Source organism: Ruditapes philippinarum, unplaced genomic scaffold (assembly GCF_026571515.1).
Source record: "Ruditapes philippinarum isolate M1 unplaced genomic scaffold, ASM2657151v2 ctg35_1_1_1_1, whole genome shotgun sequence".
NCBI classification, from domain to species: domain Eukaryota; kingdom Metazoa; phylum Mollusca; class Bivalvia; order Venerida; family Veneridae; genus Ruditapes; species Ruditapes philippinarum.
Genome location: NW_026861019.1, coordinates 18035 through 162213, shown reverse-complemented (window position 1 = coordinate 162213; position 144179 = coordinate 18035). Strand labels below are relative to the sequence as shown.

At 32.4% G+C, this 144179-nt stretch overlaps 8 protein-coding genes across 13 annotated transcripts in view; 3 read left to right on the top strand and 5 right to left on the bottom strand.

Moving 5' to 3' along the window:
• Positions 1–6568, bottom strand: part of LOC132714241 (endoplasmic reticulum membrane-associated RNA degradation protein-like) — a 29368-nt gene extending 22800 nt beyond the window's left edge. Inside the window, exons 1-5 of one of the 3 annotated variants that reach the window (XM_060697049.1) lie at positions 6472–6568; positions 6274–6368; positions 3479–3668; positions 2538–2692; positions 1742–1843 (exon numbers count right to left, since the gene is read on the bottom strand). In XM_060697049.1, coding sequence (XP_060553032.1) covers positions 1742–1843; positions 2538–2692; positions 3479–3632 — 411 coding nt within the window. In that variant the 5' untranslated portion in view covers positions 3633–3668; positions 6274–6368; positions 6472–6568. Of the gene's footprint in view, positions 1–1741; positions 1844–2537; positions 2693–3478; positions 3669–6273; positions 6369–6471 lie in introns of those variants that run through there. The other 2 variants (XM_060697048.1, XM_060697050.1) reach the window with 2 other exon arrangements.
• A 921-nt stretch (positions 6569–7489) lies between these two features.
• Positions 7490–49184, bottom strand: LOC132714240 (anaphase-promoting complex subunit 1-like). Its single transcript, XM_060697047.1, has 43 exons — positions 49039–49184; positions 43550–43693; positions 41558–41638; positions 41103–41267; positions 40551–40623; positions 39728–39822; positions 39385–39464; positions 38745–38821; positions 38090–38235; positions 37358–37593; positions 35997–36816; positions 35611–35781; positions 35256–35327; positions 34574–34762; positions 34291–34370; positions 32152–32341; positions 31527–31633; positions 29441–29518; positions 28053–28142; positions 27404–27653; positions 27015–27064; positions 26635–26819; positions 25851–25942; positions 25380–25466; positions 25090–25137; positions 24850–24932; positions 24160–24238; positions 23837–23911; positions 20285–20358; positions 19652–19742; positions 19122–19235; positions 18741–18889; positions 16713–16799; positions 15927–16044; positions 15433–15510; positions 14753–14820; positions 14314–14389; positions 13638–13700; positions 13133–13213; positions 12722–12817; positions 10222–10444; positions 9220–9351; positions 7490–8430 (listed from the first exon to the last, which is right to left on the bottom strand). Exons 2-43 carry the CDS (start codon positions 43631–43633, stop codon positions 8336–8338), a joined length of 5328 nt encoding a protein of 1775 aa, XP_060553030.1. The 5' UTR covers positions 43634–43693; positions 49039–49184; the 3' UTR covers positions 7490–8335.
• Positions 49185–53697: 4513 nt separating this feature from the next.
• LOC132714239 (ADP-dependent glucokinase-like) lies at positions 53698–59033 on the top strand. 2 transcript variants are annotated; one of them, XR_009623536.1, is made up of 6 exons: positions 53698–54130; positions 54395–54585; positions 54809–54905; positions 55567–55703; positions 56165–57957; positions 58191–59033. XR_009623536.1 is itself a non-coding variant. In XM_060697046.1 (5 exons), exons 1-5 carry the CDS (start codon positions 53793–53795, stop codon positions 56833–56835), a joined length of 1434 nt encoding a protein of 477 aa, XP_060553029.1. In that variant the 5' UTR covers positions 53698–53792; the 3' UTR covers positions 56836–59033. The 2 variants fall into 2 exon arrangements, 1 of the variants encoding a protein (XP_060553029.1); XM_060697046.1 differs by having other exon boundaries at positions 56165–59033.
• A 10519-nt stretch (positions 59034–69552) lies between these two features.
• On the bottom strand, positions 69553–96885 carry LOC132714238 (calcineurin subunit B type 1). Of its 2 annotated transcripts, none has more exons than XM_060697044.1 (6): positions 96758–96885; positions 90943–90982; positions 90199–90375; positions 83419–83478; positions 74135–74319; positions 69553–73323 (listed from the first exon to the last, which is right to left on the bottom strand). In XM_060697044.1, the coding sequence occupies exons 1-6, from the start codon at positions 96758–96760 to the stop codon at positions 73276–73278; spliced, it is 513 nt and encodes a 170-aa protein (XP_060553027.1). In that variant the 5' UTR covers positions 96761–96885; the 3' UTR covers positions 69553–73275. The 2 variants fall into 2 exon arrangements, with proteins under 2 accessions (XP_060553027.1, XP_060553028.1); XM_060697045.1 differs by lacking the exon at positions 83419–83478 and adding an exon at positions 83278–83337.
• LOC132714237 (elongation factor 1-gamma-like) lies at positions 96783–106256 on the top strand. The gene is made up of 11 exons (XM_060697042.1): positions 96783–96905; positions 97042–97191; positions 98422–98485; positions 99235–99377; positions 100333–100476; positions 100767–100896; positions 101322–101428; positions 101858–101931; positions 102312–102484; positions 103260–103384; positions 105991–106256. Exons 1-11 carry the CDS (start codon positions 96894–96896, stop codon positions 106150–106152), a joined length of 1284 nt encoding a protein of 427 aa, XP_060553025.1. The 5' UTR covers positions 96783–96893; the 3' UTR covers positions 106153–106256.
• A 3891-nt stretch (positions 106257–110147) lies between these two features.
• On the bottom strand, positions 110148–133281 carry LOC132714236 (bromodomain adjacent to zinc finger domain protein 1A-like). The gene is made up of 26 exons (XM_060697041.1): positions 133127–133281; positions 132643–132755; positions 130996–131271; positions 129361–129468; positions 127692–127796; positions 127333–127420; positions 126664–126832; positions 125933–126117; positions 125582–125677; positions 125040–125178; positions 124514–124657; positions 123961–124056; positions 122544–122768; positions 121856–122021; positions 120562–120672; positions 119059–119110; positions 117597–118676; positions 116805–116917; positions 116306–116436; positions 115183–115272; positions 114552–114811; positions 113980–114125; positions 113061–113290; positions 112597–112797; positions 111886–112022; positions 110148–111527 (listed from the first exon to the last, which is right to left on the bottom strand). The coding sequence occupies exons 2-26, from the start codon at positions 132753–132755 to the stop codon at positions 111261–111263; spliced, it is 4728 nt and encodes a 1575-aa protein (XP_060553024.1). The 5' UTR covers positions 133127–133281; the 3' UTR covers positions 110148–111260.
• Positions 133282–135363: 2082 nt separating this feature from the next.
• Positions 135364–137187, top strand: LOC132714260 (uncharacterized). Its single transcript, XM_060697088.1, has one exon. The coding sequence runs from the start codon at positions 136162–136164 to the stop codon at positions 136867–136869; it is 708 nt and encodes a 235-aa protein (XP_060553071.1). The 5' UTR covers positions 135364–136161; the 3' UTR covers positions 136870–137187.
• Positions 137188–142363: 5176 nt separating this feature from the next.
• LOC132714235 (uncharacterized) overlaps positions 142364–144179 on the bottom strand; it is an 11194-nt gene continuing 9378 nt past the window's right edge. For both annotated transcript variants that reach the window (XM_060697040.1, XM_060697039.1), the window contains exon 4: positions 142364–144179. This exon is cut by the window's right edge and continues 3916 nt beyond it. The gene's annotated coding sequence lies outside the window, so the exon portion shown is untranslated.

The window sequence follows — 144179 nt, the reverse complement described above, 5'->3', positions numbered from 1 at the left end:
TCACCTATATAAATATAGCTTCTAGTGTTGGCAATAATTATTTATTAAAAGTCTTGTTATATGTATATACATATAGTCTTGTTCTTATTTAATATATGTGCCTTGTATATATAGTTTTGTCCTTTATTAAATTTACCCTGTATAATATAGTCTTGTTTTCATTAAATATAATGTACCCTGTATAATTACATGACCCTGTTTAATGCAGTCAGCATTGTCTCGGGTCAATAAGAATAATGTTAAAGTCAACTGCAGAATGTACAAAACAAGAGGGCCATGATGGCCCTGAAGTCGCTCACCTGTATATAGGCCCCCGGAGAGGGGCCAGTTTAAACCCCAGGGCTTTTATTTGAACAAACTTGGTAGACACCCATTAGAAGATGCTTCATGCTTAACATCTAAGGTCTAGCTTGTCAAGTTTTTTCTTTAAACATATAGTTAAAAACAATGACACACCTGGGGCAGGGCCAGTTTTGACCCAAGGGCTTTTATTTGAACAAACTTTGTAGACACTTACTAGAAAATGTTTCATACTTAATATCTAAACTCTAGCTATTCGGGTTTTTTCAAAGAAGATTTTTAAGTTTTTGCTATACACATATAAGGAAAATCAATGTCCCCCGGGGCGGGGCCAATTTTGACCCTAGGGCTTTCATTTGAACAGACTTTGTAGACACTCACTAGAAGATGCTCTGTGCTTAATATCTAAACTCTAGCTATTTGAGTTTTTTCAAAAAAGATTTTTTAAGTTTTTGTTATACACATATAAGGAAAATGAATGACCCCGGGGCGGGGACAATTTTGACCCCAGGGCTTTTATTTGAACAAACTTGGTAGACACTCACTAGAAGATGTTTCATGCTTAGTATCTAAACTCTAGCTATTTGGTTTTTTTCAAAGAAGATTTTAAGTTTTTGCTATACACATATAAGGAAAATCAATGACCCCCGGGGCGGGGCCAATTTTGACCCCAGGGCTCTTATCTGAACAAACTTGGTAGACATCCATTAGAATATGTTTCATGCTAAATATCTTAGCTCTAGCTCTTTGGGTTCTTTAAAAGAAGATTTTTAAGTTTTTACTATATGCATATAGGGAAAATCAATGACCCCCTGGGGCGGGGCCAATTTTGACCCCAGGGCTTTTATTTGAACAAACTTGGTAGACACTCACTAGAAGATGTTTCATGCCAAATATCTAAGCTCTAGCTCTTTGGGTTTTATAGAAGAAGATATTTAAAGTTTTTTCTTTTGGTTGCCATGGCAACCAGAGTTCTGCATGGAATTAATTTCTTTGAACAATTTTCAAAGGTGACCACCAAAGGAACATTCCTGTGAAGTTTGGATGAAATTGGCTTAGTGGTTAATGAGGAGATGTCATTTAAAGTAAAAGTTTACGGACGACGGACGGACGACGGACGAAAAGCGATCACAAAAGCTCACCCTGTCACTTTGTGACAGTCACCCTGTCACTTTGTGACAGGTGAGCTAAAAACAGGTTCCATCAGGTGTATAGAATAAAAACGTCCTTTCTTATCTGTCCAAATAATATTTGATGACAGCGTCAATGATTTGCATGTAAAAGCTTGCACAAAAAAATAAATAAATATTCTAAATGAAGCACAGTTGAACAATTAAAAGGGTATATTCAAGATATTACTATGGCATGATCTATTCTAACTAACAATCAGTATAGTAAGGTTATTAAAGTAAAGCATGATAAATCTGTGATATGTACATACATTACCCAGGGATCTCTCTAGAAAGGTTGTTGTCACCATTAACACTGTAAGATCCTCTATACTGTCCTCATTCCTCATCATATCCCATACCTCTAACAATTGCTGTCAATACAAAGTTACTGTTCTTACTAATGATAATCAAAGCTGAGAATATTTCAAAGTAGCAAATGTTATATACATGTAATTGTTTAATTCACTGTTGTTTTCTATAAATGAAATATTAGAACACATTCTTCTAATATTAAGTTGGCATATCAATTGAAACTGATATAAACATATTATTTGTGTTTTAAAAACCATATATTACTATCATTTAGACATCATGAATTTGTTTGTTGGTTTGTTTGGGTTTTACGTCACACCTACACGCCACACCTACACAGTATAGGTTATTTGGCGATGTTCCAGCTTTACTGGTGGAGGAAGACCTCAGGTGCCCTTCTGTGCATTATTTCAGGCACGAACGACACCTGAGTAGAACCACCGACATTCTGTAAGCTAGCTGGATAGCTTTCTCACATGAAAGAATTCAAAGTCCCTGTCAGGATTCGAACCCACAGCGGTGAGGGGCAAGTGGTTTGAAGTCGGCCACGAACGCCCCTAGATATCATGAATATCTACAGACATATTTTAATACAATAAACTATACTCTATCAAGCATTTGGTTATATATTGAATATGACATTTCCAAAGATATAATTGTATTTGTTATTAAATATGCATATTAACAAACAGAACATTTCAATCTATTTGACAGAAAACAAGTTCTTGGTAAATTTCTATATTAGCTACTCACATCAGCTTGGCCAGTCCACTCAAGTAGATGGCAATATTTTTCTTTCAAAGATAATTTGTCATCTGTCATAAAATCTTCAACACTGTGTAACATAGGAGCCAGTTTTACAACACAGGTCTGAAAATAGCTGGCAAGGTCATCTTGTGATCCTTCAGCTAGATATAGTAAAATATACAAGTTGTCATCTAATTCTAATGTTTTAATACAGATATATTATTTTATTTTTTTCTACAATTTTCTTTATTTTTTCCAGTTATAAATCATAATTCTTAGAAATGGTCTGTCTTAAACCCATTGTATATGATTTTATTATTTATAATTGATTATGAAGCAAGTTCTTATTCATTACGTACTGAGTCAGTTTCCAGGACTTATCAGTACCGGTGACATACTAAGAAACTTGATTGTCACCAGAGTAAGGCTCTATTCTACAATTCCCCAGACTAAAAGGCAAACACCTGTATCATACCTCCCAATTGATGATTATAGTAACACATGTACATACTACAGTTGTCACAGGAGTGACAAATATTTCGGCCATCTCTATGACAAATGATCTAATGTAGATCCAATCATTATTTTTGACAGAAAACATTTTAGTTAAGTTTGAATAATGTCCTTAAAGGTGTAAAGTATTTATAGAGTGGATATGATATTGACTGACATTTGACCTTGAAGTGTGACTTTCACCTTGACCTGGCACAATGGTGGCATGGGTTTTGAGGTGGAAATTTTAGCCAAGTTTGAAGATTATTCATTAAGGGACGTAAGATTTATAGATGAGAAATAATGTCTAACATTGACATTCAAGGACGACCTAGAGCATGGCTTTGTCAAGGTGAACATTAAATTTTGAGACAAGCTTAAAGAAAGTCCTTCAAGGGGTGAAGGATTTATAAAGCATTATCCCATACACAAAATTGTGAGACATCAAAATTTACCTGGTAATTTGCTGCAGATGTATTCAAAATCCAGCAATCCATTCTGATCAAAGACACATGCATCTCTCCCTTCACTGAATGTATCTTCAATTATCAATTTATGTACATAAGGTGATAAGCATGTTTGTTGCTTGGGAAGTTTAATTGAATCCATTGAAAAGTACTAAAGTACTGAGTCAAAACAACTCTCCTGGAAAACAATCATAAATCTCAATCTTAAAACATTGCTCATCATTATGGACACTGTTCACATCTCATATAATATTGTTATTTCATAATTATATGCCTGAATAGGCCCATGATTGGAAATAAAATCTACACTATTCTATACTAAAGAATATTATCTTCTATGATTCTATTTGATATTTTGACAGAAATTTTGTTTGTGTCTTGATCTTTAAACAAAGCAAGTTGATTCCTAAGATTTATCCAGAGAAATATCAGAACCCAAAACACGTAAGTCATAACATCAGCCTATATAACTTACACGTAAGTCATAACATCAGCCTATATAACTTACACGTAAGTCATAACATCAGCCTATATAACTTACACGTAAGTCATAACACATCAGCCTATATAACTTACACGTAAGTCATAACATCAGCCTATATAACTTACACATAAGTCATAACATCAGCCTATATAACTTACACATAAGTCATAACATCAGCCTATATAACTTACACATAAGTCATAAAATCAGCCTATATAACTTACACATAAGTCATAACATCAGCCTATATAACTTACACGTAAGTCATAAAATCAGCCTATATAACTTACACGTAAGTCATAAAATCAGCCTATATAACTTACACGTAAGTCACAACATCAGCCTATATAACTTACACGTAAGTCATAACATCAGCCTATATAACTTACACGTAAGTCATAACATCAGCCTATATAACTTACACGTAAGTCATAACATCAGCCTATATAACTTACACGTAAGTCATAACATCAGCCTATATAACTTACACGTAAGTCATAACATCAGCCTATATAACTTACACGTAAGTCATAACATCAGCCTATATAACTTACACGTAAGTCATAACATCAGCCTATATAACTTACACGTAAGTTATAACATCAGCCTATATAACTTACACGTAAGTCATAACATCAGCCTATATAACTTACACGTAAGTCATAACATCAGCCTATATAACTTACACGTAAGTCATAACATCAGCCTATATAACTTATGTTCTTATTATTTTTTCTTCTGGTTTAACATTGCACAAACATTAATGTCATATGGTGACTTTTCAGCTTTATTGGTGGAGGAAGACCTAGGTGCCCCTATTCACATTATTTCAGGGCAAGAATATGCCCCTGAGTAGAACCACTGACGTTGTGTATGCTAGCTGGATAGCTTCCTCAAATGAAAGAATTCAAAGTCCTTGGCGATATTCGAACCTACAGCGATGAGGGGCAAATGGTTTGAAGTCAACAACCTTAACCACTTGGCCATGGATGCCCCATAAAACTTATGTACGGCTTCAGAATATAACTCAGTAATATGGCACACACGGTAGAAATATATTAAGTGGAACATACTGAAAGGGCTTATACTATATGCAGAGATGTTTTAAACTTTTCCTTGTATCAGGTGATGAGGCTAACATGTCTTAATTTACAATTACTTAATTAAGTTAGATTTGTATTTCTAAAAGAAAGGTTACCCTAATTAATTAGGCATGATCAGTTTGACACATTTAATAGAGATGGTTTTTTTTACAACTGTTGGAAAAAGAAATTGTTGCCTAAACATAAGCTTAATATGTCTCTGACAAGTATAATTAGTTGGACTTATAAAGGATATTTATTTAGTTCAGTGTAAGATCGGAATTTATTTCACCGAGTGAGCACCAAAAGGTATATTTCACGAGTGGCGCAGCCACGAGTGAAATATGAACTTTTGGTCTTCACAAGGTGAAATATATTTCGATCTTACACTAAACTTAACAAATTTTCTTTTTATTATATGCAAAGAAACGTTTTAAAAAGACATTAAACCTAATACTGAATGAAAAGCGCGCCAAATAATAAAACAACGTGACGTCATTTACGACGTCACGTCATTAAGTTGGTACCCAGTACTGTCCACGCTGGTATTTCACTGAAACAACGTAAAGGGGCTTAAATTCAAAACAGTGAAATTATCAAAGTGGTAATTTCACTGATTCAAACAGTGAAATTACCAGTTTTATATCACTGATATATTTCTATAAACCACCGAAAAGCATGTAATAAATAGGTATATATAGGCATCGAGTACAGTGGAACCTGTCAATCCATACTTGTCCGGACCAGAACAAAAATTCGGAATTGAAAGGTTTCCGGATTAGAAGGGATGAGACATGACTTTTTGTAACACTAAAAGAGACAAAGTGATTTCCAAACATCAACCGGTATTGGTCAATGATTGTTGTTTTCTCACCCAACTTGGTGATTATTAGAATTCATTGACAGTTTTCCTTAATCAGTGTTAATTGCCGTTATTTTATCCCATGTAATTAAATTCATTACAAAAGAAAAATAGTTATGTGTCTGCAAATAAAGAATAACAAACCTTTAATTTGGAATGTGCCGATTTTCAATCAATTAAGCCATTACAAAAGTTTTCAATAGAACAAATAAAATTGGGACACTGAGGCCACTTTGTTTAGATAAAGAAGGATTCAGATAAGATGGGTTCGAGTTAGCTGGGCCTGTTTAAAACCCTTAATCAAAACTATGAAATAGTTTGCCTAACAAACGAATTCATAACATTTTCTCCTTACCTGTACTATATCCTGTCAAAACTGATGAAATCTATCATAGGTATCCGACTATTGGAACTATCCGACAATCGTTCACTTTTTGCAACACTTCAATTCTATTACATAGGAAATAATGACAGCTATTAAATTTGTAACCATTCATTTATACATTGCACATTATTTAAAAATTGAGAGGACGTTTCCATGATAATGACTTACATTAGTAGACATTAGAGTATCAATGTTTCGTGCTGTTTACATCATAACGGTGTCGAAGTAAATTTTCACCATTAGCAATTAACAGTAAGAATAGATAACTTGTGACAATAACTTTTGTGCAAGCCAACTAAATTATTAAGAACAAGTATGTTCAAATGATCATAAAGCCATCAATGAATATTCACAGTTGAAAATTATCTATGGCCAGAGTCTATTAAATTTAAATTCAAGTATCAGAACTATACATATCACAGAATATTAGATTGTATATGTTCAAGATCTTCTCTTCTCTGAAACTGTTTTTTTTTTCCTGATCTATAAGATATTGATATACATTTAGCAAAATCTCTTCATTGTACTATTTGATTCTAATGTGGCAGTACTAAAAATTTATTACTATGATCCCGGGAAGTCCCAGTATGATCATATCTTTAATTTTTATAGAAGAATTAAGGAAAATGCATACAATATGTGAACTTTTTTCAATGTTCAAGAGGGAGAACTTACTTCAAATTGAGGGAGATTTTTTTAATTGACGATAGACACAGATGGAAATTTTTAAATGAAAAAGAGGGAGATTTTTTTTTGTTTAAACACCCCTCATTCTAAGAAAAATATCTAAAAATTTGACGAGAGAAAGGGCGAGTCTCCCGCTTAAATAGGGAGAGTTCACATGTATGAAATTGTTTGTAGGTACTACAGTTTTCTAGATTATTTTAAAAAAAAATTTGCATGATTTTATTTAACACAAAATTAGATGCAACAAGCATAAATGAATATAATTTTATAAACTAGCAATAATCAAAGTTTCAATATAAGTAAGCCATTAGACAACTTGTTGCACCAAAACAACATTATATTTAACTTTCAATAATACTCATTTGTTGTTGCTTTTTGTCAATCCATATAAGTGCTCTTTTTATTTGTTGTTATTTTTCATTAATACAAATGTATATCATCAACAAAGGTATTGCTCTTATGTACATATCCTCACAAAGGAAAGATATAAAAGCACAAATTAAATATTTTTACTTGTTTATTAATGTATATATAAGTATGAATCATTGAATGAGTCAACATTTTAACATGATCTATACAAGATATATGCAACAGGATATAAATATACAAAAAACAATTCACAAATTTCATTGTTTCAAATACATTTTCAACGTTGTCATAGAAACAATATCACTAGATAGATAAATTTAACTTTTGAGAAAAAATAATAAACCATGCTGCCTGAAACAAAGTAAGTTTTCAAACACTCACAACAGGACCATACTATAAGTATGAAAATATTTATTTTCATTGTTTGGAAACCTGTGCTAAAACCAATACATAAATCATTCTATAAGAATGACTGAATGAATTTCTTCTTAGTTTATACATATGCTATACTTTATTTAGATAATTATGCCTTCTTCAAATTGTTTATTTGTTCTTTTTTGTAAGCATGAAGCCACATTTTCAAGTTAATGTTTTGCTAAATTGTACATGATTCTGTGTCAGGAAAGGTGAGACTGGAAAAGTTCTCCACTCTATGACAGATCCATTTCAAATATTGTCCATGTGTTTCCTACAGCTAGTTATGACAGAACTCTTGTCTATATATTTGCATGACACGTCATCTGTTCCAGTTATTTTATCAACACTGAGTGTAATAATAAGTCTATATCCAAAGAATGTAAATGATTAACCTTTAAGGTAATATGCTAGCAGAGTACAATTTAAATCTCCATGGTAACATGCTATAAGTTTATGATGTATTTAAGTTTCTATGGTAACATGCTAAATGATGTATTTAAATCTCTATGGTAACATGCTAGCAGTAAGTGATGTATATATAGTTCTATGGTAATGTGGGTCATCTGTCAGTTCTCCAGGCCTTCAGTAACATCATCAATGTGCTCACATGTAACTGTGGTAGGGCTGCATACAACGCTGGTAAACTAGGTACACCTACAAACATAATAAATACATGTACAATCATATACACAATATAAACTTGGAACACATATGAACATTATCTAAACTTGGTACACCTATAATTATTTCAATAGTATATAAATAAGGTTCACCTATAACCATTTAAACATCATATAAACTATGTGCACATTCAAAGCATTGTTAACAAAGTACACAAATATAAACTTAGTACACTTATATAATTTAAGTACACTAAATCATTTAAACCAGCAGTAAAATATCATGTAAATAAGCCTTCTAAATAACAAACTTTTAGCTAAATTTTATAATCTAAAGGAATGATTATAGACCTCCTTTAAAGAAATTATTTAGCTTTTCTTGTAATTAGGCCAAAAGAAAAGTTATGTTTCTGGTCACCTGAACTACCCACTTTTTCAACTGCTGACTTTTAAACTTTTTACTCTCCTTTCTGCTTTTTTCAAAAACTTTTCTTTAAAATATTGACAAAAATTTATGGAAAAAAAATACATTCCAACCTACCTACCCCTTTTTTCAGGTAGGACACCATGCCCAAGTGATTAACACAGCCCTGTGGGTTAAAACCCAGTCAAGGGCTAGCCATTGTTTCCTTGAGCAAGAAACCTGCACAATTGCTTTGTACTGATTGGTTCCAGGAACAGACTCAAGAGTGTGCCTACAATCTTATAGCTTCTTACACAATTGAACTAAAATAAATTCTGTATAAACCAAAAAAAACCAGAACATTTTTGGGGGGCTTTACTATCTTTAGACTTAAAGAATAACAATAGCAATATAATATACCATCAATGGAGATATGTGCAATATCAGCAGGACTTGGTATATCGTACCACACTAACACAGCAGACAAATTCTTTACTGCTGATCCTTTCACTGTCTCACCCTTCATGTACTTCACTAGTACAGACAAGTTCTCTGAAATATACAACTCCAGTTACAGTACATACAATTTCATTTGTAATAATTCCAGAGAAAAGATTTTTTTAAAAGTACATACAATGTATCATGTTAAGGTATTGATGCATTTTTCTTGAAATTATGAACCAACATTGTAAAAAACTAGAACTGTGTCCAAAGGACACGGATGCCCCCACTGACAACATATATATGGTATATAGTGAAAAAATCAACAAAGGGCCATAATTATGTTAAATTTGGTCGCAGCAAAAATTCCTTCCTTTACTTCCATCTACACATTAAGGTTGTTCATCCTTTGAAGTTTAAGCAAAATCTGCCATCCGGTTTAAGAGGAGTTGCGTTCACAAAATTTCTACATAGTATATAGTGAAAAAATCAACAAAGGGCCATAACTCTGTTAAATTTGGTCGCAGCAAAAATTCCTTCCTTTACTACCATCTACACATTTAGGTTGTTCATCCCTGGAAGTTTAAGCAAAATCTGCCATCCGGTTTAAGAGGAGTTGCGTTCACAAGATATCAGGACGTACGGATGGACGGGGGGCATAAAAAAACAAGATTGTTCACAAAATTTCACCAATGAAGGTATTCTATCGCACTTGTAAAGATTAGTTATGCTCTAACTGAAATACACTTTTTCATAATCACATTAAATTTCATATCAGAGTTAACCAATAGATAAGAGCGATATATAGAAAGAAATTGTTATCCTTCTAACATGTTTAATTCATGGAAAAAGCAGACACTATTACATATATAGTTCAATGAATTACTGTTGCCTTAGACAATACATTATTGCTAACAAACTATTATCAACAACCTGTTTTATATTTGCATATAAAGATATAAATTCAATTAATAGTTATACCTTGTAACCATTTATCCAGCACATCTTTTAGTCTGTTTTTAGTAGAGAGTATAAACTCAGGTTTGAGGAGTTGCTGCCCCTGGAATTCTTCATGGACACCAGAGTGGTCTAACATTTCATTACCAGTGGGGACAGATGAATGTTCCAGGTTATAGTAGGCAAATATCAACTTAAGCTGACTTATACCTAGAGATGTACACTGAAACTCTGAACGTCTAGTTACCTGTTAATATAATACAGAAGTCTATAACATCTTGGGTTTATTTCATTTGGAAAATTTTCCCCATTAGAGTAAATGGGCAGATTTATATTTCCTTTCTATTTAGCAAACTTTTACTATAACATGGTAGTTGTTCAATTTTGTTATGAGTGGTATTCAGACTGATTTACAGTAAGGATATAACTGCTGAAACACTACAGAAAATAATCCTCTACTCTGCTTATAGCTAGTGTTTACATATGAAAAAACTCCACTGAGGTCCATATTACATGAAATTTGAATGACTTACATAGATCAGCTGGGTTAAGCAGAAAGATATACACAATATAAATAAATTATAAGTATATGTTACCTGGTAAAGAGTTATATTTATAGCTATGTTATGTTACCTTGTCTAGAGTTATATGTGTAGATATGTAATGTTTCCTAGTCTAGAGTTATATATGTGCATATGTAATGTTACCTTGTCTAGAGTTATATGTGTACAAATATAATGTTACCTGGTCTAGAGTTATATGTGTAGATATGTAATGTTACCTGGTCTAGAGTTATATGTGTACAAATATAATGTTACCTTGTCTAGAGTTATATGTGTAGATATGTAATGTTACCTGGTCTAGAGTTATATGTGTAGATATGTAATGTTACCTTGTCTAGAGTTTTATGTGTAGATATGTAATGTTACCTGGTCTAGAGTTATATGTGTAGATATGTAATGTTACCAGGTCTAGAGTTATATGTGTAGATATGTAATGTGACCTTGTCTAGAGTTTTATGTGTAGATATGTAATGTTTCCTAGTCTAGAGTTATATGTGTAGATATGTAATGTTTACTAGTCTAGAGTTATATATGTGCATATGTAATGTTACCTGGTCTAGAGTTATATGTGTAGATATGTAATGTTACCTGGTCTAGAGTTATATGTGTAGATATGTAATGTTACCTTGTCTAGAGTTTTATGTGTAGATATGTAATGTTTCCTAGTCTAGAGTTATATATGTAGATATGTAATGTTACCTGGTCTAGAGTTATATGTGTAGATATGTAATGTTACCTTGTCTAGAGTTATATGTGTAGATATGTAATGTTACCAGGTCTAGAGTTATATGTGTAGATATGTAATGTTACCTGGTCTAGAGTTATATGTGTAGATATGTAATGTGACCTTGTCTAGAGTTTTTATGTGTAGATATGTAATGTTTCCTAGTCTAGAGTTATATATGTGCATATGTAATGTTACCTGGTCTAGAGTTATATGTGTAGATATGTAATGTTACCTTGTCTAGAGTTTTATGTGTAGATATGTAAATGTTTCCTAGTCTAGAGTTATATGTGTAGATATGTAATGTTTACTAGTCTAGAGTTATATATATGTGCATATGTAATGTTACCTGGTCTAGAGTTATATGTGTAGATATGTAATGTTACCAGGTCTAGAGTTATATGTGTAGATATGTAATGTTACCTGGTCTAGAGTTATATGTGTAGATATGTAATGTTACCTTGTCTAGAGTTTTATGTGTAGATATGTAATGTTTCCTAGTCTAGAGTTATATATGTGCATATGTAATGTTACCTGGTCTAGAGTTATATGTGTAGATATGTAATGTTACCTTGTCTAGAGTTTTATGTGTAGATATGTAATGTTTCCTAGTCTAGAGTTATATGTGTAGATATGTAATGTTTACTAGTCTAGAGTTATATATGTGCATATGTAATGTTACCTGGTCTAGAGTTATATGTGTAGATATGTAATGTTACCAGGTCTAGAGTTATATGTGTAGATATGTAATGTTACCTGGTCTAGAGTTATATGTGTAGATATGTAATGTTACCTTGTCTAGAGTTTTATGTGTAGATATGTAATGATTCCTAGTCTAGAGTTATATATGTGCATATGTAATGTTACCTGGTCTAGAGTTATATGTGTAGAAATATAATGTTACCTTGTCTAGAGTTATATGTGTAGATATGTAATGTTTCCTAGTCTAGAGTTATATATGTGCATATGTAATGTTACCTGGTCTAGAGTTATATGTGTAGATATGTAATGTTACCTGGTCTAGAGTTATATGTGTACATATGTAATGTTACCTAATCTAGAGTTATATGTGTACATATGTAATGTTACCTGGTCTAGAGTTATATGTGTACATATGTAATGTTACCTGGTCTAGAGTTATATGTGTACATATGTAATGTTACCTGGTCTAGAGTTATATGTGTACATATGTAATGTTACATGGTCTATAATCATATGTGTAGATATGTAATGTTACCTGGTCTAGAGTTATATGTGTAGATATGGCCTCTGGTTTCTCATGGGTTACACATTCATATAAGATATCTGATAGCACTTGTAGTAGATCTTCATGCTGAAAGAAAAAAAAATATATGAAATGATAATAGCATTTTCCAAAACTTAGAAATCACTTCATTATATATGGTTTTATAATCAAGTAATGAAACACTTTTATTCTACGACATTTGAGAAACTAAAATAAATTTGAACAAGCCACAGTAAACTTTAAAAACTTCAAATGGAAAAATCTGTTCTACAAACTAATGAATGTATAGAACATCATGAAAAGAAACAAAATATTAAGTTAAAAATTTACTTTAATATTGTATAATTATAAATGTCAACCAATAAGAAAGGTTCAGTCAGGAAATATATAACAATTACTTACAGTATCGCCATGTTTACTAAAGAAGTACTCAGTCAGTGCTATAACCTTACTATCTGATGTAAATGCTTTAATGATGTCAGGCTGAAAATATAAAATAAACATACTGTCAGACATGTCCTTCAAATGTCATTTTTACATCATAAAAACATAACATGGAAACAAGGAACAAATGTGTGTGCACAATAGAGGTTATATGGCATCTTTCCAGCTTTACTGGTGGAGGAAGACCTCAGGAACCCCTTAGTGCATTACTTCAGACAAGTACGGGCACCTGGATATAACCATCAGCGTTCTGTAAGCTAGCTGGATAACAACAACTGTGTTTATTTAGTTTCTCCTAATACAAAGCTAATTTCTACCAAACTGTAAATAACGAAATATCTTAAAGCTTATCCTACAGCATACTCATTACTAAAATGTTTTATCTCAGATAAATATATAAATATAAAGTGCTAGAAATAAGATGAAGGTTTACAAACTGAAAGAATAAAAACATTGGTATTACCTTAACACAAGTTTGTGATGACTGGTCCACTGTCAGAGATTTGGCAAGCATACTTCTATAACCCTGTTGATATATATAAAATAATTTTGTTTGTTGGTTTGTTTTGGGTTTTAGGTCACACCGACACAGTATAGGTCATTTGGCGACGTTCCAGCTTAACTGGTGGAAGAAAACCTCAGGTGCCCTTCCGTGCATTATTTCAGGCATAAACGGGCACCTGAGTAGAACCACCGACGTTCTGTAAGCTAGCTGGATAGCTTCCTCACATGAAAGAATCCAAGTCCCTGTCGGGATTTGAACCCACAGTGGTGAGGGGCAAGTGGTTTGAAGTCAGTGATTTAACCACTCGGCCACGGACGCCCCAATAAAATAATTTTGTTTGGGTTATCATGTATTCAGAAGAACACGAGTTACAGATTTCATTACAAATATTCATTTGTATGACGAAAATTTAATAATACTGATATAACTTATTTTGTTCATGAAATTTTATTGCCATAAATAAACCCTACATTTTGTCTTATAATCCCATATACTTTTTGATGTAGGAAATAAAACTTATTTTTTAAAATCATCTTAAATGCTGTATTATAACCAAATCATATATGCTGTGTTGTAATCAACATCAAAGAATTAAAATAACATTTTTTCTCACTAAAGTCATGCAATGAATCACCTTAGGATCTTCTACATATGAAAGATGACCAGCTCTCTGTTTCACATACAATGTTCCATTATGTTTTAATAGTAACCTGCAACATAAATACAGATAACACATTAATAATATCACATTTATACTGTCACCACTTTCTATGTTAAACTTGATATCTGCATTTAAAATACTGAAACATAAGCTAACAGCTGTTGCCATCAAGACAGGACAAACCATTCTGCATGTTCATGCAATCTGACCAGGCTTCATACTGTTGGCTGACTAATGTCAAATGTTCAGCTTGACCCAATCAAAATTGACAATGATCAGTACCAAAAATTACAGGTGACATTGTTATAATAACATAAAATTATATCTAGTTAACATTGTCTAAATACTTTGAGCAGACTGATGACTCTTGCAGTGTCATGCTTCAAGAAAAAACTCAATATGAGATACTTACTTTAAGCTCTTCCAGTTTTTATCTTTGTGAAATACAATCGGCCAATATCTCGGTCCAAGTATTTTGATCTGAAATATATACCGGTATTATCTTTAAAGAGAAACTTCAATACAAAAAGTGAGGAAGTCGTAATTTAATATCACTCTGTTTTCTGATATCAAAATTTTAACTGTTCACAATTTCTTGTCATTCTTTCTTAAACATTTACAAAAAGAAATACTTTACTTCCACAACAATCTTATATGATTCAACTAATCTTAGCTAATTTAGTTTAAAATATAAATTATAAAGCTCTGTAATATTTCAACATTTATGATTACCCAGTATATTGTTGAATTAAGTGTTCCATACTAACTCTTACCTCGTTAAATATTTTAAATAGATTTGTGCATCTTTCAATATAATCAAAAGTAATCATTAATTTTTGAAAAAAATCAAAATATATACTGACTGACTAGGAAGCAGTGCAGACCATGATCAGACTGATGTGCTGTCTGTGTCATCTGATCATGGTTTGAACTTGTGACATGGGTAGATTCAGTCACTGACAATAGGCTTAAGGTTAACTTGAAAATAGACTAAGGGTTAACTAAGACAGAATCTAAAAAGCCTAGTATATGCTGTAAATAAATGTAATAGAAAATGGGGATATGCAATATGAAATGATAGAATAAACTCACCTCTTGTAGAAGATCAAGTTCTGGTAATGTACATGGTGCTGATGTTCTATATGACTCATTACAATAATGCTCTGTATCCTGGCAACACAAATATTAATATAATACTTATGTCATATCAAAATATTCTTACAAATACATATAACATTTCTATTCTACTGATAACTAGAAATACTCATGATTTGTTTAAAACAAAGAAAATCTGATCAAACATAAATGGAGAAGAATAAATAAATGGAACAGCACTTCAACACCATGATAAGTTTCACTAATTTTATTATCAACCAGATATTTATTATAAACACCTTCATCAGGAATCTTATCTAAATTTTATCAAATATTACAGTCTTAACCAAATGTCTAAAAAGCTAATCACCTTAAAATTTTATTTCTTCTAATACATACATGCACTAAATACCTGATTTCTGAAATATGCAAAACTTTTGACAAACACATTTTACACAAAATCAACGTTGATTTAGCTATAATTTGCTTACTTTAAACCTGATTTCTATAGGAACATAGCAGGGAAATCCTGTATCAACATCTCGTGGTAACATTGTTCTTAACTCTGATGCTAGGACATACAGGTGACGGAATGCTTGTAAATGATACCTGTAATTATAATGCTGATCATAAAATTCATGTCCATACTCAAGGAAGTAAAATTCTGATAGATTTTCAGTAGTAAAATAAGTCTTGCAAACAAGTTTGTTTCCTTACATCTATATGTAAAGTGATCAAAAGTAAAAACAACACAATTGAATATACTCAGTAGCTTCACTTTCATTTCAACATAAGTGCCAAGGGCAAGAAACTGAAGAGAATAGGGTATTATCATAATACAATCTGACAAATCAATTCAATGCTGGGATATCACATATTGACTTACTAGTACTTACTTTAAACATGTTTATTTACACTTGACTGTATAAAATTTCTTGTCATCTATATTAATATTTATTTATAATTTTCAAGTTTCATATTGATGAATCTTACATAACTTACTGGTACTTACTTTAAACATGTTTATTTACATTTGATTGTATAAAATTTCTTGTCACCTTTATTAATAATTATAAATCATTTTCAAGTTTGATTCCTGAGACTAACATGTACAAGTGTAATTTGAGGAAACATGATTGCCACCAAAGTAGGGCTCAAATCCTACAGTACCTGGGTTGAGAGGCAGGCACCTAAACCAATACACCATCACTCCCCATTAATGTACACAAGTTTAAAGTGATACTTCAATAAATAAACATTTAAATACTCAAACATACCTATTGTCATTACTATGAGTAGGGAACTTGGGGAAGAAAGCACACAACATTACAGCTATAGCTTCATCTTTGGTGCTCAATGTGTACCTAAAATAAATAAAATCTCATGTTACCATAAACTATGTTCTAATCATCTGTATCACACATAGAACAACAGATTACAAACAATTTAACTTATTTCAATATATTTGTAACAGAAAATTTTGTTCAAATACAAAAACAGTTCCCATGAAATGAAGATCAAAACAGAGCAAAATAACATAAAATATGTTCACAAGGATATTACTAGCTCTTTGGCCAGTGCACTGTGTTTACCTCATCAAAAATGGTTTCTTAAAATCATATGCTGTTTAGCAGATATTTCTGTGAATCCAGTCCATTGCCATTTTAACTAAGAAAAGGACCTCGACTGATATTATATAAACAAGATATGTTTGTAAAACATGTATGCCCCCTATCGGTAGCCAATTAGTCATGTGATCAGGTTATTATGCATGACTTCTGACCCAGTGAACAAAAAATTAATAAGGGTTATCTACTGGTCATGACTAGTCACAAGGTAATAATTATTGTGACCCCATAGGTTGTGTGCAGCAATTTAAGTTATTACAAATCTTACCAAATAATATATGCATAAATTTTATAAATCATGTAGGCCTCATTAATGACAGCCAAGTTGTTATATTACATAAGACCTTCAAATGTGTATACCAAAAGGATTTTTAGTTTAATATAAAAATATCAACCATGGCAACTTGAGTTGTTGAGTTATTGGTCAGAAACCATCTTTAAGTACAAGGTCAATATGTCACTGACCCCTTGACCCCAAAATCAATAGGGGTCATCTGCTGGTCATGAACAAGCATCATACCAAGTTTGAAGTTTCTAGGCCTAAGCATTCTTTAGTTTTTGATTGGAAAGCGTTTTTACCTACAAGGTCAATGTGACCTTGACCTTTGACCTCTTGACCCCAAAATCAATAGGGGTCATCTGCTGGTCATGACCAATCATCACACCAAGTTTCCTACAAGGTCACTGTAAACTTGACCTTTGACTCCTTGACCCCAAAATCAATAGGGGTCATCTGCTGGTCATGACCAATCACCACACCAAGTTTGAAGTACCTTGGCCTAAGCGTTCTTTAGTTATTAATCGGAAACCCTTTTTACCTACAAGGTCAATGTGACCTTGACCTTTGACCCATTGATCAAAAATTCAATAGGGGTCATCTGCTGGTCATGACAAATCATCACAGCAAGTTTGAAGTTCCTAGGCCTAAGCATTCTTTAGATATTGATCGGAAACCGTTTTTACCTACAAGGTCAATGTGACCTTGACCTTTGACCCCTTAACCCCAAAATCGATAGGGGTCATCTGCTGGTCATGACCAATCATCACATGAAGTTTGAAGTTTCTAGGCCTAAGTGTTTTTTAGTTATTGATCGGAAACCATTTTTACCTACACGGTCAATGTGACCTTGACCTTTGACCCCTTGACCCTTAAATCAATAGAGGTCATCTGCTGGTCATGACCAATCATCACACCAAGTTTGAAGTTCCTAGGCCTAAGTGTTCTTTAGTTATTGATCGGAAACCGTATTTACTTACAAGGTCAATGTGACCTTGACCTTTGACCCCTTTACCCCAAAATCAATAGGGGTCATCTACTGGTCATGACCAATCATCATACCAAGTTTGAAGTTCCTAGGCCTAAACATTCTTTAGTTATTGATCGGAAACAGTTTTTACTTACAAGGTCAATTTGGCCTTGACCTTAGACCCCTTGACCCCAAAATCAATAGGGGTCATCTAATGGTCATGACCAATCACCATACCAAGTTTGAAGTCCCTAGGCCTAAGGGTTCTTTAGTTATCACTCAGAAACCATTTGGTCTACGGGCCGACGGACCGACAGACAGACAAATGCAAAGCAATATACCCCCTCTTCTTTGAAGTGGGGGCATAAAAAAGATTTTTGATAAAAAAAAAAAAACAACAGCTTGAAACACTAAAGTAAGAAGCACGTACTTGCCACCACCTAGGAAGAGTAATCCTATTGCCATACTGATAGCAATATGAGATCCATACATCACATACAGGTTATATGGTGGTCCGACCCGCGACCGGAACATTCTACACATACGTAACACTTCAAGATTACCTGTTCCTGCCATTACCTGTAATCAACATTGATACAAAATGAAGTAATGTATTTATATAGGAGCTTTTTAAGTCCTTCAAAATGGTAAGTTTAATTAACATTCTAAAGAATGAGGGAGAAAAATATTTGTTACACATACACCTTAATTTTAAGTAAATGCTTCACTGCTAGGCAAAATTATTTAAGTGTTTCTAGTTTTCTAAACTATATAAAAATAAGGTGTTATATCATCTTGAAAACTAACTCACCATTGCCATGGAGAGCAGTATTGTCATCATAGAATTTTCTACTGTACTCTTGCCAGCTTGTTCTACTAGAGGTGGTGTAGATATAACCTTTAACGACCGATTCATACACTCTACCTGTACATAATATATAATATCACTTCAATATCTTATTTATATAGTAAAATTAACTGAGTCAAATATACTAACTCTCATCTACATGAACCTATGAGCTGAACTTTTTTTAAAGTAAAAGCTAATTCTGTTAACTATATATGCAAAGACTCTTAAGTGTTTTTAAGATGATTAATTCATAGTAAAATGGTTAGATCTTTAGGTAAACATTATTAATCCTGGGTCAGTCTGCTGGTCTGACCAATATATTAGTGTCATGTGTAAGGAATAAAGTAAGTGCAATAATCAATTATCCCTTTTTTAAATACCCTTACCTATAAGCTATGTCCCTAAAATTCTCTAAATAAAACAACAGGTCTTAATTTTACATTCAAATAGGAATATCATTCAACGAGTAATAAATACGAGCAACAAAATACCAGTGTGTCAAAAGCTTCCTGATTGGCTGATCCAGCAAACTTTAAACCAATCACCATACATGCTCCAGCCACTACATTGCAATATGCCTGACTGAAATATCAAAACATCATATTTCTACAATATTTCATTATTCATATAAAGAAATAGTGCTATAAAAATACAAGTTTTCCTGATTTCTTTTCAAACTCTTAGATGTAATATTCAAGAAAAAGAATAAAACACTGGCTAACTTCACAGATGGGAATATCCACCCCTTGTGTAAATGTTCAATGGAAACAGAACCTCATTACCACCTTTTACAAATATGCCCGTTTAAAAAATCCCTGCATGTACCAGTCATCAGTTAGAGAATCTTACAGTTTTATATATTCTGGCATAAGTTCATTTATCATACATTCAGAAATTATTTCTCAAACAAGGCTAGCAGCATAGCTTTTCTAACAATACAGCTAACAACTCAACATTCAATTTTTTTTTTGGTCATTTTAAAGAAACAAAGGCATGTAGGTAAGGAGATGATTTAGTTTGGCCTATCAACATTGTTATGATATGAGAAGGTTAAATTAAAAAATGTTCAAACACTGAACAGTATACATCTAAAACTGAAAACAAAATGATATATAAGAATTTACCTCATAGTTTCAAAATCTATGGTATTATCCTCATCTTCCATCTGATATTTATGAAAGGCATAGTCTTCCAGTATCTACAAATATTGTCATATAATTCTTGTGAAATAACCAAGGAATATTGCAAGGATTTTGAGTGGGATTTATAGCTGCACAAATCAATGACTTAAATTAACTGTTTTTGTCTGAACTATATATTTAACACTTTTAATATCACACAATTTTCTCAGCAGATGAAATAACTAAAAAGCTTTTAAGAAATTAATTGATAAAAACTTTCAAGAAATTAATTAATAATTAAGCAGATATGGCAAAAATTATATGAATTTGATATATCAATAACTAGAACTGTGTCCAAAGGACACGAATGCCCCCACTGTGCAGATGTGCTCGTAAACAAGAGCATGCATATCTGTATGTAAGATTTTTAAGTGGAACTTTTTATTAAAATCTGCCATCCGGTTTAAGAGGAGTTGCGTTCACAAATTTCTATATGGTATATAGTGAACAAAATCAAGAAAGGGCCAAAATTCTGTTAAATTTGGTCGCAGCAAAAATTCCTTCCTTTACTACCATCTACACATTAAGGTTGTTCATCCCTGGAAGTTTAAGCAAAATCTGCCATCCAGTTTAAGAGGAGTTGCGTTCACAAAATTTCAATATGGTATATAGTGAAAATATCAACAAAGGGCCATAATTCTGTTAAATTTGGTCGCAGCAAAAATTCCTTCCTTTACTACCATCTACACATTAAGGTTGTTCATCCCTGGAAGTTTAAGCAAAATCTGCCATCCGGTTTTAAGAGGAGTTGCGTTCACAAAATTTCTACATAGTATATAGTGAAAAAATCAACAAAGGGCCATAATTCTGTTAAATTTGGTCACAGCAAAAATTCCTTCCTTTACAACCATCTACACATTAAGGTTGTTCATCCCTGGAAGTTTAAGCAAAATCTGCCATCCGGTTTAAGAGGAGTTGCGTTCACAAGATTTCGGGACATATGGACAGACATACGGACGTACTCACAAACGTTAGTTTTACTTATGTGACTTTTCCTTTGATCTTTTTGGCCATTTTTAGTCACACAAGGCTTAAAAAAAGACACACAAGTAAAAACGGAATGAATAGGATCAAAGAGAATTTACTGTTACCAATTGTTCTCCAAGTCACACAAGTACCTCTGGGTTCATACGGACAGACTGACGTACGGATGGAGAGACATGCGGATGGACAGACAAGTGCAACGCTATATGCTCCACACTTATTGGGGGCTTAAAAATCAACAAAGGGCCATAATTCTGTTAAATTTGGTCGCAGCAAAAATTCCTTCCTTTACTTTCATCTACACATTAAGGTTGTTCATCCCTGGAAGTTTAAGCAAAATCTGCCATCTGGTTTAAGAGGAGTTGCGTTCACAAAATTTCTACATAGTATATAGTGAACAAGAGGGCCATGATGGCCCTAGATCGCTCACCTGACTTATCAAACTCATCCAAACAATTACATAGACAAGCATTCTGACCAAGTCTCATGACAGGTGAGTCAAAAATGTGACCACTACAGTGTTAACAAGGATTATCCATATTTGAGCAGTGCAACCTAGTTTTTTACCCAGGTGACACATATTCAAACTTGACCTAGAAAGCATCAAAACAAACTTTCAGACCAATTTCCAGGATACTTGGATCAAAACAGTAGCAACTAGAGTGTTAACAAGATTTTTCTATTTTTAGCTCCGGTGACCTAGTTTCACATGCGATTTCGAACTCATCCAAGCAATTACCTAGACAAGCATCCTGACCAAGTTTGATGATAATTGAGTCGAAAATGTGACCACTAGAATGTTAACAAGGTTTTTCCATATTTGGGCGGTGTGACCTAGTTTTTCATCCAAGATGACCCATGTTCGATTTTGACTTAGAAATCATCAAAACAAACTTTCAGACCAATTAACAGAATATTTGGATCACAACAGTAGCCACTAGAGTGTTAACAAGATTTTTCTATTTTTAGCTCCTGTGACCTAGTTTTTCATCCGAGATGTCCCATGTTCGATTTATTCCCAGCAATGACCTAGACAAGTTTCCTGACCAAGTTTGATGACAATTGAGTCAAAATTGTGACCACTAGAGTGTTAACAAGGTTTTTCTATTTTTAGCTCCGGTGACCTACTTTTTCATCCGAGATGACCCATGTTCAAACTCATCCGAGCTATCACCTTGACAAGCATCTTGACCAAGTTTGATGATGATTGATGCAAAAATGTGACCGCTAGAGTGTTAACAAGGTTTTTCTATTTTTAGCTCCGGTGACCTACTTTTTCATCCGAGATGACCCATGTTCGAACTCATCCAAGCTATCAACTAGATAAGCATCCTGACCAAGTTTGATGATGATTGATGCAAAAATGTGATCACTAGAGTGTTAACAAGGTTTTTCTATTTATAGCTCCGGTGACCTAGTTTTTCATCCGAGATGACCCATATTCGAACTCATCCGAGCTATTATCTAAACAAGCATCCTGACAAAGTTTGATGTTGATTGGGTCAAAAATGTGACCACTAGAGTGTTCACAAGGTTTTTCTATTTTTAGCTCCTGTGACCTAGTTTTTCATCCGAGATGACCCATGTTCGAACTCATCCAAGCAATTGACTAGACAAGCATTCTGACCAAGTTTGATGATGATTGGTTCAAAAATGTGACCACTAGAGTGTTCACAAGGTTTTTCTATTTATAGCTCCTGTGACCTACTTTTTCATCCGAGATGACCCATGTTTGAACTCATCCAAGCTATCACCTTGACAAACATCCTGACCAAGTTTGATGATGATTGGGTCAAAAATGTGACCTCTAGAGTGTTCACAAGGTATTTCTATTTTTAGCTCTTGTGACTTAGTTTTTCATCCGAGATGAGCCATGTTCATACTCATCCGAGCTTTCAACTAGATAAGCATCCTGACCAAGTTTGATGATGATTGAGGCAAAAATGCGACCGCTAGAGTGTTCACAAGCAATTGTGGACGTACGACGGACGACGGACATTCACCGATCCTAAAAGCTCACCCTGAGCAAGCTCAGGTGAGCTAAAAAATCAACAACGGGCCATAATTCTGTTAAATTTGGTCCCAGCAAAAATTCCTTCCTATACTACCATCTACACATCAAGGTTGTTCATCCCTGGAAGTTTAAGCAAAATCTGCCATCCAGTTTAAGATTTCGGGACGTACGGACGGACGTACCAAATTTGATATTTAAGAGGCAAATCAGCTCATAAACTACACCTGGATGTAAGTCCATAAGCAAATTTAGCTTATAAAAACAAAAAAATAGCTCTTAATTTGAATTTTATGAGTTTTTGTTCTTTATTTAACTACGGAATGAAGCTCATAAATATCAAATGTTTGCTCGGGCAGACGTACGGATGGACAGATGTACGGACTGACGGACAAGTGCAACGCTATATGCTCCCCACTTTGTGGAGGCATAAAAATCTAAACATTTAAATTTGAAAAAATATTGTGTTGTCATTAGAGGGTTATCATGTAGAAATTGACCTGAGGAATTGTTTGTTTGAGGAAATCTATGGAAGGTAAAACAGTATCCCACATCACAAGACCTCGAGCTAGTGTCTGAAATAATAATATATATACTTGATAAACAAATCAATGAGTAGCCACCTGTAATGTTATATTACGCTCAAGCTATCATCAGTTACTTTCTTATCTAAAATTCTATATACAACACAACTGATTACCAAACTTATTTTCATAAATGATCTACATTTTATATTTGAGCATATGATTGAAAAAGGCTTCCTTAACTTCTGAAAGAGTCACAAAGTGAAATTCATTTAAATTTCAAGGTTATAAAGCCTTACCCTAAGAAGTAGAAAGTCTGGTCTGACTTGGTCCAGCATAAACTGTGTGTCTGGAACCTGTAACCACTCTGATACTGCTCTATAATATTATAACGAAACTTACATTTACAGAACTCTTTTCTTTGAGAAATCAAACTAACCCTACAGGGGAAGACTCTCCAAATAATGAGGAAATAACTTTTGACCCAATTCTTTTGTACTTGTATATAGCAACTTATATATATGTATATGTGATGTTTGTATCATATAAGATATAAAATATTGTTGAACTTCATACATGAATATAAGTTCAAATATGAACCTGCCAGATTTTTACATTACAGAATAACACATACATTAGCCTTTAAAAGGCCTCTTCCCAGTCAAAGTTTTCTTTAAAATAATGTAGTTTTTTTAAGAAAAAAAAAATCATAATTTACACCAGTTTTTTATTTCCCAAATGAACTGTTTTAGGGATAATTCTTCCCAAAATATAGAGGCTAAGTCTTCTTCAAAATAAAGTGAAAAAATCACTGGTATGTACATATTGAAATAAAATCAGAGTCTGTTCTGTTTTATAAGGTAAGATAAACCTGACTAAATACTTCATATAAATATCAATATAATCTTGTAAAATCATGATGCAATATATCTAAGAGACATTACCTATATTTTCCTATTCTAACAACAAGGTGTTTAATGATATATTACCTGTTTTTTGTGTTGAAGTAAAGCATTCCAAGTGCTAGTGTAGCACCTGGTGATGTCACATCTACATTAACAGTGTCACCTTCCTGTAAAACACAGTAAATGTTTTAATGAACATGTATATCTAAAAGTGTGACAATAGTTGTTTTATTATAGTATTGATGTTTTAATATTGTCTAACGAAAATGTTATTAAAATTAGAAATTTTATGTTGATAAAAAAAATGGGCCCCAAAGCACTTACCTGAATCTGGTAACTTGGGGTCTTGTATCTTTCTTGACTTGGTCCAATCTGTAATGTTGCATAAATAATAGAACACATGAAAATATATTATCTACTAGACTAAATATAAATGTTTTTAAACAGTTTAATGTTCAACTTTTTTGTATTGATAAAGAATGCAATAGTGCACCTTTTATTTAATACATTTGTGTGTAATATTTCACAATTTGACTATCAAAGAAAATAAAAAATATCTTTGAAACAAACTGAAAAACTGAAGAGTAACAAAAATTCTAATAGTATATAATTACCAGTGGCCGTTTGTGACCTCCCACCATAAAATGATATAATGTATCTGCCATACTGAGATCTGATGTCCCCATTGTCTCCTTTCCTTTCTGTAAAATATTACATCTTTCTTAAACTCATAATAATAAGAGCTGTTTATAAACTATATATTTCCTACATTATTGTCCAGAACAGTCACTCACAGCCATTATTTCTAATGTTTTACAAAGTTCAAAAAAGGGCCATAACTCTGTCAAAGTCCATGTTAGAGTAATGAGCCCTGTTAAGTAACCCCCTATTAATCTCTCAAATAAGTATAGAAAGTTTCAAACCATTCCATTCCATAGTTTTGCAGATACCCACTTGCATGCAAAAACTTAACTGAAGTGTGACACAGACAGTAGTTCTCCTTATTCTTCAGATAGTGGAGCTTGAAATGTATGTTTTATATATGTATGTTTTCTGAAATAACTAAACATGCAAGTTAAACTTACACCAAACATAACAAGTCCAAGTGCGAGACCTGCAGCTAGGGAATATGATTCTCTGTCTGTACAATTCTGTAACTCTGGACCAGGTGGTCGACCTATAACAGTATATACAGTCTTGAGTATAAGATTATTTCAGGCACCATTTTCTTCTTATACTTCAGTAAAGAATATTGTACCTCATTATATTTTTGATGAAGACTGCAATAACTTGCTGATAAAATTAAAGGCAGAGCACAAATACCCCATCTTAACTATACTCCTCTTCAACATTTTAATATGTTTGTTTCATTTTACGCCTTTTCCCAACAGTATTTCAGTCATATAGGCGGGTAGTTTCCTAACCATTGTTCCTGGAGAGTTACACCAGTACTAGACTACCTTCCACCGCGCTAAACTACCAAAGCATCTCCCGGGGATCGAACCCACGCCAGAGAGGTAACTGGATTAGAAGTCATCGACTCTAACCCCTCGACCACGGAGGCGGTACATTTTGATATAATGTGAAGGAGAAACCCAATGATAAAATTGTTAAGAGAGTATAAACAATGCTATAGGAAAAAACTAGAGTATAAACAATGCTATAGGAAAAAACTTTATCAATAAAATTTCAAATTTAAAGAATTATATATGTTGTACTGTATCAAAATTTATTGTATTCTTCAATGAACTTCTATTCATTTTCATTGCATATTAAAGTCCAATACTATTAAAGTAAAGTAGGCATGCTATATGTCGGACCTGATGAATAGTAAAATGATATAGAACTTAACAACAAGTGGCGACATACCTATCTCAGCTAAGAGTATATTTGCTGTGTGTCTGTGACCAGTGCCTTGAAATACAAGCCCTACACCAAGTATAGCTGCCACCTGCATGTTATGTGATATATTGAGCTCTGTAGAGGTAGGTGGTAACATTGCTGGTAGATGTATACTTAACATTTTCATTGTTGATAGATCCATAGTGCTACGTCTTTAACAAGAAATATATAAGTTCCTTAATTTACCTATCTTTTTTATCGATTTCGTACATTGAAATTAATGGAAAAATATTTTTAAACAGGATTTTCAATTAAAACTATAAAGCTTTACTTGAAAATAAGAAGCGATTTTCATTACCATGAAAATATCAATGAAATAACAATCAATTAATTTCTAGACCACTCACTTGGCTGCAGCAACTCCTAGCAGCAGACCTATTGTTGTTGTTTCATGTCCCTAAAAATATTTAAAATAATATTTATTATACTAAATGCGTTAATTCAGATATGTTGTTTTAAATTTTATCTTTATTTGCTATGATAAGATGAACAACAGCAAATTTCCTCATAGAGGACAAACTTTTATATCAACTTACATATATTCTGAAGGATTTAAAAATCAAACATTAAAACACTTTTTACAGAATATCTTTTCCAATGACCTAGGCAACATTTTCATAAAGATAATTTCTTAACCTGAGAATAAATTATCTGAAATGAGCTATTTTTATTAACAAAGATTCTTATTCAAACAGATACAATTTAAAAATGTATAAAATATACAAGATAAACTAACCTTACTAAGGTAATTGTGTTTATTAAGTATGTTCATTTTAACAAGATGTTTGTTTAGTCCCAGTGCCATTAAAAATCCTGCATATTCATTGTTCAGTTCATTACTCTTAGGTCTATTGTACATGATCCATGATGAGTCTACTTGAGAGAAATCTGCAATCCTCAATCCTGCGGCAACACCATTATGGAACAGTGGCCATGCTGTCATGTTAGCTGGTGTATCTATATGAGACAAGTCTACTGTTGTATTCCTATAGAAAGAAATATATGTGTAAAACATGCCCAAAATGTACACCTAAATTTTTCAGTCTCACAATGTTGACTACAAATAAGAAAGGTTTATGCAAAACTATCAACATAATACTAAAAGAGCAGAAATCTTTGTGATTAAAAGTGTCTGCCTCTAACAAAAGGATTTTAGATTAAAGCCCTCTCCTGGTTCCTCATATTGGTTGGTTCAAAAAAAGAAAACTCTTAGAGCAGTCTGAATAAAGTTCAAGCATAACCATTATAACTGTGTACAATACTCTTACAGAACAAGATAAAATGGAAAAGAATAAACAATATGACCTTCTATATGGAACATTACCCTTAATTCATTTTAACTATGCATAAAAATTCTGAATAGTAAATGAATAATATAACAATACCTTGGTGGGGCTTTCCCTGTGAGACAGAGTTTAGGTATGGGTAATGTTTCTGTAGATAGAGGATGGTATGTGCTCATTGTAAACATGCCCCTGAAATATGCAATATATTACATTATTTCTTGTTGTGATATATTCTATATCATAATTATCTGAAAATACAGTCAATGGTCACACAAAATATGTAACATTAATTATACTGCAAACCAGGATGTGGAAAACAAAAAGGGTAAATTTGTTTAAAAGAAAGCTTAAGTTTAGTTGTTCAAGTACTAGCAAACCATTTTAAATTAAAATGGTAACATATTTTGAATTTGTAGACAAAACAATAATAGGTTATATTGATAATAGGTTAGAACAAGAGCTGTCACAGGAGACAGCGAAGTTCAACTAATAAAATACTAGACATACTAAGGAAGACAAAACTATGAAAGAAAAATCAATTATGTATAATTATGTTTTAAGTTATAGAAAAAAAATAACATTGTTAACATAAATTCCAAGATTTAGGGGAACAATTTTAGAAATAGTCACACTAGAGTTATGAACCTTGTCACACAACATGTGTGTAATGATAAGAAATATATATTTGAAGATTGAAGTAGATACCTTAAAAAATAAAGAAGTTTTAATATTTCGTAAAGAAAATCCTAAGTCCAGAGAGATAAATCTGTAAATATTGATTCAAGAGTTATGAACATTGTCACATAAAATGTAATTGATGATAAGGAATAAGTATTTGAAGTTTGAGGTAAATATCTTTAAAACTAAAAAAGTTATAGTAAAAAATAACATTTTTCTAGAAAAAAAAATCTAAGTTTATGGGGAGATAATTCTTGCAATATTGGTGTTAGAGTTATGAACCTTGTCACATAAGATGGGGATGATGATAAGGTAAATATATTTGAAGTATGAAATTGATCCCTTAAGAAATAAAGAAGTAACAGTAATAAATAATATTTTTTAAGGAAAATTCTAACTTCAAGGGGAGATAAATCTGAAAATATTGGTGCTAGAGTAATGAACCTTGTCACATAAGATGTGGATGATGATAAGGTACATATATTAGAAGTATGAAGTTCATCCCTTAAGAAATAAAGAAATATCAGTAAGAAATAGTATTTTTTAAGGAAAATTCTAAGTTCAAGGGGAGATAAATCTGAAAATATTGGTGCTAGAGTTACCTTGTCACATAAGATGTGGTTGATGATAAGGAACATATATTTGAAGTTTGAAGTTGATACCTTAAGAAATGACAAAGTTATAGTGAAAAATATTTTACTGCACCAAAACTTTAATCTGAAATCTGGACGCAGACGCTGGGGCGAGTAGGACAGCTCTCCATATACTTCGTATAGTCGAGCTAAAAATTAAAGTTACTGAAATCTAACCTGCCAACAGATAGAGCCATAGTTCTGATACATATTGCATATAAATGTCGTTCCTGCTCCTCTATAAAATCATGGTCACTGAAAATATAACAATCATTCTACATATGTTTCACAAGCTGATTCTAGCATATACAACATTTAAACAAGAGGGCCATGATGGCCCTGAGGTCGCTCACCTGTATATAGGCCCCTGGAGCGGGGCCAGTTTAAACCCAAGGGCTTTTATTTGAACAAACTTGGAAGACACCCATTAGAAGATGTTTCATGATGTTAAGTTTTTACTACACACATATAATGAAAAACAATGACCTTCCCACCCCCCGGCAGGGCCAATTTAATCCAAAGGCTTTTATTTGAACAAACTTGGTACACACCAATAAGAAGATGTTTCATGCTGAACATCTAAGCTCTAGCTCATTGGGTTTTTTAAAAGAAGATTTTTTTAAGTTTTTACTATACACATATAGTTAAATACAATGACACCCCTGGGGCGGGGCCAGTTTTGACCCCAGGGCTTTTATTTGAACAAACTTTGTAGACACTTACTAGAAGATGTTTCATGCTTAATATCTAAACTCTAGCTATTTGGGTTTTTTCAAAGAAGATTTTAAGTTTTTGCTATACACATATAAGAAAAATCAATGACCCCCGGGGCGGGGCCAATTTTGACCCCAGGTCTTTTGCTCTTTTATTTGAACAAACTTTGTAGACACTCACTAGAAGATGTTTCATGCTTAATATCTAAACTCTAGCTATTTGGGTTTTTTCAAAGAAGATTTTTTAAGCTTTTGCTATAGACATATAAGGAAAATCAATGACCCCCGGGGCGGGGCCAATTTTGACCCCAGGGCTTTTATTTGAACAATCTTGGTAGACACCTATTAGAACATGTTTGATGCTAAATATCTTAGCTCTAGCTCTTTGAGTTCTTTAAAAGAAGATTTTTTAAGTTTTTACTAAATGCATATAGGGAAAATCAATGACCCCCTGGGGCGGGGCCAATTTTGACCCCAGGGCTTTTATTTGAACAAACTTGGTAGACACTCATTAGAACATGTTTCATGCTAAATATCTTAGCTCTAGCTCTTTGAGTTCTTTAAAAGAAGATTTTTTAAGTTTTTACTATATGCACATATGGAAAATCAATGACCCCCTGGGGCGGGGCAAATTTTGTCCCAAGGGCTTTTATTTGAACAAACTTGGTAGACACTTACTAGAAGATGTTTCATGCCAAATATCTAAGCTCTAGCTCTTAGGGTTTTTTAAAAGAAGATATTTAAAGTTTTTTCTTTCGGTTGCCATGGCAACCAGAGTTCTGCATGGAATTAAATTCTTTGAACAATTTTTAAAGGTGACCACCAAAGGAACATTCCTGTGAAGTTTGGATGAAATTGGCCTAGTGGTTTATGAGGAGATGTCATTTAAAGTAAAAGTTTACGGACGACGGACGGACGACGGCCGGACGACGGACGAAAAGCGATCACAAAAGCTCACCCTGTCACTTTGTGACAGGTGAGCTAAAAATTGTTCCTTATTATAACAAGCAATTGTTTTTGCAATATTCACAAATAAATTACTTTTTATGATGTTTAGCAAATACTGGTAACAATAAAAAAATATCTTTTTCTATACATTTGTAATGAAATGAGTTTGATAATAAGTACTTAAAAATATATTTCAAATGCGCTAATTAGTAGAAGCATAGACCCCAAAACGGAATAATGAATATACTAGTGTCAGAAATACACTAAGTTAAAACATCTGCTGTGACCTAGGGACCTAGGTTGTGCATGAGACACATTGTTTATTTATGGTGATCATGTGAACAAACTTATCTTGAGATCTCATCATGAATGCAGAGGCTATAGACTGATGACTAACTCTAACTGCACCTTGAACTACATGACAAATACATCAAGTTGACCTTAACATTTGAGTTGGGGTCTTGTATAATCACCTAGTCTTCTACTTGTGGTCAGGTATACTGATTTATTTTGTAATCCCATCATGCATGCAGAAGTACACGTATATAAATTTTACAACACACACTCATACAGACAGAGGTAACAGAAGTAAATAGTTTTACCTTATTTCTGGTTTTTGTACTAGAGATATTCTAGCTGGTCTTGAGGACTGTAATAATCTCCTAGCTTCTTGTACTCTTAGATCCTCGCTAAATCTCAACCTCAAATACTGTAATATTGTTCATATATAATCATGATAACTAAATAATACTAAACTACTTTACATGTTACACCTTATCTTAAATATCGAGTTAGCCAATCAAGTAACATGGATATTACTTTAGCAGTCTTAATTTAGCAAATCACAATAAAGGTGCAAATTGTCATAGTAAACAGTGGTATAAAGTGGAACAGTTTGTAATTTTAGACTAATAAAAAATAAAGATGCCTTTAAGTAAAAAAATCTCAAGATGAGGGTTTCATTTAGCTGCTATTTACAAAATGGGAACTGTAATGAAATTAACAAAGTGTAAATGTCTTTCTTCTGCAAATGTATACTTTCGTACATATTGTATCTAGAGTCTTGTACATTAGTATTATCATACCATAAGTTGTGTGTACATTACACCTTTAAATCACAAGATTCGTAACTCATAAATATCATCATATCAAGAATCAGGTCACATGTTGAGCATACATTACACAACTAAATTACAAGAGTGGAACTGACAACACAATAATATTAACCTCATCATCAAGATGTTCCATGCCATCATCTTCTTCTTTTGTCCCTTGAGATTGAGGGCTAGGTTTTCTCTTGAAAATTCCTGGGGGTGGGGACACATCTTCTCTATCTTGTAGTGACATCAACTTGCTTATGTCTTCTCGACCAATTAGAGCATAGGATTCCTCTGGCCAATCAGATGGAGGGTTACATCTACAGTGAAATATGGCCTCCCTAATTGGAAGAGCTATTCCAACTGGCAGGTAAGTTAAATCTCTTTCTGTCATACCTGTGAATAATTAATGTTCATACTAATTTTAATATATTTTTCAAGCTTGAAAGTTCTTGCAAACTTATTTAATATCATAAATCGCTTACACCATCACTGTAGAGGTCATAAAGATACCTTCATGCATGAGCCGACATCTAAGTAGAACCAAAGACATTCTGTAAGCTTGCATAGATAGCTTCCTTACAAGTCCAAGGCAGGACTCAAACAAAAAGCTGTGGGGTGGGGGTGGGGGTGGGGGCAAGTAGTATATAGTCAAAGACTTTAACCACTTGGCCATGGATGCCCCACTACAATGTATAAAGTTATGCTCAGAAATGCTACATAGAAACTTACCAAGTTGTGTCATGTACAGTACCACTCTTTCTAGATAATTATGTGTAGGACTGGCTCTACAGAAACTCCTTGACATAGAAATATCACAAGTTGGTGCCTATGACCTAAATGAAAATATCAGAACAATTAGCATTAGTTAACATAGTACTAAAATTGAATCCAGCTAAATTTATTAAATGGACTTTCCCTGTTTGTTCATTTTGGACAGCCTATAAATAGTTTAAGGGAGTTACTGAAACTAAAGGTCCATTATTATGGCTGCTAACATGTTGAGCTATAAGAAAGTATACCAGAATTTCTAGACAACCTTGTGTTTTCTTGGTGACCATAACAATATTCATTGAGTTTTTTTAAACCTTATCATCGGATGGAAAATAATGAACAGTACAGATCTTAAAAGAAAAGGTTCTTCATTTATTGAAGTGGTATTGTCTTTAAACTTCAGCAAATACGATAATTAAAATTTCTATTCAAAACTTTAGACATTACCTGAAGGTGGCACTTTTTTCAGACATCTTTCTATAGCTTGTTCTGTTCCCATATGTTTATTTAACAACAATGCATACAACTGAAACAATACAAGGTAATATGTTAATATTATACACTAAATTTCAGTATTACATGTTCAACTATCAGTATTACATGTTCAACTACAGTAAAAATATAAAGAAAGTTTTGCAAATGGACATTCGATAAAAATATGAGGTACATATAAGTAAAGAATCCTGAATATAGTTTTATCAAGCTTCTACTAGTGGAAAAGGACTGCAATACTACTTTGTGTATGATTTCAGGTATAGTGGGCACCTGCTTACAAATTACTGACATTTAGTGTGTTAGTAGGACAATGAAGATATAGGAACTTAATTCAAAATTTCAAAATTAACTAATATTTCTAAAATTAGAAGTTTAAAACTGTAATGCTATAATCATACTTACAGAAATAACATTAACTATGTTATTACAGACAAATGGTATGTATAAGACATGTCCGGACTTTTGACCTTCAAAGTTTCTAACTATCCAGTTATATACAGATGGTGGTATCTTTGTGAACACTGACGGGTACTGCATTTTCTCAACATGATCTGTAAAACATAACAGGTCACCAAAGCAACCAGATATAGGATGTATGAAATCTGAATATAAAATTGTCATTCATGTTGAAGCATTGAGGTTATAAACAAGAACACAACTTCAGAATTATCAAAAATTTGTTATTATATTATTTACTTTGACTTGGTATAAAATTTTGAAGGTATGTCTCTGAACAATCAGTCTATCAACACTTAGAGATAAATGTTTTCTTTTTTATCATATATATTTATAATTCTCTGCCAACAGAGGACTGTTAATTATTCTGACAAACCAAGATTTAACATTTCATCAAACCTACATGATATATAATATGTTCAGATTGTAGGTGTATAACTGAGTACATAAAGAAGTCTCACCATCTTTGACCTGACTGGCACAGTTAGTGATGTCTAACAGTTTAGGGAAGTCTCTACAATAATAATCTGTATACTGAGAACACCTCAGATCTACTGCTAGCTGGTGTAGTAATACAACTAGCTGTTCCACTTCCTCCACTAACAAACTGTTCAATTTTAATTCCTGTAAAAAATAACACAACAAATCAGGTCTATTGATTCTGTTATTGTATTTCACAAATAAAATTTATCTGAAGATCTTAAGACACTCTTTTTTCTTAATGAAGGACTTCTCTTTACATACATTTCCTATTTCTGTGTAAAATAATTAATATCATTTTTATGATTGCTGAAAAGGCCTTGTAAATAATCATTTAATGAAAATACCTCATAAACAAGATGTAAAGCCATGAAGCATGCTGGGATATGAGTAAACAATATGGCGGTTGTGTTGATTGTTGCCTGCTGATACTGGGTACTTTCTGGTATCACATTACAGACAGACAAACCTAGGACATCTTCTAGACTCTCAGTAACAAACTTGTGGTGATCTGAACTTAACATCCACTCCCAATCCTGTTTTAATATACAGCATAATTACACATGTTGTTACATGCTTATATTTAAGAGTGAGATATGTGTACATCACAATAGTTTTTCATTTTAAACATTGCATAAACATGATAATAAAACTAAGTTATTTCAAAGAAACAAAATATTGTTCTACAAATTATTTTTGTACTACAGATCTACAAAACACATACATAATATGAATGTTTTATCATATAAGATACATAATATATGAGCCTAGTCACGACAAAACCAACATAGTTCGTTTGCGACCAGCATGGATCCAGACCAACCTGCGCAACCGCACAGTCTGATCAGGATCCATGCTGTTCGCTTACCAACTCTATTACTTACAAGTAGAGAAACTGATAGCGAACAGCATGGATCCTGAACAGACTGCGCGGATGCGCAGGCTGGTCTGGATTCATGCTGGTCGCAAACGCACTATGTTGGTTTTGTTGTGACGCGGCTCATACAGATTATTTCATCAATAAATTACCTCCTCAGATCCCTGGTCAGATGTTTTTGCCCTCTTTGCTGAGACTGGGGACAGAGACAGATCCATTTCTTGCTGTAAATTATACATCAACAATATAATCAGCAAGTAAGACAACACATGTATCTTTATCTAAGAATAAATATCAAAGAATTACTTATTATTAACTTTGCTGATACTTGTTTAACATCGATCATTAAAGAATTTAATAGTTTCAACACTAATTGAATAAATATATGAATAGAAATAAAGAGAAAGACCTGTAACAATACTTTGTAGTTAAAAGTTGACTTGTTCAGCAGTATAAACTCAATATGAAAAGTGACTATAAAATATGAAGAATATAAATTGTCAGTACCTTAAATGTAAGAGGAAGTTTAGCTGTATCATATCCCATCATGCCTAGTAAACATCGTATAAACATCATCCATTCAGGCTGACTTCCAATGCCGCCTGGTGAATTTCTCACTGTATACCATTTACCTAACATCTGTAACGCCAAGTCACGTGGCAACATGTGCTTCAATGCCTGAAAAAGTAGATTTTCATTATCAAATTTCAAATATTTTTCTCTATTTATCTCTTTTGGTATTACATTTAACTGAATAATTAATCTACGGTGTTAAAATATTCATTTCGGAGACATTTAACTATCTGAAATACTTTTAAAACTTTTCTAACACAGCATAGAAAGAATAGATTTATTACAGAAAATATTGATTTAAAATGTCATGGTCAGCGTACCTTTAAGCTGAGATCTATTCCTGGAGAGTTGGTCATATCTGGTATAGTACATCTACATAAATGACCATTGGTCAGTTCTAAAGTGAACCTGTCTGAGATATTGTCTCTCAAACACTGTATATATCCACAACCTACAGGGAAATCATCATAATTTGCTGACTCATCAAATTCTGTTTGTACAGGGGAGATCTGATTCAACTGAAACTCTTCATCAAATCTTGCATCCATTGCACTAGGTGGTCGACTGGAAGTAAATACACCCCCTCTAACAGGACTCTGTAATGGTGTCATTTGGCGTAACATACTGAGAGACATATTCCCACCAACAGGAAGTGTAGGAACATGTAAACGATTAATCTTTGTTATTCCACTGTACACATACAAACAACCACTTGTATCAAGTACAATCAGCAGATCTTTACTTTCAATAGGGACAGCATCTTTACATGGAATAATGTTTACTGTACCAAATACAAGTTTCTTCAGATCGTTACTTTCCTCAAATTTTACACAACGTAACTGCTGTCTATATGAGATTAAGTAACACAAATACTGCTGACCACACAGGTCACGAGTCTGAAATGCTTTTGATGATTTTCCTAGGGACCCGTCCCTTATAGCAGGTGCAGTTTCTGTCCAGATATGTTCCAAGCATATCTCAGGTGTTATTGGTTCGATCCATTCTGATATACTTTCATTGATGAGGGACATGTTAGCTGGGGTACGATAGAAGTTTCCCGGAGATTTAGATGTTTGTGGAGATGGAGTATGAAGTCTGTGTAGTGATGTATTACCTAACATAGCCGGGCTTTGTGAACGTCTGAAAATTTAAAATTACTATTTCTAAAATATATTTAGCATCATTAATGCCAAATTTTGTATGTAATTTAAATTTTTAAGTAATAACTTCTCTATCAAGTCAATATAATAATCTATGCACTACTGAATATTTTTCAATTGGTCTATCCTCCTTTGAATCTTAAATTATCAATTTTCAGTTTAATGGATTTTTTATATACAATACTTAGAGTCTAAGATGGACTATTCAAGAGACTTTATACTGACAGCATAGATGTATCATTACTATAGCTGTAATCAATGGGTGAAATGAGCCGCGTCATGACAAAACCAACATAATGTGTTTGCCACCAGCATGGATCCAGACCAGCCTGTGCATCCACGTAGGCTGATCATGATCCATGCTGTTCGCTATCAGTTTCTTTACTTGTTATAGGGTCTGTAAGCGAACAGCATGGATCATGATCAGACTGCGCGGATACGCAGGCTGGTCTGGATCCATGCTGGTCGCAAACACATTATGTTGGTTTTGTCGTGACGCAGCTATAATAGTGTTTACAAACCTGTCTAGGCCAGGTGGATTGCCTGTCAAGGGACTTTGTGAGTGAGACATGAAGGCTGGAGAACTAATACGACCAGAGAAACTTCTCAGTGGTGATACCTGAGGTGAAGCTGAGATGTTACCATAGTGACGAGACATGCTACTACTAGACTGGTTAAAGTTCTGAGCTGGAGTACATGGACCCATCTGATATATACTGGCAGACTGATCCCACGTGTTACATACAGCACTACACTCCTAAAATACAAAATAAGGACTGGTTTAATGTTTCTGTTTAAATATCATAAATCTGACAAATAAATACACATCAATTTCATCAAACATATATATCAAAATTTACATAAAAAAAAAACAAACAAAAAACAAAAAAAAAACATTTACATCATATGTCCAAATAAGTTATTAATAAAAGGCCTAGAGTATTACATTTAAATCAATATAAATCAAACAAGCATTCAGAACATACTGAAAAACACATCCGTATGAAGATTAGTTAAGTTAAAACATATTTATTTCAGCTCAAATATGAGGAAAGCCTGAACTCCTTTAAACTATTCTTTTGTCCAATCCCTGGAACTTACCAGTGCTTATGGTATTTTAAGAAACTTGGTTGTAACCCAAGTAGTGCTTAAACACACATTCTACGTTCTCGTATGGGTTGAATTGCAGACACATTAACCATCTGACCAACTCACCAACTGTCATGTACAATGTTAATATGACAAATACATACCTCTGTTCTTGCTCTTCTTACTTTCCATGCTGAGTGTACGCCAACCATTGTATCATACGTGAGAACTATAGATGGATCTAAGCTGGAGAAAACAACATGCTGGGTATTATCTGTAAGATAAGATGTTTTCTGACTTCCCGCAGAACCTACAATATATAAACAAACATGATATCATTCAGCATAATAAAAGTTATCATATCTACTCACAAGCAGAAATTTATACATTATTTTCTTTATGTCTGATTGAACAAAGGTAATGAAGTAAATTTATATTTCATTGATGTTAATTAGATGCCAAAGTGAAAGTAGAATTTTCTAATAGTTTGCTATACTGTTTAGCCTTCAATGTTAACAGACTGTTCCTAAATCTAACAAGATTTGGTTACACAATGTCAGCATAGTAAGGGCTATAAATAGTTTGTTTTCAGTTAATTCAAGTTGAGACTAAAATGGCCTCTATTGTCCTTAAGACAAAACATTTAACTATAAGACTTGATACTAATATCTATAACAAAATATCAATTTAAGATGATAGATATCAAATTATTTGATCCTTGACACATGGATGTACATGTATACTAAATGACAATGTTCATGAATATATAAATACAGATAATGTTCATTATGTTTGTATATACATAGATAATATACCTACCAGTTTTAGTAATGACAGGAGCTACCTCATCTAGGGGATGTAACATACTGAACACAGTTGTCTGGTTTGGTGCATTTCTGTAACAATAAATTATCAACTACCAACAATATTTTCAACACATAAATTATTTGTAACACCACCTTTCTAAAAATAAAAACCACTTTGATCCTCAGAATATACATAATATTTTCACAGAAAAAACATTATTTAACTGAAGACAAGAGTTCGTTTTGTTAAGATTTACGTTACAAACACAGAATAAGGTCATATAGTTGTGATAAAGATATCTGCTTTAGTAAGAAGCCAACATTTTGATCATATAGATATGTATTCAGTTTGTTGAATATATTGGTCAACAAGTAATAGATTTGCACCCAAAATCTTAACTAATGTTAGACCAATACCAGAGTCAATAAGATAGCAACATTATTCTTCAAATAGCCAAGCTACTAAAAAATGGTACACGAAGACCGATTGTAATGAGCCAGACTCTAATAAATTTACCTATGGGACACACATTATTTATTGTAACACTTTTGCCAGATATTTTGAAGGATCTCAATACCTGTTGTCAGCAAAACGTTACCTAGTTTTCTTATACATTGTGTATAGCATATGTAGGGGCAAATAACTAAGTTACCTTTTCAGAGATCTGTATTCTGTTGGAGATACTGTTCTCTCAAACAACAGACCATTCTTGATCACCCATACATGTGCAACCTAGTATACAAACACACAAACAAAGTTAAAGGAAATACATTCTCCTGTAAACCCATAAGTTATATATATGTCTGCATATTATTATCATATTAAAAATTCCAGACATGAACTAACTGTATGTACATATATTTAGAAGATATATTTCTATGAAAATTTAGTCTTATACAGTTACCATTAAAAATTATTTATATTTTACCATTATGGTGATATCATTTATATTTTTTATATATTTTACAAGTACCTAGAGAATATAAAATGTTTACCTGAAAGGGAAGAGCTGCTAAGTAATCACTGCCATCTTCCATAAAGCAACTAACACAGCTTGACTCTACAACACACACTCCACACTGTACCACACCTGTTTATACCACCAAACATTCAGGTTTTATATAAAGTCTTATGTTCTAGTCAATGTCTCATGTTTTATAACATCTAATATTCTATACTGATTTTCATTTCAGACCAAATAGAGATTTGCATGATTTGCATTTTTGAAAATCATATTTATTTATAATTATTTGAAAAAACATACTGAATTTCTTTTAATTCACTCATCAAATTACTGATCTGCTTGGAATTTGTCAGACATGGTCAAACAAAATTTGGGAACCCTGTTATACTTACTCTTCATCAATAAGCATTCCAACTTTCCAAGGCAGTCTTTAAGTAACACATGTCTTAGTCATGTGTCTGAACAGTTATATGTGACATAGTATCAAGGTCTGTGTCAGATCAAATATGTCACAGGTCCTAGCCATGTGTCAGAACAAAATTTAAGTGTCACAGGTCCTAGTCATTCAGATTGTCAGATAAGTTGTAAGCAACATAGGCCCTAGTCATGTGTCAGACCAGTTATAAGTGATATAGGCCCTAGTCATGAGTCCAATAAGTTTGTTAGTTAGGTTAGTGCATAGATACTATAACTTTCCAGCTTTACTCATGAAGAGTGAAGTCAGTGTCCAGTCAGGGCAGAGCAGAAACATTAACTAGCCGGATAGCAACACAATTACATCAATAAAAATATAGAATTATTTTGCCAATTTTTATTTCAATCACATCTAAAGGTGAAGAAAATTCACAACCAACCTTCAGTGTCTAGAGTAGAGCAAATTTCCTCTGGATTGGAACTTTCCGGTATGACAAATTTACACCATAATGCCTGCAAAAAATATATACAATATATACAATAAGTTAATCATAAAATATATAGAAGTCAACCAAACAACTAATGTCTTGATTCTATTTAAAATTAGATTAAATAACAATATTCATGTACCTCTTTTTGTAACAGAATTTTTTTTATAACATACATGTACATGTTAATAATTTATTAAATGAAATGTGGTCATAATGGCTGGACACAGAAACAAAATATCCGAGTTATAAAGAAGTGGTTTATGAAAATGTGACTGTTTTCAAGAACAATTTTTCATTAGCACAATTCAAAATGATTAAAAGGAATGACTCCAAAATCTGTTTTCAGGCTGAAATTATCATTTTGTTTACAGGACTGATACAAGAGAAACAGAAATTAACACATAAATCACATACAATGTATTTAAGAGCAATAAATAATTTTATATGATATACAGTACACTGTACAGTATCAAAGTAATAATATCTGTGAATTTTTCTAACCTGAAGTACTGGTGTATCCATGGTGAATGTTTTAACAACAGATCTGCAGCCATCTAGGCCTCCTTTACTCCACACCACAGTGTTTCCACTCACATATAACTCCTCATCATAGTTACCATGGTGACCATCTTTATCTGGATCCGAGTAAAATGTCCACTGCTCCTTCTGTCAATATAATGGAAATATTGCACATATTGTATAGGTTCTTTATTTTACTTAATCTGTGAGTTATGGTATATTTCCATAGTCTGTCATCATCTTACTATTACAATTTAAGTTGGATTTTTTATTGCAGAATATTGTTCATGTTTGTATGTATCGCAGCTGATTATAGTAAGCCAGCGTAATGTTCTGACAGGATCTCCATCACTCAAATGACAAAGTTCAGTGTTATCATCAAACTATATCAGCAATATATAATATAAAACAATCAGTTTGATAAAACAATACAATACCTTGCCATTATCCTGGATTGAAATATCTCTGAACGACTTCAGCAGTGGAAGTCCAGGATCAGTGTGAACCACATTTTGTACCTGAAAATAAAAAATAAAATACCATACATGTGACATCCCGGCGGGATTTAAAAAAATCCCGATATTTCGACACTGATCCCGATTCCCGATATTACAGCTTGAATTCCCGATATTTAAAAAAATAATCAACATAAAAAAATCAAACACAGCACCTGTATCTAAAATGTAAACCGTGCCTCCGGGCATTGATTGTTATCTGTCCATATCCTAAATTATAGCGGATTAAATGTTGAGTCGCTAATTGACAGCAAGGTGACGTAATAAACAGTTCCATCACCCAAAGTTATTCTCACATGTTTAACTTAACACGTGTCGTGTGTCAGTCAATTGACCTCTTTTATAATTTGGCAGTAGATATTACACGCTACGTCATCAAAACTACCCTGGAAATTTACATGTATGAATTCGGCTCAACCTTTGATTTTCTTTGATAAGTGCCGCACTGATAAAGATAAAAGGTGAGCAGAATCATTTAAAGTGGATCATTCAAAAACCTGTTCGAGATGTCTAATTAACCTATTTTTAGTGAGTGGGCAATTTTTTTGTTTTGTTAGGAATTACACAATCATCGAGGCAAAAATGTGGATTTAATTAACGGAACGATTCTTGCATTTATTTTGAGTCTTCTTCTTATGTTACGTTATTTAACTGTCAGAGTCTTATGTTCATGAATAGTTGTTGCACATTTTCAAATAGCTTGTAGCCAATTATTGAATGACTGAAAAGACAGATATAATAAATATTCTTCAAACTGAAAATAATAAAATGTGACTGTTTTAGAAATAGCCTGTATGACTACACTTATTTATTATTTATTTATTTTTTGGTGAAATAAATTAATATTGATCAACAAAAAATCATAAAAGTATAATCATTTAATGATTTTGAGGGTAATATAGATTCTTTGAACCAAATGTGCCAATTACACATTGAAATTCGAGTCGATAAAAAAATCCAGTTTTGAGCCTCAAAATCCAGCTGAAAATCCAGATTTGGCCCATTTGATTTGTCACATGTATGAAATATCTTTATTTTTTTGTTTTCATATATTATAAGATATGATAATGCCATAGTGATGTTTTATTAAACTGCAATCTTCTTCAATCTGAATTTAAAAATATCATTTTTCAAAAGAAAAAACATAAAATAGCAACCCACACAATCAAACATAATCTTTTCATCATTTTCCATATTCACTTTTGAGTTAAGATTACACAAATACCTATTTCATAAATAGAGAATATTAAATGAGTGTAGGTTTAATACTAAATTTATCGAACAAGTTGAATAAAATCATATTATGCAAGCCTTTGGCGAGCATAATATTGTTTTATTCAACGAGTTCAATAAATTTAGTATTGAATCTACACGAACATAATGTTCTATCTATCACATATATAAAATAAGAACGGTAAACTGTTATCAAGAGTCATTTTTCTATGACGCGCCTATAGTGTAACGCTAATCATATCGTTTATATATAGCACAAAGTGTTATTACACTAGTGTAATATCGTTTTTATTAAATGGCTTTATTACACTCCTGCGCCGCAGTTTATGTGATAAAGCGTTATAGTTTGAACAATTAAAACAGCATGATAAAAATGTACTCATAATCAATAATTTGAGTGTTAAACATAAATTACATGTCTATCCAATTCAATGTTAATGCTAACACAATCCTACATTTGAGAGTAATATCAAACAGTAAAAGGTCACGGAAAGTATTCAAAGTAGTGATAACATGACAAATTTTTCTTCTCAGTATGTCATTGTAAAAATGCACCTAATATCTAGGTTTAAGTCACATTATTTCTTTTGAATACAATGTGCTGCCTTTATGGCAGACTTTGTAATAGAAATCAACAGGCACAAAATCAAAATAACTGAAAACATACAATGTATTACCAACCTGTATTTGAAATTTCCCAGGATGCTGTTGAACATATTCTCGGCCGAATGGAACAAAGTCCTGGGTGTCACTGGCCGTGATCATTTCATCCGTATCCAGTGTGAAAGATTACAAATATTTCATTCCTAAAGTAGATATCTTAATCTGTAAAATAAAACACAAATTTTCAAAACATAATCCATATCCCAGGGACATAAAATGTATACTATTACCATTCTTAATGTTAAAAGATCAATTAATATGGCCTAAATATCAAGGCTTTTTTCAACATCTAAACAGATTGTATCAACAAGAGCGATCAGTGATCACATGTGTCGCCTCATGATGGCCGAATTTCATGTTGGGACAAGTTTTGTGACAGACGGACAGACAGACGGACAGTACAAAACAAGACTTGGTAGTGATCATTCCTGTAAAGTTTTGATAAAATTGCACCAGTAGTTTGTGGGGAGTAGTCCAGACAAGCTTTTGTGTATCTGGCAACACACAGAAAAAAACACCTTTTTATCAAAGGGCCATAACTCGGCTAAAAATCATTCAACCGGAAAACCCGTGCAATATGCGCAAGGACTTGAGCTACAGATCAATCCTGTAAAGTTTCATTGAAATTGCATTAGTGGCATAAGAGAAGTAGTCCTGACAAACTTTAAAAATAAAAATTATTAAAGGGTCATGACTCTGACAAAAATCATTGAATCGGAAAATGCTGACAATTCGACAACTAGGCTTGGTACTGATCATTCCTGTAAAGTTTGGATGAAATTGCACCAGTAGTTTGTTTGGTGTATTCCGGACAAGCTTTTGTGTATCTGGCAACACACAGAAAAAAACACCTTTTTATCAAAGGGCCATAACTCAGCCAAAAAACATTCAACCGGAAAACCCGTGCAATATGCGCAAGGACTTGAGCTACAGATCAATCCTGTAAAGTTTCATTGAAATTGCATTAGTGGTATAAGAGAAGTAGTCCGGACAAACTTTAAAAATAAAAATTATTAAAGGGCCATAACTCTGACAAAAATTATTGAACCGTAAAAATGCTGACAATATGCACAACTAGACTTGGTACTGATCATTCCTGTAAAGTTGGGATGAAATTGCACCAGTAGTTTATGAGGAGTAGTCCAGACAAGTTTTGTGACGACAGACGGACAGACGGACAGACGGACAGACATCAGAGGTGATCCCTGTATGTTGCCACTACTCCGTAGAGGCGACACAAAAAGACGTAGCATAAATCAAATTTAAAAATGTAAAGATTTTTATGTCAAAGAATGTGCAATACAATGAAAAATATACTTTTATTTCATCACCAAACTAACAGTTTCAAAATCACTTCTATATTGGTTGGAACACTGATTTAAATTTTCAACACTGATGTTTCAATCACATTGATATACATTTACACCCAATACAAATATGTTAATAAATTGCATTACCATTTTAGTTTAAAAGAATAATTTTTATTCAGCAATGATAGTATAGAAAAACAAAATATAAGAGTATCATTTATCAAAATTAAACTAGTAAAAACTCTGTTTAAATTTGATTTTACAAATAGACTGTAACTGTATCATATTCGGATATCCTTGGTGAATATTGCACAGCCATTGCTTCCTAGTTTGATTACATAGCAGTGATGACATTTAAATGGACATATCTCCTATATAAAGTGACAAATTTAATTTCAGTTTGCCTTAGAGCTGTCATTCATTCATAGCAAAGCATATTGACGATACATCGATATCAGATGACAAGTATCAGCGATACACCAATATATACTCTTATTTTTTGTATATACATGTATTTCACTTTCATACCTGTTTAAATGATTTAAGTAAATGTCCTTTGCATGATTTTACCTAACCATTTTTAGTCTTCACTGCTATGAAATGTGTCCATAATGTAACAACAGCTTAGTGTCAGACATGGCCACCTGCTTTTGCATATGTTTTGGGTGAATTTTCATAATTTATAGAATTTAAATATTTAATCATATGTTTTTGGTGAATTTTCATAATTTATAGACATTTAAATAATTAATCAAAATTATCGATCTTTTAATTGTATCGATTATTGACTGACAGTATAATATCAATGATACATTGATATTGTTTCTATTGATGAAAGCTCTAGTTTGCATTAATCTTTCATAGGAAATTCAATTGTTTCAGACTGTTTTAACCTTTAAATTATATATATATTATTTTCAAATCATTACAAATTAAATCATTTATATGCATTAGATCTAATTGGATGCCTAATGTCAAATTATTTGCTACATAATTTTTCAGTCATCTGTTAAGACCTAACATAACAATGAAAATTCAAATGTAAAATATCAGATTAATGAAGGATAAACATGAAATAGGTTACTTATACATCTTAACGTTTACAGGAAAAAAAATTCAAATGTAAATATCAACAAGAGCCATGTTAACATGGCCATCCCCGCCAAATGTGTTTGCTCATTGGAAGAATGTATATGTAGTCCAGCAGAATAATTCAATTTTAAGAGGTCTTTTTGTAATGAAAACTGATGGCTGTAGTGATTACAGATTTGAAACCTATGTGAATACTGATGGCTGAAAATAACAAAGGGCAATTAACTCAAACAGGATGCAGGGTAGGTTATCAATCTTGTGTGCTGCACTCCTCCTCAATGAGATCTATACACCTAAGAGGTTTTAAGTTGATAACTCAAACACTTTTTGAGACAATCTCCAAACAGAAAGTAGGAAAAATAACCAAGGGGAATAACTCAAAAATTATAAAGGGTAGAGTTATCATTTTTGTATAAAGGGAAGAGTTATCATTCTTGCACACAGCATTCCTCTTCAATAAGATCTATCCAACTATGAAGTTTCATGTTAACATCTCAAAGACTTTTTGAGTTATGCTCAACTCATGTGAAAAATTAAGTATGAAAAATAACAAAGGGCAATAACTCAAAAATTATAAAGGGTTGAGTTATCATTTTTGTGCACTTCACACCTCCTGAGTGAGATCTATCCACCTATGAAGTTTCATGTTGATATTTCAAAGGTTTTTGAGTTACACTCTGGACAAAAATTAAGTTTGAAAAATAACAAAGGGCAATAACTGAAAAATTATGCAGGGTAGAGTTATCATTCTTGTGTGCTGCACTCCTCAATGAGATCTTTTCACCTATGAGGTTTCAAGTTGATACCTCAAATACATTATTTTTTAGATATGCTCCGGACAAAAATATTCACCGGAAGGAAAGAGACTATTTCTATATTCCCCGCCGCCTTTCTGCGGGGGATAATTAGGAATGAGATTTTTCTTCTATTTAATAAGTGAACTTTTTCAAAGACTGAGTGTCAAAAAGTATTTCAAAAGATCCAATTAAAATGTCATTTTTTTAAAACAATTTCGAATGCCTGCCAATTTGGGCAATTTCAATACTATGGTATCACGGTAATCCCCAAAAATCCAAGTATTGAAGGATAGATGGGTCAAAATCTTCAAGTCAAGTTGTGAAAAACTTCCAACAGTTAACTTGCAAAAAATGCAAACTAAATGAACAGATGATTTGTCAGTATATGGGATTATAACATATTTTAATTGACTGTGTAAAAACAAGGGAAATAGTAGACAAATATGAAGATTTTATAAAATAGTTTTCTTCCCGCCAATACAGTCATTATTCACAGAATAAAATTTATTGGCAGATGAAAATGAATTTAGTGTGCCTGTTTTAATAATAATAGCATCATTGTGTGCAAGTGTTGCTTTAACTAGCAGTCAGGCCATCCTTAAAAAAATGTTTGTTTGCAGTAACGCAACCGACTCACAAAATTTGCCCCTACTCAAAAGTTTTTTTCATGGTCTGGATAATAAAATAAATTTTTTTGAATCAGAAAATTATGCCTTGTGCTTTGTTTTTGTTCTTTTAAAGGTTAATAGAAGAAATAAAATGTGGTATTATTTAATTAGAATTCATTTATCAATTTATTAATTGTTACCAGATTATCAAAGCATAAATTGTCCAGCATTTTGAAAATCCATGTTTATTTGGGAGTACAGTTCAATTAAAAAAAAAAAAAAAAAAAAAAAAAAAAAATCGACCTACCTACCCACCCACCTTGAAAAATCTGGGTCGGGTTACTGCAAACAAACATTTTTTTAAGGATGGCCTCACAGAAAATGTAAATACTGTAATCAGGGCCTTTTTACCCTTCTTTGCTGTAGCCTGTATCAGGCTACTTCCCCAAGCCAAATTACTATCTTTTTCCCCCAAAAAACAGTCTAAAATACCCCTTCTGGCAAATATTTCCCCTTTAACTGAAGAATAAAACTTGTAAACAAACTTTCTTGTTTAAAAATAGATAATTGTTTTGTCCAATGAAAGCTAATAATTCAATAACGCAATACAGTGTAAACTGATAATAATGTACCCTCTGAATCAAACCAAGAACCCTCACATGACCAATGTAAAATACTATAAATAGGACATATGAGTAAATATAAAGGGCAAAAAATTGATCTGTAAAAAATGTCTTTTACTCCTGTTGGACAGAAAGCTTAGCACTACAGCAGACTTCCCGAAAGTTGAAAAAAACTGTCAGACATTCGGTCTGACAAACCATGAAAATCTGTCGGACCGAAACAAAATCTGTCGGACCAAATAAAATTGATCAAAATCAAAGAAAAACTTGTGTTTGTATTTCTAAGACACTTTTTGTTTTTTATTTTTTTCGCACAATCCGTACAGCGCATTTTCATCTCCTCCCTGTTATACACCAATGATTCATGGTTCTGCTTCCATTTTTCATTAAATTTTGTCTCAGGTCTAATATTTTCATCCTTTTATTGCTGTTCTGCGCACTCTTCTGACGTAGATTTTCGGTTTTTCCAATGTTTGGCACCTTTAGCGACGCCATTTTGTATACATGCAGCTTGGATAAAAGCCGGACAGTCGGACTGATCAGGAATAAAAAATTGTCGGACCTGATCAAAATTTATCGGACATGTCCGTCGGACCGACGTATTTCGGGAAGTCTGCTACAGTAAACCTTACATGTGATTGGAGGAAGATATGCAAATAAATTATGATATTCCTCTGAAATGTGTGAAAATATGATATTTCACCCAAAGTTGTGAAAATCACGCATTTTTTCCCCACAAAAAGGGCTAGGGCGCCTTCCCCAAAACTAGTGAAAAGGCCCTGGTAATATCATAGAACCCGTGATATCATAGGTCATAGGAACCAAGTATAATGCTTGGTTTTAAGAGCAGGCCTTTCTATAAAGGTTAACGAGGGAGTAACACCAATGTCCTTTAAAAATGGATTAAAATAATGTTTATTACAGGCCTCAATGTGTTCTGTTATAATGGAAGTTTAGTATGTATAAACATTTACTTTTACCGGTGTCGCGAAATCATGTGTCATTACGTACAAATATAAATATTTATATTTAACATACAGATAATTTATCAAATATAAAGTCATTTTGATTAATTACTTGTTGAGTACTTATATGCAGCAGAGTTTTTTTGCAAATAAGTCCAACTTAATTTACAAAACCTTCTTTTTTCTAACTTAGAATATTTTTTAAGAAGTCCGAGTCGCTAAGCGCTTTTTGCTGTGCTTGATTTCAGTTTGATCTGACAGAATTATGAAAGCGATCAGAGGGGCCTTCGGCGGACAGTGTCAGACCTCTAACGATTTGTAGAGTAAAATACTTTTTCGGATTCTTATAACACGAAAAAGAACTTTTTTATTATTTGAAATCGATACAGCAACCAAAAAAATAATGAACCAGTGTTTTGAAATCCATTCATTTAATTTCAAAGCAATCTGCTGATATATAATTAATGCTGATTTAATGCAATCTGGGTACTGCAGAACTTTACTGATTATCGGCTAATATTGATATTGTTTTCTTTTTTCTTTTTTTTTCTTTTTTTTGGGGGGGGGGGTAATAGTGGACCTCTAAAATATGAGATTATTTAAATGCCCAAAACAAGATGGTAACAATCATAATTGAATGTTATGTTCCAAAATCAAAAACTTTAACTAGAACATAGAGAATGATAAAATTTAAAGAGGTCAATTTAAGTGCTTAAACTTCCAAGTTGTGGCTATAGCTCAGTTCTCCATTAATTGTTTTTATTACGGCGAAATATAAATCTGGAAAATAGAAAATAATAGGTTCACCGAATAAATTCCTCCGCCTCGCCAGATAAACTTTCCCCATCCACGGCACCAATCTATTATTCTATTTATCCTGTCACCGTTTTTTCTATAGAATTTTATTAGGCAAACTACCTTTACCAATCACACTATCGGAAATATTTCTATATAAACAAGGAAGGCCCGAAGCGTGCATTATTCTACAACAATGCACTAGCCGTTCTTAATCATTATCTCCCTGTGTATTTTCACATTGAAGGCGCCATTTTGTTTGAAAAATGTGATAAATAAAAACAATTTTTTGTCGAATTTTTTTTAGAAAACTATCTAGAATGAAAGAAAATGGTTTAACTAATAAAATGAATTCTAACACCAATATCTTTTATTCAGTCGTTAACGCTGTACAGACGCTTAAAGTATTGTTTATGTGACGTCACAATGTAGCGCCAAACAGCACGTGCAAAACAATCAAATAAAGTACGCTATCTTAATGTCGCAAACGAGTTAAGTTTTACATTTATTTCACTTTTTATAATTTTTATTTCGCTTGAAAAATTATAGAGTGAAATAAAATAAGCAAACAAAGTTTTATCAACGTTTCCAAAATTCGTTATTCTACACATAGAAGATTTTTTTTCATACCACTGGAACGGCCTGTAAAGAACGTTTCTGTTGGAAACTTTGAGGCGAAAACAAATTTAACCACCAAACATAAAGTCCAACATTATAATAATAATTCTAACACTATCGGATTTTTTTCTATATAAACAAAGAAGGCCCGAAGCGTGCATTATTGTACAGCAATGCACTCGCCGTTCTTATTATCTCCCTGTGTATTTTCACATTGAGGGCGCCATTTTGTTTGAAAATCTGATAAATAAAAACAATTTTTGACGAATTTTGTTGTGAAAACTATCTAGAATGAAAGAAAATGGTCTAACTAAGAAAATGAATCCGAACACCAATATCTTTAATTCAGTCATTAACGCTGTACAGACGTTTAAAGTGTTGTTTACGTGACGTCACAATATAGCGCCAAACAGCACGTGCAAAACAATCAAATCAAGTACGCTATTTAAATGTCGCAAACGAGTTAAGTTTTACATTTATTTCACTTTTAATAATTTGTATTTCGCTTGAAAAATTATAGAGTGAAATAAAATACACAAACAAAGTTTTATCAACGTTTCCAAAATTCGTTATTCTCAAAATGTTTCTACACATGGTAGATTTAACGACAGTTTTTTAACCCACTGGAACAGCCTTTAAATAACGTTTCTAATGGAAACTCTAAGGCGAAAACAAATTTAACCACCAAACATAAAGTCCAACTTTATAATAATAATTATATTTTTTCTTGACGTGTTAGAATGGAAATAGATATTAATTCTTCTTAGTTTTTCGTTCAAATGCTTTGTAATTAATCAATCAGGCCTATCGGCCTTCGTGATTATATTACTACGCATTTGAACTCAAACCGTGCATTATTCTACAACAATGCACTCAGAATTGATATCTATTTCCTAATTATATTTTTTCTTGAAAAGTAGTACGGCAAACCACGTGATCAAGTGCCGTAGATCAGTAAAAATATACGGCACCTTGTTATATCGGGCCGAAATTGATACAAGTGAAAGGATAAAATGTAATCACCAGAAGCAATTTTAACGACAACATTATTATAATATAATGAAAATTGCAGACTCGGTTTCATTGAGTCTGTTCATAAGATAAAGAGTGACATCTCTTACACCCCCTAACTTATCCAAGCTTCAAAACATGCCGACATCCATTATTATGAAGGACCAGAAAAGTTCAACACTTAAAAAATGTCCCATTTTTATCTTATTTTTATCTTACATAAACCTGTTCTATGTGGATTGTTTATTTAATGAGTGCAACTCAAGAATAATTTTATCACAGAGGCTTAACAACCCCTGTGTCACGCTGTTGTTTGATATTGTATCCTGAAAAGAATAGTTCACAATTTAAATCAAACAAATAGGTTAACAATCTTTCATACTTTTATATTGTCCAATTTAAATTTTTGTCCTATGTCATGGCATTTCTGTTCAGAAAATAATACTAAAAAGATGGAAAAACTACAGGAAAGAGCACTTAGATTTGTCTATAATGATTTTAATTCAAGTTATGAAGATATGCAAACAAAAGTAAACATACAAACTCTAAAAATAAGAAGAATGAGGGCTATGGCCATTGAAACTTTTAAAAATTTTCATGATATGTCTCCTGCTGTTCTGTCTGACCTTATTGCCAAGAAAACATCTGGTATAAATTTTACATTTTCAAATATTTTGCAGATCCCGCAAGTAAGAACTACAACTACTGGTAAAAAATCTTTCAGGTATGCTGCACCTGCTTTATGGAATACTCTGCCTGACAATTTTAGAAAATGTTCAAATTTTGCTCAGTTTAAAAAGTTAATTTCATCCTGGAATGGTAAACAGTGTAAATGTATTGCTTGCAGCTAACTTCTATTTATTTATTTATTTACTCCACTTTTATTTATTTTTCTGGGTATGAACATTTTTTTTTTGGTCTCATTTATTATTTAGTTTCTTCAGTTTTTGCTTTAAATGTTTATGGTAATATTGTCATTTAGTTTCTAGATAGGATGTTGCATTTAGTTTCTAGATCCCTTTTTTTTTTTTTTTTTGCTTATCTTTCCAGCATGACTCAAGCTAGCTGTTAAATGAGTTCAACTGTTGACTTACATGTATGATACCTTCTGTCTTTGTGTAGTCTGATAACCCATAGTCTTTCATATTTAAATCATATATAAAAAATGTATGTTTATTTTTTTTAATATTTTTATTTATTAATTTATTTATTCATTCATTTAAATATTCATTAAATTTTTAATTGTTTAATCGGTACATTATTGAATTTTAAGTAAAATTTTTAGATACTAGACATTGTAAGCATAGTTTACTATACAAGCTAATGATGTAGAATTGGGTAAACTATCATTTAGTTTTTTAGCATCTGATTCATTTTCATAAAAATATCTAAAAAGGTCTATTTTATGTATGTGATGTATATATATATATATATATATATATATATATATATATATATATATATATATATATATATATATATATATATATATATATATATATATATATATCATGTCAAATCATTTTTATTGTAGCTGTTATATCTTTGTTGATATTATACTTTATGTTATATACAGTCGGTTATAAAAGCTCCTAGAGCTTATGTTGTACTGTTGAAAATTTGCCGACTTGAAATAAAACTTATCTTATCTTATCTTATATTGTATTGGCAGTGTTTCATGGACGTTAATTAAGTATCCCTTGCTGATATTTATTTTCTTATCATAAAAAAACTACGTACGTACCTAACATGCACCTTTTGTCTCCTTGCTAAAAATATAATTCCAAAGAATCAGTATTATTTACATATGTCACAGATTGAAATTAGTTGAACAGTTCTGAATTAGTGAACAGTTCTGAACCGTGACACATACTTTATTTTTAAAGTCAAGGAAGCTGATATACTCTTTAATTATCTTTAATATATACTTTAAAATGTAATTTTCATTGTACTGCCATTTCTTTAAATAAGGTAATTTAATTTTACTGGTATTTCACCTCTTTGCACAAGCCAATAGATTTTTTTTCTATTTGAAACAATATCTGGGTTATCAGTAGCCCATATACTATATACAGACAAAATATGACCGATATTATCATAATCGCTACTTCATTTTCATCTGTTGGACTGTGAATTGTAAAATATACTTAACTGTGAACAAAACTCACGCTTCACCTTTGTCAACAATGCCATGATAGAGTTTGCTGCACGTTGGCTACCATTTGCATTATACCTGGGCCAAAAATAAATAAAATAAAAAAATAACATTAACAGGCATTTTAAATTTTGAAAAAGAGAACATCAATCAACGTGCAATTCACAACTAATCAGGCACGACACTAGCATTTACAAGCGTCCATTGATACAGACATCCGGGTGAAGACGTAAACAAGAATTACTGGAAAGCATTCAGCAGTGTTAAAGATTTACATTTCTGTCATAATGGCTTTTCTGAACTCAAAATCATTAATTGTTTGTTCTATTCTGATCGTGCTGTGCGCTGTGTTATACAAAAAGCGATCTGCCGATTTGCTACAGGAGAAATTGGGACGGGTGTTGCATGGTCTTCTGAGAGCCGAGAAGAAAGTTGGCGTAGAAAGGAACACAAGAATTGCACTTGGCTTTGGTGGCTGTGAAGATATATTTGCAAATGTCCAAGAAGTTCTTGAAAAATTAGATTATACCGTCCCAGATGATCCTGCACATGTGAAGGATATAACATCAGCATCAGATTTTGTTAGAATTTTTACCTATTTCTTTGGTGAAGGTGCTGCAGCAGAGTAAGTCTATTTATTATGTTTTGTTACTGTCAAAACATATTTACCAAATATGTATTTATTAACACTAAATACTTTTTAATAATGTGCTTAACTGAGGTGTTATATCTGTAATTATCATTTGTTTTGTTAGTTTATATTCCTTAGCAACAAACTGGAACATCTATATTTTATGGTCACCTTTTTGTCTTGTTCATTATATCACTACATTTGTTATGCCAGAAGGTAAAATGAAATAAAGATATAAGGCATTTATTGATTTTCCAGGCGCTATGTAGAGAATGCAACACTATTTGCTGAGGTAGCTGCTGCAGCTAGAGATGTTCCTTCTGCTCGTTTGGCTCTTGGAGGAAATGCTCCTGCAATGGCACGAAGGCTTGCTATAGAAGGGGCAGAAATTCTCCTTGCAGCAAGATTCACAGAGCAAACTAGGAAACAGCTTCCAGAGTCAATAAGAGGTATACATTTTTCTATATGATTTATTGTTAGTGTTAGCTGAAATGTATGGTAAAAGTAAACACTGCTCATAATATAAAAGGAAACATACCTAGATATTAAGGTATAACTGTCGAGATTATTGCCTCCAGATGATTAATAAAGAAATATTATTTGACTTTTCTTAACATTATTTACTCAGTACTGTACTAGAAGTAACAGTTTTAGATTTTTGTTTTGATTTAGTTTTAGGGAAACCTTTAGATGTTGATGAGCTCCACCTTGTGTTAGAATACAGTGCTGGTAGTAAATGGGGTAACTATACAGCTTCTAGAGCCAACAGGTAACAATACATCTTAAATTTGCATGTTTGTTGGGTATAGAACCCCATAATATTTAAGTAAATAAATTGTCAAGAACAAGGAATGTTACAATATGTATAAAGCAGCATGCCTCCACATTAAAGCCAATTTCATTAAAAACACATTTTCAAGTGAACAAAAAAAGTAATTTACACATTGCAAACAGCACTTTCAGTCCAGGTAAACTACCAAATAAAGGTAAATATATACAAAAATAGGTGTCACTGTGTTAGTAGAAATGTGGTGATAAATACTGCAAGTCACTCATTCATTTGTTTGCTTATCTGGAGACATGCAGCTTTAATATTAAGTTAATTCTATTGGCAAGGCAATGCTTTTTGATGTTTTGATAAAAATTGACTTTTTAAAGATATTTAAAATGTCCACTGTTTAACAAAAAACAAAAGGTTTGTTGATAGGATTATATAGGATTAGGGTCAAGGACAGTAGCGTATAAAGACATATTTTTCACTTTACCTTAAAACTAGTTTAAGTTAAGCTTTGTCATAGTAAAAGCCTGCATTGATGTTACTTATATTCTTGTTTTAATTAGTGTGTTTTGAAAGTTTTTTTTTTCTATCATTCCAAAGATTTAAAAACTAATTGCATATATTAGTTTTATTTCATTTTATAATGTTACAGGTTTATAATACACAGTGATAAAAGTAATCCATTTTTGGATACATTAGAAGATCTAGAAATGGAGTTACCAAGTTTTGATCCCTCAGTTTTGGTTGTTGGTGGGTTACAGATGATGGATAACTTCCCATTTAAAGAAGGTAAGTCATCAACAACCCTGTCCTATCACAATGATATACAAATATGTATATATGTGAAAATAAGATGATATGTTACATACAGTGTACAATATTCACAACATCTGTCTATGATTTATCTATAGACATGGATTATTGTAGTAATGAATATCTATATTTGTATCATTTGTATAGAATACTCTGTATTTCTTTTCTATGATTTAACATTTCTAGTAATGCTTCTTAGTGAGTCAGGTTTATTATTAACCTTTAGCCTGCTTTATTTCTTAAATAGACTCAACCATTTTTGGAACAGTTCATTATCAATTTTGGGATATCAAGAAAGTAAAATATTGGTCAGCCAACAGTTTAGAGACTGGTCAGTCTGCACTGTAGTGCAGGCTGGCCTGGCTCTTTACTGTTTGCAAAAGCTATAGTCAATTTCAGTTCCAAAATGTTATGAGTTGATATTGTTATTCTATTAGGTTACAGAGAAGAGAGACTGAAGAAACTGAATGAGCTTTTGATAAAGACTGATCGTTCAACAAAGACCCATTTTGAACTGGCATCATTCAGTGATGCTACATTGATGAAGGAGATAGTAGACAGCGTAGTTTATCAATGTGATTCTCTGGGTATGAATGAACAAGAGTTACCTAACTTGGTGAGTATTTTAACCAGTGGAGAGATAGCTCTGATATCTGATTCTCGTCCAAGGATAGCCACTGTTCTAGATCAAATGAGAACAGTTTTTAACCTGTTAAAAGACACTGATGAGTCTAATGGTAAGAGAAAGTTAACAAGACTGCATGTTCACACACTAGCTTACCAGGCAATCTTAACAAAGAAAGGTTCAGACTGGAAGAACACAATGTCAGCAGCAGCTAAAGCTTCACTTACTGCAAACAGACATGTTTGTGGATCCAATTATATTGATACAGAAAAAGCTAAATTATTGATGGATGAGTCATTTTCAACGAGCACAAGTGAAGATTCAGCGGATAGAATACCACTAGAGGAGCAGAGACCGGTGTCATGCTGGTCAGAGGATGAGTTTGATATCTGTCTCGCCCCCGTACTTGTATGTACGGAGGTACTTCAGACAGGAGGTGGTGGTGACAATATCTCATCAGCAGGACTCCTTTATCAAATATAACAGCTTTTGTACAGAAGACAAGCCAAAAATCGGATCACAGGCAATAATTGTTTATACAGCTTTAATGTGATTCTTGTAATTTTTGTACATGTATATCTATCTTTTTTGAAAAGCAAGTCATTTATTTTTATACTATTTATTAAATTCAGAAAACATTTTACCATAGTCATTTCTTACCTCTTTAATTGTTATATTTAGAATGTTTAAAGTTTCCAATTACTTAAAAGATATAAAAAATACCTAAAACAAGCGAGTGTTGTAAAACAGCTTTTTGATACATATAGTTCTTGTTTTATGTCAACAATTAACAAAAAGATGTCATAAAAGTATAGGAAAGTTTTTTGAGAAACACATTCATTTTGTTGTCTGAAACAATTTGTATGAAGATAAAAAGTTTTGATTTTTGTGTGTGTTTTTATACCCTCTTTTCTCTGACAGGTCAGCTTATTAACATGTTTAATGTAAATAAATCTTTTTTCATTTTTCCCCAATCCAGTTAAGAAAATGACAAATATTTATATTCTATTTTGGATTGAAATTATATCTTTTGATTGTCATAATATTTTACTATTTTGTGAATATTAGCATTTTTTTATGAAAACTGCCTTTTTATTCAATTAAATGAAGTATTATAGAACCATTAAAACATAATAGTGCTTTTATGTTGATATGTTCTTTACATTTTAATAAGCTTTTTAAGCTGACATCTAGATTAATCTTTGAAATCCATAAGTTGTAGAAGTATTTAAATACATGTATTAACTGAAATTGCTCATTTTTTAAGTGTCTAAGTGATCCATTTGATTTTCTTATTATGACTTTTTATAATGTGAATAATAATTTTTCTGCCATATAAATTTCATGTCAATTTGTATTTCTGTAAAATTTCTATTATTTATATGTAACAATTTGATATAAAATATGTAAATGTGATAAAAACATACTTGATCTTGCATCAGTTATTTCCCGAGCGCCGGCGTCAGTGTCAGCGTCTGCGTCGGCGTAACCACTTATGTTAAAGTTTTTGTAATAGTTCAAATATTTTCAAAGTCCATTGACATATGGCTTTGAAACTTTGCACACTTGTTCACCATCATGACCCCAACCTGTAGACAGGAGGAGGTAACTCTATCAAGCATTTTGACAAAATCTTGTCCCTTTTTAGCTCGACTATTCGATAAGAATAAGTAGAGCTATTGCAGTCACCCGAGCGCCGGCGTCAGTGTCGGCGTCGGCGTAACCACTTATGTTAAAGTTTTTGTAATAGTTCAAATATTTTCAAAGTCCATTGACATATGGCTTTGAAACTTTGCACCTTGTTCACCATCATGACCCCAACCTGTAGACAGGAGGAGGTAACTCTATCAAGTATTTTGACAGAATTATGCCCCTTTTTCGACTTAGAATTTATGTTAAAGTTTTTGTAATACCTTAAATATTTTCCAAGTCCATTGACATATGGCTTTGAAACTTTGCACACTTGTTCACCATCATGACCCCAACTTGTAGACAGGAGGAGGTAACTCTATCAAGCATTTTGACAGAATTATGCCCCTTTTTCGACTTAGAATTTATGTTAAAGTTTTTGTAATACCTCAAATATTTTCAAAGTTCATTGACATATGGCTTTGAAACTTTGCACACTTGTTCACCATCATTACCCCAACCTGTAAGCAGGAGGAGGTAACTGTATCAAGCATTTTTTTTTTTTTCAAGCACTAAGAATAGTCGAGCGTTGCTGTCCTACCGACAGCTCTTGTTATATATATTGACTTCTATTAATCAACTCCGGAAAACCTGTGACGAATTTTATAATGGATGATTTTAATGGAAGTTTATATGAAATAAGAATAAATAAAGATTTGATGTATAACAATTTATAAATAAATGTGCACCTCCCCCTCCCCTCTCACCCCTGGCAAAGGAATTTTGTGTGTGATTCACCTATGAATTATATGTATTTGCTATATATACATGTAGAGATGATGATATCATGATTTGTTTATATTAACATGTATCTCGTATAAAAAGATAATGTAAATTATAGTAATTACATTGAAAACAAGCAAGATTATCTGAAATAATGTCTTTGTTTTCTTTGTTTTATCATACATTGACAACAATACAGCTAGTAACAATGACTGAAAACTTATTTTCAAGTGTCAAGTGACTGATAAAATCAGTTTTAATTGAAATGAAAAATCTTTTCAGAATATTTTCATTGACCTGCTTGTCTCAACACTTAACATACCATATTTAGTATCAAGTAACAAGTGATTGTAGTTCATTTGTGTAATTGGTGTTTGATAAATTATGTTGAAAATAATCAGGATTTTATTCATTGATGATTTGGTTGAAGTATGTTATATATAATGTATGCTGTATATAAAGAAATGAGATAATGATTATGGTGTTATATCGTTATGTTTTTACCGGTGCTGTTAATTGTAATAATAACTATGATAGAAGTCTGTATCACACACACCGTCATTATATGAGAGTATTATACTGTTATTCAATAATTTTACTGTTTTATTTGATTTTTATTGGTTGCTTTGAAAACTAATTCATATCACATGGTTAGCTGAAGTGAAAGCCAAATTATTTTCATCTTAGAGCAGCATGCCTCCAGATTTATCTTAAATGTCATGAAAATTTTGAAAATGTATTTAAAAGTAAGATATTAATAATTATGAGGTGAACAAAGACAGTAACTTTCACATTGCAAATGGCACTTACAATTAATCCACGTAAATAACCAAAGAGGTTAAAATGAGCAAAAATAGCCCTTACTGCATTAGTCACACAGTAGAAATATAGTGATAAACACTGTAAAATAAGTTTTTAATCACACAAAAGGTATAATTATTACTTTATTTTTCTTAAAATCATACATTTTTCTCAAGTTTGATTTTCTTTAAATATTTTAAATTATCTGGAGGCATACAGCTTTAAAATTTGATTTTACATGAGAAAATTAGATTGAAATCATTTCAGAATTCCAGAATTGTAAAGGCAATTTTGTTTTCAATTGATATAAAACATAACTTACATACTGAATATTGGTCAGCATGCAGAAAAAAAACAACGTATGGTTACTGGTTCCCCTCAGAGAGGACATTTACTTTAAAAAAAATTTATGAGATGGTAAATTAAGTTGGAATCAAATATGTTTATATTGTTCACTCCTAAGCATATAACATATCAGACTGCAGCAGTATTATAGATGTAAATGTAAAAAGGATTTTAACACCTGTGATACTGTTGTTTACCATTAAAATGCATACATTTACATCCTTGGACCAATTTTCCTCATCCACTTGAAAAAAAACAAATACAATTTACAATTGTAAGATAATAATGTATATTAATGGTAAGAATTGTTCTTTTTATTTGAAATCTAGATTGTGTGACTAATGATTCAACATAAGTGAAGAGTTGTGGTAATATACTATATTCTAGTTCTATAATCAGACACATAGGAAACATTAATTTTGTTAGCAACGTTCAAAGTATTGAGCTATATCTGGTTGTCTGTTTATGGAATATTTGTTTGTGTTGTTAGGATAAAATCATACAGTCCCTTAAAATGAAGGAATGAAGTTTTTAATTTCTGTATCATGTGAGGAAGCTATCCAGCTAGCTTACGGAACGTTGGTGGTTCTAATGAGGTGTCCCCGTTCGTGCCTCAATAAATGCAATCTGAGGACATCTGAGATCTTCCTGCACCAGGAAAGCTGGAACGTCGCCATATGACCTACCTATACTGGGTCGGTGTGACGTTAAACCCCCCCCCCCCCCCCCCCCCCCAAAAAAAATATATATATATTCATTATATTGAATATATTGTTTGTGAAATCTTAAATTCCTTTCACAGATATTGTAATCTATGTTGAATGAAACAGACACCTTTTGTTAAAGCTCTCTCCAGATAGGACCAAAACAATATAAAACAATGTAATTGCTCAGTTCTAAATTTTGAAGTTGCACATTAAGACAATGTTATAAAAGACATAGGTTTGTAGGTCAAGGTAACACATAGATTTAAATGGAATTTTTCATTAACCCATTACTCGATATACACGCCTTTTAACGCCTTTTTCACCCTCCCCTTTTTTGTTGTCTCATATAGTGAAAAAATGGCTTATTTAGGCCACCAACACTTGTTTTTGTTTGAGAAATGTTGTTAAAAAAGTGACCACTTTTTCGGTGCAGCCCCCTAACCAAAAGATACATCAGGGGGTTGCCAGAAGGGGGATGTGCCCCCTTCTGTTTGGGGGGTTTGAAGGGGGCAGCAGTCCCGCCAAGAAAATTTTGGACTTTTGAGAGGCTAAAAATGACCCCAGATCGATATAAGGTAACGTGTAACCAATGCTGAAAAGCATTTGACTCTATCTCAATCCATTGAGAAGTTGCAGTACTTTGAAATCAATTTTGATGGAAAAAATCAACTCAAACTAGTGATTTTTGGCAATTTTGAGATGTCCCCTCGTTACCATGGTAACAGAAAATTTAAGCCTGAGCATGTTGTTGCAAAGGCAATAGTCCAGTCAACATTTGTGCCAAGTTTGATTAGTATTGAAGTAGTTTTGAGCTCACCTGTCACAAAGTGACAGGGTGAGCTTTTGTGATCGCTTTTCGTCCGGCGTCCGTCGGTCCGTAAACTTTTACTTTAAATGACATCTCCTCATAAACCACTAAGCCAATTTCATCCAAACTTCACAGGAATGTTCCTTTGGTGGTCACCTTTAAAAATTGTTCAAAGAATTTAATTCCATTTAGAACTCTGGTTGCCATGGGAACCGAAAGAAAAAACTTTAAATGTCTTCTTTTAAAAAACCATAAGAGCTAGAGCTTAGATATTTGGCATGAAACATCTTCTAGTGAGTGTCTACCAAGTTTGTTCAAATAAAAGCCCTGGGGTCAAAATTGGCCCCGCCCCGGGGGTCATTGATTTTCCCTATATGCATATAGTAAAAACTTAAAAAACCTTCTTTTAAAGAACCAAAAGAGTTAGAGCTAAGATATTTAGCATGAAACATGTTCTAATAGGTGTCTACCAAGTTTGTTCAAATAAAAGCCCTGGGTTCAAAATTTGCCCCGCCCCAGGGGGTCATTGATTTTCCCTATATGCATATAGTAAAAACTTAAAAAACCTTCTTTTAAAGAACCAAAAGAGTTAGAGCTAAGATATTTAGCATGAAACATGTTCTAATAAGTGTCTACCAAGTTTGTTCAAATAAAAGCCCTGGGGTCAAAATTGGCCCAGCCCCTGGGGGTCATTGATTTTCCTTATATGTGTATAGCAAAAACTTAAAAAATCTTCTTTGAAAAAACCCAAATAGCTAGAGTTAAGATATTAAGCATGAAACATCTTTTAGTGAGTGTCTACAAAGTTTGTTCAAATAAAAGACCTAGGGTCAAAATTGGCCCCGCCCCGGGGGTCATTAATTTTCTTTATATGTGTATAGCAAAAACTAAAAATCTTCTTTGAAAAAACCCAAATAGCTAGAGTTTAGATATTAAGCATGAAACATCTTCTAGTAAGTGTCTACAAAGTTTGTTCAAATAAAAGCCCTGGGGTCAAAACTGGCCCGGCCCCAGGGATGTCATTGTTTTTAACTATATGTGTATAGTAAAAACTTTAAAAAAACTTCTTTTAAAAAGCCCAATGAGCTAGAGCTTAGATGTTTAGCATGAAACATCTTCTTATGGGTGTCTACCAAGTTTGTGCAAATAAAAGCCCTTGGGTTAAATTGGCCCTGCAACCTTTGGGGGGGGGGTGGGGGTTAGGGGGGCCTATATACAGGTGAGCGACCTCAGGGCCATCATGGCCCTCTTGTTATAGTTTTATAGCAATTTGAACTTGTAACGGGAGACTTTTCAATGAAAACAGCCATTTTTCGCAAAATGCTCATGAAGTAATGGGTTAAAGTGCAACAACAGTCATGGAATTTAAAATAACAGTGCATAAATGTGCTGGACATGATGATGATATGTGGCACGCACACCCCCCTGCTTCCCCCCCCCCCCATTCAAACAGGACTACAGCCCTCTAAGGTTAAGGTAGCACTTTCATAAAAACATGACTTTTGATGTACAAGTGCTGCACTTGTACATCAAGTCCTGTTTTTATGAAAGTGCATTGAGCTGTTCATGGCTGAACAACAATTCTGTCATTTGAAATATCAGGCATAAATTTTTGGCACAATAAGTAGACTTATCATGTACAGATGCCGGGTCAACAGCTGAAAAGGGCGAGGCCAAAGTAGTAAGTTGATGATCGTATCTGGTCATATCTTTGTCAATAATTTATTTGGACATATTGAAAATATATAATAGTGTTTGCTTATGTTTCTTTATTCTTGTTACACTATTTTTATAGTTACCATATTGTAAGTCAAAGGTGTTGGTTCCTAGACTAGGTTCATGTTTGCAACATTAGTTGATACATGTAGTATGTATACACCAGTTATAGCTTCACATCCTCTCAATTAATACATAGTTTGTAGTAATATGATAATTGTGCCAATTTATTTTTTGAAACTCTTATTGTTAATTATCATACCAATGTATTTGCATATAATCACCAATGTAAAATAAAAATTAACTTGAATTAAAAGATCGAGTGTTGTTGTTTTGGAATTACAGAATTACTCACCACAGCTTCCCATTAGGTTAACACTTGGTTCAGGTTTTAATAAAGTACAGGTTTATATTTCAGGTATTCACTTAAAATCACACTGGTCTTTTGAATCACTATACATGTAGTAGGTCACTACAAAACTCAAAGGTTTTACAGACTTGTATAATTATGTTTGTGATTATACTTTCCTGTAAAATTTTATAGCTCCCTGAGCAGGATCGTTGAATGTCTGTCTTGTTGGGTCCATATTTGATCGTTAACACTCTAGTGGTCACATTTTTGCCTCAATCATCATCAAACTTGGTCAGGATCCTTGCCTAGGTAATTGCTCGGATGACTTCGAACATGGGTAATACTGGCTGAAAAACTAGGTCATAGGAGCTAAAAAAGAAAAACCTAGTTAACACTCTAGTGACTACTGTATTGATGCAAATACCCTGGAAAATGGTCAAATTCCAATATGGGTCACCTGGGGTCAAAAACTAGGTCACACCGCCCAAATATGGGAAAACCTTGTTAACACTCATTTGTCATCAAACTTGGTCAGGATGCTTGTCTAGGTAATTGCTTGGATAAGTTCAACCATGGGTCATCTCGGATGAAAAACTTGGTCACAGGAGCTAAAAATAGAAAAATCTTGTTGAACAGAGATCCAGACAAAATTTTCATTTCTTAGTTTTGAATTTTTCATTCATTACCTGTAAATGTCCTCAAAATGAAACAATAGGCAGTCACAGGAACAAAGCCTTTTCTCCTCGTAAAGAATAAATGGTGGTTTCCTAACTTACCACGCTGGTCAGGTTCTTGTGTTAAGATTTCACAAAAGTTGTCACAGTGAATGTTAAAGAACATGTCAAATGAATGATTTAGATTTTTGTTTCAATCATACTATATCCACAATATCTGTTATTGTAATTCCAGGGTTTGTTCAAGTCACATGACTAGTTTTAAAACTACTCTGTGATTCTGCCGTCGTCTAAGTTTCGTTCAACATATGTAGATATATCTATGCTTCAAACCCAAAATATATAGAATTTATACAGAAATTCATACTGGGACTTTTACAAATGTCATTTTAGCATGATTCGAGTATAAAAGTTAATTTTGATATTTTTGTCATTAATTTGCCCGAGTATCCCTTGAATACTCTAGTGGCTACTGTATTGATCCAAATATCCTGGAAATTGGTCTGAAAGTTTATTTGGATTTTTTCTAGGTCAAATTTGAATACGGGTCACCTCGGGTCAAAAACTAGGTCACACAGCCCAAATATGGAAAAACTTTGTTAACACTCTAGTGGTCACATTTTTGCCTCAATCATCATCAAACTTGGTCAGGATGCTTGTCTAGGTAATTGCTCGGACAAGTTCATTTCGGATGAAAAACTAGATCACAGGAGCTAAAAATATTGTTTACAGTCTAGTGGCTTCTGTTTTGATCCAAATATGATGGAAATTGGTCTGAAATTTTGTTTTGATAATTTCTAAGCCAAGATCGAATATAGGTCACCAAGTTACATATCTGTAGTGTTTTTTCTTTTTTTCAAGTTATTTCCCTTTTTGGCACTTAATAAAAGAAAAGGAAACTGTATGGTTAACCAATTCCAAGAAGTTAGATATTGGTAGTTGGATACTGGTAACTGTTTACAATTATTTCAAAGGGTAAGTGTATCAGTCACTACAAGAAATAACAAACCAGAGTGATATTATTTAAAAAGATTTAATATATAGGGAAACAAAGGAGATAATTTGGGCATATTTTACAAAGATCAAAAAGTAAGTTACAATATCAATATTCACAACTGGAAAAAAGGAGAATAATCTTAAAAACAGAGGAGGTGCTGTATGTATGAGAATAAATTACATAATGTCCACATTATCATATAAATGTTATTTACAGTGTAATCTTTTAAACACTTCTACTAACAAAAAATTTACTAAAAGGACTTGTTTATTACTTTGTGTCACTAGAGTATTATGCCTTTACATGTTTAAAGTGGTCTAAAGGTTTACAACTTTACTAAGATTTATATGTCAACGGTATAGAGTAAGTTCACTTTAACATTCAGCTTTCGTAGATTTGAAAAAGAAAATTTCCCCTTAAAAAAAGATTCAGTAGTATTCAAAGCTATATTTTGTATTTCAATGGGCTACAAAAAATTTAATATTCTATAATTTGAAATATGCAATCACTTTATATCAAACATTTTGCTCTCTGATAAAAAACAAGATTGCATTTGAGAAAAATGCTATGCCACCGCATAAATACAACACTAAATAGTAGTGTAGGAACAGATTTTTTTTTTCTATTCAATTTTGTAGATTGTCATAATGCATAGATCCCTGACCTATCTAATTCTTATCTGATTAGTGGTTAAATCTGTTGTTAACTCAATAAAAGATCAGAGTAGGAATATATCAATGCACTCAAGTCTAGTGAATTTGGTGGTGAAGGTCATATTTCAAACAGCCTAAATTTCATGACTACATCAAAGGACAACACAGTAAGACACTTTGTCAAAATCTAGGTCAGCTGATATCAAAGTTCACTTTACATCTTAATCTGTGCACATGGTTCAAATTTCATAGCTGTACATCAAAGGACAAGAAAGTAGGTCACATCATCAAAATCTAGGTCACCTGATATCAAAATTCAATTTTACAACTAAAACTGTGCACATGGTCAAAATTTCATTGCTGTACATCAAAGGACAAGAAAGTAGGTCACTGTCCCCTTGGGCAAGGCAAAATTTTGGACCCAAGGGTTTAATTCAAAACAATCTTGATACAGGTCCACCAAACAACATTTCAAGTCAAATATCTAAGCTGTAGCTTTCTCCCATTTAGAAAACATTTGTTTTATTTTCTGTTTTTACTATGTGTACATAATGAGAATCACTGCCCCCGGGCACGGCCAATTTTAACACCAGGGGAAAAATTTGAACAACTTTGGTAGAGGACCTATAGATGATATATATAATATAGCAAACATCAAAGCTCTATGCCTTGTACCTTCAGACAAAAATATTTTTCATTTTTTTACTATATGTACATAATGAAAGTTAATGACCCCCGGGCTATAATTTGAACAATCTTGGTAAAGGTTCACTTCGCAAAGTCTCATACCATATATTTAACCTCTAGCCTTTGTCAATTCAGAGAAGAGGATTTTTCAATTCTGAGAAGAGGATTTTTCAAGTTTTTACTTTATACATATAAGGAAGATTTTTTAATTTTTTACTATATGTACATAGTGAAAATCAATGACCCCTGGGGATGGGGCCAATTTTGACCCCAGGGCTATAATTTTTACAATCCTGCTAGAGGTTCACTACATAATGTTTCATGCAAAATATCTTAACTCTAGCCTTTGTAAATCTAGAGAAGATGATTTTTTTAAGTTTTTACTATATACATATAAGGAAAACCTATGGCCCCTGGGGCGGGGCTAATTTTGACACTAGAGGCAAAATTTGAACAACTTTGGTAGAGTACCTATAGATGATATCATTTAACAAATATTAAAGCTCTAAGCCTTGTACCTTCAGACAATAAGATTTTTTTTATTTACTATATGTATATATTGAAAATCAATGACCCCCGGGGCGGGGGCAATTTTGACCCCAGGGCTATAATTTGAACAATCTTGCTAGAAGTTCACTTCACAATGTTTCATGCCAAATATCTAATCTCTAGCATTTGTCAATTGCTAGAAGAAATTGTTTTAAAAGTTTTTACTATAAGTTTTTACTATATACATTTTTAGGAAAACCAATGACCTCCGGGGCGGGGCCCGATTTTGATCCCAGGGTTATAATTTGAACAATCTTGGTAGAGGTCTACCAGACAATGCCCTTATGCAAAATATCTAAGCTCTAGGCTTTTGAGTCTTTACAAGAAGGTATTTTAAGTTTTTTACTATATGTACATATATGTGAAAATCAAAGACCCCCGGGGCGGGGCCAATTTTGACCCCAGGGCTATAATTTGAACAATCTTGGTAAGGGTCTACCAGACAATGCCTTATGCAAAAATATCTAAGCTCTAGGCCTTTTGGGTATTTACAAGAAGGTATTTTAAGTTTTTTACTATATCTATATATAGTGAAAATCAATGACCCCGGGGCGGGGCCGATTTTGACCCCAGGGCTATAATTTGAACAATCTTGGTAGAGGTCTACCAGACAATGCCTTATGCAAAATATCTAAGCTCTAGGCCTTTTGGGTCTTTACAAGAAGATTTTTTTAATTTATTCTTATAATTCCTTTTGGTTGCCATGGCAACCAGATTTCTGCATGGAATGAAATTCTTTGAACAACTTTGGAAGCGCTTCACCCAAGGATCAATCCTGCCAAGTTTGGTTGAAATTTGGACTAGTGGTTTTTCACAAGAAGATTTTTTAAGTTCACTATATAATCTATATAACACACACACACACAAACAAACAAACAAACACACACACACACGCACACACACACAGGTGAATCGCTATATGCCACCGCATCGCAGATGCTGCGGTGGCATAAAAATCTCCCCATATCATATATTCTTCTAAACTGGATTTTTGTAAGTTACTGGCAAACTATATTAATATATAATTAAGGGTACTAATTCTTGTCATTTCTGAAATGTATCGTTAACACATACAAAGGTGCCCTAAACTTTAAAGAATATTTAAATATGAAGAAAAAAGGGTAAAACATACTCAGTTAAGAGATATAAAATTTACTGGACAAAAAAGGGAAAAAGCATGTCTATCACAAAACAATGCAAGCTCAATATTTTATAATTAAAAAACTACGATGGAATGAACAAAACTTGATATGGATCCTTATGTGTTTGCACTATTCACCCATTAAAAACTGGTATAAAACGAAAATGTGAAAGGAAGAAGAAACTATTATTTAATTAGGTAATTAACTACAAACTCTTGATTTTATAATTCAGAAATTATATGTCCCGGAGATATTCTAACCTCTACACACACAGTGAGTAACTTTCCTTTTAGTAACTAGTTCAATCAACACATGTATTATTTATACAGGTAAAATGAAAAAAGTTTGTTCAATGCTTTTCTACAACTGATTTGAGGTAGAAATTGTGATTGGATCTTGTTCTTGAAATAAACACACACCATTTATTGCTGTTTATAGTATGTTCAACATTGTCCTAATTTCATGAACTTCTATAGAGTTGAAGATAAAAATTAATGTCATGTGATGAAATATTTGAATCATGTTTTTTTCTATCTCACTTGTAGTATTGTTCAGATATATATAAGGAAGATTTCTAATAACAAACTTTGTTGTACCTACTTTAATATATGAATGAAAGAAGAAAAAAGGGAACAGGTATTTCATAGAGGTATAGGGCATCTGTTTAGACTATTTCACAGCATTTAAAAATAGATGTTGTTAGTATATAAATATATGTCATGTACAATAACAAATAACATAACACCCACGAAACAAGAAGAAAATAATAAAAGAACACAAAAGCATTTAACTATTCAAAAATATAGATATATCTCTACAATATAAAATGAAATAGGGCAATAAATAAAGGCTATAAATTGTAACAATCCAGCACAGGTTGAAATCATATAAATAATGAATTTACAAATCCGTACATACAAGTTTTATAACCAACAGATGACAAATGTTCCTCATTTCAATAAATGTTTATCATCATTCGCAACATGAAACATTGTATGTATTACTGCCTGAATCATTTATATGACAAACTTTACATTTCAGCATTATTTCATTCTTGATTAAAGTTTAACTTACAAATTATGTGAACAGATATTTGATGTTTTTCGTCACAATACAAAATCCGTACATGGTTCTCTGTAAATAATCAGTTTTTATCTTTATCATAGAAACTTTTTATGCTTATGGCCCTAGCTATTTATATGTGATTAACACTTGAGCATGATTCTGTATCCTGTACACTATCAATTCTAGTTTTCTCGTTTTATCTTGAACAGTTATCATATAGTATTATCTTAGAAGATTGGTATGAGTAATGAAGAAATATGTAGAGGACATGAGTGATTAAAGACTTCTGTCGCTTTTATTTCCTTGTACTTGTCACTTGTTTTATCAAGCAAGACCAATACTTTTCAGGAGTTTAATCAATCACAGGCACCTAGGAGCCCCTCACTAACTTCCCTACTTCTATAATTTAATTTATCTCAATGGGGATGAAACTTTCAAATGTATTTGAACCATTGTTGATTCTGCTTCATGGAACTAAACAATACTAGCCTTGTGGTTTATCTGAGTACTGTCTCAAATTTTGGGGTTTTCATGGGGCAGTGTACATTCTGTGGCAGTTTCTGAACAATCAAATTCTTATGACCTGAGAATAAGCTATTGAGATTTTCATTGTAACCTTCGAACCAGGTATTATAATAGGACTTCTATTTCTATACTATATGTACAGACAGTTCTCTCTAAATACTCACACCCTCAACATAATTCTACTTAATGAGATTCTTTAAGACTATGTCACAATTAAAAGTTTTGGAAAATAAGAAAATAGAGTATAGAAAAATCATGACATAAATGAAATAAACAATAAAAATGTAACATTTAATATATGATGATTTAAGTAGCTTTGGAAACATATAAGTATATAAATACATGTACATATATATGTAAAAATTCATGAGGCGAAATTTATTAAATCACTTATATTTAGAAACATTCAAATGTTGGTTTGCTTACACTCTAACACCCAGTATGTAAACTATCATATTGATGCTTGTAAAATGATAATTGCTTGTAAACAATCAAGTAGAAAAATAATAAAACCATGTCACTCAATTTATTTAAATATTTCTGAAGAACCTTTCAATAAATTTATAGAATCTGTAGTCTATCAGATACAATATAAATGTCCCTGTTCCTGAAAAATTTTATGCTCTTATATGATTAACATGTTGTTCAAATGAAGAATTACCAATATTATAAGTTAGAAAGAATATCTAACATAGATAAGGTAAAATTCAACAATTTCTACAAAGGGAGATAATTAGATAATTATTGATAAATGTTTTGCCTGTTCTGCAATAAAATAAATTGTGTTCTATTTCTAAAGAAATGTAAATGACAATAATCATATAAATATAACTCTTGTATGTTCATAAGATACCTTTGTTATAAGGAACCTGTACATATACATTTTGTGAACTTATATATCTTATTTAGCAACGTTAAAATAAATCCTTGTCACAGAACTTAAGACATCCTAGAATAACAATATTATTATGTTAACAATTTCCTTCCATTCTATTCTAATTATAATAGCATGATATACTTAACGAGATAAACTTTTAAAATGATATATCTTCTTAATTGTGTATCATTCAACAAAGAATTTGTCAAATGAACAGTTTTTCTATATATTTTATGTCACTGTTGCACAAGGTCAGAATGTTCAAAAAGTCTTCCTGACTTATAGGATACTTCAAAGCTGAAACTAATTTTATATGTAAGCTTATCTTGAATTGGGCATTTTAGTGCTTAGTCATCACATGTACAGTAAGTAACATTTTTTCACTTTCTGATTAGAAAAAACAAATAGTTAAATACAAATTTAAATATATTAATAAAGCCTTACATAAGTGAACTTTAAAGTGTCAACATTATTGTGCTGTGCATGATTCATAAATGTGTGTTATAAATAATGATCAACTGATATACATACACCTTACTTTCAGCAAACAATAAAAGGGTAAATATAGGAGATAATTGAGTTGTGTCTCGACAAAACCAACATAGTGCGTTTGCGACCAGCATGGATCCATACCAGCCTGTGCATCCCTGCAGTCTGATCAGGATCCATGCTGTTCGCTATCAGTTTCTCTACTTGGTAATAGAGTTGGTAAGCGAACAGCATGGATCCTGATCAGACTGCGCGGATGCGCAGGCTGGTCTGGATCCATGCTGGTAGCAAACGCACTATGTTGGTTTTGTCGTGACGCGGCTCAATTTATTTTTAAAAAATGCTAGATTTTCTCTAAGAAAAAGTACAATATTTACAAAATTTATAAAATTCTAGAATCAATAAATCATGGAATATATTACAATAATAGTGCATTTGAAGTAACCAGATGAAATTAACATTCTAGATTATAGGATGACATTTAAACAGGTCTATATACTGAGCTTAATATCCATACATGTGTTTAAATATAGAGAAAATAAAATTTAAATAATTGAGACTCAAATTAAATAATAAGACTCAAAACTAGCTTTATAATTATCAGACCAAGCTGAAAATCAAATAATTGTATTTCCTTAAATCCACGACATATCCTTGATAAAAAAATTATAAAAGTGCAAGGTATATTGGAAAATATACAGAACTACTTTTCTATTTCATGAATTAATGTATACATAATGAGATTTAATGCTTTTAAAAAAAATTTATCAAGTGATACCAGTTACTATACTGTTAATAATTATACTTTCTGATCAATATTGCATATAATAACAATTATTCATCATTTATTTTTTAAAGAATTTAACTTAACTGTAATTACAGTATAGGGCTTTAAATTTGCTGGTTCTTTCTATCCTGTGGCCTGATTCACAGGTTCATTTATCCGCATATATTTCTTAAATGTGGAAAATCATTTTTGCTAAGTTGAAATTGGTAAAATTGGTATGCTTGTTTGAAAGGCTGCCAATACTGAATCATCACATTCTGAATAATACAGGTTATAAATACAGTTTATTGATTTTCATGATAACTAGTAAATTATTAAGTTTTTTATATAAATAATTTTGAAAACAAGTTAGAAACACATTGAATGATCAAAAGTCATTTACTTTAGCCTGATTTAGTGAGAAAAAAAATCCAGCAAACTGTTAAGTTCGACGACCAGATTCTCCAAGAAATATGAATATAGTGAAAATAAACATCACAAATCAATCCCCCCCTATACAGTTATTAATTTCTATTCTTAGTTACACCTAGATGCATAACACTATTAATAATTTGACTTATCATTAAATTAAAGAATTTTTCTATTTATTCTATAATCTTCTACCAGACTTATAAATTCTATGTTCATGTTAGTCTCAGTATACCAGCACATCATACCAAAAACATTCAAATGATCATAAACTTGTTTATTGGTATCTGTATATTAAAGCTTTATTAGACATACCAGGCAAATAGTTAACTAGATATCCAGCTACATGAGTAAAATATAGAGTAAGAACCTCCCAACAGTTTGTTCTGTAAAGTATGTTTATACTCCCATCACTTCCTAATAAATGTGTTTTGTTCACAGTATCTAATACCAAAATAATCTTGTCAGCATTGATTAAAAATTGAAATACTTAACAGAAATAATTAAACAGATTACATGGACAAATTTTTTCGTTCAACAAATTGTTCAGTTTACATTCTACCATTACTGAGTGAGCACAGCTGTTCTATCGAGTTCTCTTCTTAAACATACAAGTAAATTCTGATTCAAATCTTCCTTTCTTTTCCTGTACTTTTCAATTTCTTTTTCTGTTAATATATAAAATAGTCCAAGTGAAAGCTCAAAAATCTTCCACTATAATCCTGATTGGCTGCTTTATGTGAAGTTGTCATGGAAACACAGTTTATGTAATGTATAAAATGAACAAAATGGAATTTTTTCTTGTCTAATACCAAAATACCACAATAACCATTTCTTATTATGGCCACTCATATTACTTTTATGTATAAAAATTGAAAGAACAAAGTATATGAAATGCCTAAAATGGAATTTGCTAATGTCTGTTGTCCCTATATTTCTACAACCATCTTTTTATGGACATCCATTCCTCCTACAACCTGAAATAGAAAAATTCAAATTCATATTTCTACAAATGAATATCTAAATTTTCGGATCAACATTTGCAAAACAATATATATCTTTTCTTCTAGTGGGCATAACAAGGTTTTTTATCACAAGATTATATTAATGACTTTTCTGCATGAGTGTAACTTTCAATAGGATCATAGGAAAATTTTCATGAAATTATGATGATACTCATAAAGTGATAGTAAATGTTGTTTAAAGAAAAGGTAGAAAGGCAAGTGTTTACACTGGTAAACTTCATCTCTGTTACACAACAAAAGCTGTCAGTAGGACAACAAGTTTGACTATTCTCAGCGCTTGATCAGCAAAAGCAAAAGCCTTTAACTACATCAGACTCATGTGGCTTAGATAATGACATCCAATTATGGTCACAAAGACACCCATAACCTTTAGTATGATCCATGTTACATACCAAGAATTTTGCAAGTTCACAATCAAAAATCCATGTCAAGAATTGTGGGCCTTACAAAGAGACCTTCAGTTATGGTCATGAAGACATGTATTTAAATTCAAGTGAATATCTTTAGTAGTTTTGATTTTTGATTTACATGCAAACTTTTAACCAGGATTTTTTATAGGTTCACATATGATGTTGGACCAGAATTTGTACATAAACATTAACCAAAGTGTTAAGTGATGCCCAGATTAGGATAGGCCTATTTTCCTTAAAAGGTCAAGCAAAAAGCTGAATGACATCACTCTCAGTTAATCTTGGTAAAAATAACCTCTGACTTTCATCCATTAATATTTAAGATATCACCAGCATTAATAGAATAATCTTACTGCACAAAATTCTTCGAATGAGATTTTTCCATCACCATCACTATCTGCATGTATTATTGTTTTGTCCACTATCTGCTGGAGTTGATGATCCTTCAAGTTACTGCCTACCATCATTTTTAATACTTGGTACAGCTCACCATTTGATATGTACCCATCTTTATCCATGTCATATATCTTAAATGCAACTGTAAAATACAACATTAACTTCTATTGTAAATCATTCCAATTTTTCCTCATGATATATACGTGTATGTCTTGACATTATGTTTTCATCAAAGGTAAACTATGACCTATGCTCATTAGACTCAAGAAAGACTAATGTTGTAAATGGCATATTCCTAAGAAAATACTTGAAAAATGTCAATCAAAAGTTGTAAACAATGATTTATAGAGTTTTATACAGTTACAGTTTATTTTATCATGAAATAAAAAGATTTGTGAAATATTTTCTTATGCATAATTAAAATCACGAAATCTAATTGCAGCTTTTTAATCATTTTGGTAATGAAATTCCAATATTTTGACTTTACACATTTCCATTTTATTAAAAGGGGAGTTCAGAGTCAAAATACTGAAATGGAGTAGCCACCTGTATATGACCTGGTCAGGCTACATGGATGTTAAAGACTGGTCTAATTTAATACTTGATGTAGACAAGTCTTTATAATGTCTTACACTAATGGTAAACTATTTTCAAGCATGTTTTCATACCTTTGTTGTAACAAAATTTATCTTGTTTTAACAAGATCCTCTTGTACTATACTAACTATATTTCATTAGTCAAGTCCATATTAACACTAGGTTTGTATAAACCCTGGCATTTGGCATCATGACATTAAATGTCAAATGTAATTTATTCATCAATAAGATTTAACTTTTAAAAGAAAAGATGTCAGTTATAAACATATAAATAAAGAAATAAGAAACTTATTCTGATAATTAAGAAGACTAAAGTGTCTTTATCAAAAAACAATTTCTTTTATAACATTTCAATCTAAAAAACAAAACAGTTAACATTCAAACAAACATAAAGTATCCAAAATGTAAATGTCTCTTTTCATAAAAAAAATTGTAAAAAAAATTACAAATCATTTGAAATGTTTAAACAAACAAAATTTAACAATAAAACTTACATCTTGCAGCTGTCAAATATTTTACAAATTGAATAATAACATTAACAAATTACAAAATCAATTAATACAATTTATAATGTATCTTTAAAAAAAGTTTTAAAAGAATGCTTAATCTCATTTCACGTTGTAAATATGACAGAAAGATGCTTTTAAAAATACAAATTAAATATTCAAAACTATCATAAAAAGACAAGTATGATTAAGCAGTCTATCAAGGAAAAGACTGATTAACCAGTCTGTAACCAGTCTTTTACTGAAAATACTGACCAACCAGTATGTAACCAGTGTAATATGGAAAATATTGACCAACTGGTATGTAACCAGTCTAATATGGAAAATACTAGCCAACCAGTATAATATGGAAACACCGAAATAACCAGTTTGTAACCAGTCTATTATGGAAAATACAGACCAACCAGTATGTACAATTTTTGTATACTTTACATTCAAATTTATAGGCATAAATATCAATTTATAACATGCCTGAACACTTGTCTTTTTATGACATTTAACACAAAAGCCAAAATGCATCAACCTACAAGTGACAAAGTCAATCATCATGTTGATTGTTCCAGCTTACTAGGAAATAAGGTCAATAAAAAGGATGCTCCAAGATGTTCTTTTTTAGGATAAAACTTATTTAATCATTAATGTAGGAATGTTCAAGAAACCTTTTAAGAAAGTCATCACTATGACAGTACCTATAACCATATCACAAAAATACATTTCCACTATGTATACAAGTTCATACAAAGTGGACTAATTGTGAAATCAATGGAAACTTTTACTTCCTTAACTTTACTGTGAACATTACAATAATTTTTGTGATTTTGTGAGTAAATGCTATATAATTAACAGCAATATGTCTTCAGTTTAACAGACAATATTTTACTAAGTTCTTTTTCAAGATTTAGTCAAAACTATGTAATATCAAAATATAAATGACTGAATGCTGTTGGTACAGCAACTACATAAAAACTTGACCTTTGCCCTGTTAAATCTGGGAAATGCACTTATACTACAAACATGGAACTTCAAGTTAGTAGTTAAAGGGATTGTTTATAAATTTGAGCAACATACAAGGGAAATGCTATTACGAGGGATGATCCAAAATAACATATCATTTTTATTTTAGACACTGTTAACTTGATTGGTGACATGTGTACCAGACAACTACCTGTCCATAGCTTTTTTTCAAATTAATTTCACTTTATCTTGATGGCGTCATAATTTGTCTTTTTTAAGTTTTTAACGTGACCTACCTGTCTTTGGCTGCCCAGGCCATTAGAAAAACAATTTTCCTTTTAAAAAAAATGTTTCCTGTCCACTGGATAACCTAACAGGTGTCACAAAATGGTAGTGTGCCGCAAACAGATTACTATAGTTATAGAATTACAAGGCATGCTTGCAATTTTTATATGAAATATTATTGTTCTATCTTATTTTAATATTTTATGGTTCCAATTAATTTCAATTTATGGTTTATTTCACCACCTGTATCTAAGCAACAGTAAAGTTTATATTATTTTGGATCATCCCTCGTATACTAAAGTTCTTATATTACATCAACTAAGATCAATTATATATTTATTTTGCAATTGCCAATTCCCCTGAGAGCCAGGCTTTAAGCTAACATTATACAATATTCATCATATATAACTGGAGCTATTGGGAAATTCAACATAAACATAACTTTAAACAGACATAATTTTATCATTTTAGATCTCAGTCAATAAAACATAAATTCATATAAATTCATATGATGAATTTCAAGCCACCAAAATGTGATATAACTTTCACTAGGAAGTGTACTCTGTTCAAAATTGACACAAATTTTAACTAGTCATAGGAGTAATGAAAACCCCTACCATCTCCATGAAAGAGAATTTTATTTAAGTTATAATCATAAATGTGAAGGAGGACCTTTGACTTAAGCCCTTCAAAGAGCATAGAAATTATAGGGCTTACATAAAATTGTCTTATATTTGACCTTGATCATCTGACAATGATACAGTTCAGCACATCACTTTGTTGATGTGGTTTGGAAAATATCCTTCAAGGGGTCTTGGATTTATAAAACATACACAAACTTGTTTGCTATTGAACCTTGAGTGCATAGGTTCTGAAAATTACCTTGTTAATGTGAACATTTGAATAATACTTCAAGGGTAAAGAGTTTATAAAGTAGAGCAGACATTTGACTTTCAAATCTGACAATGATCACCCAGCTACAAAGCGGCACATTGAAATATGTACAGGTAAACATTGGAGTCAAAACTGAGGTAATCCTTTAAGGGAAAAAGAATTCATAGCTGTCACAGGGGTGGAATGGGTTCTGCACATCGTCTTGTTTAGGTAAACATTTCAGCAAAGTTTGAAGATAAGTCTTCTAAGGGTATACAGAGCAGACACAGTGGGAATGGACAGACAGACAAAACGCAGTGCTTCCAATAAATCCCCCACCCCAGTACTGATGTTGAGGGGTATAATTAAACAGCAATGAGAGAAAAGTAATCACTTCTTGGTGTAAAAACTGTTCAGTTCCTGCAATTAAAATCATTCTATCAAACTAGCAGTAAATATTAAAATCAATACTAAATAAAATCCGATGAGAAGATAATTTATACAGGGAATCATAACTCAACTTCTGTTTCTCATTGTTAATTGAACTAGTAAAAAAAAATATCAATTAAACATAAAATATTTCATTAAATATAGTCAGAGACTGATACTCAAGACTGTTAAATTTTTGCATATTTGTATAATTTATGTTCTCAGCAATTGTTTTATGATACCCTGTAACATATGTTAAAGAGAAATGATTTCTAAAACTACAAGAATTAACAGAAGCTGTTAATATAAAATCATACACACACATACACACATTTGCTTTCTTTATAAAAAAAATACACAAACAAGAAAATCTCTTCAGTAAAATACATAAAATAGAATAAAACTAACAAAACTGATTTTAATGTATTAATTCACAGCACACTGCATCTTGTGATAAAAATTTGGAGGATAAAAGGGTTAAAAAAGCATTGGACATGTTATCAGCAAACAGTGGGACCCCTGGAAAACCCTTAGATTATTTTCTAGCTGCCAGTTGGAAGAACCTCATCCTATACATTAACTTTTCCCAAACAATGGAAATATTGTCATCACAATAAAATGCAGGCGAGATACCTTTTCCAAGGCTATTTCTTACTTTAGTGTATCAGATAAATATTCTGCAATTTGATAGTCAAGTTCTTAGCATGTATTTTTGGCTGATCAGATCAAAATTTTGTCTTTCGTTTGGTTTTGTAACTTCTATAATTATCTTGAAAAGTTGAATATAAAGCATTGAATATTTAATAACTCTAGAACTACACAGACACAATAATATCAGGTTTCTTTAAATTACTAAGGAGGAATGACACATTGACACCATGTATATATATATACTGATGGTGTAACCTTTTATATTATCATGGTTATGTCGTAAAACAATATTTAGTAGTTCATGGGTGATAAATTTAGTAAATGATTAAAACTACCAACATGTTAATGGGACAGGGGAATCATTAGGGATAAAGGTTGGTATTCTGAAAATTACAGAATCATGCATAGACAGTATATTATATTATGTGCATCATAGAAATATACTTTGCTTTCCATAAACAAAATAATCTATGTATTAACAATATGCAACCCTAACATTTGTTGATAACATGTTCTCTGGATTATCAAAAATACAAAAATGTGATAATGTAAAAAAATCTACAAAGTTTGTATGCAAATGTTTGTAAATATAAATGGTCAGTGAAGTATGAATTACATTCAAGCTGATTTTATTACCCACCAAGATACCAGCAATTCTTATAAGTATAATAGTTTTGGAAGAGATGTGCACTTATAATGTTAAAATATGAGAATCCATTCATCCCTAGAAACATCTGTTCGTCTTTTAATACATACTTTAAATATCTAGTAACCAGGTACCAAGTTTACAAAGAACATTTATAGTAAGCAATGTAATCACATTGATTTTATTTTTAGTAGCATGTCCTTTGCCAAACATTTTTGGAAACCTTCGATTGAAGTAAAATGTTCAGTGGTTTATTGTTTATGTTTAATCACATAAGTTACTAAATAACTTTTGAAGGTACACACAAATCTTTCAAGAAAATTTCTTCATTAAAGTTTCAATACTGACAAGTACTCTAGACATAAAACAACCAATGACTTATATTAATAATAATGGTTAAAACTTTATTCTCAACAAGATATGTTTGTAAAACATGTATGCCCCCTATCGGCAGCCAATAAGTCATGTGATCAGGTTATTATGCATGACTTCTGACCCAGTGAACAATAAATTAGTAAGGGTTATCTAGTATCTACTGGTCATGACTAGTCACAAGGTAATAATTATTGTGACCCCATAGGTTGTGTGCAGCAATTTAAGTTATTACAAATCTTACCAAATAATATATGCATAAATTTCATGAATAATGTAGGCCTCATTAATGACAGCCAAGTTGTTATATTACATAAGACCTTCAAATGTGTATACCAAAAGCATTTTTAGTTTAAAATCAAAATATCAACCAAGGCAACTTGAGTTGTTGAGTTATTGGTCAGGAACCTTCATTAAGTACAAGGTCAATATGACATTGACCCCTTGACCCCAAAATCAATAGGGGTCATCTGCTGAACATGACCAATCATCATACAAAGTTTGAAGTTCCTAGGCCTAAGTGTTCTTTAGTTATTGATCGGAAACTGTTTTTACCTACAAGGTCAGTGTGACCTTGACCTTGGACCCCTTGACCCCAAAATCAATAGGGGTCATCTGCTCGCAATGACCAATCATCATACCAAGTTTGAAGTTTCTAGGCCTAAGCGTTCTTTAGTTATTGATCGGAAACCGTTTTTACCTACAAGGTCAATGTGACCTTGACCTTTGACCCCTTGACCCAAAAATCAATAGGGGTCATCTGCTGGTCATGACCAACCATCATACCAAGTTTGAAGTTTCTAGGCCTAAGCGTTCTTAAGTTATTAATCAGAAACCGTTTTTACCTACAAGGTCAATGTGACCTTGACCTTTGACCCCTTGACCCAAAATCAATAGGGGTCATCTGCTGGTCATGACCAATCACCATGCTAAGTTTGAAGTTCCTAGGCCTAAGGGTTCTTAAGTTATTGATTGGAAACCATTTTTACCTACAAGGTCAATGTGACCTTGACCTTTGACCCCTTAACCCCAAAATCAATAGGGGTCATCTGCTGGTCATGACCAAACACCATACCTAGTTTAATGTTCCTAGGCCTAAGGGTTCTTTAGTTATTGATCGGAAACAGTTTTTGCTTACAAGGTCAATGTGATCTTGACCTTTGACCTCAAAATCAATAGGGGTCATCTACTTGTCATGACCAATCACCATACCAAGTTTGAAGTTCCTAGGCCTTAAGGTTCTGTAGTTATTGATCAGAAACCGTTTTTACCTACTAAGTCAATGTGACCTTGACCTTTGACCCCTTGACCCCAAAATCAATAGGGGTCATCTGCTGGTCATAACCAATCACCATATCAAGTTTGAAGTTCCTAGGCCTCAGGGTTCTTTAGTTATTGATCGGAAACAGTTTTTGCTTACAAGGTCAATGTGATCTTGACCTTTGACCCCAAAATCAATAGGGGTCATCTACTTGTCATGACCAATCACCATACCAAGTTTGAAGTTCCTAGGCCTAAAGGTTCTTTAGTTATTGATCGGAAACCGTTTTTACCTACAAGGTCAATGTGACCTTGACCTTTGACCCTTTAACCCCAAAATCAATAGGGGTCATCTGCTGGTCATGACCAATGACCATACCAAGTTTGAAGTTCCTAGGCCTAAGCGTTCTTTAGTTATTGATCGGAAACCGTTTTTACCTAAGAGGTCAATGTGACCTTGACCTTTGACCCCTTGACCCCAAAATCAATAGGGGTCATCTACTGATCATGACTAATCACCATGCTAAGTTTGAAGTTCCTAGGCCTAAGGGTTCTTTAGTTATTGATCGGAAACCGTTTTTGCTTACAAGGTCAATGTGACCTTGACCTTTAACCCCTTGACCCCAAAATCAATAAGGGTCATCTACTTGTCATGACCAATCACTATTCCAAGTTTGAAGTTCCTAGGCCTAAGGGTTCTTTAGTTATCACTCGGAAACCATTTGGTCTACGGACCAACGGACCGACAAGTGCAAAGCAATATACCCCCACTTTGAAACCACTTTTTCAAAGTGGGGGCATAATAATTATGAAAATAACAATCTTACATTAACTGTATGTAACACAGTATTAGAATGAAAATAAGGAAGCATAAAAGTTTGGGGATGAATGGATTATCATATATTATAACTAATCTAGTTAGTATATAGTATTACCAAGATAATCTATAACCAGTTAGAACCTGATTTACTTGTGTAATTCATACCGTAATGATGTGTAAAAGTAAATGCATGCTACACTGTAAAGACTAGTCCTGAGTAAAAAAGATACATTGTTTTCATCACTTGTAACACAGCTTCTAGCCCAGTTGTCTCCCTTGCTGAAATCTGTCTGTCATATATGTGCAAGTCTCAAAATCATTTTCAACAGAAGCTAAAGCTGCATACTCTTAAACTAACTGCATCATAGATCATTCCAATCAAGCTTGTTTGGTCATTTTAAATAATTTACAGTTTTTTTTTTTCCAACAAATGCTCTTGCATGTAAATTTTCAATTCTGTTAATAATTGAACAATTTTCATTTTTTCGGGTTAATAACATGAGAGCCACATATATTTTTTGAAGGTTAGTAAACGGACTAGCTTATTGTTTTCTTGGTTAAAGCAGCCTTAAGTAAAGCATATTAATGAATTGCTCTTAACATCCATCACTAATCAAATGACTTTAATACACTTGATAGATGCACTATTTTTCAATTATTTTGATATTTCTGAAAAAAAAAGAGTAAAATCTCCATATGAAAAAATGTTTAATTTGATATTTATTTTTAGTTTCAGTTTTAAAAGCACAAATCTTTGATGGTTACATAAATAATCATTTGGTAGTCAATCAATTTAGTTTTTATGGATGCTGTACCAATATCAGGTAACTATTAATTATATTCAATTCATTGTGATATATTCTATCTCTCTATCTTTTTTTTGACATTTACTCTCTCTTTCTTTTTTTGACATTTACTCTATCTCTCTTTCTTTTTTTGACATTTACTCTATCTCTCTTTCTTTTTGTCATAAACTCTATCTCTCTTTCTGATATACTTTATCTCTCTTTCTTTTTGTCATGTACTCTATCTCTCTTTTTTTTTGTCATATACTGTATCTCTCTTTCATTTTGTCATTTAATACTCTATCTCTTTTTCTTTTTGTCATATACTTTATCTCTATTTCTTTGTCATATACTCTATCTCTCTTTCTTTTTGTCATATACTCTATCTCTCTTTCTTTTTGTCATATACTCTATCTCTCTTTCTTTTTGTCATATACTTTATCTCTCTTTCTTTTTGTCATATACATTATCTCTCTTTCTTTTTGTCATATACTTTATCTCTCTTTCTTTTTGTCATATACTCTATCTCTCTTTCTTTTTGTCATTAACTTGTTTTGGGGCATTTGCTTCCAATATTTATGCTAGCCCAACCTTAGCAGGAGATAATTTATTCACTTATATCTATGCACTTTTATGTGCTTACAGCATTTTTCTTGATTAATTTTACTGTTGAAAGGGTGTAAGGAGGCACTATAAATTGAGTAATTTTAGAATTGTTGTGGTATTTTAAAATTATTTACATAAAAAACATGTAAAAGAGTAACTGATTAATAAGCAGATAAAAATTAGCAGTTAAAACTAAACTAGCAAAATGATATGACAGACAAAATGTAGCAGTTAGAAGACTGTCTCTTACAAAGACTAACTGGCTGCTGCTTGTACAAGCGAGAAATGTTAAATCACTCTTTGTGTTTCATACTTACACCTAAGTTTTGACTCTTTGTTACACTTAACACTAAATTGCGATACACCGTCTATGAATTCTGCAATAAAGAAGGTAACATGACTGAACAACAGGAATATAGATGCTTTAACATGGTCTCAACATAAGCACCAATACTTACAACGCAACTTGCTCTCCTTATCTCCTTTAACACTAAATTGTGACACACCTTCAATGAATTCTGAAATACATAAACACTTGCATATACATATCATTGAAATGAATGGCCAATATACATGTAGAATGTTTGAACACTTCATACATACGAAACATTTCATCATTACCAGCTAAAGAGTTTACCTGGGTAAATCAAAATACAAATGTACAATGATATGAAAAACACTGACCTCTGACAGTATATGAAATGACACCACCATTTCAAAGCATGGTTGTTGTTAAATTTATGCATTTCAGTTTAATTAAGTAAGTACACATCAAATTCAAATGTTTGCATTAGTTTGCTACAGTAAGAAATAACCGATTGATATATATAATTTATCTCTTAAATAGTCAGTTACTAGTAAATCAGTCATAGCTTACCTACATATGTATATGGCATTTTGCTTTGAATAGATAAGGGGGAAAATCATTAAATCTAACAAACGGTGACCTATAAAGTTGCACACTTGCATCAACAATTTATTGTGACAATTTTACAATAGAAATAGTGTTCAGTTCCATAGCCGATTGTATTGTATGGTATGGTATTGGAAAATAGATATAATATATTATAGAACAGGCAACAGATTGCTGTAAGTTCGGGGCTATTTGCTTAATTTCCTGTTATCAAGACTACTTGTATTACGAGGCTTAGAAGCTAAATAATATTCCTATTGATTTTGTGAGGAACAATTGAATTACTCCCCCATAGTCTGGGCTGAAATATTGCAAAATTCTTGTTACTAGGATCAATATTTACTGATTTACATCAGGTATAACCCATACACAGGACCAAGTGAGCTGTATCAAAACAAATATGCCACCATTACACTAGCTCTTGTAACACTAATGCTTTAATCTATGAAAAATGATATAAACCCATCCATGAAGCATGGAAATGATCTGTCCTATCATTGATGTATCAAATCAATAAACACTGAGACAGTTCAAACTTTCTAATTAGTGCAGTTTAAAATGAGATCTGCTGACAAACTGTGGCAAAACATTCCCATTAGTTTATAATGACTATTTTCCTTCTATTTTTCTATGATAACCAGTCACCTTCAATATATTTATCAGAGGTTTTGTTATATCTTTTTCACTAAACAAATTGCATAAAACAAACTGTAAGAGAATATTTGGTTGTTGAAGCATGATATTATACAGCATTGATATTGCCTGAACAAGGATGCAATTTCAAACCTTTTCACAGAGTATCATGAATAATGAATAGAGGAATGAAAATTGATATTTGCTTCCAACATAACTGTGACAGCCAAGTGAGGTAATATGCTCCTGCCATCACTCTACAGTAAAATACATAGAGAATAAAACTACAACTTTATAACTATGTTTATTTATAACAAAATTATCCCTGTATGGAATAGTATTTACTGTATATTTTGAGGCATGGCACATTGATTGTCTTTACCCAATCTGATGTCTCCCTGTGATGGTCCACTCAAGTTGTTTACATAATGTCTTTAAATCATTGTCAAGTAATTTTCTCTACAAGTCCCCATAGGTCTGATCCAATTGATTCTTGTACTACACTATTTTCTTTGGGTAAGATTATTCTTCCAACCAAATGACTCCAAAGCTAGATAAGGTAACTTTCTCTTCAAAATAACTTCAAAGCCAGCAATGGTAAATCTCTCTGTGTTCAAAATCTCTTTAAAATCTCTTTAAGACCAGGAAAGGTACCTCTTTTCAAAAGTCTCTTCAAAATGTCTTTTAAGCCAGAATAGGTACCATTTTATATGTTGACTCCCTGTTAAAAATCTTGATAAGGCCAGAAATAATCTTTGTTCAAAATGTTGATAAAGCCAAGAATGGTAACTGTCTCTAAAGCCAGGAGAGGTACCGTCTTCAAAGCTAAGTATGTTAATTATTCTTTTTTTCGACTGTTCTCAAGTCCAGGTACAGTTTTATACACAATAAAAATCTTTAGGCTATTGTACGTCACTTATCTTTTCATATCATCAAGGTATAGTAAAGTTGACTTGGTTGAATTTTTTCAGATACACAATTTATAAAATCATATTTAATAAAGTATGATTTCTATTGTAAGAGACAATTAACAAATTTGAGACAATGACAAAAACATAATTAACATATGGTTTAAGTTTAGACAAACTGTAAACTGTGTAAAACAGAAATGTTAAAATAACAAAATCTTGTATTAAATGCCTTCCTGTCAAAAAAAAGAAAGCAATTTATATCTTACAAGTTTTTAGCTTGTTCTTTATTCATCTTACAATGTGAAACACCATCACAAAATGAGGTCAAATTAAGAATAACCATATTCACAATACCTACAAAAATTTAAAAAAAATTCAACAGTTTTTTGGATGTGGAAGTTTTGTGAATTATGAATTACCAATGTGGAGCAGATATGAGGAAAGCTGCGTTTTCTGTTACCATGTGCCAGAGTCTGATAGTAGATAAACACTGCACTGTCAATTATACATTCTCTATACATGTACCTTGTCTGCTATAGCAAGATAAACTCTAAAATTACTTCATGACTTATATAAAATAATATAACAAATATTTATCAGCAAAAATTATCAAAACAGACACAAACTAAAAGATATATAATTGATAATGACTTACATATAATTTGAAATAAATAAACTGGTTATCAAAATTTTCTAATCACAGTTCTTATTTATATCAATGTTTCATGATACAAAGACAAATACTTAAATATCTAACATTAAGATGAAAACATAAGGAATTTGATCTTGGACTTATAAAACTATTGTTATCTAATAATTATAGGTTCTACCAATACTGAAAGGGAAAGAATAAAACCTGAATTTCCTGTAACAGACATGATATTTATACATTAGTCACTTATATTGCTTAAAAGCCATAAAAGTTTAAAAAATTATCAGTAGCATCCCAAGACAGGAATGTGTTAGAAATGTAACAGCTCTGCCACACAACTTGTCTAGATATATTGTGTCTCCAAGGAGAGATTGAGTGAATTTACAATATAAGATCAGACCTAAAATCAATGAAGGTTACAATTTATAACAGAGAATATGAGCAAACAAAAGCTTATTTCATACAGCACCATCATTACTGCATCATTTAGGTCAATTATACCTTCAGGAACAATAAATATAGCAGGGAAATAATGTTCTCTCTTTCTTAAAACAATCCTCAACAAGAGCTGTCCACAAAACAAGTGATTTATCGGTAAGAAACCGCTTTAAAAAACCATCTTAATATACATTTTTTTCAGAAATGTTGAAAAAGGGTATAATTACATGTATTTCTGTCAAAAATATCAGTGTTTTTTTTTTTCAATTTTCAAAATAACCTGTGGCTTTCTGAAGGGGAAAATATAGCGCAATAAATCGGAAAAGGGGGAAATCAAATTATGAATTTACCCGCACATTTTATAAAATTTTCAATTTCAATTCAATTTAACATGTATTGTACATAGCAGAGGCTATCTATAGGGACAGCATTTACTGTCTTCTAGCTGCTGTTAAGTTGTGGTTCTGGTGAAGAATGTGCACAAGGAATTTTAGGGGGAAATATTAGCATTTTCAGGGGAAATTATACCTATTTTGGGCTAGGGGAAACAGCCTTTATTTGGCTGTAAAGTTCAGGGAAAAAATCACTGAATATAGACAGTGTGCTACAATTATAATCCCTATAATAATGTGAGTAAAGTTTCAAATGTTTTTTTAAAGATAACCTTGCAATATGAATGAAAATCTTTACCAGGACACTTTAAAGGGACTTCATTGAGGTTTTTTGACAAGATGGGACTGTAAATATATTTGAACGAAACATTTTTGCAAGACTTGTATACTGTTTGATATAGGTCTGGGCCAATAACTTGACAGTATGCTAATTTTCATATCATTCCCTCACCCGACTTTTTCCAGAATACTCATTTTTATTTTAAAAATTACCCTAAAATGAAAAGCTTTACAATGCTTTTTGCTGAAATCAGTCTCAGAACTGCCAGAAAAATTGATCTTCAATTTATTTTTAGTATATTTCTTGACTATAACTCATAGATTATTTCCATTTAAAGTACTTCCTTCATTTGATCTATATAAAAAATTTCAATTTGATGTTTTAAGACTTTTTGACCTCAAAGGTATAATTCAGTCAAAATCATTGAGTATTGTGTCCTTGACTATGGCCTACAATTATGATCACAAATTAAACAATTATAAAGTTTTATGCAAATACTTTCAATTGGTGAGTTAAAGGAACCATCAGAAATCTTCCAGTTCAAAAAGGAAAAAATATGTAACTGCACATTTTAAAAAAAACAGATTTGGATGCTGAGAAGAACATCTCTTTCAAGTAATACTTCACCAAGTTAAGCAAAAAATGCAACTGTGAAAATGAATCACTGAAATAATGCATTATGTTATTAAATTTTGGTTTCTAAATGGCTATTCTTAAATGTAGAAAATATGTAATATATTTTTGATTACAAACATAAAATAATAAAATGAACTTATACAATGAAAAGGACAACACAGTAAATATATCATTACACCAAATAAACCAAAATAAAGAAAAGACTGAAAATAAGCGGATATATATTTTTGTTACATTCTTAAAGCTTCAGACCAGCCATAATATTTCAAGAAAATCAAACTTGTGAAAATTTACTAGGATTTTTATAAAAAGATTCAAGATTCAAGTAATAATTTACATGTTATGTGAAATTTGTTTGTTTGTTTGTTTCATTGTAAACCTTTTTCCAACAGTATTTCAGTCATATAGGCGGGTAGTTTCCTAACCATTGTTCCTGGAGAGTTACACCAGTACTAGACTACCTTCCTCCGAGCTAAACTACCAAAGCATCTCCCGTGGATCGAACCCACGTCAGAGAGGTAACTGGATTAGAAGTCATCGACTCTAACCCCTCGACCATGGAGGCAGTCTTTAAGACTCATTTTGCAGTATTTATTAATCACTATATTTCTTCTGCATAATTATAGCAGTAAGAACTATTTTTGCTTATTTTGACCTATTTATGGTAATTTGTGCGGATAGTAAAAGCCTAAGGCAAACTGTAAATTACTTTCTTTGATTAGCTCACAATATTTTACCTTAAAAATCATTTTCAAAATTTTCATAAAAATTAGCATTTTTTCTGAAGGCATGCTGCTTTAATTGGAAATAGTTTTATATTATTTTGAAATTGTAGGCAGAATGTATTTTCAGGAATATTATAAAGTAAATTCACATTTAAAACAAATCTGTAAAGGAAATGATTATAACTTATTGAAATATTTTGTAATATAGTTATACTAATATATATATGACTAATTTTAAATTACATGTACTGTACATAGATTTTGTCTCTTATTTATTTATTTATAAACAACAATTTACAATAACAACAACAACAACAAGAAAAACCATAAAATAAGGTTTTAAATTTTACCATTTACTAAAACAAAAGTATTCCAGTTAGTAGACTAATACTGAAGCTGACAGGTCTCAGAGACTCTGTATACACAGCTTCAGTATTTTGTTGTAAAGTTTTCTTAAAACATAGAAATTTGACTTTGTCTGGAACATTTATATGTAAAATCTCATAGAACATCACATATAAAGTTCTGACAGTTGATGACACGTACAATCTTAAAATATATCAGAATATTAAATCTTATTATCATTATGCAAAATCATCAATAAAAAGCAAATACAACACTTTTGCCTATCTTACACTGTATCCAAAAGGCTCCCATGTGTAACTTTTTTTCAATACACCTTAAATGCATTTTTGTTTTCAATCAGTAAATATTTATATCTTTTTTGTGTCAATAAATGATTTTTTTACTTAATTGCTGCTAAATGTAGCAATATTGTGAACATGAATGATTCAAATTAATAACATGTAAACATTTTCAATATTGAGACAAAGATGTTCTTATGATGATTTGAAACAGTTAAGAGATAAACTGTGTATGAAATAAAAAAATTCTATATCTTTGACCATGAGCCTAGCAACCTCAAAATACCGATACAGATCCATGCATGGTATATTCACATCAAATTAGAATAGAAAATATGCTTTTGATTAATTTACTCTACAATTTAAACAAAACATAGCTTCCTATGTTGACTGCTGCTTGTTAGTGGTTATTTAATGGCCATTTTATGTTGGACAAAATCTTATTGCAAATGATGACCAGAAGAGTGATCTCTCCTCCATAAACAGCAGAAGAAAAATCTGTTTTTAGGCACACAACATGTCAAGGTCAAGTCAACCTAGGTAACAGGGACATTTGGCTGACCTGTTGTGACTTAGGAGGGTGGCACAAAAAAGAGCCGTTTTTGTTAGACATGATGCCTTGCATAGTACTGTCTTCTTTTGACCACAACTGTGTGAAGAATAGGCTTAAGAAGATCTGCATGAAAAGTCGACTCTCATGTTTATATTATGAGTAAAATGACCAGTGCACAGATATTCTGGCCCATATTGGTTCGTCCTGGTAGCCAGTATAAATAAATGCATAAACAACAACATCTATTTAGCATCAGTGACACCTTGAGTAGGAAGTACAATATATGCAACTTAAACTGTACAAAACTGGACATTGTTGTTTCTTGTTTGAAGAATTGTGTAAACTTAGGAGCCTTGTGAGTAGCAGTAACTGCATGGAACAAATTTTAATTTAAAAATATCCAGATATATCAATTAGAGTTAAATGTATAACACTTCTGTACAACATATAATAATAATTACCTTTAAAATCTACTTCTCCATTACCATCTGTATCAAAAATGTCTATAACTCGTTGAACAAGGGGATTCTGTTGTAATTCAGGAAGTGACATAAATTCCTCAACACTGAGAGCTCCAGAATTATCTAAATCCAACTTTCTGAATCTTTTTCCAAGTCTTTTAATTTCATCTGCATCAACTGAAATATTAACAATAAAATTTTTAGCAACCTCCAAACGATAAATTTTTTTAAATGCATAGCGATTTTCTGAACTTCTTTTATCATTGTACAACAGTCATAATGTCGAACATATCTTGAATGATTTTCCTTTTGAAATATTCATATAATTATAAAGTAAATTTCCTAAATATCTGCCCTGAAGAATGGACATTGGTCAAGGCTTGTTTGACTAATAGCTGACTAGAACCATAAGCTAACTATAACTTTAGTGCTGTTTAATAATCCAGTTCTTCATTATTTTGACAACATTTATCTTTCCTGTTACATCAAGTATAATTATACAGAATTTTAAAAATTAATTTAAAAGGTTTTCTGACTAACCTATTAGTCTGGGAGACAAAAGTAAAAGTTCTTTAGTTGAACTAGAATGTAAAGCCTTTAAAGTACTACTGAAGCAAGGTATGATGTATAAAAACATCATAATTATATTATCCAATGATACATTGATCAGAAATGTTGTTTTAAAAACTTCCATACAAATTTTTAAAAAGTTTTGGTGAATAATTAAAGAAAAATGTTACTTACAATTGGAACATAGTTCCATAGGAAGAGAGTTTTCATTCCCCTGAAAGAATAAAGTTGGTAACATTAACAAAAATTAATATACAGAAATTTGAATAAATAGCATAATAACTGGTTACCTTAAAGTACTTGACTGTCTCCTTAAGAGTAGAGCATACTACATGCAGGAGAAAAGTGCCTGTGCTAGTATAAGTGTTTCCATATGTACATCAGGGCTTGTTTTACAGGTTGGGGAAGCAGCCCCAACCTTAATTTTAGGGGAAAATTATACTGACTACTGTATTTTTGCAAAAGAGGAAGAAAAAACTTAAATTCAATTTCTGGGGAAAACTGCACAATTTTAAAGAATTTTTTCTTTGAATAAGACACCCTAAGACAGCCCCAAATGTACATGTTTTAGGGGGAAAAGGTTCAGTAATAATAAAACTGGACTGAATTTACTAGTTGTGTTATTGGATAACTAATCATGGGATAGTCTCAATATCAAAGTTAGCAACCACAGAAATAAGGAAGAATTAAATGTTTGGTCTCATAAATATCACTCATTAGTGGGTTTGTCCAAAAATCTGGGTGGTTGCAAAGCAGGTTTTTACTGTACATTACAACCCCATCATAACGTTCATGTTGGGATCTAAGGTCTCAACACCCAATTGTTAAGATGATCTGATGTATAACTTATGTCATGAAATTACCCCAACACCCAACCAACCACTGATACATATAACGCTAAAGATTTTTTACTGACCAATTTATGAATGTTGATTTTTTTCTCTCGAGAAAATCAATTAAATAACATACCATACATCATTTGGTAAAATGTTACTAATTATGTTTAAAGCTGCCTTCAGAATTTATTTTTTATTGGAAAAACAATTCTGTGTTGTTTTAAACTAAGTATTTCAGTAACTTTATCTTGTTAAAGTGCATCATATCACTGTTAGTATTAAGCCCTGTTCACAACACAGCATTCCGAGAGCCAGTAACATTTGTTTCTAAAAATGGAAATTTGGAAAACAAATTGTCCACTTTAATACTTATTTACATATAGAGAGCAAACCGGTAGATTATAGGTATTGAGGGGTTTTCTTATTGTTTATGCATTTTAACAAAGGTAAATTTCATTTTCCACCTTTATTATTATACTGTTCTGTCAATCTTATGACTCTAGGTCAAATATTTTTTGGACTACATGTGCCACAAGTTGAAAACTAAAAATCAACAAAGGGCCATAATTCTGTTAAATTTGGTCCCAGCAAAAATTCCTTCCTTTACTACCATCTACACATTAAGGTTGTTCATCCCTGGAAGTTTAAGCAAAATCTGCCATCCGGTTTAAGAGGAGTTGTGTTCACAAAATTTCTACATAGTATATAGTGAAAAAATCAACAAAGGGCCATAATTCTGTTAAATTTGGTCTCAGCAAAACTTCCTTCCTATACTACCATCTACACATTAAGGTTGTTCATCCCTGGAAGTTTAAGCAAAATCTGCCATCCGGTTTAAGAGGAGTTGCGTTCACAAAATTTCTACATAGTATACAGTGAAATAATCAACAAAGGGCCATAATTCTGTTAAATTTGGTCTCAGCAAAAATTCCTCCCTTTACTACCATCTACACATTACGTTGTTCATCCCTGGAAGTTTAAGCAAAATCTGCTATCCGGTTTTAGAGGAGTTGCGTTCACAAAATTTCTACATAGTATATAGTGAGAAAATCAACAAAGGGCCATAATTCTGTTAAATTTGGTCTCAGCAAAACTTCCTTCCTATACTACCATCTACACATTAAGGTTGTTCATCCCTGGAAGTTTAAGCAAAATCTGCCATCCGGTTTAAGAGGAGTTGCGTTCACAAAATTTCTACATAGTATACAGTGAAAAAATCAACATAGGGCCAATTCTGTTAAATTTGGTCTCAGCAAAAATTCCTCCCTTTACTACCATCTACACATTACGTTGTTCATCCCTGGAAGTTTAAGCAAAATCTGCTATCCGGTTTTAGAGGAGTTGCGTTCACAAAATTTCTACATAGTATACAGTGAAAAAATCAACAAAGGGCCATAATTCTGTTAAATTTGGTCCCAGCAAAAATTCCTTCCTATACTACCATCTACACATTACGTTGTTCATCCCTGGAAGTTTAAGCAAAATCTGCCATCCGGTTTTAGAGGAGTTGCGTTCACAAAATTTCTACATAGTATACAGTGAAAAAATCAACAAAGGGCCATAATTCTGTTAAATTTGGTCGCAGCAAAAATTCCTCCCTTTACTACCATCTACACATTACGTTGTTCATCCCTGGAAGTTTAAGCAAAATCTGCCATCCCGTTTAAGAGGAGTTGCGTTCACAAGATTTCGGGACAGACAGACGGACAAGTGCAACGCTATATGCTCCCACTCTGTGGGGGCATAAAAAGCATATATAACGGAAAAGCTGAAACCGCTTTCAAGAAAAGATAAATGTGAACACAGCCATCACAGTTGCCGTAAAATATCCCGGCTTTAGTTGTGTCCCTTATGTAATTAAACAACATTTCTGTTTAAAATTTCCATTTCAAACACACATGAAAATCCTTGTCGGCAATGTAAACAATAATTCACAGATAACGCCGAAGTTTAACAAGAGCACTAAAATCGAAGACTAGCAAGAAAACTTTATTATCACCGAAGCGCGCAAAGCATTGTGGGTCTGAATCAGACTATCATATATTTTCGGAGCTTCCTATTCGTTGTATATATCCTCGGGTGGCCATGGTTCGTCACCCTTAGCATTTTACAGTGCTACTTTTTCTATTTCTAATTTCTATTGATCAAGCATTCTATGTTGAAGAAATTTGGCAGATACATTAAATTTACTTTGATGTTTAAAAATATCCAACTGTTTGATCTCTTAACAACAATTTGTTACGACTTTCTGACATGCACATGACAGGTGTTGACTCTAAGACAGGGAAGAATTTAGGGCACCCCACGATATATCTTTGCAAACAGCACGTTTCGGCCCCAAACCAAATCAGCCCCTATGCAAAAATCGGCCCCTAGACGTTTCCGCCCTTTTCCGCGAGACGTTTCGGCCTTTTTCCATTACAGTTTTATTTTTTTTTTATTACAGTTTTATTTAAGTTTAAAAGGAATTTTCATACTTAAAATCGTTAAAAATTGTAGTACATTGATTGATTGATGACACACAATTATGACATTTTAATCCTTGATTGATAATCCATTATAGATCTATCATCGCTATTTAGATAAATGCTTTTTTCAATGTGTAACAATAAATACAACTAAAGACACTTAATTGTTATTTTATAAAAACAGTTGACAAATTTATGCAAAAACTTTTTGATTAACAAAATTAATTACATATATACTTCAAAAATCATTATCTTTTGATCTCTATTAATCATTTAGCTAACACTTTAGATATATGTTTTTTTTTCAAGGTTTAACAAATTAATTAGCTAATTAGCCGTTAGTAATATCAAGGATTTTTTAACTTTTGATTTGATATAATTTCTTGATAATATAAGCTCTGATTGAAAATCTATCATTTTTATTGTAAAAAATGTTTTAGTTTTTTTTTAATTTAAAAAATGACTGTTTACAAAGTATTGTTTGTTTTATCTTATAATTTTTTAACTGTCATGTGTTGTATTGTATTGCTAAAACTAGTCTCTTACTATTACTTTAATAGTTTTGATAATAAATGTTTGTACTGTGCTGTGTCTTGCTTTTTAATCATTCAAATTTGAAAAAAAAACTTATTGATAATAAGCAGATAAAATATGTTTCAGTGTTTGTGTACTATGTTTTGTTTAACAAAGTTATTATAATGTTCTGTTCTGTTTGTTTTACTACTATTTTAGCCTCATTCAATTAAAAATCATAATTAAATTATTCAATTTATTCTCTCATTCCTTTTATTATTTCATTATTTATATGCTATTAAAATTCTGGTATAAAACACGTTAAAGTTACATTTAATAAATTTCATAAAAACAGAAAATTTGAGAAATAACGACATTTCATTAATAAATTGGGTTTCATATCGAATCCAGATCTTATTTTGGTGTCCAGACAACCAAAAGGAGTTTTATTGGCATACAAATGTGCAACCTCATTGTGGTGAATTCGGAAGTAAAATTTCTGTTTGCATAAGAAACTTCGCCTTCTGATCATCCGTACATCAATGTTAAATCAACAAACATGACTATAAGTAGCAGTCCTAACAGGGCTCTCAGTAGGGTCAGAATTTCACGAGTCAAAGACTCTTTGGCCAAAATTTTCATGAGTCAAATCATTCTTTTATAGTGTCATTTGACTACATGAATCATTTTTACAAAATTTTACTGTATTGGAGTTATAAATGTCCATATAACCCCCCCCCCCCCAAAAAAAAATAACAAAAAAACCCCAAAAAACAAACAAACAAAATGAATTACATCTTTACTGTGAAAGAATAAAAAAGCAGCAGCTTTTCTGATTAAATGTATACTGCAGTAAAGTATAAAAAATTATTTTTACTGGTATGCTATATCATATTAATTTTAAATATCAAAATGTTGTTTATTTTGATAAAAAATGTACAGGTACTCCAGGTAAATCAAAGACGTATTGTATTGTTAACCTTTAATAGCAATCAATAATTGACACCTCAAGTATGTAATTCTTATCAGTTGTGTGGAGCTATTTTTAACACTGTCAAATTGCAGCCACTGATTTTGCGCTTCAGTGCACATGCTGTGTGTAAAGCCCTTTATACACGACTTATACTGCCTGTTGACATTTTTATTGAGTGCGATTTGAACACATGTATGATTTGATAGGTCATTAGGTGTGGGTTTAAGGTAATTATTATTGCATAGCTTAAAATCCCATGTGGCAAATTGACTCTTGTGCAAATTTTATCACGTGTCAAATTTGTGCATTTCCTGATTTTCACGAGTCAAAACCCGGATCCCCGTGTCAATCGAGAGCCCTGCCTAATTTAACAGTATATTTCCACATTGTAACGGATATTTTCATACAAATTTAATCTTTTTTATAAGATGATTATTTTTACTGAGCCTAGTGCACCGTTGCACATGAAAATCTTATATTTGCTGTGTTCCGGATAGCAATGATAACATCGTGACGTAGCGCATACACAAGCTGATTATAGTCTTCATTTGCAAGTTAAAATTCGTATACCAACTTTAGTGTTACTGTGGAGTTTTCCATTTAAAATCCTTATTTATGAACACTTTTTGATGATATTTACAACGATACTGTAAAAAAGGTTAATGAAAGTTCAAACTGTAGAATGCTTGGTTGTTAGGCCGACGGCAAAAATATTTTTACATATTTATTTAATGTAGCTTTAAGGTAAGACTTATTCCTAACTAAATATGGGGCCGATTTGGTAAAGGGCTGAAATGTCTTGGGTATTTTGGGGCTGATACGTCTTTGGGCCAAAATGACTCGAAATCATATCTTTGATACCAATAGTTCCAAAATCCAAGCATTAAATTTCAATTTATTAATTCATATACAGTAACTAAAAATTTACAATTATTGCTCAAAATGACATAATTTGTTTCAAATTATTCAACTATATTACTTAAATTCATCTGAAAGACTATTTTCATGAAAAAGTACTTTAAGCAATAAATAATTTTCCCCACCCACTATTTCAACATGTAAAAATGTCAACACAGAAATTTATTCCGATAGTTTAACATTTCTGTTGCACTCCCATCCTTGAATGTCATTTAAAATCATCGATAAGAAATGCTTAAAATAAACGAGCATCAGTTTGATTTCATTTGATAAATGCTTACCATTTTTATAACGTAAATTAGATGCTGATAAGTTACTCCAGTTGCTGCAAAAACATCCGGGCGCTTCCGATAATTTGACAGATGTACGCATGTACGGAAATGTAAATACTACCAACTTCCTTTTTGAGCCGGTGTAATGGCGTCTGGGGTAAGTTTGCGTGGCAAATATGATAAATCGACATGAATCTGTTTCGTTATGATGGTTATTTACACATTAATATATAACTCTTGTAGAGATATAATTACGATATCTAATTTTTAATTAATTTTCACATTTTTTTCAGAAATTGTTCACATATCCAGGCAATTTTAGAGCGTTCAAGGCTCTAATTGCTGCCGAATACAGTGGTGCCAAAGTGTCAGTGGACACAAGTTTTAAGTTTGGTGACACCAATAAATCTAGTGCTTTCTTGTCAAAGTTCCCTCTCGGAAAGGTATATATTTTGTATTTTCAAGCTTAGAATGATGCAATGTCTTGAAATTTTTGTTTAAAATCTTTGAACATTCTTATTTGTACTTGGGTACTTTAAAATAACACCAAAATGGTATATTCAGGGCTTGTTTTTTAACCAAGGTTGGCGTGTGTGATGCTTTAGAATTGTTCACTTTTTAGCTCGACTATTCGATAAGAATAAGTAGAGCTATTGCAGTCACCCGAGCGTCGGCGTCGGCGTAACCACTTATGTTAAAGTTTTGTAATAGTTCAAATATTTTCAAAGTCCATACATATGGCTTTGAAACTTTGCACACTTGTTCACCATCATGACCCCAACCTGTAGACAGGAGGAGGTAACTCTATCAAGCATTTTGACAGAATTATGCCCCTTTTTCGACTTAGAATTTACGTTAAAGTTTTTGTAATAGTTCAAATATTTTCAAAGTCCATTGACATATGGCTTTGAAACTTTACACACTTGTTCACCACCATGACCCCAACCTGTAAACAGGAGGAGGTAACTCTATCAAGCATTTTGACAGAATTATGCCCCTTTTTCGACTTAGAATTTACGTTAAAGTTTTTGTAATAGTTCAAATATTTTCAAAGTCCATTGACATATGGCTTTGAAACTTTGCACACTTGTTCACCATCATGACCCCAACCTGTAAACAGTGGGAGGTAACTCTATCAAGCATTTTGACAGAATTATGCCCCTTTTTCGACTTAGAATTTACGTTAAAGTTTTTGTAATAGTTCAAATATTTTCAAAGTCCATTGACATATGGCTTTGAAATTTTGCACACTTGTTCATCATCATGACCCCAACCTGTAAACAGGAGGAGGTAACTCTATCAAGCATTTTTTTTACTATCAAGCACTAAGAATAGTCGAGCGTTGCTGTCCTACCGACAGCTCTTGTTTAATAAGGTAGAGAAGTAAGCAGCTGGATAACACAGTCGGTATCCTGAGGCTGAGGGTCCCTGTTCGAGTGTCCGGATGCCGATCAGGCTGCACATTTTCTCAACCTCCTACACACAACCTTGGTATATTTCAAAGCCAGTTAAAATATTTTTATTTACACTTAACATGAATTAAGAAAGTTTGTAAATTGACAAAATATTGAAATATATTTAAGATGGAATACTTTTAGGAACCAATGTTTATTAAATTTATTATGATTCCATAATCAAATGTTAATTCATACCTGCATGTCCTTCCACTTTAGGTACCTGCATTTGAAGCAAGCAATGGTGACTGTATTTTTGAAAGCAATGCAATAGCTCACTATGGTAAATCTTTACTAATATTTTTTTTTTTGCTAAATGCAGGACTAGACAGTCTTTTCAGTTGAATTTTCATGCAGATTTCCGGAAAAAATCATACCTAGCACCAATTTTATTTTCCCAAATTACCAATTTTGTAAACTTCAAAGCTCTTGTCATCATTGTACACATCACCTTTGGGTTTTAGTCTTGCTCAGGGCCTTTTCACAGGTAAGAGAAGAGGCCTTTTCTATAAATATGACGGGGGGAAAAAAGAAGAAAAAACTTGGATGTTCATTTAAGGGGAAAATTACATGCTTTTTAAGAATTTTCCATAGGGGAAGCTGCCCTTTGACTGTCCCTGCTGCAGAAGGAAAAATAGCCCTGTTGCATTAAAAGTTAAATTGATTGACATGAATTTCTACATTTGGTTTCATTTCACACCTGACATAAATAATGAACATTGCCAATCCTGATGTAATATTTGGATGGGGGACGGCGCTGAAAAAGTGGTCACTTTTGTTAACAACATTTCTCAAACGATAAACAGTTTTTGGGGCCTAAATAGGGCATTTTTTTCACTGTTTGAGGCCTCAAAAAGGGGAGGCAAAAAGCCGCCGAAACACGCTTATATAAGGGAAAAGGTTAAATTTACCATTGATATAGAGTTTTAGTACGCTAAATAGTCCTGTTTGTAACAGAGGGATATTACTTCAGCTTGTGTTTATGTTTTATTTGATTGATGCATGATGCAAAGTATTTTTATCTCTATTTAGTTGGAAATGACCAGCTGTTGGGCAAGACACAAGCAGATGCTGCACGTATACAACAATGGATTAACTTTGGTGACAATGAGATTCTTCCAGCGTCATGCACATGGGTCTTTCCCTGCCTGGGAATCACACAGTTCAATAAACAGGTATTAAAATGCTCATCAGTGTGTTTAGTTTGCCCCCTATTTATACATACCTTACCTTTCCCCAACTTTAGGAATGGTGGTGTAACCAGACAAATTGAGGAAATTTTTATTTGACTCCAATAATTTTGAAAATAATGTTTACAAAATGTTTTTCAAGAATTTAAAAAAGAAGGGAAAACTGCTTTGTTATAAGTACTTTGTTAAAGGCATGATATAAGCATATATTATAGTATTTAAAATTCATATTTTCTTTAGTTCTGTTTAATTTAAGATGCACAAGTTTTTAGTTGTGCAATAGGTAATTGTTATTATAATACAAGTCCTTCAATATAAGGCACGTTTGTATGATTTAAGGAACAAGCGTGTAAGAGATGAAGGTATATAAATTCAGAGACAATTTGCATTTATGTTCTTTATAGGGCATGGAAAACTTTTCTCTGAACATGATTGATTTTTAGTTTTGACTTTTCGAAAAATAGGGAGAGCTATTGTACTTACACCAGCCGTTGTTGTCACATTTCTGTGAGTTTTTTTGCGTGCATGTTGGTATCTCAAAAACTTATACAGGGAATGGGTTGAAGCTTCACACACTTATTTGAGAGCATAATAGGAGCCTACTGTCCATGGCCCATAAGGTCATAACTCTAATATGGATTTTGACCAAGTATGGCCCCTTTTTAACTAAGAAAATTCTACACTATCCTGGCCTTTTTTTACTATCAAACACTCAGAAAAGGTTAGCATGATGTCCTTCTTACGGCTTGTTTGACAAATTGTATTGATAAAATTTTTATTGGCAAAAAACGACATTTCCTGTTGCTTGTTTCTACTTTTTCTCATTAGGAATGTTTTTGGAGTTGTGATGAAGCAATGCATTCTTTAGATGTTACCGATATTGTTATTTGTAATGGTTTATAAAGTGTGAAATAAAAATACTTCAGTGTTTCTTATTCAGGACACAGAGAAAGCAAAGGAACAGATACAGAAGGCTCTAAGTGTGTTGAATAGTCACCTGAAGACCCGTACCTACCTTGTTGGTGAAAGAATTACACAGGCTGATATTGCCGTCGCTTGTGATCTGCTGCTCGCCTACCAATATGTAAGGGAACTTCTTTTGTTGTAATTGATTAAAATTATCTTTAAAAAACTTGTATTTAATTTTCCTTCTACAAAGGCATGTCTATCTGTTAGTAGGTAGATATGTAACAACGGAAGGTAGAGAATAAATGGTGTTTTAATGTAATACATGCGTTGTTGTATTTACAGAAATATAATGACCAGACAACTATGATAATGTTTAAAATGATTTTAAAAAAAAAATAAGCAGTTCTCAGAGTTCTGTAGTAAATTGTAAATCAATGTTGCAATAAACTTCTTGAATATATCTAGGTACTTGACCCATCAGTTCGTGGATCATATGTTAATGTCAACAGATGGTTTACAACACTCATTAATCAACCTAACTTCAAGAAGGTTATTGGTGACTTCAAACTTTGTGATAAGATGGCAACATTTGATGGTAAGTTGTGATTTTACGTCATTCAAGTGCTGTGTCTTTATATAAAATTTCAGGAGGTTTGGATGTTTTTATATGTCCCTTGTCAGTACAATATTTTAAAGAATGTCTCTTAGATACTACAAACTAAATTCTTTCATCCAAATCGGATATGAATGATACCTTTGTTTTTGTTAAAGAATCTTGTGCTATTTATAGAATTGGAAGAGTTGTTAAAAGTTTCTGACTTAGAATCACCTTTACCTGCTAGGGTTCCATATTCTAATTTGATTGCATTATGGGAGAGCTTTTCTCGCTCATTGAATGATAATCCACTGCCTGCCAATGTATGAAATGATGAAGGAGTTGCGTGAACAAAGATCTGGGAAGCTAGCGTATGATGTTGACCGTGACTTAAAAAAAATTGAAAGCTTTTGTTTCATTTTCAGCCAAAAAGTATTCAGAGTTGCATGGCTTAGATAAAAAGAAGAAGGATGAGAAGCCTGCTAAACAGAAGAAAGAACAGCCAAAGCAGCAACCAAAACAAGAAAAAAAGGTATTCAATAGTACACAAGTTTAATCATAACTGTTGAAACTTTGGTAAATGTATTGATTTTAGTGACAGGATATTAGGTAGACATGTATTTCTACATATTTCTGTTCTCTGCAACTGATGGTGACTTGTAATTGCTCACCTCTTAAAGCTGTAGGTTTGTATTCTGGCAGGAATGTTGCATATTGTGAAGCTATCCAGCTAGTTTACAGTAAGTTGTTCTTCCACTGTAATTGTAAGTTGCTCCTGAAAATAGCACATGAAGGGTGCAACTTGGGTCCTCCTACAATGAATTCGGAAGGTCATAAAATTAACCTATGCTTAACAGTGCTGAGATGACTTGCTTTCTTACATTATATAGTGTGCTCTCAGTTTTCGTATGAAGAGAAAGAAAAATGACAGTATATTGAAACAATGATTGATGTTTTGTAGAAGGAGCCCGAGGATGATGATGAACCACCTAAACCAAAGGAAGACAAAGATCCCTGGGCTACTGTACCCAAAACGTATGTAATGTCTTACTGCATGTTTATCTTAGTGATTGTAGAATAATTACAATTTTCAGATTAACTTCTCGTGTTGGCTTATCAATATGAAGCTGCTGTGTTTAAAAATTTACCATAGCAAAAGAAGCTAGTATTTAAATGCTTGAAAATTATACTGCCTTATATAGCAATGTCGGAAATATTTAATTTGTAAAAAGTGATAACTATATAAAGGCTTAAAATAATAAACTTTACACTTTAAACAATGAAAATGCCCATTATTACAAACAAAGGTTTTGTGACATATTTAATGAAAGTAGAGTTTTTAAGAAACAGCATTTTTCATGATAAATATGTGCATACTCTTGAGTAAAGTTATAACTTGTAAATTTTGTTTTCAGTTCATTTGACTTTGATGCCTTTAAAAGAACTTACTCTAACAATGACACTATTGAAGTGGCTGTACCTTATTTCTGGGAGAAATTTGATAAAGAAAACATGTCAATCTGGCATTGTGAATACTTGTATCCAGATGAATTGAAAATGATCTTCATGACCTGCAATCTTGTAGGAGGTAAGTCGAGTGTGTTCTTAAGGTTTTTATCTCTTCACCTTGGAGAAAGAAATTTTTGCAATCATAATATAGTTTCTATGTTATTATGCCCCCACTTCAAAGAAGAGGGGGTAGATTGCTTTGCACTTGTCGGTCCGTAGACCAAATGGTTTCTGAGTGATAACTAAAGAACCATTAGGCCTAGGAACTTCAAACTTGGTATGATGATTGGTCATGACCTGTAGATGACCCCTTTTGAATTTGGGGTCAAGGGGTCAATGTCATATTGACCTTGTACTTAATGACGGTTTCTGACCAGTAACTCAACAACTCAAGTTGCTTTGGTTGATATTTTTATATTAAACTAAAAATGCTTTTGGTGTCTTATGTAATATAACAACTTGGCTGTCATTAATGAGGCCTACATAATTCATAAAATTTATGCATATATTATTTGATAAGATTTGTAATAACTTAAATTGCTGCACTCAACCTATGGGGTCACAATTATTATTACCTTGTGACTTAAGTCATGACCAGTAGATACTAGATAACCCTTATTAATTGTTTGTTCACATGGTCAGAAATCATGCATAATAACCTGATCACATGACTAATTGGCTGCTGATAGGGGGCATACATGTTTTAGAAACATATCTTGTTTTGAACAGTATCAAGATTATTACAAGAATTATGTTAATGTATGCATGAGAACGATACTAATCTGAAGTAACGTTTACCAAGAATTTCATTTTACTGTTTATTATGTTTACTCATTTCTTGTTTAAACTTTCAGGAATGATGCAGCGTTTGGAAAAATTAAGAAAGTTTGCATTTGGAAGTATGTGTATACTTGGACAAGACAATAGCAATCAAATCTCTGGTTTATGGTTTTGGAGAGGACAAGATTTAGCATTCCCTGTAGGTTATTTATTGTAGTTTTTAGGATTTATAACTGGTTCATTGTTTGAGAAAAAAATGTGGTATGGTCGTAAGATTTTTTAAATAAAGGAAATAATGCCTATTAGTTGTTACCATGGCAATAAGCAATACTGGCTGGCTAGGTGTTAAAGTAATGCACATATGCTGTGCAACAAGACTACAGTTTATATTAACATGTGTAAATTTACACCCAGAAAAAAGTCACTACCATCATAATTTACTGAAATTTCATATTACTATTCTCTGAAATGGTCTAGTCTGTATTAAATTGGTTCATAAAGAAAAGAAATAACATTCTCAGGAGACTAAGGCTTGACAATCCTACTTTACTGTGAATGTATTTTGCTGTTAATAATCCAGATTCCTCTAACAAAGGCATGTTTATCCAATAATGGATAGATGTGTAAGAAATGGAGGTAGAGAAATCACTTGAAGTGTTAGCAATAAATGATATGTTATATCTATTACACTATAAGTGAACATATTCAGTCTCTTACAACAAATTTGACAAGTTCATTACATTACTTAAAATTTTTACTATGACATTAAGTTTAAAAAAGATAGCTGGTAATTTTGCTGAAAGGCCAATTATGCTCCAGAAATGCTTTTATGTGTATTTCTCAAATCTTCAAAAAAAGTACTAATTGGCCAATTACCTTAACCATCTTTTGCTTCTGTTGCTTTTTGGCAATTAGTACATTTAAAGTGATGACTTAGCATTTTGTAATTAAGTTAAAATACTACTTTGTTAACCAGGTTTTCAACGAAAACCGGGTTATTGTAATGCCGAAGTCGGCGGGCGGGCGGGCGTCAACTTTTGGTTTCCGCTCAATAACTTTAGTTTGCTTTGGCCTATTGACACCAAACTTGGTGTGTAGGTAGCTCATATCAAGAGGCTGCTTGGGATTGCTACCCAGGTGTCTGTGATCAAGGTCAAGGTCACTGTTACTAAAAATAGAAATTCAGTTTCCGCTCAGTAACTTGAGTTTGCTTTGACCTAATGACACAACATGGTGTATGTCTAGCTTATATCAAGAGGCAGCTTGGGATTGCTACCCAGATGTCTATGATCAAGGTCAAGGTCACTGTTACTAAAAATAGAAATTCAGTTTCCGCTCAATAACTTAAGTTTGCTTTGGCCTATTGACACCAAACTTGGTGTATAGATAGCTTATATCAAGAGGCAGCTTGGGATTGCTACCCATGTGTCTGTGATCAAGGTCAAGGTCACTGTTACTAAAAATAGAAATTCAGTTTCCACTCAATAACTTTAGTTTGCTTTGACCTATTAACACCAAACTTGGTGTATGGATAGCTTATATCAAGAGGCAGCTTGGGATTGCTGCCCAAATGTCTGTGATCAAGGTCACTGTTACTAAAAATAGAAATTCAGTTTCCGTTCAATAACTTTAGTTTGCTTTGGCCTATTGACACCTAACTTGGTGTATGGATAGCTTATATCAAGAGGCAGCTTGGGATTGCTATCCAGGTGTCTGTGATCAAGGTCAAGGTCACTTGTTACTAAAAATAGAAATTCAGTTTCCGCTCAATAACTTTAGTTTGCTTTGGCCTATTGACACCAAACTTGGTGTATGGATAAGTTATATCAAGAGGCAGCTTGGGATCGCTATCCAGGTGTCTGTGATCAAGGTCAAGGTCACTGTTACTAAAAAATAGAAATTCAGTTTCGCTCAATAACTTGGGTTTGCTTTGGCCTATTGACACCTAACTTGGTGTATGGATAGCTTATATCAAGAGGCAGCTTGGGATTGCTACCCATGTGTCTGTGATCAAGGTCACTGTTTCTAAAAATAGAAATTAAGTTTCTGCTCAGTAACTTGAGTTTGCTTTGGCCTATTGACACCAAACTTGAGGAATGGATAGGTTATATCAAGAGGCAGCTTGGGATTGCTAACTAGGTGTCTGTGATCAAGGTCAAGGTCACTGTTTGTTACTAAAAATAGAAATTCAGTTTCCGCTCAATAACTTGAGTTTGCTTTGGCCTATTGACACTAAACTTGATGAATGGGTAGTTTATATCAAGAGGCAGCTTAGGATTGCTACCCAGGTGTCTGTGATCAAGGTTAATGTTTTTAGTTTTCATGTTATAACTTGACTTTGCTTTGACCTTTTGACACCAAACTTGCTGAGTGGCAGCTTTGGATTGCCACTAAGATATCTGGGAGCAAGTTCAAGGTCATTTGCTTACAATAGAATTTTCAGCTTCTACTCAATTACTTCAGTGCTTTTTGACCTATTCATTGCTGTCACATCAAAACTTGGTTGTTGAAAACCTGGTTTTCGTCGCATTGCGGCGCTTCTTGTTTACATTTTGCTACTATTAAGACAAATAATTTCATTTCAGCACTTACTTAAGCATCTAAAGTGCTCTTAAACTATTATTTAAACATTATAAAACTCATTGTTTGCCCATTCTAAAGGAGGAAAACTTTAATAATTCTGGGGTATAATGTGCCCTTAATTAAATGCCTTGAAAATTTCACACATTTATTGCAATTTTGAGTATCGATAGATACTTTGTTTTAATTCATGAAATAATTTTACGTATGTTTATCATTTGACAGTTGAGTCCTGACTGGCAAATAGACTATGAATCCTACAAATGGACAAAACTGAATCCAGATGATGAAAAAACTAAAAAGATGGTTAAAGAATACTTTGCATGGGAAGGAGATTTTGATGGTTATGGTGGCAAAAAATTCAATCAAGGAAAAATTTACAAGTGAAAACTGTCATATTTTGTGCATAACTACAGTCAAGTTATTTATTTTGCTGAAAATGTGCTCGTTGAAATGGTTGGTGCAAAGAGAAAATAAAGAGAAAAAACTTAGTTGTTGCTGTTTTAAGGTTACTAGAAGAAATAAATAAATTTTGCTTCATGAAAGAAATAAAACAAGTGTGACTTTTGACACAGCAGGAAGACCTTATAATATACAGATCTCTTGATCAGTGTCTGAAATGTAGCCTTATTGGGAATTTCTAAAGAAAAAAAGATTTTGAGATAAGGAAATCTTTTTGTAGTAAATGCTTTGTTCAAATTTATATGCCCAAAGGTTAATGAAGCCTTGTTGATAATCATAGTATAGTACTTGTCTACCCAAATGTTAGCACAATCTAAATTTCTTGTCTAAAGATTTACTTTAGCAATAAGAGCTTGCTAAGGATTGTTTGCAGTTTTTGATGCAATGATACACAACATGTATTTTAACATTAAGATGTATTGGAGAAATGACGTGATGAAATCATTTTGATGTTTTCTAGTTTCTGAAGATGATACTAGAACTATCACAGAAGGTGATAAATTCCCACCATAAACAGCTTTCATGCCTGAAACAAGCCGCTACAAGAAGAGACCACATTTACCAAACTTGATCACTTCAATATGTGAAAGTTTCAATTACTAAACATGAAAGTTTGGTCCTGAACATCATTTTATCTTTGTGTAAACCAAATCCACCAATAGCTATGGAAATTAAATTGATCCATATATTTTTTTTTTTTAAATACCTTTAAGGTATTGAAAATTATATTCACTTGAGGCAGTATGTAGCCTTGCATGTCATTTTGTCAAAATATCAAATCTGCATAAATTTCAATTCTTAAGAACCTAACAAGACAGTTTTGTCCAAGTATGAATCCTATCTTTGGTATAATTGTATGAAAATTAAAAGAGATATTACTTTTAAAAGGTCAGTCATGAATTTACCCACTTAACAGTTTTATGCTCCCTAAAGGGAGAGCATAACCCTGGATATAATTTGTTTAAACTGAACACGGTGGCAGAAGGCATCGAGACGGAGGGCATAGCCAAAGAACCATAATTCTGCCTTGCCTTATTTTTGAGTTATTGCCCTTTGTTCATTTTTACACCGTAAACTATAATACAATAAAGGTAGATAGGGCAGTGCTAAAGAACCATAACTGCCTTCCATCATTTGGATTTATTGCCCTTTGTTCATTTTTCACTGAACTTTGTCTAGGACATGGCTCTGAAACCTAAACATCATACATGTATCAACAAGAAACTTTGTAGGTAGAATAGAAGTGCAGTGCAAAAGAACCGTAATTTTGCCTTTTTTAATTTTGGAGTTATTGCCCTTTGTTCATTTTTACACGTCGGGACATAGCTCTGAAAGTATGAGATATGAACAAGTAGATAGATCTCATTGGGTAGATGAGCAGTACAAAAGAAATGTTAACACTGCCTTGCCTGGAGTTACTGCTCTTTTTCAATTTTACACTGAACATTGTCCGGGACATAACTGTCGAACTACAAGAGATATCAAGAAACTAAGTTGGTAGATATATCTCATTAGTAGAAGTGCAGTGCAAAGAACAGTAACTCTACCTTGCCTAATTTCGGAATTACTGAACTTTGTCAGGAATATAACTTTGAAACTGCAAAAGGTGTACTTTCGTGTGTCCAAAATCTATTTGGGGAGCATCACCCGGTTCAAACCGACTCTTGTCTTATCCTAGGTGTTAGCCCAAACAAGTATCAAATTGGTAAAAGTGGCAATTTTAGCACAAATCTGAATTTCTCAACATAAATTATTTAGTGATTAGTTAAGTACCATTAAGGTCGAGATTGTGTCTACAAAAGGACAGATTCAAACCAGTATACCCCCTCTACATCTATTCTGGTGGAGTTATTAACTTCTATCAAATGCCAGTTTAGATGTGTATATGGACTATTTGGTCATCATTGTCCAGAGGATATCTCATGCATAGAGGAATTTAGATGTTACTTTATAGCATGGTTCACCGCGAGACATAGTGCCCTGTGTTTCAACCAGGTTTCTTCGTCAGTCACACTTAATCTGTTAAAAAAACGCTTGTACTGAACAAAACTTCATGCATTGAGGGATTTCAGAGTAACTAAACTTGGCACAAAATTTCATCATTGTGAGGCAAAGTGTCGCACATTAAATACAGATCCCTGCAACCAATTTGAAACTCACATGGGTAAAGTTAAAGACATGATGGCCAGAAACTACTGTTTTTCAGTGTAAGACATAATATTTCAAATGAACTTGCCAAAAGGCAAATCCAGCTCAACTTGTCCCTCTAGTTATAGTTTCATGACACTGATTGGTTTTTGTGTCGCCTCTATGGAGTAGTGGCGACATAAAGGGATCACTACGTTGTCTTTGTCCTTCACAAAACTTGTCCGGACTACTCATTAACTACTGGTGACTATGCAATTTCATCCAAACTTTACAGGAATGATCAGTAGCAAGTCGAGTTGTGCATATCATTGGCTTTTTATGGTTTAATGAATTTTGTCGAAGTAAAGTTTATCTGGACTTATGCATATTACATGGGTTTTCCACTTTAATTAATTTTGGCCAGTTGAAAAGGGTGTTAATAAAGTTTGTCAGAATTACTTCTCTTATACCACTTAGTGACTTATGTTGAATGATTTTTGGCGGAGATATTGAGGTGGTTTTTTTTTGTGTTGCCAATAACACAAAAGTTTGTCTGGACTACTACTCAGAAGCTACTGGTGCAATTTCATCAAAACTTTAGGGGAATGATCAATACCATGTCTAGTTGTGTATCTCATCAACATTTTTTGGTTCATTGATTTTTGTCAAGAGTTTTGGCCCTTTAATGATTTTAATTTTGTCTTGACTACTCCTGTTACATCACTAATGCAATTTCAATGAAACTTTACAGGATTGATTGATAGCTCAAATTCTTGTGCATATTACTCAGATTTTTAGGTTGAATGATTTTCGCAGAGTTATGGCTAGCATTAGGTGACACATCATCACTTACGGCCCTTGAATTTTTCTTCATAAAAAAGGAAATGAGGAAGAAAAAAAAGCAATCGTCCACAAATAGCCAAGTTTATTGTTGCTGTATATCTGGCAAGTAAAGCATGTCAACTCACACTTTCTAATTTCATACTGGAGCCTTTTTTATCAGACTACCTAAGAATGCTACAGTTTGGTGATCATCCATCAATTAGTTCAGTAGAAGATATCTACTTTCAGCTTTAGAGGCCCCTAAAAAGGGGCCAATCAAATTTGCTACCTAAGAATGTTACAAAGTTTGGCGATCATCCATCAACTAGTTCAGTGAAAAAAGATGTTTAAAGGTTTTTCTATTTTCAGCTTTAGCAGCCTCTAATAGGGGCAAATCAAATTAATAAGAGCAAATTTGATAAAAGACTGCCTGGGAATGCTACAAAGTTTGGTGATCATCCATCAATAAAGTCAGTAGGTGTTTAAAGGTTTTTTCTATTTTTAGCTCTAGAATTCAATTTGCCCAGCAATTTCTTAGATGAATGTTGACAGACGCAGGGTATCCCCCTTTGATAATAATAGCTCACCCTGAACCTTCTGTTCTGGTGACCTAAATATACAAAAATATGCATAGGGACCAACTTGACTGCCACACTTCGTATCGTCCACATCTGCACCTAAAGCTTTTGCGACGGGCGTATTTTGTGTCAATGTCACCCTTATTCAACTGTTCCGGTTTAAAATTGACATTTATATAGTAAGTTATACCTGCATCAAGCTATCGTACTTGCAACATGTTCATGGGTGTATTAAAAGGGTCCACAACTAGACTTGATACTCCTTTCTGCAAAGTTTGGATGAGGAGTAGTCTAGAAAACTTTTGTGAAGGACGGAGAGACAACAGAAAAGTGATCCCTATATGTTGCTGCTACTCTTTCTGTGCTTTTAACTGGTAAAAAATAACAAAAGCAGACCTTTGAAGACATTTATTATGTCAAGTCACATATTGACACAGCATCAAAAATAAATACATCCAAATTACAAATATACAAATAGATACCACTTCTATGCTTGCCGAAAATCTTAAAGTTTAACATAAAAGATACAAACTATAAATCGTACAGTATCATGGAAAATTATTGTATCACTTACAAATATAAACCTACATGTCCTATATGCAATGACTTAACTTGGATACTAATGTAATTTGTTCATTAGAGACACTGTAGAAACTGTAGTTATTAGTTTATAATATTCAACATATATCTGCAGGTTACTTTTTTTATGGAACTTGTACATAAGTGTGATCATCATCTCAAAAAGTACATCACAAATCTGAAATATTTGCCAAATTTTCACAAGCTTGTAATGATGTTTTTCTTCAATCACTCTTCACAATTAAGTTAAGGGAAGACTTTCTTCTTATATACATAGAGTTTTAAGTTTCATACTTTATTAAACGATTCACACATTATTTCCATGTAGCACAGTATATATATAATTACTTGTAAGTTACAAAAGAAACAGGACGATTTCAAAAATATAATACTAAAATATTAAACTAAAGAACAAAATTTCACTTAAAAACATATGCATATCTTTGGAAGGCAGGTGAATTAAACTCTAAACTTTAAACAAAAACTGAGGTATTTGAGAAGAAAAAGAACAAAATGTACTAAACTATCACATCTACACAAAATCTAGTGCTTTTTAACTACTTGTATTGCATGTGACACAATATAAATATCTGTAACTTATAAATATATATAATTATATACATGAATACAGAAATGTGCTATAAACATTACAATATCGGACTACTTTCTACTATTCCAAGTTTATAAAGATGATCCCTCTAATTATCCCCATGATGTATTTAAAAACAATGTCATGCAAGTAATGGAATGTTGATTAAAAGCACACCTTTATCTTATTACATGACACAACCATACCAAAACATCTTTACAATAACCAATATGATTTTAAATTTCCATTATGGAACTACACAAAGGAAGATTTTACTAAATTATGCCATTTTGCACCAAATGATGAAGCTATACAAGTTGTAACCAGTTCTGTCATGATTATTTAGTTCTGGCACGTTTTCCCGAGGGACCATTTGTAGCAGCAGACTCCTCTAGATTCTTCATTCTCTTCTCAAACAGTTTAGACATGTTAGCACCAGCCTTGAACTCCTGTGTTGTACGTTTATTGTATTCTATACAGTTAGTAAAGATCTGTCGTGTATCTTCTACTATTTCAGCAGGATCTGTATACATAAACTTGTTGATTTTGTTTTTTATTGTTTGGAAATCCATTGGTTTCTTGATTATTTCATAATAATCAGGTGCCTGAAAAAGACGGGAAAAATGCCACTGACAATGCCTTCTCCAATATTCAAGGATTTTCATATGCCTTTTAACAGCAATACAATTACAAACTTTTAGGCATCACTTCTATCTCAAACAACCAAGTATAATTGTGGCAAAAGCTTGCTGTCGCAATATGACCTAATTTGTGTTGGTGTGCTGTTAAACCAACCAACCACACAAAACTAATGGTTTCAGATATTTTGACTTATAACAGAAAGGAGATGTTCCCTCTATGTCAACATGTTGTTTTGAATAAGAAGGGCTGTTTATCTGTTTCTTTAAAAAGACTATGATTGAGAGATATCAGGTAAGAAGATACTGGTAGTAAAGAACTCACATCTTTCTTGTTGACTGGTCTGAGGAATGGCCAGGCTTCATCTTCCTCCATCATGCCCAGAACAACATCTTCTAACATCTTTAATTGTTGTACCTTTGTATTTCCCCTTGAACTGCTTACATAATGTTTCGGCTCATCTGAAATAAGTGTTTATAGCATATCTTGATGGATTTTATAAATAAGTACCACAGACTTTATTTATCCAAAATTTTATTCAAAATATTGATTTTGACTGAAGGTAAAGCCCACATAGAGAATTCTACATCAATCTGTCAAGTACATGTAAGTAAGTAAGTAAGCAAATTTTATTATAGTGACATTGTGTTATGTACAATATAATAAACATACATATAACAAATTACAACACCCGGCCACGTTGGGCCTATAAGTCACTTTAAACTATATACAATTCATATAAATGATTTACAATAAAACATGTAAAGCATAGAAAAATTAATCGGAAATACAGTGGTCAATCATCAAAATTCCATATAAACAAGCAAAGCATATCAAAATTTCAAAAGCTATAAATTCTAAACAATGTATGTTGTATCAGTTTCACTATCCATACACTGCAAGATTAAAATTAAAATTTCATCTCCAAATGGATAATGGATTAACTGGTAGTTGTATATTTCTTTTTCATGGTAGTTGTAAATTTCTTTTTCAAACATCTAATTTGGATTAAATCATGAAATCATAGAAAATTACCAGATTTAACTTCTTGTACAAGTTTCGATGTTGATTTTGCATTTCTCTTCATTTTAGGTTTTTCCTCAACCATTGGGGAGTCTTCCCTTTTTCGTTTTCTCCCTGAGTTTACAGTGACAGGACTATCTCGTGGACTACCTCGTCTTGATGATTGTCTACTCGAGTTTGGTGTCAGTTTTGGACTACTTTTCTTCTTCTTACCTTAGATTAAATAGCATATCAGCATTAATGATATAAAAACTACAATGTCAGCTGTTTCAAATAATATACAAAACATTAAACACAATGGTTATATTATGACACTTGTCTTGCTTGATGATTTGGTTTTTTAGCTGATTTTTACACATATTTGGTCATATTTCTGCAGTTGTTCCACTTAACCAGTTTTCCTGGATAACTAACCAGTAATTAACATTTTTTCTACAAGTGACAAACTACTTATCTTAGATGTAATAGTTGCTCACCTTTTCCGAGGTTCATCTTTATTTTTCCAGCCTTAGTGTCAGTACCAGAGCAAATCTGACACAACCATTTGCCTTTAGGAATCTTCTTAAGTTGAGGTTTAGCACATGTGAGATGATATGAGAGGGGACAATTGTCACAGCAGATGAGCTTGCCAGATTTACTACATACAGCACATAGACTATCATTCTCCTCATCTGAACTAGCCTCATCCTCGGCCTCCTCCTCACCACTGTAAATATCGACCATTAAGGATATCATGACAAAAAATTTATCTTTACATCCAACATAATATTACTATGAAGTGTATAATTTGTATGCAAGCTGTGATATGGCTTGCTTACAGCAGGAGGATACAATCTGGACAGTCTCTGTATTCACTCAGTCAACAGATACTATATTGGTAATATGCTTGATATTGGAATCATTGGAAATAATACTTCACAGTTTAACATACAAAATATAATTCAATATAGCAGTATAAGGTATAACTATCATTATTCTTTTCTAAATTTTATCAAAATCAGGAAAAACGTAGTAACAAATGGCACTTTTCTGCTGCTGAAGTTATACATTCATAACTATATCAATAGGATAACTTTAAAGGGCTTTGTTATCATAAGTTAGCTACTGCAGTGAATGAAATGCTGTTGCAGTGTAGCATGGGACTCCGTATTATCGGCTTACTTAACTTTTCCTATATGTCTGCATAAAATATCATTCACGAATTTAATAATCAATATTCTGTGTACAAATTCAACTAATCATTACATTTTTTATTAAATGAGGTCAAATATTTTTAACTTCAACATATGCATGACCGCACATGACAAAATACTGAGAGTATGTTGGTAATAGAGTTGCGCCGATAAAACAGAGTTACAGTATATATAATATTTCAATAAATAATTATATTTTAACCTTTCTATTTCTGCCTCTGATTCCTCCTCCTCACCACTTGACACTTCTTCTCTCTCACTGAATGTTCGTCGTCTTCCCTTTCTAGGACTACGTTTTACATCCTTTGGTCGACAATCTGGACAGAACCACTCACCTTGAGGTACATGCTGAAATGGTCTTCTCATTACTACATAATTCAAATATTCAACATGGTTTAACATTTATGATTTTCAATGTTGCTGGTTTCTCATATTAAATATACTGGTAACAATAGTGATTTCAACATTTAATTTCATACTGTGACACAGACAAACATTCTTTTTTATGAAACTTTTTAAAGTGTGGCATAGATGTACCATGTTAGTGACCATCATCTTATATTGATATTATATTTCTTTGAAAATAACCAAAGTGTACATTTAGTATATTATTTCTTACAAACTTATTATCTTATATCTTAAAAAAAATATATTATAAAATCAATCAAATGGATAGTCAAGTTTTTTTTAAGAATTAAAAATCGATGTAAAGATTTTCATTACATTGTTGTCCAAGACAGGCATAAAATGTACATTAATTATGTGTATTTTTACTTTGAGCGGTGGTTTAAGGCAGTACATGTGATGTCCACGATCACATTGATCACACAGGAGGATTTTCTCTGGATCACATTTCCTCCGACAGATTCTACAACGTGTATGAAGAATTGATTTAGACCATGTAACAGATCTCTCTAAGGTAGACAGATGCAAGAACACTTGAGCTAGACTAGTACTAAGTAGACAGGAATCTTCCCAACGCTCCATCACTGATTTCTTTGGTGTTTTCTGCATCATTGAATCTTCATCATCATCTGAATTATAAGAAATGTATGTACATGTAATTAATTTTATTACTAGATTAATAAACTTTGCTCATAAAATGCAAAGTATACATAAAGTCTACACAAAATACTAGATGAAAACAAACAAAGACTACACAAAACACTACATGTTAACAAACATTTGTATATAAATATACAAATCAAATTTGGTACAAATAAAGTGTATAAAGCTATATAACTGATGAAATATTTTATAAAAATTTAAGTACACAAATGTACAGTAAAATAATGATGTTTTTCATAACCTAATGGTCATTTGTTGAAAGATTTCTAATTAGTGATGCATATTTAGCAGTGATAAATAACTTTACAAATACAACCATGGAAAAAATTTAAATTACCATCACTGTCATCATCATCTTTCTTCTTTTTCTTCTGCTCTTCTTTTTTGTCAGCCTTCTGTTTTGCTAGTTTAGTTTTATCATCATCACCTGTTTATATATATATGAAAATCATTTAAATTACACTGCCACCCTGTTGTAACATGCTCAATTTTTAATGCCCAGTGTGATGGTGTTAAAAATGGAAGACAATGTTTATATTGGACCAATCTCTGTTTCTGAACAGATGTTAGAGTGGTCAGAGGGGATATAAGTTCTTCTGTCCACATTGTAAAGAAGAGTAGATCTGTAAAAATTGTCAAATGAATTACTTTGTACATAAGTTATACTGTTAATCTGTATAGAGAACGGTGACCCCATTTTTTCCCCGTTTAAAATGTTTCTGTTATCATATTCTAACAACATGCCAAGTTTAAAGAAATTCTATTGAACAGTTTTGATTTTGCCTATATGTCTATATAAAAAACTCCAGAAAACGTCTTTAATAGGTAAAAGATATTTTGTACTTGTTGATTTTTTATTGTTTGATACGCCGGAAAATGAACCTCCATTAGTCAATGATATAACTTACAAAAAAATCATATTTTCATTATTTACCAAACATGCTTATTTACATAATATCAAAATATGTAATCACTACTTTAAACAGTAAAATATGTCAATGCAGAGTTGTAAAAAAAATATTCTTCAATCTAATCCATGGTTTTATTTCAGCTTTCATTTTGCAACATTTATCAAGTTAAAGGTTTGACCTGATCTGCCAAAGCAAGGCAAAATGTCCTACAGAAAACTCATTCTTAGTGTAATCAACTGTGAATGACTTTGTGTTGTCAAACAACAGTGCTAATTCTAGAAATTCAAAAATCGGAGGGAATTTCTTAACAGGCTTACAAAAGAAATATATCATGTATATCATAATGTCCAATGAATGAATAAAAATCTTGAAAATTTCGATAAGTTTAGAAATTCAGATGTAGAAATTTCACATGTTTAAAACATGCGCTTTTTTGACAAAGTAGCGTGAATCCTGCAATCACATGTCCTAGAATTGAGACTCTGCAAACAAGATTTGATTTCTACAAGAAACAGATACAGCTCTTACTACAAACAAGGAGTAACTAACCCAAGGGTGGTTGCATGTATTTAGGTTCAATTCCTCTAGCAATCTGTACTACAGCCTTTGCCATATCTTTAGCTATAGCCATGGTGTAATTTGCCTCCTCTGTTGACATATCCATGTCTTCTCCATCAACACTTAAAAGAGATAAACAATTTAAAAATAAATTCAACATTTCCTGTACAGTTCAGATAAAGCTCCTAAAACAAGAATATAATTATGCAACACTCTTGCTTTGACACAGCTTAATACATTGCCTTATTATCAGAAAATCTGTTTTTTAGCCTTAGTAATCCTATAAACCTTGAACTAGTATCAAAGGCAGTACGCATCACCAAATATATATATCAGTTATTAAATTTAACAATTGTGTATAAGTGGAACCTTAAGACAGACTGGAGGACAAACTAGGCTTTAAATGCTAAATAAGTTAAGCAAAATAAAAGATGCTTTACATTTTAGATATTATACCCTCCCTATAACTTACTGTTGACCTTAAACTTACTTTGAACTTTCTTCTGTGTTTTCTTTAACGTCTTTCTTAAACAAGATATCGTCTGTACATGGTTCGTAAGCTCCATTTTCTATAGAATCTCTCCATTTTCCTCTGTCTGAAACCTACATAATCAACATAATAATTTATGATTACTATAAAACAATTTAATACAGGCAGTTTATCTCATGCACAATCTGATTGACATTATGAAGGAAACATATTTTACAATTATATCAAACTTATTGCACCTGAATTTGTTGCTTTTTTGCATCATTTAAACATATAACAGTAATTCTCTTTTTTTCAATTTTCAAATTCTGAGAATGGAATTTAACAACCCATTTTATAAAATTTCAATTTCAGTTCAATTCAACATGCATGGTACATAGCAAAAACTATCTATAGGGATAGCTTTCTGTCTTTCAGCCAATTGAATTTATCAACTAGCTGATGCAAGTCAGCTGCTGTAAAGTCATTGTTCTGGTGGAGAATGTGCAGAGAGCATTTCAGTGGAAATTATAGCAAATTCAGGGGAAATATACCAATTTCTAGCTAGGGACAACATTTTTTATTTGGCTGTCAAATAAAGGGGTAAAACATCAAAATGGAGCATGAAGCTAAACTAGTTCTCTGCTATAGAACTGTGATCCAACTAGTCCCTCTTTAAAACTGGGGTATATATTGTACATGTACAGTGATAAAAACAACTAGACTGATTTTATTTTTGAGGCCTAATGAAATTCAAATTAAGGTTTTGCACAATAAAATCTGTAGTTTAAGTAATTAAGCAATCAAACTTACTCTTAGATGGCCTAGAGTACCAACATGTATCCTTTCCTCTAAATCTAAGATCATCTCCCTTAAATTCAGTTCAAGACCTTCATGTGCTGAATCATTGTGCATCATACCAGTTACATTTCTACGACCTCTCTTCCATTCCATTGTCATTAACTTTGTACTTTCACCATTTTCATCATCGTTTTTGCCCTCCTCAGATATATGTAAAATATCAACAGGAACCTTTGAAATTTTATCCAAAATTTTACTTTTGTGTTCTAAAATTGCATTTTTAAGAGCACGTTCACGAAATCCACGGCCATTAAGAGAAAGTATCAATGCTTCTAGATCTTCTTCGCTCCTATAGAAAGCCCATTTATATTTATGTTTAGCAATTTCATTAATCTGTTTTACTGCTGGTGTTTCAATGACAATTGGTGATTCAATTTTTTGTTCAAGTTCTAACATTGGAGGTTTAGAGTCTTCATCATCACTTATAACTATTGCACTTCCATTCTCTTTCTGTGCTTTATTTTCATCTTTATTTTCTGCACTGCTTTCATCAACAACGTCTTTTGTATTATTCACTAGACTAGTATTTGCAGACTGAACACCAAGACTAGTATTACCATCTCCTACAGCACTATTGTTTAGAGATGCATTCATTGAGTCATTTTCTTTATCACTTCCATCTTTATTTTCCTGAGTAAGAGCAGGAGCAGGGGATTCCGCTGATGCCTGAGGCTTAGTTTGATTGAGCTTTGGTGGAGCTGTAAAAGGATCATTCAAATTAAAGGTACTCCCCAGTGGATTTTGTTGTATAACATTGAGTAATTCAGGTGCAACATGACGTTCATCATCTTCTACAAAGATTCCAGGTATAGATTTAAACATCCAGTACCTCCTGTACATTCTATCACGTCCTATAGGGTATACAGCATTGCCGTGTTGGAGATCTAGTATACTGTCTACAAAATCTCGCTCCTTGGACATATATTCAGCCTTCTTATCAGCCTCAGCATCATCTTCCTCTGTTCTCAGCTTTTCTGTCTCCTCCGCGGACGGCATAGAAGCCTCTAGTTCTGCCAACTCTTTCTCAGCTACCTGAATAACAAATGAAATAACTATTTTATCATACTGTCATAATAACAGTATCAGTAATACTGGTACATCATATTGTTAACAGGCTATTCTTGACCAGTGAACTTCCTGCTTATATATAATAACAGACTCCGATAAAAGCCCTCTTCCCAATTGAAAGTTCTTTAAAATCATGCACTTTTCCCAAAACTGATCTTAAACCTGCTTTTTTACTTCCCAAATTAGCAATTCTAGCGATAATATTTCCTAAAATCAAGAGGTTAAGGCCTCTTCCCTATTAAGTGAGAAAAATCACTGCCGTCAAGCCACTTTTAATTTAATACCTTCTGATTCTTTTAGTAAGGAAGTCCTATCTTGTTCTGTGAAATATATGTGAATATCATACCTCAATTTCTGTAGCCAGATCTAGCAAATCTTGTCCAGGTTCAGCTCCATTCCTGAAAAGAAAATATATTGTAAGAAAATGGTCTTTAAAATAAAGATAAAATACAACACATTTTTTTCTGACAACAGCAAAAATGATGGATTTTGACAGCTATTTTAGTACCTAACACAACTTATAAAAGTTAAATGTAGACTTTAAAGCTATATGTTTAAAAAGGACAAGAGCCACTGATACATAAAGAACTTTGTTTTCACTGAATATGTTAATATCACACTGAGAAGTGAGAAAACTAAAAATATGGCTATTAAAAATGTAAGATATATAACATTTTCAAGAAAAACAATTTTTAAAAAATAATTTATTCCTAAGTAAAGACCATTGACTTTCTACTGTTTTCATTAAAGAGCGATAAAAAAAATGCACATATCAAGATGTCAAACATTCAAAGGCTAAGCAAACGCAAAAGTAATTCATTCTTATATAACTTTCTATTTTAGTGAAGTAATGTTATTTGAATCGAGATACATGTCATAAAGAATAACTAGCATCAATAATCTTTTATTATAAAGTTACAAATTTTCAAAATTAAACAAGTTAATATTTAGCCAACAAAAAGTTTGGCAAAGCTTATCACTCACACTATTAGTGAAATTCTGCCAGATAAATAGATTTTAAGTCACAAATAGAACCAATTATCCACTAATTACCATACAATAATATGAGGTTCTGTACACTGTGGAGTCAATACTGAACTTTATTAACCTCATACTAACGGTTCATTACTGTATGCCTAAGGCATAAAAAATACATAAGTAACTAGAAATGTGTCCATAGGACACGGATGCCCCCACACACCACTGTTCAGTCAATCTTATGACTCTAGGTCAAATATTTTTTGGACTACATGTGCCACAAGTTGAAAACTAAAAATCAACAAAGGGCCATAATTCTGTTAAATTTGGTCGCAGCAAAAATTCCTTCCTTTACTACCATCTACACATTAAGGTTGTTCATCCCTGGAAGTTTAAGCAAAATCTGCCATCCGGTTTAAGAGGAGTTGCATTCACAAAATTTCTACATAGTATATAACGAAAAAATCAACAAAGGGCCATAATTCTGTTAAATTTGGTTGCAGCAAAAATTCCTTCCTTAACTGCCATCTACACATTAAGGTTGTTCATCCCTGGAAGTTTAAGCAAAATCTGCCATCCGGTTTAAGAGGAGTTGCATTCACAAAATTTCTACATAGTATATAGTGAAAAAATCAACAAAGGGCCATAATTCTGTAAAATTTGGTCGCAGGGAAAATTCCTTCCTTTACTACCATCTACACATTAAGGTTGTTCATCCCTGTAAGTTTAAGCAAATCTGCCATCCGGTTTAAGAGGAGTTGCATTCACAAGATTTCGGGACATACGGACGAACGGACAAGTGCAACGCTATATGCTCCCACATTGTGGGGGCATAAAAATTAATTGCAGGAAACTTATGCTGAAAACTTACTTTAATGCTTCATCCTTTCTTATCATCTCCTCTCTCTTCTTGAATTTCACAACTCTCCTCTTTTCATTGATATCTCGCTCACGTTGTTTCTCCTCCAACTTGGCTTTATACCTGATATACATTATACAGAAAAATTCATCATTCACATGATATAACAATTTGAATTAATTTTTAATTTTTTTTTTAAAGATTCTCTTCGTTTAAATTGAACAAGGGAATAAAAGTAAGACAAGCTGTCAGTAGGTCAGTAAACTAGACTATTCTCAGTGCTTGTTAGTAATACAAGAGCCTTGGTAATGTAGAATTTTCTATGTTCAGTGACTTATCATGCTCTCAAATTAGTGAGTGAAGTTTCAATCCATTCCCTCCAGTAGTTTTAGAAATACTAACTTGCACACAAAAACTTAACCAAAGTGTGATGATGATGCCTGTGTGTGTACAATAGCTCTCCCTATTCTTCTAATAGTCAAGCTAAATACTGGAGCTTGTTTCCCCTGAAAACTTAGGTACCCAATCATTTCATCAGTTTTAAAAAACTCCAATCTAAATAAATTTCAGATCTATTTATTTCTTTTATGAAGATCTGATGACGACCGTATATGTTTCACCTTCTTTATAATTCGGATTCCCCGAGAAAGCTATTTTAGCCATGCAATCAAACCAGTTTTTACATAGGCATTAGAAGAAGTATCAAAATACTGTTATACGTCGAAGTTAAACAAATTGTTGATTTTTGTTATAAAGGAAAATGTTGGAATTAATTTTTAACAAATTATTTGAAAAAATATAGTCAATTTTTAATGGGAAAGATTGCTTCGCCTGTTTACCTGTCGGCTATATGGACAATGCCATGTTTGTTCATGAAATTGTGAATATTACTTCCTCCGTATTGGTTTTCCCAGGGTTAAAATAAGAAACAACATCGCTTTCAAAATTATGAAAGCTTGCCGATGATTGGCTGTGTGAAAAGTCACCAGAAATAATTTTGTATATGGTCACGCTCATATGTAAAAGCGAAGCGTGATTTAGAGCTGACTTTAATCAGATTGAAGAAACTCCTACAAGGGGTATAGAATTTATAGAGCTGACAATAAATTGTCTGACATTAGACCTTTAGTGTGACCCTGACTGAGCAAACAATGCATGGGTTCTGTACCGCACCTTGCTGAATATAAGATTTACAGAGAAGACACAGCTGTGACAGATGGACAATGGGACAAAAGTGATTCCAATATAGCCCAACTCCCTCCTCATTATGTTGATGGGAAATAACAAGTTGTTATATTTGAGATACCTGTTAGCTGCCTCTTCTCTCTCCCTTTTCTGTTCCCCCCATTGTAACTGTTTCAGGTCATTCTTTAACTGTCTCAACTTGTCAAAGTTGTCTTCTATTATATCTCTTGTTGCAGCATATGTAAGGAATTGGTCAGCTAACACAGTCAACAGCTTCAGTTTCTCTTCTGTAAATACACATTTTATCATACAATTTCTTTCCTAATCTTTAGTATGATACTAAAAGCTGAACTTAGGCAAACAAATATTTAGTTGAAGTGTAAAAGTTGTATCTTATAAAATATTTTGATAAAATTGATCAAGAAATAAAACAATCAAAATCTTACTGTTGATTTTTGAAACTGTTCTAACTTAGAATACCTCTATCATTTAACGCACATGAATATTGTACATGTACATATACAGAATAAAATGTTCTGGAACAAAATATCATTCTGCTATTTAAAGTGGGATTTTATCCAATTAGCAATGATTTTGTGTATGTGCCAATCTCTGAAGGTTACTTAAATTTCGAATATTAATCTCTTAACAGTCATTCTTGGTGTTTATTACATACAATCAATAAATATGGATCAATACACAGCATAACTTTCAGTACTGTACACAAAAAGGCATTAGATTTTCTTCAGGTTATTATTTTCACATATGAATAAATAACAAATACTTCAGTTTTATCAATATTTTCTTACCAGGTGAAAGATCATAGATGTTTTCAATGGCTAACTTGCTGACAATTTCTGGTTCCCTTTTCTTAAAGTCTAGACCTGCATCATCAATAGGCATGTAACCACCTCTCTGCTGGTACCTAAACTTTGCATTAGCCATGTTGCCTTGAGCACCAGAAGCCAGTATGTGTAGACGCAAAATCTCAGTCAAAGTAAAGTTGTCTAAGGGAAGTTTTCTCAATGTCGTACCTACATCAGTGATCAACATTAAATCAAATCATATACTAAAATTTACCAGTATTTCTCCTGCATAATAGAGAATAGATATATTTAATTCACTTTCAAAACTTTTTCAATAATAAGGAACTATGAATGAATATAAAGAAACAGAGACTCATAATTTAATTAAACAATCAAATCTGAAGGTGGGAACATTATTTACCTGAGGCCAAAAAAGAGTTAAAATTCTGTTTCTGGTCTCCAGCCCCAAAAAAGATAGGGTAGGTATGTAGGTAAATCTTACATGTGTATTATATTAAACACTGAATGGTCATACTTCAAGGAACAGAACAAATATATGTTTAATATACAGTTTCTAATATTCTTATATCTGAATGAACTTTGTGCAACTGCTATTCAAAGAACATCAAAGACACCAATGCCGCTTTTAGCTAGATGCACACATACATGTATTGAGGCATTTACTTGTGCTTCTGTTGTGTTTTAATTAATATGCAAGTACATTTACAAGGTCAATATGATGTTGTGTGTAGTTATTGTCAAATATGGTAAGCTGATTCAGAGTGTAAACTTTTTAAACTCGCTGATTGAAAAGTGGAAATTATGCTAAATTTATTATGATGCTGTTCATGTACATTGGCAAAAGAGAGGGCACTATGTCCAATGGAGCTGCATATCATGTCACATAAATGTATTAATTACTGTTGATTATAAGCAGTGACTGTGTTATCACCAATTTAGTTTAAGTTTGATGTTTAAACATTTTTTTAAACCCGGAAAGGCAAAAATAAAGAGGGTCGGTCGGGAGACCTGAAACAGAACTATATTTCTTTTTGCCCAACTAAAACATTTACAGAATTTGCACAAACACATTAGTAGAACATTTGTATACCCATTTGTAATATTAATAATGAAAACAAAATTGTGCCGGAGTTACACCTAAAACATTTAATACGTAACATTGAATGAATCAGGAATCAAAATTTCTGCTTTTGTAGTATTAACAAGCAGTTTGCAACCAGAAAACTAACACCTACTTTTAGAATTTATCAGCTACTAACCTGCAGGGCTAGTGACTCTAAAAGTAATTTTACAACACTTGTGAACCCTGGTCAATATCATTCTCAAGCAAATATGTAGTACAGCTCAAGACCATTTACAGAAGCTGTATGTAACAGTGTACTATGTATTATTCACTTACCATGTGATATAAGAGGAAGATGCGACATGGAAGTAGCTACATCTATCAACTGGTTCATAGACATGTCCGAGGCTGCTATATTCTCTTCTGCCATATCTGCAGCAGTTCAAAATTTACTGTTGTATACATTGATAAATGAATAATATACATTGAAAAATGAATGTGCTACATTGAATTTTTTGCACGACAAACCTAACAACCCCACGGTTGCTGCAGCAATCATAATAGCTTGACATTTTCTCCGAAACAAAAAAGGTAAAAATAGAGAACTTTCATTTCACAGGTAGTTTTAGTGAACTCTATTATTTGTCTGTTTGTGGTTGTGAAAGAGTCAAAACAGTATGAACAATGTTCATAGGCTACTGATCACCTATTTGTGGTGTTGATGTGAATAACTTATCAACTCAGGACTAGGTTTAAGGTTCTAAGCATTAGAACTCCAAACTGGAGCTGATAAACAAGGCTCAGATCAGTAACATTCTTCAAACAATATCCAAGTAAATAAGCATACTAACATATCTTAAGATGTTGAGATTATATAGAGTTATTCTACCTTGTTGTTTGCCTTCTTTAGTCAACTCTGCTTCTTCTTCTTCCTCTTCTTCTTGTAGACTGAACACAGCTGTCAACATCATTAACAACAGATCAGCCATTAATCCACCAGCATCAGTTTCTAACAAAGCTTCGTTTAACGTCTCTGAAAAATAAACAACATATCCAATTATCAAAATACATAACAGAACCAATTATCGAAACTGGTAAAACTACAGGACTAAAGTCAGTATGTCGAAATAGGGAACAGAATATTTAATCAGTGTCCGTGCCTGATAAAAATCAAGCCAAGGATTAAATATTAAGTTTTAGTTATCCATGCCTTCTGATCTAAATTTAAAAGAAACAATCAAAATGTCACAATGAAAACTCCTAGCATTAACAGTCAAGGAATACAAGACACAACCAGGCACTTTAAAAGAACATAAATTTAATTGCATTAAAGAATTTTCTGCTTTTTGGACTGTCAGCTGTTACTTCTCAATCTAATAAGTCCCTTGTATTATTAATACATTATCATGACTTACTTAGTGTAAAACCTTTAGGAAAGCTGGCTTTGAGATCAAATATTGAGCTAAAGCAGTTAACAAATTCTACCACCATAACAGCATCCCCAAAATATTCTGCAGGTAAGCGACACTGTACAGCAGTTGGTTCTGGTAATACCTGTATATCAAACATTCATAAAGTTGCTTAAATGAATAAATGAAAATACAGTAGAAACCCTACTAGAGACCCCCCCTGCATTAAAGCAGAATGCCTCCAGATTCATGCATTTTTCATGAAAATTTTGAAAATGTATTTAAAAATAAAATACTGTGAAGTGAACAAAAAAAACATTTTACACATTGCAAATAGAATTTTAAATCCATATAAATTATCAAAAGGTCAAAATATGCAAAAAAAAATAGTTAAAAACACAAGTACTTAATACACCATCTTAAATTTCTTGCCCCTATTTTTTACATACTTCTATTTTTCAATAATTTTTGTTGTTTAAACAGGCACCATAAAGGTAAAACTGTAATACTTTGAACTACATGAACATTTATTGAGCGTTGAAGGTTACCTTGAGATCATCACATTCAAGGTCATCTCTATGACGACTCCATTCCCTCCATAACTCAGCTTGTATTCTTTTCTCCTCACGCTTCTTCTCCATTTCCTTATGATACAATAATACATGTACATTTTATTGCTTAATAAAAGCTTGGCGAAAATGAAATACAAAACGTTATCAACAATATATGAAAAAGCACATTATTCAATCACATGGCCAGTTTGTTACACTGTAGATTCTGTTACCATGGCACATAACTCTTGTAGCATAGACAAACAAAACTCAGAATTCTCTATCAAACAATATACTTATTATGCAGGAAAATAATAAAAAATTTTTATCTGAAATGCAGTATCATACCATAGCCTTTTCTTGCTTTCTCTTTTCTTTTTCCTCTTCAAACTTCCGTCTAAGTTCTTCTCTTTCTTTAATTTTCTGAGCAAGTTTTTCTTCTTTCTCTTTTTCTCTTTGAAGTCTATCCTGTTCTCTCAATGCTTTAAGCTCTTCCAGTGTAAGTTGAGGAGCATTAACTGCTTTCTTAGAGGCTACAATATATAAAGTCTTTGTTGAAATATCTTCTCATAAATTATCATCTCAATATCAGTGAACAGGCCTATTTACCTATATACATCCATAATGAGCACAGCTATTAACTGGCATTATGTTAAGGATGAAATGCATAATATACTTTTACAACTGTTCAGATTAGAAACATTTTTCTCATGTACATGTATCTATAGCTTCATCAACCACCATAAATGTACACTTCATATAAAAATTAGTAATGATGAAGGCAGGGCCTTTTTTCCTTCTATAATAGGGGCCGGTAAAGGGCTGCTTCCCCAAAGAAAAATTCTTTAAAATCATGCAGTTTTCCCCAAAAATTGAATTTACAGTAAGTTTTTTCTTCCCCTTTTGCAAATGTATCGTGTAATTTCCCCCCAAAATTAAGGTCTGGGCTGCTTCCCCAACCTGTGAAAAAAAAGCCCTGGAAGGCAAATTCAATACCATTATATTTGTTTTCCTAAACAGAATTATTTTAAATGACTTTGGCTTTAAACTAATTTCTCAGAAAAAACATAAACATATACCGTTGTCAACACTTTTTTTCGCAGGAGCTGGAGATGGTTCCTTTGATTCTTTTTTAGGAGCTGGCGGCTTCTTAACTTTGATCTCTGAGAACTCAAACTGAGGCATTGGTCCACTAAAAATATCCTCAAACTTCACAGTATCCAAGTGGAACTTCTTCACTTTTGCTTTCTGTAAACATTTAATAAATGAGACAATGAGATTACCATAAAGCATATCTAAGTCCACTTGAAACATTCTGAACTTAGGAATATACAAGATCATTGGCATTTGCATTTATTCTATTAGATTTGCATATAATTTTTTGTATTTGGTTATACACACATTGTTGGTTACTTTTATTGCCTATTCATTCCAATTTACTTACATTCTGATCATAATAATATGGTTTGTTTAATTTAACATCACACCAAGCCTGTCATACTCTTCTGGTGGAGGAAGCTAAAAGGTGCGTGCCCCTCCACGCATAATTACAGACAGGAACAGGCACTGGCCACCCACTTACAATAAGCTAGCTGGATAGCTCCCTCACATGACAGAACTTACAGTCACTGGAGGAGCAATTTACAGATCTGTGTAAATTTGAGTAGGCTAAATATCACGAAATTCACATTTACATGAGAAAGTAAGCAATGAGAACTAGCATTTGAAAGATTGATGATTACATATACCTTGACTTTCCACATTCCATCTTCATTTTCACAGCTCTGTTTCAGAAACAATTTACACTTGTCTCTGGTTAGCAAGCCTTTTTTACGACTGAAAAATAAAAATAACTTGTTCCCTTCATTGCAAAAAAGAAAGCAAACAAATAACATGACAAAGAGGTCAATCTTATTTTTTTTTCTAACAGTTGTTAAATGACCTCATGGGATATCATGAATACATTTTTATCTCTTTGAAGGCATTATCCAAAACTATTTTTCATGCATATGCATACTGACGGAAAGCAGGCTTCCTTTTTGGATTTTTGTTTATTGCTTTAACTAAACAAACAACAATGATTGGAACGTGTTACAAGAACACTTACCTGATCATTTTGAAAGAAACTGTGCTTGCAGCAGTCTTTTCATTGGCTTTAACAACATACTTGAAAGTCTCTGGTTTCAAACCATCTTTCTTTTTCTCTGGGGTTCTGAAATAAATTACAATGATGATCATATGGTCAAATATAACAGCAATTTTTTTCAAGACTTTAATACTCCATATTGTTCTTTACTCTAGCCTTAAGGGTTAATGTTCAAAGGCAGGGATCATCCTGGTCAGGATTTTTAGTGAGAGATTTTCTCTCATTTGAGACATTTTGATGAGAGAAATTAGATTTTCTTGAGAGATTTAATTTTCATGATGGGCGAGGTTAAAAATATGGAAATTTCTAACTTTTTAAAAATCACTGTACATATAAACATTGTTTATCTAATGAGGATATAAGAAGATGTAGATCTGTTTATTACAGTGATTTTTGTTTTCACTTTTTTAACACATCTTATGCCTTTTCTTTTGTGATTTTTTAAACATAATAAAATTCTAATTGTGAAAATAAATATAACACCTTTATTCTGAAATATAAAAGAATTATACATGGATATCTACTACAACTATTTTTGCAGTCAATGTTCCTAATGGACAACACTGTACTGTACAGAAGTGATTGTTGAGATTTGAAGAATATTTTTATAACCTTTCATTTTGTTTTCTTTATGATTCTCTTCACACACCTCCCTCCATTAAAAAATATACCTGAATACATAATGACAAATATCTCCATATCCACAAATATAAACAATAACTAAAGTAATTTTTATTCATAAACATCATTTTTAGTGTTATAAAACACCTTTAAATAACACTCGGCTTCCTTTTAGAATTTTTTTTTAATCACGACATCGCGAAAATATGTGACAAATGAATATTTGTCTGTTTTCCGCTGAAACATTCACAATTCTAGCTGTTGCTGATTGCAATTATATAAAATTAAATATTTTTGTTCAATAAAAGAACATTTATTATCGGCTATTTCATCAGGAATCGTAAAACAAAATTTTTAAATTTGTTCTTTACGGCAAAATTTACCGTGGTTGATGTGACATTTAGAAGACAAATTTTACCGGTAGATTTATTTTTGACATGTCCATTTTTATGTTAGTCTGTGTCTAAATTTTTTTATTAAAATCAATTAAAAGTGTTTTGTGTAAATTCTCGACTTACAGATAGATAAAGGTTAGCCATCATACCTTATTTCTGTACGGTGAATTTGCGGTCTCCGATCGGCAATTATTTTAGGCTAAATAATTCAAAGTGTTGGACTACTTTTTGGAGTTTTTTACATCGATTTCGTTAATAAACAATTTGAAATTAAATTCTTGATGGGAATCGTGAATTTTTCATCATATTTTTGTGTAATTTTAGCATTCCTTAGATTGTGTTTAGACATTTTCCGGCTCAAATTGCCGTGCGAGATTTTCTCTCATTTCACAAATTTTTCTGAGATTTTGGTGATATTTTTGCGAGAAATCGCGGAAATCGCCCCTTAGAATGATCCCTGAAAGGAAATAGTTTTCATTTTCAAGTAATTTCAAATACTACTGTTTTCAATGTTATAAGATTTATTAATTTAATAAATGTACATAAATGTTAGAGCTCACAAATACAAGCAGCGATAACATCCAAGTATATAAATAATTTTAAATCATTCTTACTTTTTCTCCTCATCCACGTCCATTGGTTCTTCTCCTGAGTCTCCATTTACGGTGGGTGACAAAGATGTAATACTGGGTGCAATTACATCAATTACTTTAGACACTTTCCTACAACAATAATGATAACATAACAATGATAACATCAGGATTTTCTTCCATCAAGATGATTAAGAAAATAACTATTTAAAAAAATCTCTTCTGAACTGGAACAACTTACAGTATAGGATAAGTTTGTCAATGTAATTCATTTGAATATAAACAAGGCAGCCTGAAGGACGACTATTTCCAGGTACTTTTTGGGGTTTATTTTATAGCTGATATTTGGACATATTCCCAACTGAAAATAGTATATTACTTTTCCAATCCCCATGAAAAATTCTCAATATTAAAGTTACAGAATAAAAATATTGAATAAAAAATTCTAAAATCTTTGAAAATAAGGGCCTCTTCACTGTTATAGCGCTTAAATGTTTGAAGAAGCCATCCTAGACAATGATTGCTTGCATTCATTAAATCAATATACCATCCTACACAGTGATTGTTTGAATTCATTTAATTTACCACTGCAAAATTCAGTCATGCATTTTTCCCCCAATTCTATGGGTATAGGTCATGTTCCCATCATTGCTGCAGTAGATTTTTTACAACCTGGTTTTAGAGCTTCTCTGTGCATGGTCCCATAAAAATTATCCATTTGTGAATAAGTTGATCTTAAAATATTTTTAATGTTATCATGGGGTAACTCTTCAGGATTGCTTCCTGGTTTCAGCGCTCTGTTCAATACATCAATTCATTGTGTATACTTTTATATTTGATCTGAAATAGGCCTGCCTTGACCTTGAAGGTCACTCTGTACATCATCCTAGGCTGGTGATCTTTGTGCAAAGCAAGGCATTTTTTGTCAAAATTGTAAATGGGCCTGTTCATTTTGGGAAAAAAGAGCGGGACATTTCATAAAATTATGAAAATAAAAGACAAATTATTTGGCATTCTGCTGCATTTTGAAACTGGAAACAGTTTGCTATGAACGCTTGAATATAATTTCTGACCTGTGTAAAATCTGCTTCAAGTTGGTACTTTAACCTGGTTAACATGCAAAAAAAAAAACAACATTTGACTTAGTTAAAACTATTTCTGTGTTATTTCAATTGGCGTAAATCAAGTTTTACCGGAAGGTAAACTATGTATCTCGAAGATAAATTTCCCAATATTTTGTGAAATCTCTTTGGAATTTTGAAATTTTTGCCATCGCTTTGTGAAAAAAAGTGCAATTTTGATTTGTGAAGGGGCCTTATATCGGCCCCTGTTATAGAAGAAAAAAAGCCCTGCAAAGTGATTTCAAAACCTTTTAGAAGTACACTTCTGGGGCAGACAAGAAATGTAGATATTTATATTTGACCTTGAAGTTTGACCTTGAAGGCAGCAACCTGGTTGTTTTCAGCACTTTAAGTTCTAAAACAGACAGGAAAATGTTACGGATAAAAGACAGGGCCATTCCTATAACCCCCTCCAGCTATGCAGCAGAGGATTAATAATCAATGCACTTAATAAATGTATGTACATTAATGCTTGTCATTAAAAATTAATAAAATTGTGCATTTACTTAAATTCTGATGTCAGATATTATCAACATACTTAGATGGCCCAGTAATAACATCCACTGTTTCTCCTTTAAAGAATCTGTCCTTGGCAAATACAAATACATCATCATTTAAGTCAGCTAAACGACTTCTCTGGGTTTTGCTGGCAAGGAACAAAATGGGTTTCTGCAAACATGTAGGAAATGATGCTAGTTGTTTTAATGCCTTCTCTTCACTTTCCTCTGCTTCTTGAAAGGTCAAACCTGATCTACCAGTAACTGCACATGACCATACGAGACTGTTGCATAGTATAATCCTCTCAAAGAATTTTCTGTATAACAGATCAAAACACTGTATAACTTCATGTTTTACAAGAAAAGTTCCAAAAGTATGCGTCAATAAAAAAAATATTAATTCAACCTATAAAATTTTGGCGAATTATAACACAAAAAATCATAATGAATAATTAATTAATTCCGGAAATCACTATAATTCTAGTGGATAAGACAACTTAAATTCTTCTGCTGAACAGGTACAGGTGAAAAAATGTTATCTAGCAAACAATAAATAAAAAAAAAATTGTTTTTGTTTTCAATTAAAAATCTTAAAACTACAAATTTAACACCTTTTTCTACAAATGGCTAAAATAAGTACTTAAACCGGCGGCACGAAATACCAAAATATACCCAAATATAGCAATATTTATTTTTGTTTGTATAAAATATAGATTATAATGAGAAATAGATAAATATTTATAAAAAATATGACTTAACCTGCTATAACTTTTCATTCATTCCGTTGAAATGGGCAGATAAGATCTTGTAAGAAAATAAAGTTGTGACATTTGCTTATCTGCTAGTACTATATAGGTTCTTTATGAATGTACTTGCAATTTTAAATCAAGATATGATATTTGTTATCTACACTTACTTTTTTAAGGTGTAATTTTGTTGAAATTTCATATCATATCCAAGTGTCCATGTTATTTAAAAAAAAAAAACGGCTTTAATGGAGTACATATACTGTATTTTGGTTCAAAACACAATGATAGGAAAAATTGTATATTTGGGTATGTCTGATTATATCTTAGTGAAAGTGTATATTGTATTAATGATTAAAACAGCACTTTTTTAGTATTAAACATTTATCTAATTCTTTAATATGATTGGGCAATATTTGGGTATATTAAGGCAATATTTGGGTATTTCGTGCTGCCCACTTAAACACTGTTATACACATGGAGCATCCAGTTCTATCGACGGTAAGATCTGCACACTTAACAAATAATTGTCAATATTCTATATTTTTCTATTTCTGTTGTTGAGGGGACGTACAATTGCTGTCAAAATTGCCGAAACGTAAATTAATGAATTATTTTCAATACTCCTAATTTTATTTCCCCCAAAATTGTTCCAAATCCCCCACATTTTTCAGCTGTAGGGGACAATTCCCCATAATAGCGCTACCCATAATTTTGAAATTCTAGATGCAACACTAAAATCATAGAGCCAAGAAAGATTATCACACATAAAAATTATTCAATTTCAATTTATCTGTCTCAGAATCAGGATATATTTAGAACATAATACTTTAAAGCCAGTGTGTCAAGAAAATATTTATTCTTCTATTCTCAAAATTCTCATAACAAAAGCAATGTAAAGTGAAAGTAGAAATACTGAAATGAAAGTAGCTAATAACTTACTCATAATCTCTAAAAACTTCTCTAGTAAGTTTACAATGGAAAACTTCTTCATCTGGTTTAAGATCGGGTGGTGGTTTTTCTCGATGAAATGGCTGCCTTCGTAAAAGTGGCATCTTAAATTTTGGAGGGAAAAACAAAGAAGTTTTACAAGCACAAACACACTTACACTAATAAAATTATTTATATTTCACTTTAAACAGATAAACGATTTACAAATTGTAAACAAATTTGTATTTTTCGGTAGAATTATTTCTAATCAACTCGAAACATTACAGGCAATGTCACAGCGTCAGCTTTTCCGATTGAACAACGAGGTCAGGCTTTGTGGATAATTTTTTTCATGATTTTGTTAAGGTGAGGGTACAGAAATATGTGATTTTCTCTTGAAGTACAGCATGAAATTCTTCAACTAATGTATATTTGTAAAGAGGAATGATAGTGAAATTTAATTGTGAAGTTGTAACCACCAAAAACGAATAATTACCTTTAAATTTATCAATTATTTTCCCTTTTGCAGACGAACAGCGAAATACAGACATGCGATGGGAGGAGTTTACGTGTAGGATTCAAAGGCGCTGATTGGTCAAAATGTTTGATGACTGACACACAAGACTAAATATGACTTCAATCTGAAGACCGTTTCAAGGGGAAATACTGGGTAAGAGTTGGTCACACGCCACTAATTTCTCTCTTTGTGTACGTACCCCCACAAAAAAATACAACTTATTTTCTGGAAAAAAGTAGTAGGAACAACGTCAAAACGGCAAATTTGAAAATATTGCAAGTTAAATAAGTGTAAAAAGCTCATCTGAGCTTATGTTTATTGTTATATGAATCGAACTTGTAAATAAAATTTACTTGACACCACCTTTAGAAACATGCTTTATAAAAAATATCGTATGCCCAGATACTGCTTAAGGCGCTAATAAGGTTGCACTTACCAAACCGAGCTTGGAACATTTTCTGTTTTGGACTTTCTTTCAGGAATCCATTTTTATTTATGTTTAAGACACATGGGATGTTATAAAATAATCAGAAACAGCGTAGAACTTATGTGTATCGCCTGCTAGTCATAATCAGAATTGATTGCTAAGCAGCATCACGTAGATGTGAAACCTAGGTAGCTATTATGATAAATATCAACAAACGACAATGTACTGCAAAGACAACCCGTTCTAAGTTTAAACAATATCTTTCATTCAGTTTTATCTAGTTTCAAGTAAAAGATACAAGATTAATTGGCGTACAGATGTTAATTCTAATTACATAATATGTATTTTTTACTGTTTATTGTACAAATTTAACATACGAAACCTTTGATTTAAACATATTTTATTGCTCTTTTTACACATAATTAACATTATATTATCATTATATAAACACAAAAGTAGCAAAAGTGTTGAACCACGAGTTCAAACAACATCAGCAAACGGTTCTTACCTGATATATGGAATTATCTAATAATAATAAGACAGTTACAAACCAAATTGAATGATAATAGAGCAGTTAGGGAAATATGCAAAATGAGAAAGAAGAAGAAAAATTAAATAAATACAGGGTCTTTCAAATTCTATTCAAATAGAATTTGAAAGACCCTGATAAATAGAAAAGAAAAAAAGGAGGATAGTGTTCAGTATGTAGGTAAATCAATTGAACGTGGCAAGTAGTATTTACATTGTATATAGATAATATAAAAATGTTAAGATTCAAATATACACGATGATTTAATAAACAGTTGTACCTTATCAAAATTAAATGAGTTATTCTCAACAGAAAGAGATCTTTTTCTAAACAAAAGGGTCTTAATTTACGCTCAAAGGAAACTGCGAGTTGAATGGAATAACTGCACTCTTATTTCGTTATATTTGGGACATTTAAAAAGTAATGTTCGTCATCTTCAATACTGGATGAACAGTAGCTACAAAATGAGTTATCTCGTAAATGATTTTTACAAAGATCCGCGTTAAGATTACTACATTCGTTCTTCCTTGTTCTGTAGGAAACATAAGTTCCAGGTACTGTAAGCGACATGATGTTTCTGCATGGTACATCAAGAGACATATTCCTAGCACTGTAAGAACATAACACTATTATTGTGTTTCCGGTACTGAAATAGACACATGTTCATGGTACTGTCTAAGAGTGCTGTGGAGGCAGATTCCGTTTTTTCCACCTCGGGGCGTTTCGTGTCAATTATTAAAAAGTTTGAAAAGTAATGTGGTAAGAGTACGTACAAAACCTTGGATATCAATAAAGTGAACTGCACACACCATTTGGTCATTTTTAACCGTTTTCTGAATTTAATGTTACACCAATAATATGCGGAAAACAATATTCAAAGAAAGGAAGCCAGCGCTATAGCCAGCCCTATATTTTAAGAGATAATTTGTACAATGGACAATATAATTAGTATCAACATACTATAAAAGAAAAACATGAGCTGTACTTTAATATGGCGCCTTATTTGTCTGTATTCAAATGTATCTTTTGATGTGTATCTATAAGCGATTAAGGGAAAACGAAAAAGGCAATTTTACATATTATCTGATATTGTATGAGATTTCTTCCATTATATAGCGTTTTTTTTTACATATGCCATTTCGTTTTATATACCAAGGAGTGTCATCAAATCTATTGAGATAATAAATACACCCGAGTGTAAATGTCATGTTTAGTTAATTGATCACAACTAGCTTTCCATATAAAAATTCTCACTAGGCATTCATTCATTTAAAAGAAGTAAACGTTGTTTCTATTTATTAAGATTGTATAGACTTGTAGAGAAATTAGGTTCAGCATTTGATCGATGCCTTTTATTTACACTGAACAAATTGAACATTTCCATTTATAAGGAAATTAAGAAATGTTTTTGTGTTAAATGTTTATATAATATTAAAATATCAGCGTCAGATAGCAGCACGCTATTGTATAGCCGTAGAACGTTCATTGTTACATTTGTTGGAAAATCAATCTCATCTATGGATACCCCGACCACGAGCCTAGACATTCTAATGGACTTATTTAAAGTATGAATATCCGGATACACGCGAACACATGCGATGGAAATTGGATTAAATCGACATTTAACTTATTAAAGAGGCAGTAGTGACTGGGGTAGGCACTATGCCATAACGAGGTCTTTATTAATAAACCCCAGTGTCAGTTAAATGAAGTGATTTTGTGAAATACAAAGCCGCTGTATATTTGGAAAATTAAAACATACGGACAATAAATGAAAGTTAAATAGATTCTGCTTTACACATGTGTCGTTTTACATTAACAATAGATTATGAATGTTTAAATAAATCAACTGTATAAAAAGACATTCGAAAATGATATCTTATCGTTATTTAGAATAAGAAATGAAACACCTTACTTTCGTATCATAATCTACTTTAACAATATTTCAATTGATTTCCACATCTGTATTTTCTCACATAATGAATAGTGTGTGTGCATGCATGCTTTGGGCTTTTAGTTAACAAAGTGTGATTTTCCCGGGATTAAGGATTTTAGAAAATGTCACGAAACTTTAAACTCAGAGATAAAACTGGAGAGAAATCAATTCAAGGTTTTCTCCAAGAGAAACGAATAGCACAACTGCAGATGAAGCAAATTAAGCGCTTGGAGCGCACGAGAGACGTTCGTCTGCGTTCTTTAGAGGCGGAGTCTTGTATACTGAAAGAAAAACTTCAGTCTTATGGAAGAGGGATGACTAATTTAAATTCGTATTATGACAAAAAAGAACGAGATGAGGATAAAAACACAATCTGGTTTCCTCTGGAAAGATCGAATACCGACTGGGAACCCCGGCCATGTTGGATCGGGGAATCTGCCGTGAATCAGCACAGCTGCCTACATTTCCCGTGCAGAACTTTTACTTCTTATCATTTCTTTCATAGACAACTGCCGGAATGGATTTTAAGTGGTGCAAATGAGAGTGTACGTAAAAGTAAGAACAGTTGTGATAATTTGGCAGAGAACAAGAAAACTAATTCAAAATGTGTAACGAAAAAAGATACAATAACACTCCCTGCAATAGATTTTCCTGAAAACATGACAGCAAAAGAGAGAAAGTTAAAAATAATTATCTCTAATAAAAGACTTCGAAATGAGCTTGAAAACAAACCAGCTGACAGGTCTATAAACTATGGTAAACCAACACCTGTGCGGCGTCTTCAAAGACCTGTCCGTCCGTGTGTACGCCAGATGGATATACTATCTTAATTTTTAGAACGTAACTACTATTTGTTCCATTATAGCTTAATTAGTACTCGCTACTTATTTGAAACAGCACAATGTTGATAGAAAAGAATGTTGACAGGTCAGATGTTTAAAAGTGACACTCAGTCCAGCATAATAGAATAGTAATAGTAAATTCAGCATAATATATATAAATATGAATAAACTTATTTATGTTGAAATATAACTGTTTTTACAAAATAAATGATTAGATATATTTTTGGTAAGACCTCAATCGGAATGGATTAATTTTGCTTCACATATAGTTCTTGAATAATTAAACTACAGTGTGTTCTTGTTTTGGTTTTGTTCTTACGTTACCCAATGTCATTATAGAGATTGATACGTTAAATAAATATATATAAAATATACGATACCCATCTTTATTTCAGCTTTCCCATACTTTCTTTCAGTATGAGCGGTACCCGAGTGGAATTGTAGCCGATTTTCTATTCTATTACTTTTTACCAATTGAAATAAAAAAATATAAACAGAAAATAATGTAAAACAAGAGGGCCATGATGGCCCTGAGGTCGCTCACCTGTATATAGGCCCTCCACCCCACCCCAACGTTGCAGGGCCAATTTTAACCCAAGGGCTTTTATTTGCACAAACTTGGTAGACACCCATAAGAAGATGTTTCATGCTAAACATCTAAGCTCTAGCTCATTGGGCTTTTTAAAAGAAGATTTTTTTTAAAGTTTTTACTATACACATACATGTATAGTTAAAAACAATGACACCCCTGGGGCCGGGCCAATTTTGACCCCAGGGCTTTTATTTGAACAAACTTTGTAGACACTAACTAGAAGATGTTTCATGCTTAATATCTAAACTCTAGCTATTTGGGTTTTTTCAAAGAAGATTTTAAGTTTTTGCTATACACATATAAGGAAAATCAATGACCCCCGGGGCGGGGCCAATTTTGACCCCAGGTCTTTTATTTCAACAAACTTTGTAGACACTCACTAAAAGATGTTTCATGCTTAATATCTTAACTCTAGCTATTTGGTTTTTTTCAAAGAAGATTTTTTAAGTTTTTGCTATACACATATAAGGAAAATCAATGACCCCTGGGGCGGTGCCAATTTTGACCGAAGGGCTTTTATTTGAACAAACTTGGTAGACACCTATTAGAACATGTTTGATGCTAAATATCTTAGCCATAGCTCTTTGAGTTCTTTAAAAGAAGATTTTTTAAGTTTTTACTAAATGCATATAGGGAAAATCAATGACCCCCCGGGGCAGGGCCAATTTTGACCCCAGGGCTTTTATTTGAACAAACTTGGTAGACACTTATTAGAACATGTTTCATGCTAAATATCTTAGCTCTAACTCCTAGGGTTCTTTATAAGAAGATTTTTTAAGTTTTTACTATATGCATATAGGGAAAATCAATGACCCCCTGGGGCGGGGCCAATTTTGACCCCAGGGCTTTTATTTGAACAAACTTGGTAGACACCTATTAGAACATGTTTGATGCTCAATATCTTAGCCATAGGTCTTTGAGTTCTTTAAAAGAAGATTTTTTAAGTTTTTACTATATGCATATAGGGAAAATCAATGACCCCCAGGGGCGGGGCCAATTTTGACCCCAGGGCTTTTATTTGAACAAACTTGGTAGACACCCATTAGAACATGCTTCATCCTAAATATCTTAGCTCTAGTTCTTAGGGTTCTTTAAAAGAAGATTTTTTAAGTTTTTACTATATGCATATAGGGAAAATCAATGACCACCTGGGGCGGGGCCAATTTTGACCCCAGGGCTTTTATTTGAACAAACTTGGTAGACACTCACTAGAAGATGTTTCATGCCAAATATCTAAGCTATAGCTCTTATGGTTTTTTAAAAGAAGATATTTAAAGTTTTTTCTTTCGGTTGCCATGGCAACCGGAGTTCTGCATGGAATTAAATTCTTTGAACAATTTTTAAAGGTGACCACCAAAGGAACATTCCTGTGAAGTTTGGATGAAATTGGCTGAGTGGTTTATGAGGAGATGTCATTTAAAGTAAAAGTTTACGGACAGACGGACGACGGACGGACGCCGGACGAAAAGCGATCACAAAAGCTCACCCTGTCACTTTGTGACAGGTGAGCTAAAAATGACACTAACTTTTAGTTCAGAATTAATGAAGAATACTCTTCAAATTATTACCTTGTCGAATCAAAGCAGCAGGAACTACTAGTATACGGCATTACAATGGCAGGTTTTTTTCTTTGATATACGAGTATACGTTTAGATGTATTTCAGTTCATAATTTAAGTCCGCTGTACAAGGCCAATTACAGATTGTATTTTTTATTGAATTACATGGAACTTGGACAGTGTCTGTGAACTTTTACCTTGCAATTTATGTGAAAGTATTTATTAGACAACCCCCACCGTCTTACGTCTTTTGAGTCATAATTATAGGTCGTACTTAAATCCATATAAATATAGGATTTTTACTGGATAATTCGAGCAATGTCAGTCTTGTAGTTCAATACAATTTGTGCTCGTCATGTACATGGGTTTTACAAAAAAAAAATAAAAGTGCTAAATGATTGTAAAAGTTCCGAGTATAAGCAAATTTGGCAAAACCAAAATGTACGCTTGCTTTGTTCTATTGATAATATAATTATTGCTTTACAAGATGAGTGTGTACTACAGTATGTTACATAAAGTTTCTGGTGTCTTATAGAATATGCACTTGCACACAAAACCATTTAAAGGATAATTATTGATAGCCTCATTACTAAATATCAATGTAAGAAGCAGTAGTATCTTAAAGATCCAGTATGTACATCCTGAATCCTTTACTGTATGGATATAGGTTAAAACACATAACTATGTCAGCAAGATTGCTATTGCCCTAGCTAGGAAACTATACAGCACAGTGCTTTGTCAAAGTTGTCGTTTGGTAATTTCATGTCAAAGTTATCATGCCCATAAACACTAAATATGAAAATTTCGAAGGGCAATAACTCTTGCTTTTGAGCAGTGCATGTCACATTCAATATGATACCTCTAACACGTTTTACTATGGAACGCCGTGACTGTCTTATGTAATCAATGTTTTTGTTTTATTACATGCTTTTCGGTGGTTTATAAAAATATAACAGTGATATAAAATTGGTAATTTCACTGTTTGAAACAGTGAAATTACCACTTTGATAATTTCAATGTTTTGAATTTAAGCCCCTTACGTAGTTTCAGTGAAATACCAGCGTGCACAGTACTGGGTACCAACTTAATGACGTGACGTCGTAAATGACGCCACGTTGTATTATTATTTGGCGCGCTTTTCATTCAGTATTAGGTTAAATGTCTTTTTAAAACATTTCTTTGCATGTTATAAAAAGAAAATTTGTTTAGTTTAGTGTAAGATTGAAATATATTTCACCTTGTGAACACCAAAAGTTCATATTTCACTCGTGGCTGCGCCACTCGTGAACTATTCCTTTTGGTGCTCACTCGGTGAAATATATTCCGATCTTACACTGAACTAAACAAATATCCTCTATATCTTGTGAAACGATGATATTATTTTGTCGTTTGAGCATGTTAAAATGTGCAATTTACATCATGTCTTGTCAAATGAACATGCTGACTTGTACAAACAGCATGTTAACTTGTCAAACTATTATGATGACATGTGCAGACAACATGCTATCTTGTCAAAGTATCGTGATGACTTGTGCAAACAACATATTAACTTGTCAAAGTATAATAATGACTTGTGCAAATGACATGGTAACTTGTCAAAATGTAATGATGACTTGTGCAACCCTCATGTGAACTTGTCAAATTATTGTGATGACATGTGCAAACAGCATGTTAACTTGTCAAAGTATAATGATGACTTGTGAATAGGACATGTTAACTTGTCGAACTATCGTGATGGCATGTGCAAACACCACGTTAACTTGTCAAAGTATAATGATGACTTGTGCAAACAGCATGTTAACATGTCAAATAACCATGATGACTTGTGAAGACAACATGTGAACTTGTCAAAGAATCGTGATGACTTGTGCAAATGACATGTTATCTTGTATCATGCTGACATGTCAAAAAGCACTGTTAACTTGTCAAAGTATCATGCTGACTTGTGCAAATACCATGCTAACATGTCAAAATTCAATGATGACATGTGTAAACAGCATGTTAACTTGTCGAATTATCGTTATGACATGTGCATACAGCATGTTAACTTGTCCAAGTATCATGATGACTTGTGCAAACGACATGTTAACTTGTCCAAGTATAATGATGACTTGTGCAAATGCCATGCTAACTTGTCAAAATTTCATGATGACATGTGCAAACAGTATGTTAACTTGTCAGATCATCGTGATAACATGTGCAAACAACATGCTAACTTGTCCTAGTATCATGATGACTTGTGAAAGCAACATGTTAACTTGTCCAAATTTCATGATGACATGTGCGAACAGCATGTTAACTTGTCAAGGTATCGTGATGTATGGAAGCTTGTATGTACCCCCGCTACGAAGACATGAAGTCGTCTCCCTCGACTTATATAACACAAGTCGTCAAAATTACGACGACAAGTTTATATATACCATGTCATTTGACAAAATATAGGTCATGATGTCGCGATACGGCGTCCCGACTTTCATACATTAATACATTTGTCTCCTAGAAGTAACATGGAGGTCGACATACATGTTACTTCAAGCCGACAAGTATATTTATGTATGAAAGTCGGAATGCCGTATCTCGACATGATGACATATATTTTGTCAAAATGACATTGTATATATAAACTTGTCGTCGTTATTTTGACGACTTGTTGTGTTCTACAAGTCAAGAAAGACGACTTCATGTCTTCATAGCGGGGGTACATACAAGCTTCCGTAGTGATGACTTGTGCAAACTACATTCTAACTTGTCAATGTATCATGATGACTTGTGCAAATGCCATGTTAACTTGTCAATGTATCATGATGACTTGTGCAGACAACATGTTAATTTGTCAAAGAATCGTAATGACTTGTGCAAAACACATGTTAACTTGTTAAGGTATTATGAGCATGTCATCACGATAATTTGACAAGTTAACATGCTGTTTGCACATGTCATCATGAAATATTGACAAGTTAACATGTCGTTTGCACAAGTCATTATGATATTTTGACAAGTTAACATGTCGTTTGCACAAGTCATCATGATACTTTGACAAGTTAACATGTTGTCTGCACATGTCATAATGATTATTTGACAAGTTAACATGCTGTTTGAACAAGTCAGCATTGTCTTTAGACAAGATATGATGTAAATTGCACATGTTTATATGCTTAAATGACAAAATAATATCATCATTTCACAAGATAGCAAAAACATTGATAGCATAAGACAGTCACGGCATTCCATATTTTACCTTCAATAGCAAATGACGACCACGTATGGACAAGGTGATTCAAGTATAACTATGTTGTAAAGGGTTATAAAAAGTATTTAAAACAACTATGATAGCCTCTTAATGTTTACTCAAAAATAATATACAAAGTCAGATCTAACAATGTATTTATAATCATTTACACACTATAAAGCACCTTAAGAAATGATCAATAATGCAGACAAATTTATTGTAGGGAACAGACAGAACAACAAAAATATTTAACTGATGATTTTAACCTTTTCCCTTATATAAGCGTGTTTCGACGGCTTCCCCCCCCCTTTTTGAGGCCTCAAACAGTGAAAAAATGCCCTATTTAGACCCCAAACACTGTTTTTGGTTTGAGAAATGTTGTTAAAAAAGTGACCTCTTTTTCAGCCCCATTCCCCATCCAAATATTACATCAGGGGGTTGCCAGAAGGGGGAGGTGCCCCCTTCTGTTTGGGGGGTTTGAAGGGGGAGTCCCCCTCATCGCCAAGAAAATTTTGGACATGGGACATGCTAAAAATGGCCTCAGGTCGATCTTAGGGTAAATAGTAACCAACGCTGAAAAGCCTTTTACTCTATCTCAATTCATTGAGAAGTTGCAGCACTTTGAAATCAGTTTTGATGGAAAAAAACAATGCAAAATAGTGATTTTTGGCAATTTTGAGACGTCCCCCCGTTGCCATGGTAACAGGAAATTTACCATTGAGCATGCTGTTACAGAGGCTATGGTATAGTCAACATTTGTGCCAAGTTTCATTAGTATTGAAGCATTTTTCATAGTTTCATAGCAGTTTGAACTTGTTACAGGAGGCTTTTCAATGAAAACGGCCATTTTTCGCAATATGCTCATGGGGTAAAAGGTTAAGATAAACTATTCTTTCAGATGATAGTTGAAATACCTTAAAATGAGTCCACAGGACAATGTTCTCACTTCATTTGCCTGCCAAAATGGCATATTTACATACATGTAGTTATGCATATTTCTTAAAAGGTAGTGTTATATTAATAAGTAAAATACTTATAATTAAATAGTCTTATAAGTTTTACAAAACTAAAACAGAGGAAACTTGTTATTTATTATACAAGGATTTCAAGTGTCACAGTGGCCTTGACCTAAAAATCAAAAGGGGTCATGTACATGCCATGTACAATGCCCTTTCCAAGTTTAACAGATTTTGGCCTATTTTTTTTCTCCGCGAGTGAATCATTGGAAAAAGGATTTTACATAAAGTTTAACTGTGACCTTGACCTGATTAACCTCTAAATTAAAAGAAGTCAATTATTGGCAATGGCCAATGCCCCTACAAAGTTTCACAAACTTAAGCTTTTTCCCAATCAAGTTATTGATGATGATCAGATAAAGATAGCTGGAGGTATGGACAAACGATCCCTAAACAGTATGCTTCCCACTTTTAATGTGGGGACATCATAAATGTTTTAAAACTTTTCTAAAAACCGTTAGAATTACAATTTATCATACAACAAAAAAGAAGAGACTTTTAAAGCTTTTTTGGTATGTAACTGGAAGAATATTTGTATCTTGATATAAATCATACATAAATATTTAATACCTAAATTGAAAAACTATTTCTATAAATGCATTACAAAGCAGATGGCATATGCATGTCTGAATCAACTAAAACAAGAGCCATCCCCTAGAGGGGGGCCACACTTGACTTCTTCTTATTTCCAAAGTCAAACATCATTGGATGAAGAATTATAATAATTTGACCTTTAAAGTCAAGGTCATTGATAAATGAAGGTCAAAATCAATTTGGTCTACTAAAAGGTCTTGTTCAACAAGCAGAAGATAATCCCAACATTAACAACAAAGTTACAGCAAATTATAAAATAGCTTACGTTAAAGTTTTCAGACGACAACAGGAACTAATGAAGTGACTATA

Excerpts from the sequence above, each read along its gene's own strand:
- LOC132714240 (XM_060697047.1), bottom strand. The coding sequence starts at position 43,633 with ATGATCACGGCCAGTGACACCCAGGACTTTGTTCCATTCGGCCGAGAA. Across the intron at positions 25,467-25,850 it reads TTGGACTTGTTATGTTTGGT|AAAGGAAAGGAGACAATGGG; the intron begins GTAAGTTTAACT and ends AATATTTTACAG. Across the intron at positions 15,511-15,926 it reads CTATAGAAATCAGGTTTAAA|GATACAGAGCATTATTGTAA; the intron begins GTAAGCAAATTA and ends TTGTGTTGCCAG.
- LOC132714239 (XM_060697046.1), top strand. The coding sequence starts at position 53,793 with ATGGCTTTTCTGAACTCAAAATCATTAATTGTTTGTTCTATTCTGATC. Across the intron at positions 54,586-54,808 it reads GCTTCCAGAGTCAATAAGAG|TTTTAGGGAAACCTTTAGAT; the intron begins GTATACATTTTT and ends GTTTTGATTTAG. Across the intron at positions 55,704-56,164 it reads TAACTTCCCATTTAAAGAAG|GTTACAGAGAAGAGAGACTG; the intron begins GTAAGTCATCAA and ends TTATTCTATTAG.
- LOC132714238 (XM_060697044.1), bottom strand. Across the intron at positions 83,479-90,198 it reads TGGAGAAGTAGATTTTAAAG|AATTCATTGAAGGTGTGTCA; the intron begins GTAATTATTATT and ends TATGTATTTCAG. Across the intron at positions 73,324-74,134 it reads CATTCGAAGAATTTTGTGCA|GTTGTAGGAGGAATGGATGT; the intron begins GTAAGATTATTC and ends TTTCTATTTCAG.
- LOC132714237 (XM_060697042.1), top strand. Across the intron at positions 99,378-100,332 it reads TCACACAGTTCAATAAACAG|GACACAGAGAAAGCAAAGGA; the intron begins GTATTAAAATGC and ends TTTCTTATTCAG. Across the intron at positions 101,932-102,311 it reads TGGGCTACTGTACCCAAAAC|TTCATTTGACTTTGATGCCT; the intron begins GTATGTAATGTC and ends TTTTGTTTTCAG.
- LOC132714236 (XM_060697041.1), bottom strand. The coding sequence starts at position 132,755 with ATGCCACTTTTACGAAGGCAGCCATTTCATCGAGAAAAACCACCACCC. Across the intron at positions 114,812-115,182 it reads AGATGATGATGACAGTGATG|ATGATGATGAAGATTCAATG; the intron begins GTAATTTAAATT and ends CTTATAATTCAG. Across the intron at positions 114,126-114,551 it reads GCCTTAAACCACCGCTCAAA|CATGTACCTCAAGGTGAGTG; the intron begins GTAAAAATACAC and ends AGACCATTTCAG.
- LOC132714260 (XM_060697088.1), top strand. The coding sequence starts at position 136,162 with ATGTCACGAAACTTTAAACTCAGAGATAAAACTGGAGAGAAATCAATT.